The sequence below is a fragment of the Erinaceus europaeus genome, chromosome 22, assembly GCF_950295315.1.
Source record: "Erinaceus europaeus chromosome 22, mEriEur2.1, whole genome shotgun sequence".
In the NCBI taxonomy this organism is placed as follows: Eukaryota; Metazoa; Chordata; class Mammalia; order Eulipotyphla; family Erinaceidae; genus Erinaceus; species Erinaceus europaeus.
In genome coordinates, this window is record NC_080183.1 from 4195089 (window position 1) to 4337280 (window position 142192).

Sequence of the window (142192 nt, forward strand, 5' to 3'; positions counted from 1 at the left end):
AATAGTAAACCTAATAATCACAGAAATGAAGACAACTATGGAGGAAAGGGCTATCAAAATTAGGGAAACAACAGATGAGACCCTCAAGGAGAATACTAGGTACCTCAAGAACTGAAAGCTAAAATAGCTGAAAAGTTCAATTAGCAGAACAAGCAAATACTATAACTGAACTGAAGAAAGAAGCTGAGTGAAGGGAAAGCAGGCTAACAGAAGCAGAAAACAGAATTAGCCAGACAGAGGATGAGCTAGAGAAAACTAAGAAAGAGGTAAAAGAGCTCAAAAAGAGACTGGGAGACACTGAAAACAATAACAGAGACATATGGGATGATCTCAAAAGAAGTAACGTTCATATAATTGGCTTGCCAGAGGAAGAGAGGAAGGGGAAGTAAAGATTCTAAAGGAAATTATAGAAGAAAAATTCCCAGATCTGAACAACAGAAAGGACATTAAGATTCAAGAGGCCCAGAGAGTCCAAAACAGAATCAACCCAGACCTGAAGACACCAAGACACATCATAATTACAATGAAAAGAAGTAAGGATAAAGAAAGGATCCTAAAGGCTGCAAGAGAAAAACAAAAAGTCACATACAGGAGAAAACCCATAAGATTATCAGCAGACTTCTCCACTCAAACTCTAAAAGCCAGAAAAGAGTGGCAAGATATCTATCGAACCCTGAATGAAAAAGAGTTTCAACCAAGGATAATATATCTTGCTAGATTTCATTCAAACTAGATGGAGGGATCAAAACATTTTCAGATAGACAACAGTTAAAGGAGGCAACTATCACCAGACATGCAGAGTTAAAGGAGGCAACCATCACCAAACGTGCATCAAACATCAGAGTTCCACCAAGCCTCTTTAAGAGAATAGAACAAAAACTACAATCATTTATCTGGAATCAGAAAACACCTAGAATTGCCAAAACAATCTTGAGGAAAAGAAAAAGAAATGGAAGCCTCACACTCCCAGATCTCAAACTATATTATAAGGCCATCATCATCAAAACAGCCTGGTAATGAAACAAAAATAAGCACACAGACCAGTGGAACAGAATGGAAAGCCCGGAACTAAAACCCTCACACCTATGGGCATCTAATCTTTGATAAGGGGGCCCAAAGTATTAAATGGAAGAAGGAGGCTCTCTTCAATAAATGGTGCTGGGTAAACTGGGTTGAAACATGCAGAAGAATGAAACTGAACCACCTTATCTCACCAGAAACAAAAATCAACTCCAAATGGATCAAGGACATGGATGTTAGATCAGAAACTATCAAATACTTAGAGGAAAAAATTGGTGGAACACTTTACCACCTAAACCTCAAGGACATCTTTGATGATACAATACCCTCCTCACCTACTTCCTATTACAGTTCTCTCACTCACTCCAAAGCTAACCTTATCAAAGCAAGGACTGCAAAAGCTGAGTAAGGGCAAGAGACTGGCATACTTTAATGATGACTTTTTGGTCACTATCAGGCCACCCCATCAGCTGCAGTCCTAGTTGAGGAGTCCAGAGATTCCCAAACAGACTTGATGGGCCTAGAACTTGAATAAATCCCTCTCCCCACTGTTACCAGTCATTTTTATTAGGAACAACAAAATAGACCCCTTTGTGGGCCCCCATAGGACCTTGCCCTCAACTTGCATCAACAATGGTAGAAAATGTTCCATCCTTCGAAGGGAGGCTGGACAACATACTCTATGCTACACCTGAGGAAGATGGTCCTGACATTGGGGCAGCTTGGAATGTTCCTACTCATGACCTCAGAATGTGAGCTCAGATCTAGAGGGATGCAGAGGTCACACAGGCTCCTAAGCTGATTATGGGCCCCAGATCACATCAAATCGATGGGGTTTACAGTCAACAATATTTATATTTATATTTATGTTTATGCTCCTTTCCTATATTAGGGAGCTACTCTCTTCCCTATTGCAGCTTTCTGGTGAGCAAAATTTACCCTGGATGTCATACAGGCTCCTGTGCTAAATGTAAATAGATATGAACCCCGGGTCAGACTGATGTGGTAAACAGTTAGTTGCATTTATATATTTTCTAGAAGTTTGGGAGCTACTCGTTGTCTTAATCCAGCTTTCTAGTTCTTTTCTCAACTCTGACTACATCGTCTCAGCCAATATTTCTAGCCCATATATGTTAACTCTCAAGCTCAGGCAAAAATCACTCCAATCATAGGCTTCAAAAACCATACTTAAAATAAACCTTCTAGCTTCTTACCAACTTAAAAATACCTATTCTCACCTGCTCTACTCATACTTTCTGGTTCCTATTTATGAAACATTTTGTCCTGCCTCATGACTTACCGCCTTTCAGACACCAAGTCGCAAATGCTACTATGATTCCATCCTAAACTCCACAGGTGGATGACCTCACAAATACTCCCCTCCCCAAAAGCCTACCCTACCAGGGAAAGATAAAAACAGGCTGGGGGCGTGGATCCACTTGCCAACACCCATGTCCATCAGAGAAGCAATTACAGGAGCCAGACCTCCTACCTTCTGCACCCCATAAAGAATTTTGATCCACACTCCAGAGGGGGAGAAATGTTAAGGGAAGATGACCAGACAATTCTGAACTCCAATTCCATCAGGACCTGTAGAGAGAAGAGGAAAAAAGGAAAGACACTCAGAAGTAGTAATAGGTGAAGGGATGACTTAAAAAAGAAGGGGGGCTGAGTGGTAGTGCACTAGGTTAAACGCAAGGACCAGTATAAGGATCCCGGTTCGAGCCTCCGGCTCCCCGCCTGCATGGGGTCACTTTACAAGTGGTGAAGCAGGTCTGCAGGTGTCTATCTTTTTCTCTCCCTCTCTCTCCCTCTCTGTCTTGCCTTCCTGCCTTGATTTCCCTCTGTCCTATCTAGCAACAACAGCAATGGCAACAATAACAATGACAACAAGGACAACAAAATGGGAAAAATGGCTTCCAAGAGCAGTGGATTTGTAGTGCAGGCAGCGAGCCCCAGTGATAACCCTAGGGGCAAGAGAGAGAGAGAGAGAGAGAGAGACTCTCATGCCTGAGGCTCTAAAGTCCCAGGTTCAATCCTCCACATCACCATAAATCAGAGCTGAGCAGCGGTATGGTAGGAAAGGAAAGGGAAGGGAAGGGAAGGGAAGGGAAGGGAAGGGAAGGGAAGGGAAGGGAAGGGAAGGGAAGGGAAGGGAAGGAAAGGAAAGGAAAGGAAAGGAAAGGAAAGGAAAGGAAAGGAAAGGAAAGGAAAGGAAAGGAAAGGAAAGGGAAGACAGCACAAACAGCACACACTTGAGATCAATGGTGCTAGCTTTTATCTCAGACATTACCATCTGCAAGGAGAGCAAAGATCATTCAGAACAAGTAATGAAAAGGGCATAGTAAAGACTAGAATGGAAATCAAGATTGTAGCAAAGAACCTTACACCAGAGAAAATCAGTAAAAAGAAAAACACAATGAGAGCAGTTCTTTGGTAAGACCACCAAACAGACACTCAGCTCACATGACCAGGAATATGTGAGAGCCTGTCAGAAAGAATGCGTTTTCTTGGTGAGAAAAACAGAAAACACAGTTTGGCAGAATCATTACTGATAAAGGGACATGATTTCTGTTGTTGCAGAGGAAAGGGATTATAGCAGAATTCTTCCTGCGCCAGCAAGTCAGCCGACTGAGGAAGTGGAGAAATTCCAAAAAAACACACAAATCACCGAGATTCACTCTTAAATCCTGAAAAACTGGACACACATATAATCTGTAAAAAAAAAAAAAAAAAAGATTAGTAATGAAAAGTTTCTCCCCAGAGAAATTCTCAGACCCAGATAGTTAGATTGGTGAAGTTTACCTCATATTTATGGAACGAAGTATATCTGTGAGTTTCCCCAGAAAGTAAACAAGAAAGGAACGGGCCACGGAGAGGCCAGTCTTGTCCAGGCACCCTAGCTGAACAAAGACAACACAGGAAAACAAAATGATGGGCCATAGTCCTCATGAAAATAGATGAAAACGTCTCCAGCAAAATACTGGCACAGTGGGGCTGGGTGGTGGTACACCTGGCTGAGCGCACACGTTACAATGTGCAAGGACCCAGGTTCAAGTCCCTGGTGGCCACCTGCAAGGGGAAAGCTTCATGAGTGGTGAAGCAAGGCTGCAGGTGTCTCTCTGCTTTTCTACACTCTGGGTTTCTGGCTGTCTCTATCCAATAAAGATAATAAAATATTTAAAAAAAAGAATATTGGCAAAGTAGCAATCACATGTAACTAAAAGGAAAGACAAAAGTCACATTAACAGCAGTGCCTCCTGAAACATCATCTGAGGTGACTGAACACCCATTTCACATACAAAGCCCATAAAAGGAACATAGTAGAAACATATTTTATTGAAATAAATTAGATAGCTGGTATAATACTCAGTGGTGGAAAATTGAAAACTTTTACCTGAAAATCAGGAACAGGACTAAGCTGCCCACTTCACTCCTGCATAATTCAACAGGAGAGGTCTTAGCCAGCACAACCAGACAACAAAAAGTAAAGGATTCTGATCAGAAAAGACAGGAAACTGTCTCTATTTCTAGCTGATACAATGATTTCTCCATAGCAAAACCTAAAGGTGTGGTGAATGGACTATTATAGGAAGCTGTACTTAGCATTTGTTACAAATAAGTAAACAAAGACAGTTGCATTCAGAGCTGTGAATTGAGTCAGTTAAAGGTGGGGATGTGGGGGTGGGAGCTGGGGTGGGGTGGCAGGTAGATAGCATAATGGTTATGTAAAGAGACTGTCATGCCTGAGGCTCTAAAGTCCCAGGTTCAGTCCCCTGCACCACCATAAGCCAGCACTGAACACTGCTCTGATAAAAAAAAAATAAAAAATAAATATGAAAATAGAGTAAGTCTAGAAAACCATCACTGGGTGGCTCCGTGGGTAGAGCGCACACCCTACCATGCACAAGGACCCGGGTTCAAGCTCCAGTCCTACACCTGCTGGTGGGAGTTTCTTTAGTGGTGGTGGGACTATGATGTCTCCCTTTCTCTCTCTGCCTTTCTCCCTCTCTCTGTCTTTCTCTGTCTCTTACCCTCAATCTGAACAAAAAAATGAACACCAGGATCGGTGGAGTTGTGCAGGCACTGAACCAAAAAGAGAAAAAAAAGGTGAAAAGAAAGAAAGTTACCACATTAAAAATATGCACAAGATAGATGCCTAAACTAGACTTCCTAGATCCTTCCAGCATGCAGACCCCAAATGCCATCAGTCCTACTCTTACCTTTAGGCTCCTGGTTACTAAACAATGTGTCCTGCTTTAGCTCTTAATGCTTTTCAGCCACCAAACTGCAGATGCTACCATGATGCCAATCTGACCTTCCCAGGCTGTCGCCCTCACCAATGTGTCCTGGAACCCCATTTCCCCAGATCCCTGCCCCACTAGGGAAAGACAGAAACAGGCTGGGGGTGTGGATCTGCCTGCCAATGCCCATATCCAGTGGAGAAGCAATTACAGAAGCCAGATCTCCCACCGTCTGCACCTCATAAAGAAATTTGGTCCATGCTCCCAGAGGGATAAAGAATAGGGGGACATCCAATGGAGGGGATGGGACATGGAACTCTGGTGGTGGGAACTGTGTGGAATTGTAGCCCTCTTATCCTACAGTCTAGTCGATCATTATTGAATCAATAAAAAAATATGTCCAAGAGACTGAAAAGTTTTGAGAATCTTATCTTTAAAAGGTGAAAGGCTGGGAGTTGGGCGGTAGTGCAGCGGGTTAAGCATAGGTGGCGTGAAGCACAAGAACCTGAGTAAGAATCCTGGTTCGAACCCCCAGTCCCCACCTGCAGGGGAGTTGCTTCAGGTCTGCAGGTGTCTGTCTTTCTCTCCCTCTCTCTGTCTTCCCCTCCTCTTTCCATTTCTCTTTGCCCTACCTAACAATAACAACATTAATAACAACAACCATAAGTATAACAATGATAAAAACAACAAGGGCAACAAAAAGGAAAAAAAAATGAAAGGCCCATAAAATATAAGCTAAAAGCCACAGAAGGAGAGATTGAGAAATGGAGAATCAAGATACCAAAGTGTTTATTCCACATGGGAGATGCATAGATGTAATATGACCCCACCCAAATTAAAAATGGTACCTTTAAGGAAATTAAAAAAAAATACTAAGGTTTATGTGGCATCATAGAAGCCACTGACTGCGATGGCATAAACTGAAGAAGAAGAGTGGTGTCCCTTGACCCGGCTTCATCCGGCTGTGCAGAGGCCGTCTGGGGGTCCTCACACCACAACGAGAGCCCAGGCGCAGACAGCCGGTTCACAGGGGAAGCATACATTACCATGCACAAGGATCTGGGTTCAAGCCTCCAGTCCCCCACTTGCAGAGGAGAAGCTTCACGAGTGGTGATACAGTGCTGCAGGTGTAAAAAAAAAAAAAGTAAGTAGAGTCCCAGCATCCCAAGTAGGTACTATGTTTTAAATCTCTCTCTCTCCAAATCAATAAAAAGTTAAATTCAAACAAAAGAACTGGAAGCTTAGAAGTCAACTGGCGCACTGGTGAACACACGACTTACGGCCAATTTTAAGGTCACTGAGAGGAGAAAAGAGTCCTGGTCAGGTGACAGGAAGCAGGCAGGCACCTTCCACGGATGGGACTGGAGCCGAGGAGACAGCTCAGCATCAGAGCACAGGACTGCCATGCCGGAGGGCCCCAGAGATCTTGGTTTAGCCTGCTACCCTGGCAACACGGTAAGCCAGAAGGAAGCATGGGACTCTCCATCTTGCCACCATTTAGGAGAACGGTGTGACGCTGAACAGAGGTCCCACAGGATCCAGCAGTCCCACTCCTGGGTGTCGGTCCAGTGAGTAGAGAAAGCACCAACGCAGATGGCTCTGGCCTCGCCCTCTTGCTTAGGTCCTTTCCAGACTAACTGTGGAGGCCACTCCCCCGTCACCACAAAGTACAAAAGGGAGGAGCTGGAAGATGAAAAAAGGCACTCTAAGGGGATTCTGTGACAGGAAGGACAAAGACAGCCATCAGATGACTCCACCCAGGTGTAGAGTATAAGGACTCAGTTGGTGGAGACAGAAGTCACAAAGCATGTTCCCGGCAGAAGGGAGGTGGCCTGAGGGACGAGGCTGGGGGAAAGGATGATACAGAGGTGGTGGAGAGGAGGTAAAAATAATACGATTCCTGCCTTTGACTTCTGCCTTTCATGAAGATGGGGCCCAAGGGTGGCCGTGGGGCTTCCGGGTGGGACCGGGGCGGGGTGCTCTGAGAGCAGGGAAGCAGCACCTCCAGATTGCAGCTGATCATTACTCAAGTATATTCCCACTGAGTCCAGGCAGTGGGGCTCCTGGTTAAGTGCACACACACTACTGTGCTCAAGGGTTCGAGCCTCCGGTCCCTGATCATAGCGGGGGAAAAGCTTTGCAAGCAGTGAAGGAGGTCTGCAGGTGTCTTTCTGTCTCCCTCTCTGTACCCTCTCCCTCTCAGCCTCTCTCTGTCTTATCAAATTAAATAAATAATGTCTCTAAATTTTTAAAAAATTATCTTTATTTATTGGATAGAGACAAACAGAAATTGAGATAGGAGGATATAGAGAGGGAGAGAGACAGAGACACCTGCAGCCCTGCTTCACCACTCAAAAAGCTTTCCCCCTGAAGGTGGGGTAAATAAAGGTTTTTTTTTTAAATTATTTTAAAGTTTTTAAAAAGAAAAAGAAAGAAAACATTCGCTCTGCAGGGTCTTGGGGCCCCAGCTCACCTTCTAGAATGTGTCTTCTGTGAAATCATTGCCTCCTCATCTGGAACCAGCCTGCAAACTCAGACGAAATAAAAGAAGTGGATTATGACAGCACACTGAGAACATCTATTTCTATCAAAGAAGGAAGTAACAGAGGAAGAGAATCAGAGATACAGAGAGTGAGCAGAGCAGCAATCAAATGCCAGGCCCGACCTCAAGCCACTTAAACATAACTGCGGTCGACCTTATAGGAGCAGACTGAAAAAAAAGGTTCTGGACTTGGTGAGAGAGATGGTATAATGGTTATGGGAAGGACTTTCATGTCTGAGGCTCCAACATCCCCAGATTCAGTCCCCTCTATGGCCATAAACCAGAGCTGTGCAGCACTCTAGTTAAAGAAAAAGAAAGGGGGGGGGGGGAAGCACGAAAGAAGGAGGAAGAGGAGAAAATAAAAGAAGAAGAAGAAGTTAAAGAAGTCCTGGTCTTCCAGTTTTAATTGTCTACGATAGATGTACTTTAGTTTCCAAGACACAATCAAATGCAAACGAAAAAAAACTAACACATACAGTGCCCATCTATGAATTAAAGAGGCGACATTCACAGCAGAAAAACAGACCTCCAACACGATGTTCTCACAGAGAAAGAGGGGCTATTCAATTATGATTTCTAAAAAAATCAGTGAATCAAAAGGACACCATGCCTGAAACTTTTGTGAGAACTATTATTTCTGAGAGAGACAGAGAGATACCACAGTACTAAAGCTTCCTTCAGTGCACGGGGGCTGGTTTTGAACCTGAGTCACACACACATGGCAAAGCAGCGCACTACCCCAGTGAGCTGTTTTACTGGCCGATGCGAATTTTAAGAGTTTCCAAATAAGTGAAACAATAACTAACTGAAATGCAAAGAGAAATGAATAATTTCATTATAAGAGTGGGCGACTTCACACTCCCTCTGCCGCGAGTACTTGGCCAAGCAGACACACGGCAGCCAGGACTCAGCAGCCTTGACCCCACTCTCAGGGACCTCGCCTCATGTGACAGCACACGTTCTGTGCAGGGCAGGGGGACCTTCCCTTATAGACCTTCCCATGTGCTTCAGGGGGAGTCAGGCGGTAGCTCAGCAGGTTAAGCGCACGTGGTACAAAGCGCAAGGACCGGCATAAGGATCTCGGTTCAAGTCCCCACCTGCAGGGGAGTCGCTTCCCAGGCGGTGAAGCAGGTCTGCAGGTGTCTGTCTTTCTCTCCCCCTCTCTGTCTTCCCCTCCTCTCTCCATTTCTGTCTGTTCTATCCAACAACGATGACATCAATAACAACAATAATAAGAATAAAAACAAAACAACAAGGGCAACAAAAGGGAATAAGCAAATAAATTTTAAAAAAGGCACAAGGTAAGCAGGAGGAGGGTCTGATAAAAATGTGATGGAAATCAGGGTCGCAGAAGATAATTTAGTAACAGAGAAAAATCAGTGGAGACAAAAGCTGCTTCTTTTGAAAGACTGAAAACAGAGAAGCATTTAGCGACCTTGAGGAAGAGTATGAGTACAGACATGAAAGAACAGATCTTCTTGGTGGAGAGGGATAAAAACAGAGGTTAGCAAACCATAGCTGATAGAGAGACATGACCTCTAGTCACACAGAGTGAAGGGATTATTAAAGAATTCTCTGAACTTAAAGGAGTTCTTTGAACTAAAGGAATTCTGTGCCAGCATGTTAGGCAAGAGAGGAAGTGGACAAAGGCCAAGAAATATACAAATCACCAGCATTCACTCTAGAAAACAGAATGTCGAAATATACCTGTGCTATGCGAAAGAGGGGGAGGATAAATGAAGGAAGGAAGGAAAAGAGAGAGACAGAGAGAGGGACACACAGAGAGAGGACAGAGAGAAAGAGGGAGAGAGAGAAAAAGAGAAATGAAGGAAGGAAAAGAGAGAGAGAGGGACAGAGAGAGAAGGACAGAGAGAGAGAGGGAGAGAAAAAGAGAAATGAAGGAAGGAAAAGAGATAGAAATGAAGGAAAAGAGAGAGAAAAAAGGAAGGAAGGAAGGAAAATAGAGAGAGAGGAAGGAAAGAACTAAGTTAATAACTAAAAAATCATCCATATTAAAGAAAAGCCCAGGTCCAGAGAGACTCATAGGTGAATTAATGCTATCACGTGTTTAAGGAACAAAATTATCAGTATCTGTGAGAATTTCCAGAGAATTGGGGGTGAGGGTGGGGAAGAAACATTCTTTTCTGGGCCATTCTGAGCCCCATGTTCCCCAAGAATTGAAGTGGAACAGACAATCAAAAACTTTGATAATTACAAACCACTAGCCCTCTAGAAGGTGAATTCAAAGACCTCTCACACAAGGTTATATAAGCGGTCATGACAAGAGGACGGAAATCCTGCTGGTATAGCAACACAAGCTGTGGAAGTACTTGCCAAGTCACAGCACCTGATACAAACCAATAAAGTTTATCAGTAAAGGGGGGGTCGTAGGGACAGCAGGTTAAGCACACGTGGTGCGAAGCTCAAGGACCGGCGTCAGGATCCCGGTTCGAGCCCCCGGCTCCCCACCTGCAGGGGAGTCGCTTCTTAGGCGGTGAAGCAGGTCTGCAGGTGTCTGTCTTTCTCTCCCCCTCTGTCTTCCCCTCCTACTCCATTTCTCTCTGTCCTCCTATCTAACAACAACGATAATAACAACAACAACAACAACAACAAAAAAGGGCAACAAAAGGGAAAACAAATTTTAAAAAAGGTAAAACAAACAAAAAACTGAGTTAAAAAAATGGGGTCGTAGACATGAACCTCCGCAGACTAAAGGTCTTGTGTGTGAACTACTGCTGGTACCCAGCTCCGTGCTGTAAAACTGAAAAACGTTCCCCTTAGAATCAGGAAGAGACCGGACACTCTGCTCGCTCTTTTCTAATGACATTGAGTTTTGTGTTAGAGAACTCAGAGCAAATAGACAGCAAGAAATTAAACGGCTCCAGACTGGACAAGACATGAACGACTAGGGGATACGATCACTGTTTTCTGATGCCATGAAAACACATATATAACTACAATGGCTCCATTCAAAACTCTTAACATTGAAGAGTATCTACTGATTGGCTACATAATCCAAATTGGTTGCTAATAAAGCTGATAAAATCCAAACACAAAGTAACACTGAAGGGGCCGGGTGGTGGCGCACCTGGTTGAGAGCACACGCTACAGTGCACAAGCTCATTGGCAACTGTATTCCAAAGAAGAAACTATCACTAACAATAAGCAATATTAAGGACTGGGGAGACAGCATCACGGTGACGCAAAGAGACATTCGTGCCTGAGGTTCTGAGGTTCCAGGTTCAATCCTAGCCCCAGTATCAGCCAGAGCTGGAAAAAAATAATTAATGAAGGAATTTTAAAACACGTGTTCAGGAGGGTAAGAAGATGAGCCACGGACAGACGGACAGACCATACTCACAGCGGTAATGCGAACCATGACCAGCTCGTATCTGTGGGTGTGGCTGCCTTCAACAGCTCAGTACCTCAATACTGCTCAGTACTGAAGTCCGGGGAGTGTATGCAGAGGTCCATGGTTTGAATCCAGGCTCAGCTAGGGATCCCTCAAAGGGTAGTCTGATTTCGCTTTTCTTTCATAAAAATAAAGCAAATGTTAAAAGGTGTTTTTTATGATTTTTATTTACAAAATGGAGATACTGGCAAGACCATAGGATAAGAGGGGTACAACTCCACACAATCCCCACCACCAGAACTCCGTATCCCATCCCCTCCCCTGACAGCTTTCCTGTTCTTTAACCCTCTGGGAATATGGACCCAGGGTCACTGTGGGATGCAGAAGGTGGAAGGTCTGGCTTCTGTAATTGCTTCCTCGCTGAACATGGGTGTTGATAGGTCGATTCATACTCCCAGCCTGTCTCTCTCTTTCCCTAATGGGGCAGGGCTCTGGGGAAGCGGGACTCTAGGACACATTGGTGGGGTCGTCTGCTCAGCAAAGTCAGGCTAGCATCATGGTAGCATCTGGAACCTGGTGGCTGAAAAAGAGTTAAGCTATAAAGTAGATCAAATTGTTGATCTTTCCTTTCTCAAAGAACTCCTTAATTCCATTTTGGGTGGTTCACTTCCACAAAGTCTCCAAGCCTAGATCTAGACCAGGTCCCATGAGACCAGGCAGATGTGCACATGTGTCCATAAATTATTGCAAAATATATGCCTGAAACCAAAGTGCACAATAGTCTGCAGTGAGCCAATAACTGAAGCAAGCAAGTAGAAAGACCTAGAGAGACATCATGAAATACCTAACTTTTTTTTTTAAGACCAAGAAAAAGTTCTGGAGAGGGGCATGAAAGGAAAGGAATTCTTGTGGGCTATTGGCGGAAAATAAATGAGTCCAATTATTTTGAAAATCAGTATATGCTTCCTCAACAAGATCAGTTTATTTGATCTCCTGGGCCCCCAACTTCTGGGGGGAGTTTCATGGAAGATGGGGGATCTATAACTGCAAGTGTTTATCCTCCACCCCCATCACACCCTATCCGAAGGAAAGAAAAAAAAAATGGCTGCCGGGACTGGTGGAGTTGTGCAGGTCCAGAGCCGCAGCGTATCCAGAAGAAAAAGAAGCAGCTAAATTCAGAGCTACAAAATAATTTTAATAGCCTGCTTCTGGATACAAGAACACAAAAGGTCATAGATATCAAACATTTGTGGCAGTATTATTAAGTTATAGTATAAAAATAAACTTTAAGACCAAAAAAAAAATCAACTAGAGACAAAGGGACATCTGGTAATGAAAGATAGTAGATGGATCAAGAGGACACAACAGCCCTAAAATTTAAAGCCTCCTAACATCTTTCCAAATTGTGAGGAGGAGGGTAGGGTGGTGGCACACCTGGCTGAGTGCACATAGTGCAGTGCACAAGGATGCAGGTTCAAGCCCCTGCTTCCTGTCTGCAAGGGTGAAGCTTCATGAGTGGTGGAGCAGGGCTGCAGGTGTCTCTCTCTCTCTCTTTTTTTAATATTTCTTTATTTATTTTCCCTTTTTGTTGCCCTTGTTTTTTTATTGTTGTTGTAGTTATTATCGTTGTTGTTATGGATGTCGTCGTTGCTGGATAGGACAGAGAGAAATGGAGAGAGGAGGGGAAGACAGTTAGAGGAGGAGAAAGACAGACGCCTGCAGACCTGCTTCACCGCCTGTGAAGCGACTCCCCTGCAGGTGGGGAGCCGGGGTTCGAACCGGGATCCTTATGCCGGTCCCTGCGCTTTGCGCCACCTGCGCTTAACCCGCTGCGCTACAGCCCGACTCCCTCTCTTCTTCTTTCTATCTCCCCCTTCCCTCTCAATTTCTCTCTGTCTCTATCTAGAATAATAAATAAATAAAATGCTGAAACATAAAAGAGCAAGTTCCAAAAAGATAACGAGAAGCAGATTAGGTTGGTCATGGAATACAAAAGCCACGGCCCTTTGCAGGGCTTGCTGGGACAGAAGACACACACCACCTTGCCCCCCCACTCTCAGGGACCACACCTCATGTGACAGCTTGGCTCACTGTCCCCAGCACAGTGGACACACGCTCTGTCCAGGGCAGGGGGGGGGGTCTTCTCTTACAGAGACCACGTGCTGGGCTGATAGCAGGTCTGAACAAGCTTTTCACAGAATCACGAAATGTATGTTTTGCAAACATGACAACATTGCATTTGAAAACAATAGAGGGAAATTAGAGATTCCAGCTACTTAGAGCAAAATGCAAACCAAAGCACGCATCGGAATCTACTGAAAGGCAATGGGCGAGACAGCACAGTGGTTCTACAAAAAGACTCTCATCATGCCCAAGGCTCCGGGGTCCCAGGTTCAATCCCCTCTCACTACCATCATCCAGAGTTGAGTGGGGCTCTGAAAAAAAAAGTTTAGAGTGTCAGAGCAGTGTTTAGAAGGAAAAACATACAGCTTCAATGTTGTGTTAGGGAAAAAAGTTATCAAATCAGTAATCTGAGCTTTCATTTTAAAATATGAGTAGAACAAGATCAAATCAAATTTAAACTGAGCAGAAGGAAGAGTATAAGAAAGATTGTGATGGAAATCATGATTGTAGGAAATGGATACACAATAGAGGAAATCAATGGGAGAAAAAGTTGGTTTTTTGAAAAAAAAAAACACAAAAGCCAATCACACAAATGGGCAGACCATTAAAAATGAGAGGCTATACAGAGGACTCAGATCATCAGTGAGAAAGGGAGTTGGCCTCTAGGACAAACCTCCCCCCACCCCCCAAAGAACCAGCCTACTCAGATGAACAAACAAATAAAGAAATGTAGAGGAGTCCGGCAGTAGCGCAGTGGGTTAAGCGCAGGTGGCGCAAAGCATCCGCATAAAGATCCCGGTTCGAGCCCCCGGCTCCCCACCTGCAGGGGAGTCACTTCACAGGCGGTGAAGCAGGTCTGCAGGTGTCTGTCTTTCTCTCCCCCTCTCTGTCTTCCCCTCCTCTCTCCATTTCTCTCTGCCCTATCCAACAAGAATGACATCAATAACAACAACAATAATAACTACAGCAATAAAACAACAAGGGCAGCTAAAGGGAGTAAATAAATAAATATAAAAGAAGAAAGAAAGGTGATCACTGCAAATTGACCACAATAAATTTAAAAAAAAAGAAAATCAAAGAGAGATGAAAGAAAATGATTAGCAAGAACATATCCCATAAACTGACATATATGGAATTATCCCCAAATCAGAACAAATTTAAGTGATGTAAAGGCTTTTAAAGCAGAATCCACCAGACTGCAGAACAGTTATATCCCAAGCCCTGGAAAGAACCTATGTCCACTGTGCTGGGGACAGAGCCGTCCCAGTAAGGTGAGAGCCTTCATTGCTACGTGTTTCCTAGCAGAGTCAGACTTTCTGAAGCTAAAAGGCCGATGGAAATGCACATTGGCCAGGTCATACACTCTGACACAGACAGAGCAGAGGACTTCATGGCCTTGGGGGCAGCAGACACAAATCAGCAAGGACAGGGCAGACTTGACGCCCCGCCCCATCCTTAGGGTTCTGGGTGGTGGCTCACCTGATTAAATGCACACATTACAGTGCCAAAGGACCCAGGTTCCAGTCCCCAGTCCCCACCTGCAGGGAGAAAGCTTCACGAGTCATAAAGCAGAGCTGCAGGTCTCTCTCTGTCTCCTGCTCTCTTTTATTTTTTTAACTTTTTAAATTATCTTTATTTATTTATTGGATAGAGATAGCCAGAAATTGAGATGGTGGAGGATATATATATATATATATATATATATATAGAGAGAGAGAGAGAGAGAGAGAGAGAGAGAGAGATACCTGCAGCCCTGCTTCACCACTTGCAAAGCTTTCCCTCTGCAGGTAGGGACCAGGGACTTGAACCTGGGTCCTTGTGCACTGTGCACTCAACCAGATGTGCCACCAATATTTCCCTCTCTATCTTCCAGCTTCCCTCTCAATTTCTCCCTGTGTCTAGCCAATAAAAAAATAAATTAATAAATTAAAAAAGATTTTTGCAAATTGAAAGCATACAAAGTATATTTTCTTTATTATTATTTCCCTTTATTGGGGGGAATTAATGTTTTACATTCAACAGTAAATACAATGGTTTCTACATGCATAACATTTCTCAGTTTTCCACGTAACACTACAACCCCTACTGGGTCCTCTGTCATCCTTTTCCAAAGTGTATTTTCAAAAATCACAAAATTAAAGGAATATCGACAGGAGGAAAGCAGAAAATCCAAAGTAGGGAGAGAAGTAAAGGCGAACAGAAAGTCGGCATCAACTGGCGGAGCTGGGCGAGTTCACAGAAGAGCTCACAAGTCTGTTAGATCAAAAGACAGATGCAAGATCAGCGCTCTAGGCTTTCATCTCAGACACCAGCACAAGAAGAGCAAAGCACAGCCAAGACAAGAAGGACGTGGTCAGGACTAGGATGGAGACCAGGACTCCGCAGAGCTTCCCGACAGAGGAAGATCAATGAAAACACACAGGGTTCTCTGAGGAGTTTACCAAACAGACGGACACTTAGCTCACTTGGTCAGGACTATGTGAACACGCATGAGCGAGAATACGTTTTACTGGTGAGAAAAACAGAAAACACACTCCAGCAAAAGTCTCACTGATAGAGGGACGTCTCTTCTGACCCTAAAGAGGAAAAGGGGCCAAGGAAAAAGCACACGCCTTTGAACTGAAGGAACTCTATGCCAGTAAGTTAGCCAAATGAGGAAAAGGAGAAATTCCAAGAGATACATAAACCACTGACAGTCACTCTAGAAAGATGAAAAAAAAAAAAAAAAAATATATATATATATATATATATATATATATATAATCTTTCTATGGGGGTCGGGTGACAGCACTGCGGGTTAAGCGCACGTGGCACGAAGCGCAAGGACTAGTGCCAGGATGGCGGTTCGAGCCCCGGCTCCCCACCTGCAGGGGAGTCGCTTCACAGGTGGTGAAGCAGTTCTGCAGGTGTCTGTCTTTCTCTCCTCCTCTCTGTCTTCCCTCCTCTCTCCATACCTCTCTGTCCTGTCCAACAACAACAGCAATGGCAACAATAACAATAACAACAAGGGCAACAAAAATGGGGAAAAAATGGCCTCCAGGAGCAGCGGATTTATGGTGCAGGCACAGAGCCCCATCGATAATCCTGGAGGCAAAAAAAAAACCCAAAAAAAAAACAACTTCCTATAAAGAAAATCTCAAGCCTTGATAGTTTCATTGGTGAGTTTAACCACATCATTATAGAACCAAGACAGTAATATCCACAAACCCTTCCAGAGAGTTGCGTCTTTCTTGGGCCAGAATTATCCAGGCACCTAAACTAGTTAAAGACAGCAAGACAATTCAGTGACACACTAATATCCTGGATTCAGGTGGATACAAACCCTCTAAGAATTATGGGCAAATTTTTATTTTCTTTTTATTGCCTCCAGGGTTATTACTGGAGCTTGAAGCCTGCACTACAGATTCATTCACTGCTCCTGGCTGTCATTTGTTCCTCCCTGTCCATTGTATTGGACAGGACAGAGAGAAGCTGAGAGGGGAGGAGGAGATAGAAAAGGAGAGAGAAAGAGAAATACCTGCAGCCCTGCTTCATTGCTGGTGAAGCTTCACCCCTGCAGGTGGGGAGCAGAGGCTCGAACCTGGGTCCTTGCTCACGGTGATATATACACTCGAGCAGGTGTGTGCCACTGCCTGGCTCTGAAATACTCGCAAATTCAATCTATTCAGTGAACCAGCGTATAAAAAGAAACACAAGATTGTATGATGATGAAATAAGATGCTGAGAAAACACACAAGATTCATCAACCCCTTGTGAATAAAAAAACCAGAAACAACTCAATGAAATGAGGACAGAAGGAATATAGGTGAGCATAATAAAGGCTTAGCGATGCTAATAGATAAGTAGTTAAAACAAACAAACAAACAAACAAACAAAAAAGCCCTGAAAGCAATTTCTTCAAAGTCAGGAACAAGCCAAGGCTTCCCACACTTGACACTTAGATTTAAGTTAGTAGTCAATGTCTCAGCCAGAGCAATCACATGAGAAGAAAAAGGAAGCCACTGGGAGTTGGGTGGTAGCACAGCTGGTTAAGTGCAGGTGGCCCAAAGCACAAGGACCCGCATAAAGATCCCGGCTCCCCACTTACAGGGGCGACGCTTCACAAGCGGTGAAGCAGGTCTGCAGGTGTCTCTCTTTCTCTCCTTCTCTCTGTCTTCCCCTCCTCTCTCCATTTCTCTCTGTCCTATCCAACAACAACAACATCAGTAACAACAATAATAACTACAACAATAATATAATAAGGGCAACAAAAGGGAATAAATAAATATCAAAAAATTATTTAAAATTATTTATTTAATAGAGAGAGATACAGAAATAAAGAGATACACAGTGACCAGAGCCCTGCTCAGCTCTGGTTTATAGTGGTGCTGAGGATTGAACCCAGGATGCCAGAGCCTCAGACATGAAAGTCTTTTGCAGAACCACTATGCTGTGTGTTCCCAGCCTCCCCTCCTCAGAGGACTCAATCAGCTCGTATGGGTGGAATAAAAGTAAAAGAAAGGAAATGTCTATTTACATAAAGGAGGCAACAGGCACAGAGAAACAAGAAATCCACACGGCATATAGAAAGCAAGTAGCAGAATTACAGGCACATATTAAAACAAACTGAAAATTTCATAATAAAGAAAAAGGAGCAAACACTCAAATGGAGAGAGAGACTGCCGGGCTGTATCCAGCTAAGACCCAGTGTTCTGCTCTCTAAACAGAAACACTTCAGATTCAAAGACACAAGTTGTATGAAGGAAAAAAAAGAAGAAGAAGAAAGAAAGACGTAGTCTAAAGAATACCACAGAAATAGTAATGGTACGACAATTAGAGACACTATAGTCCTAATGACGACTAGACCTCAAGACAAAAACACATGCCCTTGGGGACAAAGAAGGGACTTGCAGCCATGGGAGGAGATCAATGGTCCGGGGGGATGGAACAATTCTACACTTTTATGTGCCTCCTTACAGACTGATTGGAAATAGTGGGAACAGAAATGAAAGAAAGTGTCTCCTTTGTAAAGAATGAAGCAAATCATTAATGACAAAGGGAGGTCATCTGATTCTATAGAGCCAAGGATTATGAAGGAATGCTCGGAACTGCTCAGAGCAAATAAAGCCAGGCAGCAGAGGAAGTGGACAAATTCCTATAAAGACATTAATCACCTAAATTCACTCAGGAACAGACCAAAAAAAAAAAATTCAAGTACAATTTTACCATGCAAAAAAAAAAAAAACAAGTTGGTAATTAATAGTATGTCATAAAGAAAATTCCAGGCCTAGATATCCTGGATGGTAAGTTCTACCAAGTATTTAAGAGCCGAAAGCATGAATATTCCATGAGTTCATCCAGAAAACGGGGCAGGAAGAAACATTTCTACTCCCCACCCCATTCTGAGGCCAGTGCTACCCTGGTTCCTAGGCCAAAGACAGAATAAGAAAAGAAAGTCTTAGGCAAATATCTCTCATGAATGAGTGCAAAAACAGAGGCGCAAACAAACAAACCTCTGGACAAAACATGAGCAACTTGAGATAATATGCTAACGGTTAGAAAGGACAAGATCCATGCAGTAATATCAATAGATGCTGAGGCAGGAACTGACAAGAAAAAAATGTTCGTCAGGAGCAGTGGATTGGCAGTGCCGGCACCGAGCCCCAGTGACAACCCTGGAGACAAAAGAAAGAAAGGAAAGGAAGAAAGTAGGAAAGAGGACAGAAGGAACAGCTGTCCAAATAGGAAAGGTAGCCTGCTATGACCCATATCCAATATAAAACTCAATGGTGTCACACTGAAAGCTTTTGCTTTAAGCTCGGCCACAGGCACACGAGGGTGTCCACTGTCGTCACCTGCATTTAATTCAGTATCCGAGGTGGGAGCTAGAACCATTAATTGTACAGCAACAAGAAATCCAAGGGATCCGGACTGGAAATGAAGACACAAAATTAACATTATTTTCAGATGATATGGGAACATATCTACAGAAAGCCTTAAAGACTCCATTAGAAGCTAGGAGCGCAGCCGGAATTCCTAAGTTCAGCAAAGTGACTGGTGATAAAATCAATGGACAAAAAGCGGTTGCTTTTCTGTATGCAGATAACAAATGAGGAGACATTTAGGATACAATTCCCATGAGAACCACAACAAGAAGGACACCTGTAGTCCACGGTTATAACAGCACCAGCCCAGACAGATCGTCAACCTAAGTGCCGCCCGCAGATGACTAGATAAAGAAGCTACGGGCTAGGGGCTGGTGCGGTGGCGCCCCGGTTTGAGCGCACATGTTGAAGTGCACAAGGACCCAGGTTCGAACCCCTGGTCCCCACCTGCAGGGGAAAAACTCTGTGAGTGGTGAAGCGACGTTGCAAGTGTCTAACTCTCTGTCTCCCCTATCCTCTCAATTTCTGATTGTCTCTAGTCAATAAATACATAAATAGGATAAGAAATTAAAAAAGAAGTTATGGGCTAGGGGACTGGGAGACAGCATAATGATTATACAAAAGACTGTCATGCCTGAGGCTCTGAGGTCCCAGCTTCAATACCCAGCACCACCACAAGCCAAACCTGAGCAGTGTGTTAGTCTCTCTCTCTCTCTCTCTCTCCCTCTCTCATTAAAATAAATGAAATATTTTTTTAAAGAGAAGGTAGGGGTACGTGTTCATGGACTGTGGCTTGACCTTTGAAAAACATAACATCATGACATAAGAAGCTGCTAGACATTCATTAATGGGGGAGAATTTGTAGCCCAGTGTCCACATTACAAAAAGATAATAATACCCCCTAACGCCGTGTACAAGAAGAATTCCAAAATGGACTAATGAGAGGTTCCATAAAATTTCATGGAAGGTCACAAGTGAAGCATCTCAGGACAAAAGAGTCTGAGATATTTGGGGAGTCCAAGCCAACATCCAGGGAAACCAAAAAAAAAAAAAAAAAAAAAGGAAAATCTTTTGTGAACCCAGGAAATCTATACAGAAAGATAACCTAAGTGTCTCCACCTCCTTCATCAGATACAAGGTTAATATGAGACCTAAAGAACTCATGCAACCTAGCAGCTAATAATAATAATCAAATAAAAGGACCCATTTAAAAATTGGGCAGATTTGTATAAATGCTTCTCCAGAGAAGACAGAAAGAAGTTCCACAAGTGTATGAACAATGCTCAGCCCAGCTCACTGTCAGGTGAAGGGAAAGGCAGGCTTGGGGCCCGATGTGTGAGTGTGAACTGGTGCAGCTAGTTTGGAAAATAGTACAGTTTCCTCAAGCCGGCGAAGAAGCAAATGTTGTTACCAACTGACCCAGCAATCCCATTTCTGGGCTTTACTCTGCAGAATACAAATATTAACACAAGAGGTCCTACTCAACCAATCTCTCTCTCTCTCTCTCTCTCTCTCTCTCTCTCTCTCTCTCTCTCCCTCTCCCTCTCTCCCTCTCTCTCTCTCTCTCTCTCTTTTTCCAGGATGATTTACAATAGCTGCATCATTGAGGCAATAGAGAGAGACTACTGGGTGACTGGGGGAAGGAGGTAGGGCACCTAATACAATGGGTGCTATTCAGCTCTAACAAGGGATGAAACGGAGGCATTGGCAGCAAAACAAAAGCCCTCAAGGGGATTATGCAAATAAAATAAATCAGAGGGACGAAGACAAGCACTAGTTGATTTCACCCAGGTGTGAAATCTAAAGGGTATACACAATGGATGGACAGACAAAATGAAATAAGGAAAAAAAAAAACAGTGGACATGCACAACAGACTAAGGTTTCCTGGGGAGGAGGGAGTCGGCTGTGAGTATGCTAAAAGAAAAAAAATTACAATAATGTAAGAAAAATATGTCTTTGGCATCTGTCTCAGATAGAAGTAGGAGTCACAGTGAGGTGGGACCTCAGAGCCTGGCATGACTGGGTGTCAGGCAGCAGCTCCACAGATGGGAGGCTGATGGAAGCCCCTAGACACTCTGGCTTTGGGAGTCAAAGGGAGGAGGACACCTGTGTGCTCAGGACAAGGCCTCTCCCTACTCAACGACCCAACACACGTTCAGGAGAAGCAAAAACAAAACAACCCAACACACGTTCAGGAGAAGCAAAAACAAATTAGATGACACGTAAGTAATTGTAATAACACATTAGGAAATGTTGATTTAAGACAAACAAGCAGCGGAAAAATAGAGAAGCAAAAAAAAAAAAAAATGAAAGACATAGAACAGCCAACAGACACATAAGGAGTCAGACCCTCTAATGTAGGTAGGATAAACGGAGCAAAGCAGGGAGAATGGGATGTGACTGACCCAGTTGTATGCTCTTTACAATAGACACACTGAGCTTCAAAGACCTCAAGAGGGTGGAAGCCAAAATATTACGGAGTTAGTTCAAGGAAAAACTACCCACACGATAAAGAGGCTGTAATCCTAGCAGAGAAATAGAAATCACCCCACCGCCAAAAAAGAAAAAAAAGTTTCTGGAGACGAAAAAAAAAGTTTTGTTGGAGGGGAAGCTACCACCCAGAAACAGTGGTTTCAGGTGTAAGCAGGGCTTCGGCTTTAAAAAGGCTTAACCTTGGGGCTTGGGCTCTCTGGCACTACCATGTGAGTAAAATGTAAGACTCTCTCCTTCTCTCTCTCATGCCACTACATGTTTTAGTTTCAATAAAGTTTAATTTACCTGGATAATCGTGTTCTCTCCTCAATTGTTTGCTGAGAAAAATGCGTGACAAACCCTTAGGATTGGGTGGGGGGGAGGGAAGATGCCTCCCCTCTACCTTTCCCTATAACAGTATGACATTCAATCATAATAAACTCCTCAGTGGGGGTTGGACGGTAGCACATCGGGTTAAGCACACATGGTGTTAAGTGCAAGGACCCTTGGAAAGATCCTGGTTTGAGCCCCCTACCCCACCCCCGCTCCCCACCTGCAGGGGAGGTCGCTTCACAAGTGGTGAAGCAGGTCTGCAGGTGTCTGTCTTTCTCTCCCCCTCTCTGTCTTCCCCTCCTCTCTCCATTTCTCTCTATCCTATACAACAACGACGACATCAATAACAACAACAATGGGAAAAGAGATGGCTGTCAGGAGTAGTGGACCATAGTGCAGGCACTGAGCCCCAGGGGAAAAAATAAAATAAATAAATTGAATAAATTCCTCAGAGGATACAATTCTAGACCTTCATGGTCCAGGAGGTGGCGCAGTGGATAAAGCATCAGACTCTCAAGTGTGAAGTCCTGAGTTCAAACTCCCGCAGCACATGTACCAGAGTGATGTCTGGTTCTTTCTCTCTCTCCTCCTATCTTTCTCATTAATAAATAAATAAAATCTTAAAATCTATGAGACAAATGTTGATGAGATTGTCTGACACAGACTTCCAGCATCATGGACCTTAGTTGAGAGGGTCTTGTAGACACCTCTCATGGGGAGATGAGACAACTGTCTCGTAAACCATCACCCACCCCAATAAAATGGTATTAAAAATTATAACAACTCAGCAGTGACTACTTTGGACATGTGGACACAAGCCAGCAAAGACACCGCACCCTGACCCCCCCCCCAACTCTCTGGGACCTCACCTCCCTGTACCCAACACAGTGGACACACGCTCTCTAAAAACCTCACCCAAATAACAGGCCTCCTCAAGGTTTCTGCAATCAGAAACCTTACAAATGGAGTTCTCCACCTGTGACCACATAGCAAACCAGTAACCAGAGAAGGAAATTCAAATTATTTGGAAACCAAAAGAAAGAAGGAAAGAAACAAACAAACACCCAATCACACTGCTAGAAGCATCCAGAGGTATATGCCCAGATCTCAATGTCTAGGTTAGAAGGGAAAAGAAAATCTGCAATCAGGAATCTGAGTTCTCACTTTAAAAATCTAGACAAAAACAGCCAAGCAGACCCAGAGCCAGCAGAAAAATGCTGGGCAGACTGAAGAAAGTCGTGGAAGTGATAGCTGCTGAAAAGACGGCAATGAGACCCAAAAAAAAAAAAAAAATCAATGAGAACAAAAGTTGAGTCCTTTGAAAATGATCGTCAAAACGGACGAGACCTTAGGCACTTGAACAGGGAAAACCACGACAGAGTACACAGATAACCCGAATCATTAATAGAAGATGAATCAACTTCCCCAGCCCTCGGAGATGAAAGAGACTCTTAGGGAACCTGGTGAAAAAGATGACCGGCTGGGGGGGGGATCTCTCTATAAAAACCCGAATCACTGAAACTCACTCTGGAAAGAGCGTGGTCTAAATACCTTGAAAAGATTTGAAAATAACTGATGAAATTTTCCAACGAGGAAAATTCAGGTCTAGATAACATCACTTAAGTCTACTAAAGATTTAAGGACGAAACAACAGCAATGAATATTTCTATAGCTTTTCTAGAAAGTATGGAAAGAAATGACTTTTTAAATTTATCTTCTCTTTTTTGGGGTCTTCTCTGGGGCTTCAATGCTCTGTTTTATTTCTTTTTTTTTTTTTTCAGACAGAAGTTGTGGGGGGTGTTGGGGGGTGGCCAGAGCACCTAAGTTTCCTTCAGGACAGTGGCGACTGGGCTGGAAACTAGCTCACTGAGTGGCCTGTACTGCCACTTCTTCTTCCTTCCTTTCTTCTTTTTTCCTTTATTTTTATTTTTAGTACTATATTTATTGGATAGAGACAGCCAGAAATCGAGAGAGGAGGGGGGTGAGAGGGAGGGAGACAGAGACAGAGAGACACCTGTAAGCCCTGCTTCACCACTCGCAAAGCTTCCCCCCTGCAGGTGGGGACTGGGGGCTCGAACCTGAGGCCTTGCACACTGTGACGTGTGCACTCAACCAGGTGCACCACCACCTGGCTCCCACTCTTCCACTTTCCAGCATATTCAGAGGCCAGTGTTACTTGGGTACTTAAACGAAACAAAGATGTCAAGAAAATAAAACCAGAGCAACTGGTGGCACTCCTTTATAAGATGCAGCTATAAGTAAATAGCATAAAGGACATAAATTATGGCGAGGTCTTGTATGCTACAGCAAATCCTAACAGTGGGGTTTGGTTATAGCAGTAACTACCAATAGATCAGTAAACCCTAAGACAGCAGGAACCTTTCTCTTTCTCTGCGAAGCCCATATTTCTCCCAGTCCGGAAACCTCTAGGCTGGGGCTCACTTTCCCGCAGGCTTCTCCCAGTTCATATCATCTGATACTGCAGCTGCTGACCCCCAGCTAATCAAAGCAACCAATACCACCTCGGCATGTTTCACTTTGGACTGCATCCACAGATGTCAGGCATGGAATGTCAACCTACCAGCTTCATTATTCTGCCACCAGCTTCCAGATGCTGCTACGATGATACCGACCAGACTTCCCAGGGCAGACAACCCCACCAATGTGTCCTGGAGCCCTGCCCCACTAGGGAAAGAGAGAGACAGGCTGGGAGTATGGATCGACCTGTCAACGCCCATGTTCAGTGGGGAAGCAATGACAGAAGCCAGACCTTCCACCTTCTGCATCCCACAATGACCCTGGGTCCATGCTCCCAGAGGGATAAGGAATAAGAAAGCTATCAGGGGAGGGGATGGGATATGGAGTTCTAGTGGTGGGAATTGTGTGGAGTTATACCCCTCTCATCTTATGGCCATGTTGGTGTTCCCATTTTATAAATAAAAACTTAAAAAAAAACCAAAAAACAAATAGCCAAAGACTAGACTGAAACCCTCGTGAAGAGAGGCAGCAAAGTTCAGTCACCTGAACGAGGAATCAGTCAGGGAAATAAAACATCATACTGTCAACACGAGGAAATTGAACAGGACAGCAGCCCTCGCTTGTGATTCAAAACTCTGTAAATGGAGCCAGAGTAGGGTCATGACTCAGCATCAGAGAGGCCTTCACACAACCTCGCAGAGAATGTTCTGATGCTGAAAGCCTAAAGCCTTTTCTTTCAAAGCCGGAAGAGGACAAGGTTGCTTATCCTGCACATTTGATTCCATTTAGTAGCAGAAGTCTTAGCCAGAGCAATTATATAACAAGTGTCTGGTGAGAAAACTGGCTGGAAGTATCATTATTTGCAGAAGATACAGTAATACAAAGAGAGAAAGATCGAGAAGGAAAAAAAAACCTAAAGACTTCATTAAAAAGCTGTTAAAGTCAATGAGTGCTACAAAGGAGCCAGTTACAAAATAAAAACACAACCTTCTACCGCATTTCCAAATGCAAGTACAGAAAAATAACAAGGGAGAATCAGAAGGTCATCCCTAAGACAAGACTACCTGGGGAGGGCATCCACACCCCTGACTCCTGACTGCAAAATACCACAAGCGCCCAAATCTGACCTCAGTCTAAATGCCCGTCAACTGATGGCTGAGCAAAGAAACAGTGAGACATCTACTCAGTGGAATACGACTCTGCTCTTAAAAAGAGGGTGGTGTATTTTGGGACCCTATACACAGGACAAACCAATGTGTCTGTCCTCAGGAAGTTGTTTTTTTGTATCATCACAGAAAGGGAAGTGAATCCAGAAAAATGCCAGAGGAAGCCAGGCACTGTTTCCCTTATCAGAGTGAAGAGGGAAGGGGGGAAGGAAGGATGCTCAGATTGTGTAAATCAATATTAAATTACTAACAAAAATTCTTTGAAACAATGCAAAGAGTCACAGGACCCACTTAAAACTCTGGCAGAGGCTTTGAATGAACATTTCTCCAGAAAGAACCAGTTGGGAGTCGGGCTGTAGCACAGCGGGTTAAGTGCAGGTGGTGCAAAGCACAAGGACCGGCATAAGGATCCCGGTTCGAACCCCGGCTCCCCACCTGCAGGGGAGTCGCTTCACAGGCGGTGAAGCAGGTCTGCAGGTGTCTGTCTATCTCCCCCCCTCTGTCTTTCCCTCCTCTCTCCATTTCTCTCTGTCCTATCCAACAACGACAACAACAATAATAACTACAACAATAAAACAATAAGGGCAACAAAAGGGAATAAATAAATTAAATAAATATTAAAAAAAAAGAACCATCAGTCACCTCACTGTCCTGAGAGCAAATAAATGTTCACGGCAGCTGGTGACTGGGAGCTGTGGACGGGAACCCAGGGGGATGGGGTCTGTCGGGACGGCTGGCTCCCAGAAGGTGTTTTGTCCCAGTCACTGGAGAGGCCACCGGGGAAGTGGTGCCCTGGTCACTCTCCTGTCTTATAAATAAAACTTTAAAATAATTTAAATGCAAGGACAAGCAGTTAGGAGAGTGTTTAGAGAGAAAAATGGGACTCGTGCAAGCTTTGGGGGCAAGGCTTTTTAAAACATGGACGGCCATTTTGGAGATGGGCCTGGAGGGGCCAGGCAGTGGCGCACCTAGTTAAGCATACACATCACAGTGCACAAGGACCCAGGTTCAAACCCCTGGTCAAGGGAAAGCTTCATGAGTGGTGAAGCAGGGCTATAGGTGTCTCTCTGTGTCTGTCTCTCTCCTTCTCTATTTCCTCCTGCCTGCCTCAATTTTTCTTCATCTCTATGCAGTAATAAATAAATTTAATCAGTTTAAAAAGAAAAGAGAGAGAGAGAGAGAAAATGAATGAATGGCTTGGAGTTTCTTCAGAAACCAACACAGGACTCAGCAGACCCTCTCCAGGTAGCTACTTGAGGAGCACACATCAGCACAGTGAGAGTCTATCTGCCCCATTGTTTAGACAGTTTTGTTTACAACAGCTAAAATAGGAAGCAACAGAGGCATCTGCTGATAGGTAATTGGAATAATTTCCGTTGATAGAACAGACACTATTCAGCTACCACAAAAGATGAAATTTAGCCGTGGGCAGCAAAGTGTGAGGACTGGTAGAAGATTATGCAAAATGAAATAAGCCAAAAGGATAAAGAGAAATGTTAGGTGTGTTCACCGGGGTGTGCAAGCTAAGAATGTAAAACTGGCGAACAGAGAAAACAGAAATAAAAGGCGAACCAGCCAATGTTTCTAACAGAACAAAGGTAACCTGAGAGGGGCCGGAGGGAGCCTGCCAGACCGAGAGTCCAGTGAAAACACACCGGCAGCCCTGCCTTGTTCAGTTACCTGGACAGACCCGAAGCAGGGTGGAAGTAGGTGTGACCAGGTTCACACTCACAGCTCGGAAAGCAGGGGCCTTGGAGTTGTTGGGGAGTTTAGGTGCTGGGGGACAGCTGCCTTTCCAGGATGGAGGTCAGTCAGAGCCTGGGAACTTTGCTGCTAATTTTTTTTTTTTTCTGGTCTCTGTTCTCAAAGGTAGCAGGCTGCGCTTTTCGATTAAAAAGAAAAAAAATAAAAAACAGGGAGTCAGGTGGTAGCAGCAGCAGGTTAAGCGCACGTGGCACAAAGTGCAAGGACCGGTGTAAGGATCCCGGTTCGAGCCCCCGGCTCCCCACCTGCAGGGGAGTCGCTTCACAGGCGGTGAAGCAGGTCTGCAGGTGTCTGTCTTTCTCTCCCCCTCCTCTCTCCATTTCTCTCTGTCCTATCCAACAACAACGACATTAATAACAACAACAATAATTACAGCAACAATAAAAAGACAGCAAGGGTAACAACAGGGAAAATAAATAAATAAAATTTTAAAAGAAGGAGGAGGAGAAAAAAAATAAATATAGAGAGAGAACTCAAAACAAGAAAAAAAAAAAAAAAAGCAGGGGCCAGGCGGTGACACACCTGGTTAAGCACACACACTGCAGTGCGCAAGGACCCGGGTTCAAGCCCCTGGTCCCCACCTGCAGGGGGAAAGCTTCACAAGTGGTGAGCAGGGCTGCAGGTGTCTCTCTCTCTCTCTCCATTTCTATCCTCCCTTCCCCTCAATTTCTCTTTGTCTCTATCCAATAATAAATAAAGTTTTAATAAAAGAATTGAAAATATTTTTTAAAAAGTCATGCTAAAAAAAAAAAGCCAGGGTAGATAGCACAATGGTTCTGAAAAGAGACCCTCATGCCTGAAGCTCCAAAGACCCAGGTTCAATCCCCCACACCACCATAAGCCAGAGCTGTGCAGTGCTCTGGTTAAGAATTAAAAAAGGGGGGGACCTTTGATAATGAAAAGGATTAATTAACCCAGAGGGACACAGCAATCCTAAATAATCCTAAATTTTCATGGGCTTCCTTCCAACAGAGTTCCAACTTTTCTGAAACAAAAGCTGATATAAACAAGAGTAGATAATGTCATTCAGAATAGAGGGCTTCGCAACCTCTGCCGTGACTACTCAGACAAGCAGACACAAGTCAGCAAGGACGCAGCAGCCTTGTCCCAGCTCTCAGGGGCCTCACCTCACGTGACAGCTCGGCTCACTGTCCTCAGCACAAGGGGGACCTTCCCTACACACGTTCTGTTCAGGGCAGGGGGACCTTCCCTTACAGAGACCGTGTGCTGGGCCATACAGTAGGTCTCCATAAAAGTTTGAAAATTGGGAGTTGGATGGTAGCACAGCGGGTTAAGCTCATGTGGCACAAAGCAGAAGGACCAGAGTACGGATCCCGGTTCGAGCCCCCAGCTCCCCACCTACAGGGGAGTCGCTTCACAGGCGGTGAAGCAGGTCTGCAGGTGTCTGTCTTTCTCTCCCCCTCTGTTTTCCCCTCCTCTCTCCATTTCTCTCTGTCCTATATAACAATGACGACATCATCAACAACAACAATAATAACTACAACAACAATAAAAAACAATCAGGGAAACAAAAGGGAAAATAGATAAATAAAAATTTTTTAAAAAATTAAAAAGGTTTGAAAATTGAAATTGTATAAAGTATATTTTTAAACACCACAAAAATTTTTTTGAACATCTACAGAAAGAAGTTAGAAAATTAAATATGTATATATACATATATATGTATATATACATATATATGTATATATACATATATATGTATATATATTGAGAGAGAGAATGAACTCCAAACTACAATTTATCCCAAAGTTACTGGGAGCCACTGTGGCTTTCTCAGAGGGGCTATGAAATCTTAAAGTGGTTAGATAATAAGCCAGGCCTCTTCTGAGTAGTCCGAGCTTTTATCTCAGGAATCTACACAAACAGGCAAACCACATCCCAGACTGGTATTACAAGGACACGATAAAGACTAGAACAGAAATCAAGACTTTAGGAAGGAATTTAGCAGCAAAAAAAAAAAAAATCGGTGAAGGCAGGAGCTGGTTCTTTGATAAGTTCACCCAAAGAAGTCTTCAGCCACTTGGGTCTGAAAAACAGGAGAGAATAGATGCAGAGTATATTTCCACACAGCAAAAAAGCAAACTAATGATACTCAAAGTCATGCATGGTAGAAGAATGTAAAAATGGATCCTATGGTTGAAAGACCTGTAAGGGGTGCTGTGGCCTGCTCTGTGTCAGGCAACTGGAGAAGCAGATGAAGTCCTACAAACATAGAAATGACCACATGCATGGATGGAGTCCTACGACTCCAAGACATGATTCACCACTCTATTATGGTAAACATTTGAATATACCCAAGAGATACAGAAAAATGCTTCATAATTAAAAGTCTTCCCATAAGGCTACTCTTTTTAAATTATCTTTATTTAATTATTGGATAGAGAGTGTCTGAAATTGAGTGGGAAGGAGGTGAGAGAGAGAGAGAGAGAGAGACCTATAGCCCTGTTTCTCCACTTGTGAAGCTTTCCCCCTGCAGGTAGGGACAGGCAGCTCGAACCTGGGTCCTTGAGCATTGTAACATACACACTCAACCAGCTGTACCACCACCTAGCACCCAGAGAGCTACACTCTGCCCTGATTCAGCTTTATAACCCTATTCTCAACTCTGATTCCATCTTCCCAGACACTATTTTTAGTCCACCTCCATGTTAGCTGTTAGACTCAAGTAAAAATGACTAAAGTCATTGACCCCTAGGAACATACCAAAAACAGACTTCCTAGCTTCTTCTCACACAAAGACCCCTAATTTCAACTGCTCTATTTCTACCTTTGGGTTTCTGTTTATGAAACAATTTGTCCTGCTTTACATCTTACTGCCTTTTGGCCACCAAGTTGCAGAGATGCTACCATGATTCCAGCCTGACTTCCCTGGGCAGACGACCTCACCAGTGTGTCCTGGAGCCTCCCCTCCCCAGAGCCCTGCCCCACTAGGGAAAGACAGAGACAGGCTGGGGGTGTGGATCCACCTGCCAACACCCATGTCCAGTGGAGAAGCAGTTACAGAAGCTAGACGCCCCACTTTCTGCATCCCATAAAAAAATTTGGCCTAGGAGTCGGGTGGTAGCGCAGTGGGTTAAGCACACATGGTACAAAGCGCAAGGACCAGCGTAATGATCCCAGTTTGAGCCCCTGGCTCCCCACCTGCAGGAGAGTGCCAGGCTAGCTTTGCGGGCGGGAACTCATGGCTGAGCAGGAACGCAATGCAATTCTGCCTTTATTCATCTGCCTTTATATCTTCCAAGGTGGAAGTGGCAAGCTGGAAAAAGATATACATAGGAGAGTGGGTGGAGAGAAGGAAAGCTTCCATCTAACCAGTGGGGATTAAACCAATGCCCTGCAGGCAAGGTGGGTCTTCAGCTGTTGCGAAGGTTCTAACCAGTGAGGATTAAATCAATGCCCTGCAGGCAAGGTGGGTCTTCAGCTGTTGTGAAGGTTCTAACCAGTGGGGATTAAACCAATGCCTTGTAGGCAGAGCGGGTCTCAGACAAAACAATGATTATGTAAATAGACCACAGTGTTAAGCAATGGAGCAGACCTGGCATGATGACCAACAGGGGAGTCGCTTCACAGGTGGTGAAGCATGTCTGCAGGTGTCTATCTTTCTCTCTCCCTCTCTATCTTCTCCTCCTCTCTCCATTTCTCTCTGTCCTATCCAACAACCACAACATCAACAACAATAACTACAATAACAATAAAAACAACAAGGGCAACAAAAAGGAAATAAATAAATAAATAAATAAATAAATGTTTTTAAAAAAACCAAAACATTTGCAGAAGGGAATTAGAGTTCCTATTTAAAAAAAAAAAATTTAGTCCACACTCCAGAGGGATAAATAATAGGGAAGCTTCCAATGGAGGGGTGGGACACAGAACTCTGGAGGTAGGAACTATGTGGAATGGTACCCCTGTCATCTTACAGTCTTGTTAGTCATTAGTAAATCCCTAGTAAAAGTATAAAAAGTCTCTCCATAAAAAAAAAACCCAGACAGTAGTGAACTTATCATAGGTATAAGAGGCACTAAGCATCAGTGTTTTTCACATCTTCCAGAAAGTAAAGAAGAAAGAACACTGTTACTTATTTTTTAACTTCTTTTAAAATTTTTTTATTTTGAACTCCAGCTCCAAAAAAAATTAATATCTTTGTTTATTTGCTAATTAGATAGAGACAGCCAGAAATTGAGAAGAAGGGGGTGATAGAGAGGGAGAGAGACAAAGAGACACCTGCAGCCCTGTTTCACCACTTCTGAAACTTTCTTCCTGTAGGTGGGGACTGGGAGGGCTTGAACTCAGATCCTTATACATTGTAGCATGTGCACTCAACTAGGTACACCAACATCCAGTCCCACGTAGCTACTTCTCAACTACCCTGAGGCTAGTCTTACCCTGCTAACTAAATCACAAATAAGCACATGGAAATAAAATCACAGAACAATGTTCTTCATGGACAGGTGCAAAAAATTCTCAACAGAATATTCTCAAGGAATCAAATAATGCAATACTATGTCCAAAATCAGGGGTCCTGGATGAGGCACAACTGGTTAAGTACTCACATTACAGTGCTCAAGGACCCAAGTTCAAGCCCTGGGTCCCCACCTGTGGGGGAAGCTTCAGGAGTGGTGAAACAGAGCTGCTGGTCTCTCGCTGTCTCCCTTTTAAAAAATATTTATTTATTTCCTTTTTGTTGTCCTTGTTTTTATTGTTGTCGTAGTTATTATCGTTGTTGATGTCATCATTGTTGGATAGGACAGAGAGAAATGGAGAGAGGAGGGGAAGACAGACAGGGGGAGAGAAAGACTGACACCTGCAGACCTACTTCACTGCCGGTGAAGCGACTCCCCAGCAGGTGGGGAGCCGGGGGCTCGAACCGGGATCCTTACACTGGTCCTTCCTTGTGCTTTGTGCCACGTGTGCTTAACCTGCTGAGCTACCGCCAGACTCCCTCTGTCTCCCTTTCTATCTCTCTCTTTCCTCTCAATTTCTCTGTCTCTATCAATAATAAATAAATAAATAAATAAATTTTTTAAAGGAAGATAAATCACCATATCAATACATATTGTGAAAGCGATTGATTTAGTACCCAACAAAAATTAGTACACATCTTTAGCTAAGCAGGGATGGTAGGAACATATATCTGCACAGTAAAGCCCACATCCTGTTACCCACCACTAATATCATACTTGATGGTGAAGAGCAGAGATTTTTTTTTTTTGTTTGAAATCCATCACAAGTCAAAGATGTCCACTCTCATCTCTTATGTGCAATTGAGTATCAAAGGTCTTAGCTAGAGCAATTGGACAACAACAAGAAATTAAAGAAACCCAGATTGAAAGAGAAGTAAGACTATCATTATTAGTAGATTCTGTGACAACATGCTCAGCAAACCATAGAGGTATCATTAAAATGCTATTAAGACTTCACAAATCTGGCCGAGAGGATGCGGAATCAATAGACAAAAACGTGCGGCATCTCTACATGCAAGTAGTGAGGAGAATGAAGAGGAATTCAGAAAGCCATCCCCTTGGTGATCGTGATCACATCCTTAAGAACCCAAAGCATCAGGGAGGAGGCGGTAGTGCAGCGGGTTAAGAGCACGTGTTGCAAAACGCAAGGACCCGGTTCAAGCCCCTGGCTCCCCACCTGACAGAGAGACACCTGCAACTCTGTGCCACCGCTCCTGACTCATGAAGCTTTCCCCCTGCAGGTGGGGACCGGGGGCTTGAACCTTCAACCTTACGCACCGCAATGTGTGTGCTTAACCAGGTGTGCCACCACCTAGCCCCATCAGTAATCCTTTCTATTTATTTATTTGTTTATTTTGCTTTCAGGGTTATCTCTGGGGCTTGGTGCCTCCGCTGTGAATCCACTGTTCTTGGTGCTCTTTTTTTTTTTTTCTCTCTCTCTCATTTTATTGGATAGGACAGAGAGAAATTGAGAAAGGAGAGGGAGATAGAGAGGGGGAGAGAAAGACAGACACCTGAAGACCTGCTTCACCACTGATGAAGCTTCCCCTCCCCTGCATGTGGGGAACTGGGATCCTTGCACCAGTCCTTGCACTTCGTACTATATGTGTTTAACCAGGTGCACCACTGCCTGACCCCCAATAATCCAAGTTTGAAAAGAAGCAGAAGCCTAGAAAGCTGACCCCCTGCACTTCAATGTTCATCTATATTTAATTCTTGGCAGAGGGGTCAGACCACTCACTGGAAGACAGAGATTCTTCCACAGATGGTGTTGGGATAGCTGAATGCACACAGGCAAAAGGTGAAACTTTTCAACCCCATGTGAAAAAGATGTGTTAAAAGACGGGCTTGATGGGAGACACCAACCCACAAAACACACAGGAGACATGTCCTGACTAGAAATGAATTCAGGGACAACCCAGGCGGCAGACAGCAGGGATAACCGCTGGGGCCAGAGCAAAGCTGGCATACTTTGTGGAGCAGAGATAATCTAACAGAACAGAGTTGACGAAATCGCTTCCTGGGTAACTGTCCTGCTCTGTGTGCAAACTGGATTAAAGACCAGCCCCCATCACGCTAAAGGAAGCTTCTGCCTCTCTGCTCTGCCTCTCTATGTCACCATAAAAAAAAAAAAAAAGGAGGGAAGGGTGGGAGATATAAAGAAAATATAAATAGAATAAAAATCAGTGTACTCGATATACATGGTACATTAAATAAACGGTGTAGAGAATTGAATCAGAGGATAAAAGAGATGGGTGACTTTGCTCAGCTGTACAATGCAAGGATTAGAAATAATGAACTGGGTGGTGGGCGGCAGCATAATGGTTCTGTAAAGAGACTCTCATGAGTGAGGCTCCAAAGTCCCAGGTTCAATCCCCCAGCACTGCTATAAGCCAGGGCTGAACAGTACTCTGGTTAAAAAAAAAAAAAAAAGAAGAAGGAGGAGGAGGAAGAGGAGGAGGAGGAGGAAGAGGAAGAGGAAGAAGAAGAAGAAGGGAGTCAGGCAGTAGCACAGCGGGTTAAGCGCACGTGGTGCAAAGCACAAGGCATAAGGATCCTGGTTTGAGTCCCCGGCTCCCCACCTGCGTGGGAGTCCCTTCACAGGCAGTGAAGCAGGTCTACAGGTGTCTGTCTTTCTTTTCCCCTCCTCTCTTCATTTCTCTCTGTCCTATCCCAACAACAATGACACCATTAACAACAACAATAAAACAAGGGCAACAACAGGAAATAAATAAATAAATATTTGAAGAAGAAGAAGAAGAAGAGGAAGAGGAAGAGGAAGAAGGAGAAGGAGAAGGAGAAGGAGAAGGAGGAGAAGGAGAAGGAGAAGGAGAAGAAGGAGAAGGAGAAAACAAACGAGGAGAAAACCACCACAGCATAATGACCTGAGTGGGTGAGGTGGAGTGGGGGAGTTGGGAAGAAGTGAGGGGCATAAAACAAAGGCAGAGGCTCTAAAAAAATTAGCATCACCTCTCAAGCAAGTGGAAGGGTGGGTGATACGGAAACAGGAAGTGCCCAAGTGGACTCCTCAAGGCCAGGGCCTCAGAGCTGCTGGTCTGCACGGGGCCCAGGTAGCAGGTGGTGGTGCATCTAGTTGAGCGCACATTACAGTGAGCAAGGACCCAGGTTCAAGCCCCCAGTCCTCAGCTGCAGGGGGAAAGCACTGCGAGTGGTGAGGCAGTGTTGCAGGTGTCTCTCTGTCTGTCTCTTTCTCTGTCTCCCCCCTTCTCTCTCAATTTCTGGCTATCTCTATCCAGTAAAAAATAAATTAAATTTAAATTTAATTAAATTAAAATTAAATAAATTTTAATTAAAACATTAAAAAAAGAAGAAAGCATGTCCCTTGCAAGTGTAGGTCAGAAATAAAAAAAGGGAGATGCCAATTTTTTTTTTCTCTGAGAATCTGAAAAACAGAGGCAATCCAACCTAAGGCAAGGAGTAGGAAGGGTATGCTGAAAACTGCAATGTAAATCAAGACTGTAAAAAAGGGATTTAAAAACCAGAACATGTCCATGAAAGGAAAGCAGACTATTTGAAAAGATCACCACACAGACTAACATTTAGTCGACTTACTCAGGAATAAATGAGATCTTAAATGAAAGACTGTATTTTCTTGGCGAGGAGAATAGAAAACACAGTGGGTGCACACATTGACAGAGGGATGTAACCTCTCATCTTGCAGCAGACGGAGAGAGAAGGATTCTTTGAGTTGAAAGAATGGTATGCCAGCAAGCTAGACCACAGAAGAAATGGATTAATTCCCCTGGAACACATACGCACACCGCCAGCATTCACTCTGGAAAAGATAGAACATCTTAATATACCTAGCATATGCAAAAAAAAATTGATTATTAATGAAAAGTCTTCCCACAGAAGAATTCCCAAGCTTGGTTAACCTCACTGGTGAATTCTATCACATGTTTAAGAAAAAAGCTGCATTAGTATTTATGAGCTCTTGCCGAGAGTAGAGAAAAAAGAATATTCCTTCCTTCTTACTAACCGATTCTGAGAACAACATTACCTCACTACCGGGATCAGACAGATCGCCACCAGACAGTGAAATTAGAGACAAAATCTCTCGGGCTACAATGAAAGCTAGAATGGCCAACAAAATATGAGTGAAGTATCAGTGACAGCAGCACTGTGTAAATAAATAAAAGGAAGGACAAAAGTCAGAATGTAGTCTATTCAATGCAAACATCGGAGGTGGTAGACAAGATTTAGCACCTGCCCAAAGCTCTCCACGGAGTGGAGATCGGGAGACGTTTGAGCATGATGAAGGTTTTACTTAGTACCGCACACGATGGTGAAAAGCTGAATGCTTTTTCCTTAATTAGAAATAAGATGAGACTGTCGATTCTGACCATTTCTATATAATGTGATGTTAGACAGCCTAGCCGGGGCTACCAATAAGAAACTCAATTCCATTAAGGAATGCCTTTACAGTGAAAGGATCACTGTTTGAGGTAATATGATACGTGTGTGTGTGTGTGTGTGTGTGTGTGTGTACATGTACACATATAAAAAATCCTAAAGACTGCATTGAAAGGTGGCTAGAATCAGTGAGCACAGCAAAGCGACCGGCTCACAGAACCAACAGCCAAAAGTCTGTAGCGATTTTACACATGAATTATGGAGGAGGAGAAATTAAAGCAATCATATGCCTAATAGTGCTCCAAAGGATCAAATAGTTGGGAATAAATTAAAAATGAGGCAAGAGGCCTGTACAGTTCATGAAAGCTACACACTCTGCTAAGAGACATGGAGAGACAGAAAAGCCTTCTGTGTTCCTGGAGGGAAGCAGTCAATAAGCCAGGACATTCACTGGTAGCGGCGCGGACACGGCCTACCCCATGCGTCATGTGTCAGGCCTCACCTTCCTTAATGGACGTTGCTTGCAACCCAAAGAGTGAATAAAAAGAAAAGAAAGGAAGGACAATTGTGTGCTGGAAAAGTCCAGGTCCTGGAAAAGGATGACAGAGGACCTAGTGGGGGTTGTATCGTTATGTGGAAAACTGGGAAATGTTACGCAGGTACCAACTACTGTAATTACTGTCCACTAGAAGACATTAATCCCCCAATAAAGAAATAAAACAAGAAAAAAAAGAAAATATATATTTATCATTTTGTCTCACTTTCTATTCTGACACCTTTCAGTCACCAAGTTGCAGACGACGCCATCCTGACCTCCCTGGGCGGACAACCTTGCCAGTGTGTCCTGGACCCCCACCTCTCCAGAGCCCTGCCCCACTAGGGCAAGAGAGAAACAGACTGGGGGTGTGGATCCACCTGTCAATGAAGTGAAGAACCTCAGCAGAGAAGTGACTACAGAAGCCAGACCTTCCACTTCTGTAGCTCAAAATAATTTTGACTTTTTACTGCCAGAGGGGGAAAAAATGTTAAGGGAAGATGACCAGAAGGCTCTAAACTCCAACTCCATCAGGACCCAGAGAGCGGAGAGGAAAAAGGGAGGGATATTTAGATGTAGTAACAGGTGTATGTGTGACCTGGAAGGAAAGAGAAGATGGGCCATAGGGGGCAAAGGCAATGTAGACAAATCTAGGCAGAGGGCTGTAGAAATAACAGTTCGCCCATATTTGCAACCTTGTGAGAACTGTTATCGCTTCCAGTGGAGGGTTTGAGGATTGAGAACTCTGGTGGTGGGAATGGTGTGGAGTTGTACCCCTAATATTTTATACCTTTGTAAATAAATATTAAATCACTAATCAAAAAAAAAGGAAGGAAGGAAGGAAGAAAGAAAGAAAGAAAGAAAGAAAGGAAAGGTTTACATAAAGGAGAAGTTAGCAGAGAAATAAAGAAACAAGGCAGACATTAAACCAGTTCCCAAATGATTTATTCCTTAAGAGGAGCAGAGATAGTGAGGCTGGGTAAAGCAGGGTTCAGTCGCCTGCTCTCCACAATAGCTGCACTCTAAATTCAAAGACACAAATTACATAAAAGGAAGAGTGGGAGAGCTATCAAAGAAGCAGTAAGGACTCAAGGACTCGGCAGACACTGCACTCTTAATGATGAATAGCCCTCAAGACAAAAAAAAAAAAAGGTCTAGAAACCAAGAAGGTTCATATAATGATGATGAAGGCTCCAATGCGTGCAGAGGCTGTGATGCTGAAGTCCCGCGAGCCTCCAAGCACAGTTCCAACTTTGTGAAGCAGCCCCTGACATAAACACAGAAGAGACACGCAACAGGCTCCATGCTCCCTTCACAGGGATGGCACAGCAGGCACTCGGCAGCCTTGCCCCCACTCTCAGGGATCTCTCACCTCACCGTGACAGCTCAGCTCACTGTCCCCAGCCCCGAGAACACACGTTCTCACCAGGGCACGGGAACTCTCTCTTACAGAGATCCGGTGCTGGGCCACAAGACGGTCTCAGTCAAGATATGACAGATTGAAATCAGGCCTGGTATGTTTCCTCGGGCAAGAAAATTAAACTGGAGAACAAAATAAGAAATCAAGAGAACCCGATTCTTCTGAATGGAACAAAAGCACATGCCGCCAAGTCTACACACTGAACAAGTACCTGGGGGAGGGCAGGTACAGGGGAGACGCTCCAGCAGTTCTTGTCGCCAAGTCCGGCCGGACTCTGGAAACACAAATGTCACAGAAATCCAGTGTGTGGGACAGACTAGATTTCTGAATCTGCCTGAATAAGTCAAAATATGGAGCCATCGATAAGAAATTTATTCTGACAGGATGAAGTGATATGACATAGCAAGAAAGGGAAATTAAGAGCAGCCTGGGAGGTGGTGCAGTGGGTAAAGCGTTGGACTCTCAAGCATGAGGTCCCGAGTTCAATTCCCAGTAGCTCATGTGCTTGGGTGATACTCTGATTCTCTCTCCCTTTCTCATAAATAAAATGTATATTTAAAAAAAAGAAGGGGCCACATGGACTCAGGCTCCACACTGCAGGACAGCTTCATGGTCCTGGGGAATGTCTAATGCTTTCCTCTCTCTCTCCCTTCCTCTTAGAATGAAAAAGGTGACCCAGGAACAGTAAAGTTGTGCACGTGAAAGACCCCAGTACCACACAAGGGAAGGAAAAATAAAAGGAAAGAAAAAGTAGTCACAAAGATCACCAGAGAAGTGTCTGTGTATTATACCAGGTCCATAAAGGAAGTACAAAGATCACAACTTTACAGTAGCCCAGGCTGCAAAAGCAGTTGACAGCATCTGACCCCTGTTTTTGATTTAAACACACACACAAACAAACAAAAAACCCTGTGAATAAAATGGAGACAATGAAATTCTCTTGTTAATGTTTTATTTATTTATTCTTGTATAGAGACAGAGAAATTGAGAGGAGAAGAGAGAGAGAGAGAGAGAGAGAGACAGAGAGACACCTGCAGTCCTGCTTCACCACTTGTGAAGCTTTCCCCCTGCAGGTGGGGACCAGGGGCTTGAACCTGGATCCTTGCACCCTGTGATGTACGCGCTTAACCAAGTGCGCCACCGCCTGGCCCCTGGAGACAACGAAATTCTATCTCAGCAAGGCTGGAGATTGTAGCTCACAGCTGATAGCATGCTCACGTGCAGACATGAATCAACAATTGAGGCGGCCCCTCCTGCCCACTTCTGTGTCTCTAGGAATGTCAGGTCTTAGCCAGAGTGTTATGACAGTAAGACCAAGAACGTAAAGGGGTCCAGACGGCAAAGGAAGTGCAAGAACCACTGTCTCCAGGTGATCTGATAACAGAGAGAGAAACCCCTACAGGTGTACTGAGAAGCCGTTAGGCTCTGTGAGTACAGAACACTCAGTGGTTACAATCACATAAAATACATGTTCCCTCCTACATTCAAATAAAAATGAGGGGGGAGGTAGATGCTAATCCCACTCAGAATTGTGACAAAGGAATTAAAAGCTTAGGCATATGCTTTAAAAAAAACTTATATAAGAAAAGCCACAAGACACAGGATAGAACATGAGGAGAGTGAATGACAGTTCATGCACCCGGGGGAGGGGATAATTAATGTAGTCAAAATATCCACTTTGCTAAGAGAGCCATGGAAATTTACTACAAAGCCATCACAACAACAATAAATGAAGAAAATAGAATGGCAAAGTAGCAGGAAGGTTTCTACGCAACCATAAGGGCCCTCGATAGCTACGGCTATCCCGAGGAAGGGGCGACTTGGAAACACGTTCCCTCAATTCAAGCTATGCTACGAGATCACAGACACTACAGCTTACAGAGTTTATGAATAAAAATGGACTCCCGGAACTGTGGCGTAGGTCTGAAAACCCAGAGGCCAGGCGAGGGCTCAGCTGACAGAGGAGATGCTGGCCTGCCTCGGGTCTCTGGTCCCCTCCCTGGAGCCATCAACGAAATAGAGCATTCTCTTTTCTCTCCCTGTGCTAAACTAAATGTGTAGATGTAATTGAATTAAAAACATGACAAAATCAAAGACTCTGGGGTGGGTCGGTGGGGGCGGAGAGTACAGGTCCTGGAAAAGGATGACAGAGGACCTAATGTTATGTGGAAAACTGAGAAATGTTATGTATGTACAAACTATTGTATTCACTGTCAAATGTAAAACATTAATCCCCCAGTAAAGGAAAAAAAAAAAAAGAAAGAATAGTTATATAAAAAAAAAGACAAACCCAGAACTAAAGCCATATGTTTTATTTATTTATTTTTAATATTTAATTTAGACCCCAAGATCACTGAATGGAATAAGGAGAATTCTTTCAACAGAAGATGTTGGTAAGGATGGACAGACGTGTGCCAAAGAGTGCAACCGGACTTTTCTCTAGACTCAAATAAATTTAATATGGATCAGAAACCTTCATGCAAGACCTCAAAGGCAGAGCACAGAGATGACAGCCTGGTGAAATAGCCCATGACCAAACTGTTAGAGATGCCTTTGGGAACTCGACCCCAATAGCAAGGGAAATTAAAGATCAACAATCAGTGCTAGTACATTAAATTGAAAATCTTTGCTACTGTGAAAGAAAATATGAACAGAATGAAGATGGCCCGCTGGATAGGAGGAGGCCTCTGTCTGCAAGACAGACACACTGTTGGTAAGGGGAGTTGGCCAAAGGATAGAAAGGACTCAGACAACAACTGAGCCACTTAGGACAAACAAACAAATAAACAAAGACTCAGTTAACACAGGGACACAAAAGACCCGAACCGACACTTCTCCAAAAAGGACCAATATATGTCCGCCGTCAGGGATTCTGAGGGAAATACAAAATTGAGGCCGGGAGGATCTATCTCCTGGTGTGAGGGTGGTCTATGTTAACACAACAATAACAAGAACTTTTGGAGAGGGTGTGGGGGAAAGAGTCTGGTGCACCTTTGGCAAGAATATGAATCTGTGTAAACCCCTCAGAGACCAGAGCTGTAAGTACCATCTGATCCCACCTCTCACTTGAGGAAAGTTACCCGGAGAATACAAAAAAAAAAAAAAAAAAAAGGAACAAAAGGTCATGTCGACACTGGCAGTTATTACACTGCTATTTACAGTAGCTAAACTAGGAGCCGACCTAGTCTGTGGATAGATGATTGGATTAGGAAAGGAAAAAAAAAAGGTGGGACCATGATACAATGGGACATCATTCAGCAACAAAAATAGAGGAGATATTTGCCATTCTCAGAAAAAAATGGTATCATACTCAAGTGGATTACACCAAGAGAAAAAATAAGTTTGGAGGAAAGAAAAAACAAGACCTTGCTGATTTCACCCAGCTATGTAACACAAGGGTATCAAACAGAACAAGACAGAACAATACAACAGAGAGATCGGCCAGGAGCCTTGCAAACAGAGAGAAGGGCATTTGCAGGGGAGCTGGGGAAGAGAGGGAGGAGGGGGAAGGTAAAAAGTGCTAGCAGACTGGGAAATAAAATAACTCGGTGGCAAGAGGAGGCCTTAGGTGGGGGTTAGAGTGCCGTGTGGAAAACTGAGAAATGTTATACGTGTCCCAACCACCGTATTTTACTGTCGACTCTAAACCATTAATCTCCCAATAAAGAAAAAATAATAATAATTTATTTTCCCAGCTTTTATTAAATAGATCTGCAGTAAAAAAATAATAATAAAATAAAAATCACAGAGGGCCCTGCTTTGGGCTCCTGTCTCTGTCTGAAACAGGGTCACAGAAGTTGGACACACAAGGCCCTGCGGGCTGGATCCTTAGAGCTGCTGGGTGCTCTGGGTGCTGCTGCTGGGTGGTCTGGGTGCTGCTGGTGGGTGGTCTGGGTGCTGCTGCTGGGTGGTCTGGGTGCTGCTGCTGGGTGTTCTGGGTGACACCCCTTTAGTGTAGGTCCCCAGGCCAAGTGACCATCTCAGAGACAGCAAAGTCTCCCCTTCCTGTGTGGCCAGGTGAATAAGATAAGCTTTAAAAAAAAGGAAAAGAGATGGCAGTAGTTCATTATAAAATAGTCCTTAACACAAAAGAGGGAATGGCAGAGGCTGGAGAGAAGCTGCTCCAGCTCTGCAGAAAGCAAATAGCAAAATAGCAGAAATATATCAAAACCTACACCGAATCTCAGGAAGTATTGGTGGAGTAATAAACACTTGAAAAACAAAAGGCTTCCAGAAGGTATAAGACCAGGATCCTGCAATCAGCTTTCTAAAATATCTGTCCACTTTAGAGTCAATGACGCAAATAGGACGGAAGGGAAAATACCAGCGAGTCAGAACGAGAGAGGCGGCAGCAGTCACAGAGAAAACAAACCTCAAGACAAAAAAAAAAATAATAATTAAAAAAGACAAAGCAAAGTGGAATCAGGTAGCGACACACGTCACCAAGTGCAAGGCCGCTTGTTCAAGCCCCCGGCCCCCACCTGCAGGGTGGAAGCTTCCTGAGTGGTGGGCAGGGCTGCAGGCATCTCTCCCTCTCTCCCGCATTTCTCTGTCTCTTCCAGAAATGAATTGGGGGAGTAAGAGGGCTAGCAGGAGTAGCGGGAGCCTCACACAGACACTGAACTTGAGCAGTGATCTTGGTGGCAAACACAAAAAAGTGAAAAAAGACAAAACAATGTGTCCCTAAAGAAAAAAAAAAGGTGGGGGTGATGCATCCATTAGGTACATGGGTGTTACTATGCGCAAAGGCCCGGGTTCAAATCCCGTTGCCACCTGCTGGGGGAGGGAGTTTCCCGAGTGGTGGAGCAGGGCTACAGGCCTCTCTCTCTCTCTTTCTTCCCTTCCTCTCAATTGCTCTGTTAAAAAAATTTAAAAGGGGGGGGGGCCCTTTGAGTCTGATCAAATCTCAACTCTAAGGTTGTTTAACAGCTTCAGATTTTGTGACGCGCAGGCAGAGATCATTGTAGAGGCCAGGTCACATGAGACTGGAGGAATTCAGGGCCCTTTGCAGTGACCCACTAAACAGCAGACACAAGTCAGCAGCAAGGACGCAGCCGCCTTGCCTCCACTCTCAGGGACCTCACCTCATGTGACGGCTTGGCTCACACTGTCCCCAGCACAGTGGACACTCGTCCTCTCCAGGGCAGGGGACCTTCCCTTACACAGACTGTGTGCTGGGCCACAAGCCCATCTCCATGCAGATCTGACAGACTGAGATCATTCATCCTCTCCATTCACCACACAATTAACGGGGCGGGGGGTGGGGGTGGGGAGATGGAGATTAGCCAAGACTCCAGACCAAATGAAACGCCAGCATATCTGTTGGTATCCATGATGGCTGGGAGAGGTCTGAGTGTGAGGAGAGGCTCAGAGGGAAACATCTGTGTCAGAAAAAAAAGGGGGGGGGGAGGAAAAAGGAAAAAAAAAATCTGGCTCTCTGAAAAGACCACCACAACAGACACATATTTAGCTACCTTGATTTGGAAAAAGGACAGCAAGGGACAGTCCCTGAATGTGAAAGGGCTGAAGGCCTTAGTGTGGAGTGCCCTACGCCAGCAAGGCAGCCAGGCATAAACCCTAGACACCGTCACCACTACAGCTCACTCTAGGAAAAGAGATAGAGAGAAAAAGAAGGAGAAAGAGGGAAAGAAAGGGAGAGAGAGAGAGAGAGGGGGCTGGGCAGTGGCAAGGAATGGAGTTAGCCCCCTCCCCACCTCACCCTCACCTGCAGGGGTAATGAGTCACAGGCGGTGAAGCAGGTCTGCAGGTGTCTGTCTTTCTCTCCCCCTCTCTGTCTTCTTCTCCTCTCTCCGTTTCTCTCTGTCCTATCCAACAATGATGACAACAATAATAACTACAACAATAAGACAACAAAAGAGAATAAATAAATAAACAAATAATAAAAAAAAAGTGGTCCGGGAGGTGGCACAGTGGATAAAGTATCGACCTCTCAAGCATGAAGTCTTGAGTTCAATCCCCGGCTGCACATGTACCAGAGTGATATCTGGCTCTTTCTCTCTCCTCTGTGTTTCTCATAAATAAATGAATAAAATCTTTTAAAAAGGAACAGCAATAGAACCGAGTTCTCCCAGCAAGTAGGGCAGGTAGGAGCACATCTATTCTGAGACTTAAACCAGGTGAATAATTACAAATAAGACAAGATTATTAGAAAACAATATAAAAAATAAAATTATATACCGATATCTTTCAGTAATGAATGCAAAAACATCAACAAAATATTAGCACAGTGAATTCAGCCACATACAAATATAGCATGATTTTGGCCTGGGAAGTGGCTCTGTAAATAAAACGTTAGACTCTCAAGCATGAGGTCCTGAGTTCAGTCCCCCGTAGCACATGTCCCAGAGTGATGTCAGGTTCTTTCTCTCTCTCTCTGCCTAGCTTCTGCATGAATAAACAAAAGCTTGAAAAGCATAGCGTGAGCAAGGGGAATTTACCCCAGCAATAGAACTGATTGACATTTGAAAAAAACAACTGATTTACAGTTTTTTAGGGACCAGGGAGATAGCTCAGCATTGGAACAAAGGACTTGCATTGGGAGGCCCTGGGGGTTTCAACTCATGATGCTGGCATCAGCGTCACAGTGTCCTGATCTCTCTCTCTCTCTCTCATGTTTTTGTTATCATTTTATTTTATTTTATCTTATCTTATATGTTACTGAGTAGAGACAAGAGAGCAATTGAGAGAGGAGAGGGAGATAGAGAGGGAGAGAAACAGAGAGACACCTGCAGCCCTGCTTCACCACTCATGAAGCTCTCCCCCTGCAGGAGGGGCCAGGGGCTTGAACCCGGGTCCTTGTGCACTGTCATGTGAACGCTTAACCAGGTGCGCCACCGCCTGGCCCCTGTTATCTCTCTCTCTCTCTCATACAAATAAATAGTGATCTCTTTAGAAATCAGTGTGTGTATAGTGCACCGTCTTAGTGGAATATGGAATGAGACCCACCTTGCCCTTTGATTCGGCACATTATAAAAGGAAGACCAGAAGTTGACATGTATTCAGGATTAAACCAAAACCATGCCGGCATGACCCACGGAAGAAGCACACAGGTCTTGCATGGGGTGTGCAGGCCTGAGACTGGCACCAGCGGTGTCCCAGAGCAACAGTCAGCAGACCTCCACGGGCTTGAGTAAGGGTGTCTGCCTAGATCAAACCTCTGTGAGCGGAGAAGAGGAACCCATCCCCAAGGCCACCAAAAAGATGCCCCCTTCCATCTGACTCTGTCCTGACCGTCCGTCCGGGACAGAGTGACCTGACAGGATTTAAGAAATGTAATAAGACCTTCAGACTGGGAAGGTAAGAAGCTCTGTCTGCCCCCCCACCCCGCCCCAGGTGATTTGTTCTTCCGTCTAGAAATTCACACAAAGAATTCCGCCAGCTTTAGTGGACAAACTCATCGGAGACACAGGACACTGAATCAACACAGCAAAGCCTGTCGTGTTTCTGTACACTGGCAATGAACAATTTGAAAGTGAAATGAAGAAAGCAGTTCTAGGCAGTCTCATCACAAGGAATAAAAGACCCAGGAATGAATTTAATAAAGGAAGTACAGCATTGTGTACACTGAAACCTGCCATCTATGGCAGAGGAAAATTAAAGAGCCCCTAAAAAAAATGGAGATGTTTCATGGATGAGGATTAGAAGGATCAATATTGCTAAGTTGGCAATTCTTTTCCAAATTGATCTATAGACTGCACAAGATCCTCACTGAAATCCCAGCAGGCTTTTGCTCCAAAATTGACAAGCTCATCTGAAAACTTATGTGGAAACGCAAAGACTCAAAATAGCAAAAACAATTTTGCCAAAGAACAAAGTGGGAGGTATTTCACATCCCAATTTCAAAATGATAAAGCCCTAGAAATGGAGAGAGTATTTGTTTAGCCAAGAAGAGAGCAGACATGGAGATCAACGGAACAGAGCTGAGTGCCCAGAGATAAGTCCTTCTGTTTATGGTCAATTGATTTTTGATAAAGGCGCCAAGTCCACTCAATGGCCTTTTCAGCAAATGGTGCTAAAAAAAATAATAACTCCCTGAAGAAAGATGCTTTGGGGGCTTGGTGGTGTGCATCCAAATTAACTCTACATAGAGCCCCAGTGCTCGCTTTAGAATTTTCAGAGAAACACCCAGCAGCAAGTTTTCGTGACCTTGGGGTTAGCCTCTGGTGTCTTTGAGTCCCTATCAGAAACACAGGTTTCCAAAGCCAGAACTGGACAAATTGGAATGTTTCATAATTTAAAAAAAAAAAAAAAAGTCCGCAAGGCTGAAGAGATCATTAGGAAAATGAAAAGACAGGTTGTGAGCTGGAAACACTTGCAGATCATGTAGCTGGTAGATGACTTGTGCCCAGAACACAGAACTCAACATGAAGACAAAGATCCAATTAAAAACGGACAAAAGTTTGAATAGACATTCACCAAAGATAAACAAGCAGCTAATAACCACTTGAAAAGGTGTTCAACTTCATTAATCAGTAGGGAAACATAAATGAAATCTACAGTAAGCTACCACTTCTCCCCATCTCTTTCTCTCTCTCCCTCTCTCTCTCTCTATCTCCCTCTCTCTCTCTCTCTCTCACACACACACACACACACACTCACACACATACATGGCTGCAATTAAATGGAGAGACAGTAACAAATGTTAGTTAGGATGTGGAAAAATAGACTCTCATCCATGGCTGATAGAAATATGAAATAAGGCAGCTGCTTTGGAAAATGGTTTGGCGTTTTCTTAAAAAAAAAAAAGTGGGGGGGGACATAAATCTATTAAGTGATTCCATATGTTCCCTCCTTAGGTATCTACCCCCAGGGAAATAAAAAGCTAAGTCCACACCGAATTCGCATGCAAATGTTCATAGCAGATCCATTTCGATTCGTCCCCAGAGTAGAAGCAGCCTGAGTGTCCCCTCGCTAGTGAGCGGTCAAAGTGTTGTTCATACGATAAATTATGATTCGACGACTGCTTCTGGTGGATGGTAATTACTGTGGATATACCACCAGCTCCTTGGCCCCGGGAAAGAACGGAGCCCTGGTACAGGCTAAGCTGTGGATCAGCCTTGGAAATATGCTAGACATGTGTTTTTAATTACATATATATATATATATATATATATATATATATATATATATATATATATTATATATATCAGTTGTAATAAACCATACTAGGTAAGGAATGCCAGACACAAAAGTCTAACACAGTGCATCATCTGATTTATATGAAAGATCCCAAAAGGTGAATCCCCACAGAGAGAGAGAGCAAGCAAGAGAGCAGATTCTGTGCTTCCTGGGGCCGGGGTTGCTGTGGGGTGAAGGCTTTCTTCTTAAAGAAGCCGGCAGTGCTCCCAGAGAGGACCCTGGGGATGGTGCTGGGCTGAGAGGGCCCCCAGTCACGTGTAAGGCAGTGAGGCCTTGTTCCCTGGGCCTTGGGCTACCTCTAGGCTTGGTCCCTGGACTCCTGGAGCCTCTTTGTCGACCAGCTGCCCAGGGCTGGGGAGGGTGTGGGGGTGTGGGGGGGCTCCTGTCTCCACTGTCCAGCAGCCCAGCAGGATGTGAAGGCTCTGTGTGGACTCTGCTGTCCTGGCTGTGGTCAGCTGGTGCTCAGCTCTGGATAAAGTCTCTGCTGAGGGTGGGGGAAACGGCAAACTTTCTGCAGAGAGACTCTCCTGACCAAGGTTCCAAAGTTTTAGGTTCAGTCCCCAGCACCACTGTCAGCCAGAGCTGAGCAGGGCTCTAATGTTTCTTTCTGTATCTCTCTCATTAAGATAAAATAATATATATTTTTAAAACTCTGTTAAGGGTTAAGGAGATACCACAGCCCCTCTGAGAGCCCCAGCAATGAAGGTTCTGTCCCTCTCTCCCTTTTCCTTTTATTTGTCTCTCATAAAAGGAAAATAATGGGGTTGGGGAGACAGCATAATGGTCCTAAAGAAAGACTCTCTGCCTGAGGCTCCGAGGGCCCAGGTTCAGTCCCCAGCACCACCATCAGCCAGCGCTGAGCAGGGCTCTGGTCTGTCTGTGCAGTTTTCTCTCAGTATCACTCTCTCTCTAATAAAATAAGTAACATTGAAAAAAAAAAAAAACAACAGAGCCTCGGTGGTAGTGCAGCGGGTTAAACGCACATAGCACAAAGCACAAGGGCTGGAGTAATGATCCCGGTGCGAGCCCCCGGCTCCCCACCTGCAGGGGAGTCGATTCACAAGCAGTGAAGCAGGTCTGCAGGTGTCTGTCTTTCTCTCCCCCTCTCTGTCTTCCCCTCCTCTCTCCATTTCTCTCTGTCCTATCCAGCAACAACTACAACAATAGCAACAAAATGGAAAAAAATGGCCTCTAGGAGTGGTGGATTCGTGGTGCAGGCACCGAGCAACAGTGATAACCCTGAATGCAAAAAACAAAAACAAAAACACAATAGATTCTAGTTGTTAGACTCTGGGGCTCAGTGCCAGTACCAGAATCCACTGCTCCTAGAGGCCATTTTCCCATTTTTGTTGTCCTTGTTGTTGTTATTTTTGCAGGTGGGGAGCCAGGGGCTTGAACCAGAACCTTTACGCTGGTCCTTGAGCTTCGTGTCATGTGCACTTAACCCGCAGCACTACCACCTGCCCCCCTTTTAATTTTTTATATTTATTTATTTATTCCCTTTTGTTGCCCTTGTTGTTTTATTGTTGTCGTTATTGTTATTGACTGTTGTTATTGATGTCTTCATTGTTGGATAGGACAGAGAGAAATAGAGAGAGGAGGGGAAGACAGAGGGGGGAGGAGAGACACTTGCTGACCTGTCTCACAGTCTGTGAAACAACTCCCCTGCAGGTGGGGAGCCAGGGGCTGCTCCCAGCCTCCCCTTTTTCTTTTTAAGAGAAAGGGAGTGCACATTCTGCCTTGGACTGGAAGCTGTCTCCTCAGAGTGGGATTCTTCCTGGGAACCCCTACCCCAGCTACACTAACCCCCAGATTGAGAGAGAGAGAGAGAGAGAGTGTGTGTGTGTGTGTGTGTGTGTGTGTGTGTAGTCTGGGAGTGTTCTCTCCACAGTGGCTGGAATGGGGCAGGCTTGGGATGGAGGGAGGTGCTCCTGGGCACCTGCTCTGGGCTGAACAGTGAAGGGATGGGCGGCCTGGGTAACAGATCCTCCCTCCTCCCTCCCCGGCATCCCCCAACCCTCCTAATTAAGTCCTGGGGTCACAGTCGGGCTCTCCCTGCCTTGCAGCCGCAGGAGGCAAGGCTCTCATTTGTACAGCACTACGGGCACCTTTGGGGTGTCTTAATTAGCCTTTAATTGGTGATCCGCCACCCTCAGCCTCTGCTTGTCTTCCTCAGTGGTGTTGTTGCCCCTAGCAACAGCCAGGCGACCCCAGAGCAGCTGGGGTGATGGCTGTAGTCTCCTCAGATAGCCCGTGCCTAGTGCTGGCAGGCCTCTCTGTGCCAGGGGCATGGGTGCTCCCTCCACCACTGAGAACCCTCCTGTCTCTCGGACCACCTGGTGGCAGAGCAGCTCCCAAGTCCCCTTTCAGGCCCATTTCAGGGACAGGAGGGCCACTCCTGGTGCCATCTGTCACGGGGGGCGGGGGGTGGTGGTCACCTGGTGTGCAGCCCCAGCAAAGAAGACGTGCAGATGGAGGAAGGGGAGGGGGAGTCGTAGGGACATGGCTCCTGGCAGCAAGGGCTGACCTGGGAGGCTCTTCCCTCCCACTGGGCTGGTGTTCTCTGAGCTGTGATGCTAAGCCCTCTTGTCCTCATAGCAACTTGCTAGTCTGCACAGGTGGCCCCTGAGTTCTTTATGGGGTGTCCTTGGGTGAAGGACTCAGGTGGATGTGTGCTGAAGGATCACCACCTCAGCAACTGGAAGATGTGTCCTGGGGAGGGGGACTCCCATGGGAAGCTAAGAGGTCTCTGGGGAGGGGGCTTCCTGTCACCCTGAGGGCCACAGCTGAGTTCACCATCCACGAGTCTCTGAGCATTTTCAGTTTCAGATGGTGAGGTCTGGGGACTCTTCTTGTTTCTACTATGTATTTAGATATATTACATATGGGGGGGGGGAGAAACACAGAGAAAAAGAGAGAACTTTACAGAAGACCAGGAAGAGGCAAGGACTCTAATGGTGGTGGTTGCTGGGTTGAATCAGGACTTTCAAGCATGCAAGTCCCAGGCTCTACCAGCTGAGCAGCTCTCCTGGCTGTGGAGTTGGGGAAAAGGAATCTCAAAACCCTGCCACTCTGGGTCCCCAAGACACAGGGCAACTGAGAGATATCTCTAAACACACACCCCGCTGCAGGCTGGGGAGATAACACAGTGGTCATGCCTCAGACTTGTAAGCCGGAGAGGCAGAAGTTCTAGGCTCTGTCACTAGTGCCCTAGAGAGCCTCTCTCTCTCTCTCCCTTTCCTCTCTCTCTCTCTCCCTTTCCTCTTTCCTTTTCCCCTCTCTGCTTTTCTTTCTCTCTCTCACCTTTCCCTCTCTCTCTCTCTCTTTCTTCTTTCTCTCTTTGTCACTTTCTCTCCCTTTCCCCCTCTCTCTTCTTCCCTTTCCCTTTCTTTCGCTACTTTTCCCTGTCTCTCTTTCTCTCTCTCACCTTTCTCCCTCTCTCTCTCTCTCTCTCTTCATCTCCCTCTCTCCCTTTCCCGGTCTCTCTCGCTTCTCTCCCTTTCCGTCTCTCTTTCTCTTTTCATCTCTCTCTCCCTTTCCCCCTCTCCCTTTCTCTCCCTCCCTCTCCCGCTCTCAAATGATTAAATCCTTAAAAAAATAGCCCCATCCACCCTGCATGGATTACATCCCAGTATGCATCAGAGCTACTAACTCAGTACTTCCAGGTATAACTGGTATCTCTAATCTCCCTTACCAGCACCAAGTATGTGCCAGATAAGAGTTCCAAATATGGGGGCCAGGTGGTGGTGCACCTGGTTGATCGCACATGGTATAATGCATAAGGACCTGAGTTCAAGCCCCCGTCCCCACCTGCAGGGGGGAAGCTTTATGAGTGGTGAAGCAGGGCTGCAGGTGTCTCTCTGTCTCTCTCCCTCTCTATCTCCCCCTCCCATCTTGATTTCTCTGTCTCTACCCAAATAAGTAGATAAATAAATAATTCCAAGCTCTGATATTTTATTTAAAAAAAAAAAGAGTCCCAGATGTGTTTCCTAGCTATTTTATTTCATGTTTCAAAGGACAAGGACATGCTTATTTTATTGGGTGGAAGTTAGTGGATTACAATAAATACAGTTTGGGTACTTGCATAAAGTTTCTCAGTTTTCTGTGAATCACTCTCACCCCCCAACCTGAGTCCTCCTCCACCATCAGACACCAGGAACCCACAGCTTCCTCCAGTCACCCCAGAGTCCTTTATTTAGGTGCCAAATACTACATTATTTTATGATTATTTTGAAATGTGAGTGACTTGTAACAAGAGTTTCAAGTGTGGGATCGGACCATCTGACATTTTGTCTGCCAGGACAAACAGAACTGGCTCAGTAACACTTCCAAAAGCAGAGCCAGCTCCTCCCCCCCCCCCCCCAGGGACAGGGACAGTCGCCCCTGCATGAGTGGTGAGATTTGGGGACACACAGTGCCTCCTGTGTTTCAGGCATTGTCTGCAACCTTGGTTTTCTTGACTTACTGGCTTCCAGTTGGGCTGGGGGTGGGTGGGAATTCTAGGTCCTGTACTGGCATGTGCCCATCCATCCTTTATTTTTTCTTCTTCTGTTTTGTGCTTGAAAGGAACACAAGTGAGATTGCACACAACACGGGATAGCTGGTGAGGGACAGAGATATGGGAGGGGGGGCTCAGGATGGCACCCCAATGCTGGGATTGACAACATTCCTGCCCAGAGCACCTTTCATGCCAAGGGCTCTGTTTGTCTGTCTGTCTCTCCCTCCGGGATGATGTAGAGTCTTGCAGGTGAGGCCCCGAGGGCTGGTGTCCCCCCATCACTTGCCCCCCTCTTCCAGTGCCTGGAAAGAGAAAAATCAGGAGTCTGGTGGGTGCTCAGTCCTGTTCAGACGCCCGGAGGAAAAGGAGGGGAATTAGCAAGATGCAGAGTGATTGCAAGAAATTAGACCGGGTTTGTCCAAGATTAAGGATGGCTCTTAATTAAGTGGCCTGGTCTTTCTCGCTGGAGGGAAGAAATCACTTCAACCCGTAATTTTCTGAAGGGTCCCAGGAAGGGCGAGAACAAGGACTTGTGGGGGCGTCCATGAAGCCCTGAGCTCAGTCACTGCGGCTGGCCGGGCTCTTCAGCAGAGACGACAGGCAGTTCTCTGCACAGTCTCACAGCCCCTCTCTGAGCTCACATGCCTCCCAGATGAGATTCCCATTCCAGCCCTTCCTTTGGACGAGAGCGAGCCCCCCCCCCCCCAGAGTGGGCATCCAGGGACCTCACATCCCTTTTCCCTGCAAACCATCTCAGCTTCTGAGCTCCTGAGGGAGTGGGAAGGGTGGGGTCGAGAGCTTAGGAAGGTCTGGGGGCAGAAAGAGGAGAATATTCAAGAAGCCTCCACAGAAAGGAGCCAGGGGCTCTAAGGGTGGTTGGGGGGTTGGGGCTTCCTCTGAGGAGATGGCTCTTTGGAGACAGAGGGGACAGTGGGAGTGGGGGGAGTGCAGGGAGCTGGGGAAGGGGCCCAGCTGTGGTGGTGTCTCAGCAGGCAGCAGGGGACCAGGGAGTCCCCGGTTCAATCCTGGACAGAGCCAGCATGCCCGTGCTTGGAAACGTGATGGTTTACTCACTCACAGTAAATCAATAGGTGAATGATAGAGAGGGGGGAGGAAGAGAGAGAGGAGAGAAAGATAGGGGAAGAGAAGGAGAGGGAGAGAGAGAAAGAAGGGGAGAGGAAGAGAAAGACAGAGAAAGAGAGAGGAAAGAGTGAAAACGGGGAAAGAAAGATAGGGGAGAAGAAGAAAGAGAGGAGGACAGAAAGGGAGAGGGAGAGGGAGAGAGAGAGCAAGAGAGACGGAGAGACAGAGGGAAAGAAAGAGAGGGGGAGAGAGAGAAAGGGAGAGACACGAGTGAGGGAGAAAGAAAGATACAGGGAGAGAGAAAAAGAGGAGGAGAAAAAGAGGAGGAGAGAGAGATAGGAAGAGAGAAAGAGATGGAGAGAGAGAAAACAAGAGGGGAGGGGCAAGAGAAAGAGGGTGAGATAGACTGGAAGAGAAAAGAGAGGGAGACAGAGACAGGGAGAGAAAAAGAGAGAGAGAGAGAGAGAGAGAGAGAGAGAGTGCTGGGCTGGGAGGGTCTGTGCTCCACATGGTGGCCTAGCTTCCCCCTGCCTCTCGCTTTCTGCACCCTGACAAGGACATAAACCCACCCTCACCTTCCTGCCTCAGGCAGGTCTCCACCGGAGAGAGGCTGCGAGCACGTGGGGACCCCCCACCCCCGCCAGGATTTATAAGTTGGTTCTCACTCTGGGGAGGGGGCTGGCCCCACTCAGGTCCCCCTGCTCCTCCTTCCCTTCTCTGAGAGGGGGGTGGTACCACCTCCTTCATTCAGGTTCCTTAGTCCCTGCCTGGGGAGGGAGATGCCCTGGGAATTCAACCTGGGGCCCCCCAGCCCCTGAACGTCTGGGACCCACTCCTCAGAGCCTGGCGTCCCGCCCCTTCCCACATTTTCCTGGAATCCATCCTTTCCCCATCCCCGGTCTGCTTGTTCCAAGGCTGTGGTTCCAGAAGCTTCCAGAGGCTGCAGGGAGGAGGGTCCGCGGGGGCCGTGGGATAGGGGATGTGCCCCCACCAAAGCCGAAGGGGCCTGGAGGGGGGCACTCTGAGCAGACAGAAGGGCGTATCTGGGGTCAGCCTAGGATGCTCCTAGGATACCCCAGAGGGTGGGATATGCCAGCAGGGACGGAGGGGGACAGAGGGGCAGCTGCCCATCCAGATGGGGCGTGGGGGCCCTCCAGGGTGCGTTTCTGTCCCCAGAGCCCCCACCCCTGGGCCGTAATGCCAGAAGACTGCCCCAGGACCGATCTGCTGCCCGAAAACCCGCTTGTCCCCGATTTGACTCTGGGGTCTCGGGCACGCAACCACCACCAACCCCCCTGCCATGGCCATCTAGTGGTGGTTGGTCCCGTGGCTTGGGGCCCCAAAGCATCTTGGCCACCCGAGGGTCCTCTGGGGCGGGGGGGGGGGGGGGTCCCGGGCGGTCCCTGTCCACACGAGGGCAGCATGCCTACACTGATGCCTGCTGCCTGCCCGCTCTGGGCTGGTGACCAGCACTGCCCTCGGCCCTCTGGCCGCTCTCGCTGTCCCTTCCTGTCCCTTCCTGTCCCTTCCTGTGCCCTGGAGACCAGGAGCTTGACTCAGGAGGCTCACCTGCTCCCCTGCAAGTGAAGGTGTTCCCAGGGTGAGCTGCCTGCCCGTGTGTGTGTGAAAGCTTGTGGGAGGGCCCTCTGGGGTCTTTGTGGCTCCCCAGCCCCATTTCCAGGACAGACGCCCACCTGAAGGAACTTGGGGGCTGAGAGGGGAGCAGGTGCTATCCAGACACCCAAGAGCTGTGGGACTCCCAGCCCCCACCCCCGCAGGGGGCACCTGGATCCTGGGGCCACCTGGAAGGTAACCCCACCCTTCCACGGCAGGGGGTGGTGATAAAAAGAGCGCCCTTTTTATCTGCTGCTTATTCTGTTCAGAAGAGATGATTCATTTTATGGGACTCTAGGATACTGTTCTCTCACCAGATGCTATTATTTATTTATTTATTTTAAATAAAATGTATCTTTTTAGATGTGAAGAGAAGTGAACTTTGGGGGCCCACCTGGTTAAACGCACATACTACAGTGCGCATGGACTCAGGTTCAAGCCCCCGGTCCCCACCTGCAGGGGGAAAGCTTCACAAGTATCTGTATTTCTCCCTCTCTACCTCTCCCTCCCCTCTCAGTTTATCTCTGTAACCAATAATAAATAAAATAAAATGACAAATTAAAGAAAAACAGCTTCCTGACCAAACGATACTACCTTTAATGTACTGTGGATTAAAAAAAAATCAGATATTAAAAAACAGGAAACTTTTGGTGCCCTGTTGTGGGAATGCAGACTGGCACAGCCCCTCTGGGAAACAGTACGGAGAGTCCTCAGATAAAAATGGGGCTGGATGGTTGTGTTCATGTGTAGAATTTAGAGGAACGAAACACATGGACTCAGAAAGAAAAACACAAAACAACCCAAAAGCAGTCACAAAACTGCCTGCAAGATTTGTGAGAAGTGGAAGCCTTCTGGGAGGGTGAGGACACAGAATTTTGGTGTGCGCAGTGTGGGATTTTACCCTGTGGTCTTATCATCTTGTAAGCCACTACTAAATCACTAACAAACTTTTTATTTATTTATTTTCCCTTTTGTTGCTCTTGTTGTTTTATTGTTGTAGTTATTGTTGTTGTTATTGATGTCGTCATTGTTGGATAGGACAGAGAGAAATGGAGAGAGGAGGGGAAGACAGAGGGGGGAGAGAAAGACAGACACCTGCAGACCTGCTCCACCGCCTGTGAAGTGACTCCCCTGCAGGTGGGGAGCCGGGGCTCGAACCGGGATCCTTATGCCGGTCCTTGTGCTTTGTGTCACATAACCCACTGCGCTACCTCCGGACTCGCGCTAATCAACTTTTCATGGCCACAGTCACCTTCATTACTCCTCTAAGTCACTACCGTCCGATGAGGTTTTGACAGGACTCAGGTCTCAGGTGTCTGGGGTCATCATTTGGGACTCACATATTTGCTTCTGTCTTACACAGTAGGATTGGAAATATTGTAAAAAATAAACATTAATAAAACAACATAATGATACATAATGATATGATACATAATGATACATAATGGTTATGATACATAATGGTTATGCAAAAAGGCTTTCATGTCTGAGGCTCTGGAAAATCCCAGGTTCAATCCCCAGCTCCACTATAAGCCAGAGCTGAGTAGGGCTGTAGTCAAATAATAATAATAATAATAATAATAATAATAATAATAATAATACACTAACAAAATGCTAAGTGAATAAATAAATATCTTAAAAAGGAAAATATTCTTTAATTCAAGAGTTTTAGAAGCTACTGATGGGAATTTTTAAAATATTTTTTTCATTTAAATTTTTTTATCTTTATTTATTGAATGGAGGCAGCCAGAGATCAAGAGGGAAGGGGGAGATAGGGAGGGAGAGAGACAGAGAGACACCTGCAGCCCTGCTTCACCACTCACAAAGCTTTCCTCCACAGGTGGGGACCGGGGGTTCAAACTCGGGTCCTTGCGCATTCTAACAGGTACGCTCAACCAGGTGCCCCTGGAATTTTTTTAAAAATCAGAACACTGCTCAGCTCTGGTTTATGGTGGTACAGGGATTGAACTTGGGACTTTGGAGCCTCAGGCATGAGAGTCTCTTTGCATAACCATTTTGCTGTCTACCCCCACCTGAAAATTTTTTAAATAAACAAATTTTAAGAGAGAGATTGCTAACTTAAGAATTATAGGATGATTGGTTGACTGGAAGTATGTTTAAAGTGAATTAATATATTTATATATGTAAAGGCTTAACAGAAGGATGAACATGGGATGATCTCAATCACAGGCAGAAGCTGAAAAACAAGATCAGAAGAGAAAACACAAGCAGAACCTGGACTGGAGCTCGCGGGTCGCACCAAAGTCAAGGGCTCTGGGGTGGGTGGGTGGGGGAGAGTCCAGGTCCTGGAAAAGGATGGCAGAGGACCTAGTGGGGGTTGTATTGTTATGTGGAAAACTGAGAAATGTGATGCATGTGCAAACTATTGTATTTACTGTTGACTGTAAAACATTCATCCCCCAATAAAGGAAAATAAATAAATAAACAAATAAAAAAAGTTTGTTTTCAATTTAAGAACTTTAAAATATCTACCTTACACAGTAGGGTTGGATGTTTTTAAAAATAAATGTTAAGAGAAACGTTTTTTAAAATAAATGTATTTTAAAATAAATGATATTTTTTTAAAAAAATAAATCTTAAGAGAAACGTTCAAATGTTCATTTTTATGAGTGAAAGCACAGGCCACTGCTCAGCTCTGGACTGTGGTGGTATTGGGGTTTGAACCTGAACCCCCATGCAATCAAGTTCTGAGCCCTAATAAGTGAGGCCACCTCCCCAAGCCCTGATTATTTTTATGGGATGCTGGAGACGGAGCGTGGGGTGCTGTGCATGTGCTGGACAGCTGGGCCACTTCCCAACCACCTCCCAGCCTGACTGAATTTTTCTGTGTGAGGCAACGATTCAGAGCCAAGTGAAAGAACGCCCTTCCACCTGGCAGTACCGAACTCAGGGCTTCAAGCACACAAGGTGGGCTCTGGCTACTGAGCCAACAGGCCTGTAAATCACTAAAAAAAAAAAAAGAAAAAGAATGAAAGCAAAAAGGAAAAAGAAACTAAAGAAAAAGTCTGCTCCTTTTTTCTTTTCTTCTGAAAAATGGCTGAAGTGTGCTGGGTTCATCTCATGACTCACAGGATTAGAAAGTGACAAATACAAGCTCTCTATCAAGAATCCACCAGAAGGCTAGCTTCCAACCTCTGCCCAGAGGTTGGAAATAGGTCTTAAGTAAATGGATAAAGAGATCTGAAAAAAACAGAACGTTTCACTTAGGAATTAGAAGAGTAATGACAAGAGACAGAGAGCACAGCCCCTATCGGCTGGGGGTCACGGCCAGAGACCTACAGACAGCCCTGGTCCTTAATGTCGCCACCACATGGAAAGCCATTTCCCATCATGCCTACGCTGGATTTCCACAGCCAGAGGGCATTGTCACTTGCCGGCTGGGACCATGGATGGAGCTAGCAGTGCCCCTCTACCCAGGGCAGACCCCACCCACATACCACCACCAATTACCCTGAAATGCAGATGAGTGAGGGTTCTGTAATTCAGAGCTCCAAAGTAGGCCTGGGATAGGGGTGTCTGGGGGACATGGGGGTTTCTGTAATTAAAAAATTTTTTTTTTAATTTACTGGATAGAGACAGTCAGGAATTGAAAGGGAAGAGGGTGCTAGAGAGGGAGAGAGAGATAGAGACACCTGCAGCACTGCTTCACTACTCACAAAGCTTTCCCCTTACAGGTGGGGATTGGGGGCTTGAACCTGGGTCCTTGTGCACTGTGACGTGTGCACTTAACCAGTGGCGTTACCACCCAACATAGATATTTTTCTCAATTAAAAAATTACAAAAAAATTATTGGATAGAGACAGCCAGAAATTGAGAGGGAAGAGGGTGATAGAGAGGGAGAGAGACAGAGGGGACTGGGGATTTCTGATGTTCTGATCCTCAAGGGTCTTTGGTGGGAGGTCCCCTGTCCCCAGCGGTCACATTCCCTCCCTGCCTGGAGGTCTCAGGAGACCCCATTCTGGGACGTCTCCACTGCTTTGGGGCTGGTGGACATGCAGTGTGGATGCCTAGGCCCCTGACTCCCAGGGCACCTCCCTACCACCCCTTTGGGCTCAGTTTTTTCGGTCTAAAAAAGGAGACGACCGGAGTGAAGGTCCGGGTGCTGGGCCCCTGCCAGTCTGGTGCCCGCCCGGCCTATAATTAAAGATGTCATTCTGAGGTCGCCATCCATCAAAATCAGGAGCATATGGCCCTGATGTCAGCCCCCAGCCATGTTGATCCTGGGGGCCGCAGGAATGAGGCCTGCTAGCAACACCTGCCTTATTGATAGCTACCGGGAAAACACAAGTGAGTGGACGAGGGTGCCAGTCTCTGTTCCGCAGATGCTGACATGCTTCTGGGCTATTCTGGGCACCGCGGGGCCCGGCTGGCCGAGGGCAGGGGGCTCTCTGCTGCTCTGGTTACCGCCATGTGCGCCGTCAGCAGATGCCATCATTCCTGTCCGGTGATCTCATGGCAGGGTGCGACCACTTCTGACCTCTGTGCACATGGTCCTTCTGTGTGGCGGGCCCAGGACGGGGCCAGGAGAGCCCCTGAGCCCCTTGGAGCTTTGCTGTGCTTCCAGCTGTGCTAAGAGAACCCCCAAACCTACTGCAGCTCAGTCAGCACTCCCAGATGACCTCCAGGGCTTAGATTTGGGGGAGTCTTGGTGGTAGGAGATGGGGGGGCTTCAGGAGCTCTTGTTGGGGGTTCTGATGAAAGTGGATGTGGTCCAGGAGGTGGCACAGTGGCTAAGGAACTAGACCCTCAAGTTCAATCTCCGGCAGCACATGTACCAGAGTGATGTCTGGCTCTTTCTCTCTCTCCTCCTATCTTTCTCACTAATAAAATAAATAAAATCTTTAAAAAAGAAAGAAAGTGGACTCCAGAGGAGGGGTCTCAGCACCTCGGCTGTGGTGTGTGTGTATTTCCTGCCTTGGAACCCTCATCCCAAGTTCTAGTCACACGACTACAGCTCCCTCGGCTACCCCCAGAGAAGAGCTTGGAGGCTAAGGAGCGTCTTGGGGGTCCCCCACAGCTTACACAGAGGCTTTGAGGGGTCTCTGGGCCCATGGAGGCTCCTCTTGCCCTCATCCCCTCACTGTCTGCTTGGGACTATTACTTTTGTCCTAGCCAAGGATCATGGGAGGGGGCTCCCACACTCTTTCTGAAAGCCTTCCACTCTGGGGGTGCTTAATGGACCATTCCCCTCTTATGGTGGGGGAGAGGGTCCCAGAGAGTGGGGTGGGGTGGGGGTGGCAGGCAGAGCCAAGTCACACAGCCCACGAGAGAGTGGAAGCAGGTCTGGAAATGCAGTCTGAGGCCCTTCCTTTGTGTGTGTGTGATACACAGGCAGGCGGGTGGTCGAGGAGGTCATTTTTCTTAGCTGTGATTTCTCAGTGGTTAAGGAAATCAGAAGATTTCGGGGGGGGGGGACAGGTTCACACACCAAGGTGTGTGCGCCACTCATCTCACACCTCCAGGGCCAGAGCCCCCAGCCTCTGCGGCTGAACACCATGGTTCCCACAGAGTTCAAGAGACAGTTTGGTCATTTTTTCCCCCGTCTTTCTGCAAGTTCATCTGCTTTAGTTGTCTGTGTTTCAGACAACAACAGCAAAACCTCCTCTTACTCCCTTAAGACCCCAGAACTTCCTGCTTTCGTCCTGCTTTCGGAAGCTTGTGTCTTCTCCCTGGATCTCTCTCTCTCTCTCCTTTTTCTTTTCCTTCTCTCCTCTTCTTCTCTGTCTTTCTTCTCTCTCTCTCCCTCTCTGGCCCTCAAAGAATTCCCGAGACCCACACTCATTCCCTTTGCACCATGGGTACATGTGGGGGAGAAGGAGTGTCATTCCCCATGTTTCGGAGGCAATTTGTGGGGGCCTCCGAGCTGAGCCCAAGCCCCCACCCCACCCCACCCCTTCACCGGAGATGAAGCCCAGCCTGGCTGTCCTCTCTGTAACTGTCTTGCCAGACATGAGACCTTAAGCAGATCTGCAGTTGGAAAGGAGAAAATTCCTCTGGGTTTTAATTTGCTCCATCCACCCTGAGCCAGAGAGGACAAAGCTTCCTCTCTCTCCCGCCCTAGGGCACCCCACCTCCCCAGGAAGGGCTGCCTCAGCACATGAGGATGAGCCTGACTTCCCAAAGTAGCCTCTCCCCCCCCCCCCCACCAGGCACCTTGGCCTTGTAAGGAGATTGCCAACAAGTGGGCACTGACATCATGGAACTTGGGGACAGTCATAAATGCCCCCCCCCGCAGCCCCCCCTGGGGGATTAGCTGTGGCTCTCTGAGCATCTGGGAGCGGGAAGGGCTGGAGGTGTCCTGGGGTGTCTTTCAAATGCCAAGGTGCTAATTAAAGGGGTGAGAAGCTGCTGTCTCCAGGGCTGCCAGCATGGCCCTGAAACCCTATCGCCCAGCCGGGCTTTGAGGGCATGTGGCACTGGCTTTGAAGCCTATTTCGGAGCTGGGTACATAGTTGATCCTGGGTCCCTGGGCAGTGTCAGGTGGCTGGTGGCCTCTCGTGGGGGCTGTCACTGTGTCCCTATCTTGGGAGCCACCTGTCCCCAGCAATCTCAGATTTTCAGAGCCCAGTGCTCATGTGTGTGTGTGTGTGGGGGGGGTGGCTCTGAACAGAGGACTTTCCAAGGGCAAGGCCAGGAGGGAGGCGAAACCCAGTGCTGGGGGACTCGGTGTGTGAGGAGGGGGCTTCATATGGGGGTCCCCTAGGCCCCAAGGGTCTAGGATGTGGCCCAGGGGCTCCGCAGGTGAATCTGGGGGAAAGGTCCTAGAGGCTGATTCAATCTTCTCTGCACCTTTGGGTCCCTTGGACAAGGCTCTGTCTCCTTTCGTAATTTCTAAAGAGGTGTTTATTTGTTAATAAGATCGAGAAGCAGGCGGTGCTGGGGTGTGAACCGGGGACCAGACAGACGCCTGCTAGGCCCTCGGTCCTGCCTGTGCCACCTCCCTGCTGAGCTGTGAGCAACTTCCTCTCCCTACCCCCTCCTCCTCTTCCTGTCTTCTTCTCCTCTTCCTTCCTTCTCCTTTCCTTCCTTTCTTCCTTTTTCTTTTTCCCAGAGCCCTGCTCAGCTCTGACTTGTGGCGGTGCTGGGGGTTGGACCAGGTGTCTACCGCATCCCTACTGTGTAACCTCCTTGGCTTCCTGGCTCCCTCCTCCCCCTCCTTCTTCACTTTATGTATTAATTATTTTTTTATTCATTTTGACCAGAGTCCTGCTTAGCTCTAGCTTATAGTGGTGTGGGGGATTGAACCTGGGGCCTGGGAGCCTCAGGTATGAGAGTCTGTTTGCAAACCACCATGCTGTTCTTCCCGCTTTTATTATTACTATTACTATGATTACTATGATTATTATTACTATTATTATTATTATGAGCAAGGTCTGGTACACAAGGTAGCTGAGGGGCATGGGACAAAGATGGATTATAGCACTTGCATCACTTCGATTACAGCACTTCCCCTTGGGAAGGGGGTTCAAGTCCCACCTGCGACATGGCGTGTATGAGAGCCAGGCTGTGGTCCCCTCTCTGACGCACGGTCACTAAACTCAGCGCCCTGGCCTGCCTCCCCGCCTCCCCCCACCTGCCTGGGTCCTCCGGACTGTCCCTTTGGGCCACCGCTGACCGCAGCGGGTCCCTGGAGCCCGGGGTGTGGGCCCTGCCCGCCTCCGCCCGACCACATCCTGGAGAACCCCACACAGACAGCCTCGCGGGGCCAAGCCATGCAGTCATGCTGTTGCCACAGCCCTGGGCCAAAGTCCTTTCTTCGAAAGCCGGGCTGGGTGCTCCGGGATCTGAGGGCACAGCCCCGCCCGCGCCACCCTGGTTTCGGGGGGGCCGCAGGGGAACTCGGGGTCCCCGCCCGGCGAGCCCGGAGGGGAGGCCTTGCCTCTCGGTGACCCCACGTGCGTCCACAGCCCAGGGAAGCCACGGTGCCAGGCCTGGCCGGATGGTGCTGCCCAGGCTGCCCTCGGGCACAGAGGCTGGAACTCGCAAAGTCTGGGCTTAGCTCCTGGCTGCCTCCTGGCCACCGCGCCCGGCCTGTGGCTACCCTGCTAATCATTAGGCCGCAGCGCCAAGGGGACACGCGGTGGGCAGGCCAGGCCTGGGGGGCACCGGGCTCAGGCCCCAGATTCTGGGGAGCCCAGGCAAGGAGCCCCACAGATGGGGGTGGGGTGGGGCTCGACCACACCAGCAGCCCAGAGAGGATGTATTGGTCCAGCCGGAGGGGACACCTCGGGGACACCAGACTTGCATGCCCCAAAGCTCTGAGATCCCAGGTTCAATCCCAGGCACCAGCACCTGCCAGAGTTGAGCAGGGCTCAGATCTCTCTTGAAGATAAAGAGACTATGTCTGCCTGCTGTTTTTTCTTTTTACTTTCTTCCTTCCTCTCTTTCTTTCTCGGTTCCTTTCTATCTTATTTTCTCTCTCTCTCCTTCTCTCGTTTCTCTTCTATTCTTCTCTTTTTTTCTCTGTCCCTGTCTTTGTTATATTCTTTATCTGATTCCTCTCCTTTTATTTTTTCTCTCTCTCTGTCTTTTATATTTTCTCTCCCTTTCTCTTTCTTCTTTTCCTTTCCTTTCCTTTCCCTTCCCTCCCTCCCTTCCCCTCTCTCCCTCCCCCTCTCCTTTCCCTTTTTTCTTCTTTCCTTTACAGAATTGGGATCCTTGGCCTTCTTCCTTGATGACTTTGCTCCCTGTTGGCCCTGAGCCCCCTGGCAGGGCCCCACCCAAAGTCCTGCTCTCACCCCTGCCCCTGTGACCACAGCCCACCACGCCTGGCGCCCACACGAGGCCGATGTCTGAGGCCTCCCCGCCCAAGGCCCCGTTTGGCTGCCCTCTTGATCCAGGACCTCCACTTGGCAGCCTCTGCTTCAGTTTTTAATTTAATTTTTAAAAAGATGTGTTTATTTATTTTTATGAGAGTGAGCAGAGCACTTCCTGGCCCTGGCACGTGGCAGGCCGAAGAGAGAACCCACGTCCTTAGCCAGAGGTACCCAGCTTCCACAGGCCTCCCCATCCCTGGCAGTGCCCATCCCAAGACGCTGCCCCCTGACAGGTCCCCAGCCCTTTTCAGCACTTTCCAGGCCCTCCGCCCCAACATCTCACCCTGGCCCCTGCTCTTCCTTAGGAGTGAGGCCAAGAAACTGGGTGCCCCCCCAGCCCCCTGCTAGGTCCATTCTGCTTCCTCAGTGCTGTGAGGTCTGCTTGGAGGGCCTGCTTCACAGTGACAAGGAGGGCGGTCTGTGGGAGACCCACAGATCACTCACCCCAAATTGACAGTGTTGTCATGTTTTCAGGTGCCACCAGGATCCTGGGGGCAGGGACAGAGAACCTGAGGGGGAGCAGGTTCGGAGGGGAGGGCTTCATGGGCAAGGGGGTACTGGGGATGAGGGAGGGTATGCCGGTCAGGTGAGGGGTTGGGGTGCAGGTGGGAGTGCTGGTGAGGAGGCCCAGGGCAGAGGGAATCTGAAGCCGCCTAAGCATGTTCAAGATATTCAATGTTCAGAATGTAAGAAACGGAAAATTTGGGGGGCCAGGGAGATAGCTCAGTATTAGAGCACAGGACTTGCACTGTGGGCATTCTGACAGTGGAAAAATGTCTCCACTGCTCAGTAGTGAAGCCCAGAAGTTGCATGTCTGAGGCCCTCGAGGCCCTAAGTTCAGGCCCCGGTACCACACACAACATGTCTGAACTACTCTGGTGAGTCTCAAAAAATAGTAAAATATATGTAATGTTATTGTTGATAACATATTATTTTATATGAATATGAATAACATCTTTTTTTACTTTAATGAGAGAGACACAGGGAGAAAGAAAGAGAGGAGGAGAGGGAGAGAGAAAGAGAGACCAGAGCACCATTCAGCTGTGGCCTATGGTGGTGCTGGGGATTAAACCTGGGACGTCAGAGCCTCAGGCAGGAGAGTCTTTTTCAGAAGCATCATTGAGCTGTCTACCTAACCCAAATAATATCTCTTTAAACACAAAATAAAGGAGTTGGGGGATGGCTTAGTGGGTAGAGCATTAGACTTTCAAGCATGAGCTCCTGATAAGTTTAATCCCCAGCAGCACATGTACCAGAGTGATGTCTGATTCTCTCTCTTCCCATCATTCATGACGAATAAATAAATAAAATCTTTAAAAAAAAATAAATGCAGGGTGGGGTACAGCATAATGGTTATGCAAAGAGACTTTCATGCGTGAGGCTCTCAACTCCCAGGTTCAATCCCCCACACCGCCATAAGCCAGAGTGCTCTGGTAAAATAAATAAATAAATAAATAAATACAGACAATAAAAGTTTTAGAATAGTAAAAAACAAATTATTAAAGAAACACAAAATTAAAATGTTAAGCTGGAGGAAAGCATAAGGGTTCTGCAAAACCACTTTCATATCTGAAGCCCCAGCAGTCCCAGGTTCAATCCCCAGTACCACCATAAACTAGAATAGAAGAGGGCTCTGGTCTTTCTCTCTGTCTTTCTGTATCTTTCTGATTAAAATAAAATAAAACCTTTATGGGGGCTGGGCAGTAGAACAGTGGGTTAAGCGCACACGACGCAAGGACCGGCGTAAGGATCCCGGTTCGAGGCCCCGGCTCCCCACCTGCAGGGGAGTCGATTCACAGGCGGTGAAGCAGGTCTGCAGGTGTCTATCTTTCTCTCCCCCTCTCTGTCTTTCCCTCCTCTCTCCATTTCTCTCTGTCCTATCCAACAACAGCTATAAACAACAATAACAACTATAAGAGCAACAAAGTGGGAAAAATGGCCTCCAGGAGCAGTGGATTCGTAGTGCAGGCACCAAGCTCCAACAATAACTCCGGAGGCAAAATAAATCAATCAACTAATTAATCAGATAAAACCTTTATATATTAAAAAAATAAATCAGACTGTGTCAAAGTGCAACACAGCACAAACTCACCAAGTGGTTCCGCTCATAGAGTTCACAGCTCTGGGCATTGAGTCCTGTCAGTCAAACACCTTCTCCATCTGCTTCAGAATCCCTCACCTTCCTGAACCCAGAGACTAAGAGGGCTTGATGGCTCAGGGCATGGAGCGCAGGGCTTGTGTGTGAGAGGCCCTGAGCCTGGCAGGACAGCAGGACTTTTGCCTCTTTCTCTCTTGTGAAATCAAATTGATCTTGAAAAGACAAAAAGATAAGCTAAGTAGAACCTCTGTCCCCATTAAACGATAGCTCTCCACCCAGCCCCCAGGCCCCCAGGCCCCAGCCCCCAGCCCCCGCCCCCAGAGACCTTGTGAAGTCACACACTTGGCTGCTACGTTCACTTGCTGTGTCCTCAAGATCCACCAGTGTTACTGCAAGCCTCAGAATTGGATTCCCTTTTTTTTTTTTCTCGTTCCTTTCCAAATCACTATATTGAGGAAATAATGACCTACGAGACAGTTATTGCCACATGGCTCTAGCTTCTTACTGTCCCAATTATAGGTGGCTATATATTTTTTTCTTTTAAAAAAGAAGTCATCTATTTTATTTATACATATGAGAGTGAGTTTTATAAGAAACAGAGAAGCCAACAAGACTCCAGTGCTGGGCAGTGAATCAGTAGCCTCGGACATGCAAATCCAACACTTTGCCAGGGAAGTTATTTGCCTAGTAATAATACTTTTTAAAATTTGAATTTATTTATCTAGGAGGGAGTGGGAGAAGGAGCCAGAGCATCACTGGTACATGCAGTGCCAGGACTCGAACTTAAGATCTCATGCTTGAGAGTCCAACACTTTACCCACTGTGTCACCTCCCAAACCGTTATTTATTTATTTAACCAGAGGACTGCTCAGCTATGGCTCATAGAGATGCTGGGGACTGAACCTGGGGCCTTGAGCCTCAGGCATGAGAGTCTCTTTCAGAACCATTATGCTATATACCCTTGCTCCCATTCTTTTTTTTTTTCATTAGTCCTTTTAAAAAAAGATTATTGTTATATTATTATTATTATTATTATTATTATTATTATTATTATTATTTTGGGAGAGAGAGAGAACAGCACAGCTCCAGTTCTGTGCAGTGCCAGAACTCAAACCCAGGGCCTGGCATCAGCTCAACATGCAGTCTACTCACTAAGACAACTCCCAGGCCTCATGTGTGGGGGGGGTGGCTAATGACACCATTAGCCCTGAAGTGGGGTGCAGAGGTGGTCCATCAGCAGGAAGAAGAGAGATAATGAGTGCAGTTTGGTCTCTAACAATTTCTCTCTTCAAGAATCCAACAAATTTTCTGGAGGGTCCACTGTGCTCTGAGCTGGGTCCTGGATGGGCACCGGGAGAGGGAGCCACCCCACCCCACCCCACCTGCCACCCCCCAATCGAGAGCTGCCATCCTCCACATCTGAGGGAGAGGCAGCCGGGCGGTGGGGGGACACCCTAGAGCCCAGAGGCCAGGCCAAGGCCTGCACTTGACCACAGCAACAGGGAGTCAGTCATTGGCTACTGTGGCAGGCATGTCCTTGCTTGAATGGACACTGCACTGGGTGGTGCTCAGTGGGGACTGTTTTGTCACTGGACCAGTGAGAGGGGGCCGCGGGTCTGCTCTGGGAGCTCTCTTTCTAAAGGAGAACCTGGAGTCCATGGTTACCTCTCCCGGGGGCACCCCTGGGACCCTGCCTGTCTCTCTAGAAATATCAACCTCCTAGTCCTCTCTCCCGGTGGTGTCCCATTTGGACAAGGCTTCTGAGTCAGCCACATCTGGCTGGAGGGGGGACCCCAGGTAGGGCATAGGACCCCGTGGCCGGGATCCACAGGCCACGTGGCCGGGAGTTGGTGCAGACCCTGAGCGTGAGCCGGGCAGCCACCTCGCAGGGCACCTGCTGGTCACAGGATTACACCCTGGGGCCGTGTGTGTGTGTGTGTGTGTGTGTGTGTGTGTGTGTGTGTGTATGGGGGGATTGTTCCAGCCTCCAACCTGTGTGCCTCTTGTAGCCACCCCACCCCTGCAGAACACCCCAGCTACGTGATGTCATTCCAGATGCATCAGGCTGGAACAGCTCAACATTGAATAATTAATCACCGTGCCTCAGTCACAGGGCTAATTGGCCAGGGGGCTGCCCATGACACCTGGCCAGGATTAGCCGTGTGCCATGAGAGCCATGGGCAGGTGGTGTGGCCCCCTCAGGACCCCTGCTCCCCACGTGGGGCTTAATTAAGCCAGGCTTGGCTGCTCTGCGGGCTCTGTACGCGGGTGGGCAACTGGACAGGGCAGGGGGCCCTCCAGCTCAAGTCCCTTAGGCTGATGGAATGGGAGCCAAAGTGGCAACAGTTGTCCTCCTCTCTCTTTATTAGTGATTTAATATTGATTTACAAGATAGGAAGATAATAGGGGTATAATTCCCACCATTCCCACCACCAGAGTGCTGTGTCCCCATTTCTGCCATTGGGAACTTCAATGGTTCTCCGAAGGTCACCGATATGGCCTGATTCTATAACTCCCGCCCTGGTCCAGAACTCCCCACCCTGGTCATTATCTCTCTTCTTCCTGTTGATGGACCTGCTGGAGAGGCCCTGCACCCCACCCCAGGGCTTCTACTCCTGGCAGAATGGGGGTGCAGAGCCCTCTGGCTTACTACCCCTAACATTGGGCCAGAATTCTTCTGGGGGTGCAGAAGGCCAGACACCCCCTTCTTTACAAAGGAGTGCATTCTCTCTCTTCGGGAGGGGGGCATCTGACCTGTTGTCCTCTCATTTATTATAATTTTAAAATTTATTATTGGGTAGAGACAGAGAGAAATTGAGAGGGGGAGATAGAGAGGGAAAGAGACAGAGAGACCTGCAGCACTTCAACACCAGTGAAGCTTTCCCTTTGCAGGTGGGGACCAGGGGCTCAAACCCAGGGTTTTGCACACTGTAGTGTGTGTGTGCGCGTGCACACGCTTAACCATGTGCTTCACTGCCTGGCCCCTTTTTCTGCCCCGGTTTCTAGAGAGAAGGCTTGACCTTCCCCATGGAAGCAATTGTTGTTACCCAGCTCGTCCTCCCTGGTCACCAGTTCCCGCCCCCCCCCCCCCCCACAGAGTCCTGGAAGTCCCACAGCCGGCATTTGGCCCCAGGCACACTGGACAGGGCAGCGGGGGGGCTGTCTTTCAGGCTGGACCCCAGAGTCGGTGATGAGGAGCAGGGCACGTGGCCAGATCCCCGAGGGGCAGAGGGTTGACTCCTCGGCTTCACCTTGGGGTTAAGTAGTTTGTCTCCGAGCTCTCTTTTCTCTGTCCTGACTTGTAACAGATTCGAATTTGGAAGAATGTTGAGTACTCCCCCCGGCCCCCCAGACTCTTCTGTTAATCTGGTTGCTGTGATGCCTTCCAAATATTTTTAGACATATACAGTCATTTAACTAGATATGTACACAACACTCTTTTTTCTTGCTCTGAACAGATGGGTACATGCAGCCCGCCCGCTCCCGTGCCCGTACTTGTAGCTCCTCGGTCTGTCAGGTACCTGGCAAACAGTCTTCCTTACATGGGTGTCACCACATGACTCTCTAATGATGGACAGAGAGGTGGCTGCAATTTTTTATAATTACAAATGGTACGGGAATAATAATAAGAATAATAGAAAGAAAAGGCTCTTCCACCCACCCTTTCCCCCTCTTGCACACACACACACACACACACACACACACACACACACACACACGCACACACACGCACACACGCACACACACACACACACACACCGCGCCCCATCTATTTCTGCAGAATCTGGGAACGGGTGTCTGAAAAGTCGCTTCGACAAAGGTTACACTGATTTCCCCCCTGCAATCATGGTCTGCGAGTTTTAAAATATATATAATCAGCAAACAAACCAGGTTTGAGAATGGCCCAGATGCCAAGCTGCTTCGGACTTTGTCAACAACTGTTTCCCAGCTGTGTCGCACCCGCTGCCACCCCGTCTGTGTGTGTCCCCTTGTTCTGGGAGCTTCTAAAGAGACAGGACTCTGTTGTGTGATGCCAGTGATTCTTGAGGGGGACCCTGACCACCTGGCTGTCCGTGTCAGAGCGTCCTGTCAGCTGTACCCCAAGGGTGAGGCTGGGGCCTGGGATAGTGGGGCTTCTCAGAGGGCCCCTCCCATGCCTGGGGCCGGGCATAAAGGAATCTAGAATGTTCCTCCTTCTGGGCCCACCCCCACACCCCCTACAGGCACGTCCTGGAGGATCCTTATGTCTTCCCAAGGACAGGAAAGAAGAATTCAGCCCCCCCATCCCACAGCAGTCACCCCAGTCCAGGGAAAGGGAATCCCAGATACTGTGATGTTCAGCCCGCCCCCATGAGACAGCCCCCTGACCGCCCCTCACACCCTGGGCCTCTGCCGTGCTCTGCCCTGCGCAGCTTCATTTGAACCACTTTTCTGTGAGTTTTGGGCCGGGCTGGGGGTCCCTGGACTGCCGTGTAGATGAACTCAGGGAAGGCCCTTGTGTTCTCTGCCTCAGCTTACCCCAGGTGTCTGGACCCAAGGTTCACCCGTCTGACTCAGCTCAGGGCCCAGGCGGCCGTGGGTGTCTGCACATGTCAGTGCCCAGCACACGCCTGACACAGGCGGACCTGGTGTGTTGGGGTCCCCTACCCTTTGGCTTCCCCACCCCATCTACCCCCAACTCCTGCCACTCAACCGCCCTTTGTGAGATGTGAAGCAAGGAGCTGGGGGGGTCCCCAGTCCCTGTGGCCACCAGCAGACAGGAGAGGCCATGAGTTGTCAGAATAAGGGGAACACAGACAACCCCCCCCCACCATGGCTGGGCCTAGAGCGACCCCTTTGACTCTGTCTCTGTGAAGTCTGCGGGGGTGGGAGGGTGCGGTGTGGGGGGGCCTGTCCTTGGAGTGTGAACGCACCCACCCACCCGGAGGCCCAGCTTTCCCTTCCCCGTGTGTTTACGTAAAGCAGCCTCATTCCGAGAACACAGGGCCTCACCATGAATGCCAGCTTTGTGTGGCCTTGCGGCCCACGGCTGGGGCCTGTGGAGGGAGGTGGGGCCTCCATATGGCCCAAGGTCCCAGCCAACCCAGGGGCCTGACTTCCCCCCCCCACTGCACCCCACTAGGCCTTTGGGAGGCCCTGCCCTGTGCCACCCCCCCGCCCCAGCCCAGTCAGGGTCATCCATCTTGGAGAATCAGCAGCAAGGCTGCCTCAACTCTCTCTTCAAACTGAGGAAAGGGGGTCTCAGGGAACCCTGGCAGGGGGTTCATGCAAAGAGGGTCTTCACTGGCCAGGGGCTCTGAGATCACTGGGCACCAGACAAAGGCTTGAAGGGAGCCTCCCCCCAGGTTCATTTTTTAAGAAAAATTAAATTATTTTTTATTTATTTATTGGATAGAGACTGTCAGAAATTGGGGACCAGGTGATGGTGCAGCTGGTTGAGCACAAATGTATGTTACAGTGTGCAAGGACCCAGGTTCAAGCCCCTGGTACCCACCTGCAAGGGGAAAGCTTTGCGAGTGATGAAGCAGGGCTGCCGGTGTCTCTCTGTCTCTCTCTTCCTCTCTATTTCCCCTTTCCTCTTGATTTCTTTTTCTTTAAAAAAAACTTTTTTTAAAATTGTCTTTATTGTATAGAGACACCCAGGGACCCAGAGAGTGGCTGTTGGAAGTTTCAGGGTGTCTGGAGTGAATGAGCCTTGACTCCTCTGGGTAGGGCTTGAGGTGTCTGGTGGGGGTACTTAGGGGGTTTGTGCATCCAGGGTCTTGTGACATGTGACCCCCAGGGACCTCCTTAGAGAGCTACCAGGTCCCCAGCAAGCTTCTCAGGGAAACCTTCTCTTGCCACCCCCCAAATGAGCTGTGAGCCAGTGTTCCGGAATACTGGTGACTGGTGTCCTGTTGGCCTCAGGCCTCTGGGTTGTTCTCAACTCCCCCCACCCCTATTTTCAAAGCCCATGTAGTCAGCTATCAGCCCCCTGAAGACCCCAGAGACACCCCCCAAGCCCAGTGGACTTCTCTGCACCCAGAACAGTGCCCTCCACAGCTTCTGATGAGGAAGCCCGAGGCAGAGCCCCAGCTCGGCTGTCCTGGGGCCCCAGGATGACCAGCTAAAAATAACCCCAACCAGTCGGGTACGCAGGGCAGAGCTGAAACCAGACTCCGGGCGCTGACCCTCCAGCTCAGCCACCCCTCTGGCGCCTGCCCCTCTTGAGGTAGGGGCACCAGGGGTCTTGCCACCTGTCGGAAGGTCTTGAGTGCCTGTAACCGAAGCAGGGCTGGAAATAGCCTAAGCACAGCACGTTGGCACAGGCCAGAGCCAGGGGGAGGGGGCTTGGGAGGTGGACCTGACCCACTGGCACCTCTGAACGCCCCCTGCCCAAGAGACACTCCAGCTTCCAGGCAGAAAGGGGTTGAATTCAGAGCTAGTGCCCATGGTGGGTCTCCCGGGGGGATGCTGGGGACCCCTTTCTGGGGACGGGGCACAGAAGGGCTCCTTGGCGGGGTTGTTTAAGCCAGTGAGGGCGTGTGAGACGGAGCCAGCAGTCACACTAGGACAGGGGTGAGACACCAGGCTTCCCGGAATGGAGGACTGGCCGCCGGGGAGCCAGGAGGCCCCCCACTTCAGAGCTCTGGCCCACTGGTCCAGGGGTGATGGGCTTTGGGCAGGGGGTCAGAGAGCAGGTTCTGGAGCCCCAGCCACCGGGCTGCTCCACAGACCAGGGTCTGTCGATGGAGACCTGTGCCGCTCAGCCAGTGGGCTGTGGGCTGTGGGCTGTGGGAGGGGGCCTGGGGTCCTCTGAGGAGGCTGGCAAGGCCCTGGCACCCTTGGCCTTGTGCTAGCTCTGCAGATTCCTGGCAACTGAAATAGCTTGGTACATAGGACCCAGCGCCAGGAAGCTCTTGTTCAACATCTCGACAGCTGTAGCCTGGGGCTGGGAGGAAGGAACTGGTATCAGCCGCCCATGGGGCCCTGGGGGGGGGGGCAGGAGGGCCCTCTGGGTTGAGGAAAAACTAGGTGAGGGGTCAGAACAGAGCTCTAGGCCCTGTGAACTGAAGCCTCCTGTCCTGTGGTCCTGGCCTCGGTTTCCCCAATGTGGCAAGCAAATTCCAGCGGGGGCGTACCCACACACCCGGAGCCTAACACGCACGCCCTGGGCGGGGGTCTGGAGAGCAACCCAGTGAGGCCCACACAGACACACTGGATGGCTCTTGGTGCCCCCAGCACGGACAAGCTAAGTCGATGTAGGTTTTAACTATAGATAACATACAGCCCCTCCAAACGCCCATCAATAGACAGACGGATGGAGACGGGATGGGATCCTAGACTCTTTGGAGTACTACTCTGCAATTAAAAAGATGATGTTGTGTCCTTTGGGACAAAATGGATAGAACTAGAGGCAATTTTGCTTAGTCAAGTAAGTGAAGAGATGAAGGGCTCCTACCAGGTGATTTCACTCTGATGTGCAGTCTAGAGACGTGATTCACAGGAACTCAAAACCAAACCCAACTACACCATCATCACCACTGCAAAAAAAAGCAGAAGCAGGGGGTCGGGCGGTGGCGCAGTGGGTTAAGCGCATGTGGCGCAGAGCGCAAGGACCGGCGTAGGATCCCAGTTCGAGCCCCCGGCTCCCCACCTGCAGGGGGGTCGCTTCACAGGCGGTGAAGTAGGTCTGCAGGTGTCTGTCTTTCTCTCCCCCACTCTGTCTTCCCCTCCTCTCTCCATTTCTCTCTGTCCTATCCAACAACAAATAGCGCCAACAAGGGCAATAATAATAACCACAACGAGGCTAAAACAACAAGGGCAACAAAAGGGGGAAAAAGTGGCCTGGTGCAGCCACCGAGCCCAGCAATAACCCTGGAGGAGAAAAAAAAAAAAAAAGCAGAAGCAAACTGTCTCTAAGGTTGTGTGAGAACTCTGGGGCTTGTCCCTGGGAGGGTTGGTGGTGGGTATGGTGGGCAGCTAGAGAGAGCCGGTCATCTTCTAGTCATGAAAACGACTATTCACGACACACAAGAAGTAGCTTGAAAAAGCAAGTTTAATAAATAATAAATTAATAAATGTCTTTTGTCTCCTCACTATCACCACCTTTATTGGCATCCATTTGGGTCCCAAAGGAGAGAGCAATGAAACACATGAACATGAAAACAAAACAAAACTTAAAAAAAAAAAAAAAGACTTTCATGTTTGAGATTCCAAAACAAAAACCAAATAGCCAAATGAAATGGTCACTAAGCTTCTCAGGGAACTCTAGTGGCCGGCAAGTTGAGGACACAGTGCTCTGGGGAGTGGACATGATGTGGAACTAAAGAAGCATAGAAAACGACTCTCCAGAGAACGGCTTGGAATAGACTGGGGCAGAGCAGGATGCGAGGTAACCCCTCCACCATTCTGGGTGCTTTGTGGGGTGCTGGGAGACGTATGGTGGTTACTTTTGGCGAGAAAGAGAGAGCAAGACAGGCCTTCCCAGGGAGCCGGGCGGGACCCGAGGGCTTGAGGGGAGGGGGCAGAGACTGTGGGGCACAGGATGCAGGCCCTGAGCCCCCTTGTCTGCCACCAATGTGGGGAAGCGAGGTTTTCACCCGAGGCATGGACAGAGGCCCTCAGACGTGCTGTGCCAGTTCTGGTCTATTTTGGGGCCTGCTGGGCGCCCCAGAATCCAAGCCCAGGCGGCGACAGCCGGGCCCACCTGTCGGATTCCTGCCTGCTGAGGGCATGTGGTGCGGTCCCTCCCGGTTTAGGCCGGCATGCCTTGCGCTCAGGGGGACCGGGCCTCTCCTGGGCCTTCCACATGCCCATTTTTGGAGACGTTCTGGTGGTAGAGCTGGCAGCAGGCCCTGCCCGCCACCCCGCCCGCCCGCTGCCGGCCATTTTGTGTGCTGTGACCTTGTCTTCCTTGAATGTCAGCGAGAATATGGGAATTCATTTTGACTTATTTCTCTTTTTATTTTATCTACTTATTTATTTATGTTACCGGAGCCCTGCTTGGCTCTGGCTTTCAGTGGTGTTGGGAATTGAACCTGGGACTTTGGGATCTCCGGCAGGAAAGTCTTTTTTCTTGTAGAACCAGTATGCTGTCTCTCTCCCTAGCCCGATTTTTATTTATTTACTTACATGTTTGTGATTTACCAGAGCCCTGCTCAGCTCCGGATGGTGATGACTTTAGGAGGTTAAACCTGGAATTTGGGAACCTGCGGCCTGAGAGTATCCTTGCATAACCATCATGCCGTCGCCTCCTCGGGCCTCCAGCCCTAGTTCTTGTGAGATCAGAGAGAGTGTGGCATGAACAAGAGAAGAGCCCCAGCAGTGCCCTAGTCACAGGGCATCAGGTTAGAACTGGGAGCAAGCCTTCTACTCTACCTGCTGAGCTAGCTCCTCGGCCTTCCAGAGTTCTGAGGTGTCTCTGCTGAGTAGAAATACAGGGTCACAAGTTAGAGTCTGGGGACTGGGACACCCTCAGCCAGGAAATCGGGGGTGCGGGGGGGGGGGTGCGGGGAGGGGGCAGCTGGCCTAAGCTCTCAAGACCAGTGAGGGGGGTGGTGCTAGGGGCTGAGTGACCTGGGGCCTCTGGCCTCTGACCTACTGGGTGGGGTAAAGCACCCTGCCTTGCTTCAGCCTCCGTGGGGACCGGATGGCACCCTCATGTTAGGAAAGGGGGGTGGCGGTGTCTGGTCTTGTGAGGCCTCTGCCTGCCCTTCCGCCTGCCTGGCTCTTGCTGGGGGCAGCTGAAGGGGCCAGGCCTCCTTGGGGATTAACTGCAATACTCTCTCTGGCTTGGAGATGAATCCTGCTATTGTGTGTGCAGAGGGGGCTTGGGGGGACGGTTAGGCAGGCCCCCTGCCCTCTGCCAGAATTGGCCCTCTTCCTACCAAAGGGGAGAAAGCAGTTGGCGTGGAGCTTCAAGCTGGAAGGCAGAAACACTGCCCTCCTCCATCCCTGTCCCCAGGAACAGTCCTGACAGTGCCATCTGCCACCACGTGTTGTGCGAATCCTTCCTCTCTGGGGGCTGCTTGGCCCTGCGGTTTCGACAGCCACTGGCTCCCCAATACCATCAGGGTCTCCCCGCTTCTGCTTCTTTCTCTCTCTCTCTCTCTCTGTGTGATGTCCTCCCCAGTCCCAGGTGGACATAGGGGGGTTTGGCACAAGTGAGGGCGCTGGGTTCTGGGTGGTGGCACACCTAGTTGAGTGTACGTCTTACAATGTGCAAGGCCTCAGGTTCAAGTCCCCAGTTCTCTCCTGCAGGGGGACAGCTCCACAAATGGTGAAACAGAGCTACAGGTGTGTCTCGGGTCTCTTTCCCTCTCTGTCTCCCCTTCCACTCTCAATTCCTGGCTATCCTTATCCAATAAATAAATAAAGATAATCAAGAAATGAGGGAGCTGGACCCACAGACACATATTGGGGTTCCCACGGAGGTCATGGTCTTCTCCTCAGGCTGAGTGAAAGCTGTGGAACAGTCAGGCAGGGGGGGTGCTAGGGAGACAGGCCCCTGGAGCAACCCCCCACCCTGGGGCCCCATGAGGAACTGAGATCCTGAGGGTGAGGAGTGCAGGGCTGCCAGAACCCCTGGGGCGGAGGACCAGGAGGGAGAGATGTGGAGTCCACAGAGCTGGCCAAGGACTGTGTCTTCAGAAGACACTTAGCTCGCTCTAATTCAAGAATTAATACGAATCACTGGTACCACGTGGCAGGGTGTGTGGAGCCAGGGGCCAGGAGGGCCGAGCACGGGGCCCAGGGGCCCAGGGAGCTCTGTCTCCAGGTAACTCAGCAGAGTCCCAGAACAAAGCTCAGAATATTTATGGGGTTCAGAGACACCTGGTGCACAAACACGGTGAGATTCATCTAGGCCGGCGGGCGGCAGCTGGGCTGCGATGAACAGAGACCAGCAGACACAGAACCACAAGCAGGAGGATGAATTAATCAACACCCAACCCGAGCAGTGTCACTGTGAGCAGAAAAAGGCCCTGGAAAGGTCTGTGTAACTGTCGCCCAGACTTTCAGAAGGTTAAATAGATACATGGCAGATTCAAAGAAAAAAAAAAACAACCTAAAATTAAAAAAGATAATAATGGAACTGGGCTCCTGGACATGAAAGCTATCTAGGGTGAGATTATTGGAACATAAAATACGTCAGCAGGAGAGAGACAGCTAGGGGGCCGGGCAGTGGCTCACCCAGAGAGCACATATCATCATGCAGGAGGACCGGTGTTCAAGCCCCCAGTTCCCACCGGCAGGGGGAAGCTTCATGAGCGGTGAAGCAGGTCTGCAGGTGTCTGTCTCTCTCCCTCTCTGTCTTCCCCTCCTCTGTCAGTTTCTCTCTGTCCTGTCAAAGAAAAATTGAAAGAGGAAAAAAAAAAGGCCCCCGGAAGTGTTGGATTCATAGTACTGGCACAGAGCCCCAGAAATAACCCACCCTGGTGACTTATTAAAAAAAAGAAAAGAAAAGAAAAAGGAAAAAGAAAGAAAAGAAGTGAAAAGAAGATGGTGAATTGCACCAACGTAAAAGACTCTGGAGTGAGGTGGGGGGGCTCAGGTCCTGGAACACGACGGCGGAGGAGGACCTAGTGGGGGGGTTGAATTGTTATGTGGAAAACTGGGAAATGTTACGCATGTACAAACCACTGTATTTTACTGTCAACTGTAAACCATTACTCCTCCAATAAAGAAAATTAAAAAAATAAAATAAAAATAAAATAAAAGAAGAGAAAAGAAAAGACAAGTGGTCTGGTGGTGGTACAATGGATAAAGCACTGAACTCTTAAGTGTGAGGTCCCAAGTTCAGTCCCCAGCAGCACATGTAACAGAGTGATATCTGTTCTCTCTCTTCCTATCTTTTTTATTAATAAATAAATAATTTTTATTTTTTATTTATTTTTATTTATTTATTTATTTTACCAGAGCACTTCTCAGCTCGGGCTTATGGTAGTGTCAGGAATTGAACCTGGGACTCTGGAGCCTCAGGTATGAGAGCCTGTTTACATAACCATTATGCTATCTACCCCTCCCCATAAATAAATAAAATCTTTAAAAAAAAAAAAAAGACACTTGCATGTGAAGATTTAGTAACTGAAACACAGAAAAGAATCCAAAAATTAAAATAGTCTCCATGAACTGCAGCACCATTTCCAGCAGCCTAACACACAGCTAACCAAAGACCTTAAACAAGACTGGGAAACAGAAACCTTCTGGGAGAAGCATTGCCAAAACGTTTACACATTTGACACAAACTGAAGATTTTTCAGGTCCTAGGAATTCAGTAAACTCAGGACAAAACAAAAACAGAAACAAAAAAACACCAAAACACATCAGCACTAAATTGCTCAAAACCAGTACTGATAGAAGAAAAAAAAAATCTGGGTGCTGGGCGGTAGGGCACCCAGTAGAATACAGGATTTAACTGCATGCAAAGACCTAGGCCAAGCCAAGGCCCTCACCTGTAAATGGTGGGAATTTTTTAAAAATCTTTTTAAAATTTATTTATTTATTTTTTGAATTATTTATTTATTCCTTTTTGTTGCCCTTGTTTTATTGTTGTAGTTACTGTTGTTGTTCTTGATGTTGTCGTTGTTGGATAGGACAGAGAGAAATGGAGAGAGGAGGGGAAGACAGGGGGGGGGGCCAGAAAGACACCTGCAGACCTGCTTCACTGCCTATGAAGCGACTCCCCTGCAGGTGGGGAGTCAGGGGCTCGAACGGGGATCCTTCTGTGGGTTCTTGCACTTTGCGCCCAACTCCCAGACGGTGGGAATTTTCATGAGCAGTGAAGCAGGGCTTGCAAGTGTCTCTCTTTCTTCTTCTCTATTCATCTATCTCCCCCTTCCCTCTTGATTTCTGTCTGCCTGTCTCTATCCAATAAATAAATATGTGAAAAAAATATATATATACAATCGCAGCTGGAGGGAAAGAGAGGTGATCCAGACAGAAAAACAAAATTAAAATGAACACATGCTCTTCTCATGAACAATGCAAGCAGAGAGACGCAGGGCCAGCAATCACTTGGGGAGGGGGGAGGCATTATTTATTTATTTCCTGAGTCTTACAGAAATATAATTGACATACAAGGGGCTGGAAGAAAATCATTCACGTTAGGATCCTATCCCTGGTGAAAACACCTTGTCAGAACAGAGGGAAGGTCAGGCCTCTCTCAGACAAGGCAGGAATTCATCACCCAGCAGACCTGCTTCTTGGGGGATGGCAGGGAAGCCCTCTGGGTATAAAGGAAATAAAAAAGGTGTTTGGCAGAAATAGAGATTTATAGTAGAAAGCATATTCAAAAATGGTGACGACTTAGATAAGTAACCAAGAGTGGCTTTTTTTTTTTTTTTTAATTCTTTACGTTTCTTTGAAAGATCACTGGCAGTTAAAACAGAAATATTAACACTGTATTCGGAGGGTGTGTCAGAGTGGATTACAGGGTGTGCAGTGTATGTGAGGTTCCCAGCCTGAATGGATGGGGGATAGTTGCACTTGAAAGAGGAGTGTGAAAACTCTGACAAATATAGCAAAAGTCAGAGTGATTACTAATTATCCCACAAAGGAGAGAAGCTGGCATAATAAAAATAGCAATTACTTCCTAGGATGTCAAAAAAGAGGACAAAAAACTATTGCTCAGAGTAGAGCCACAGACCTCAAATGAAGTCAACCCAGAGAGCACACTCCAGAGACGTGGTCCTTGGCCAGTGACGCTGGCACAAGGTCCACAGATGTCAAATGGCAGAGCCGTGCGCCTGAAATCTCTAAGGCTTTAGAAGCCAGTGAATACATTTGTAATTAAAGTTTTTTAATGCGAGGGATCTAAATCCCATTAGCAGAATAGCATGACTCAAAGTTGCCTCCAGCCAACATACCTCAGCTATAAAGACAGAGCAAGTTCAAAGTAAAAAAAAAAAAAAATGGGTGGAATCTTTTTAAAAAAGAGATAGTAATAATAATAAAAACCCTTACAAATCTGAAATACCCAGCACCACATGTGCCAGAGCTGAGCTGTAGCCTCTCTCCCTTTCTCTCTCTCTCTCTCTCTCTTCTTCTCTCAGAATAAATTAAGAAATTCAAACTTAAAAAAAAAGACTGTACATAGCAACCTCTCTCCCTTCTCTCTAAATATCTATCTAATTAGAAGAAGGATAAAGATAGAAAGATCATAACAGGCTGATTCTCATCACAGAAAGTTCATTGGTCTCAGATTCTATTAAGTGACCTTTTTACAGGTTCCTGTCAACATTCCGTAGAATTTCTAACTAGAAAATTTACTTTGTGAGCATTTACTGGAGGTAAATGCTCACAAAGAGAAAAGACAAAAAAAAAAAAAAAAGAAGAAGAAGAAGAAAAAGAAGAAAGAAAAGTTCAAATGACAATATCATTATCAGACAACTAGATTTCAGGGCAAACATAAATAAATAAATATACATATATATGTCACTTGATATGGATTAAAAAATTCGTCTCCTAATTATCATGGTGTCCTTAATGGAGAAGACAGGCCCTCTGAAACCTTACCCCTCTAAGAGGGCTTCCTTGTGCATGGGACAAGGTTAACAGAACTAACTGCAAGTAGAATGGTCAAACCTAATAGTCCTTGCTGGCGAGGTCAGTGTCCTTTTTCCAGTAACTGATAGGAACAAGTGGGCAGAAGATCATAGGGGCAGAGGAGGCCTGTCCACCATTCCTGTCAGCCAACTGGACATAACTGACAGTAATAGAAGCCTCCAGCCAACAACTGCAGAATGCACACAGCTCTCAAGTGCGCATGGAACGTTTATAAAGATAGATCATATTCAGGGCCGTAAAACAAGTATTCGTATCAGCATATTTAAAAGGATAAAAGTCATGCGGAGTGTATCCGCTGACCACAGTGGAATTAAATTAGAAATCTATCGCCAGAAAGCTCCCTGGGAAATTCCCAAGCACTTGGAAACGCAGGGAAACATTTCTAAATAACTCCCAAGCCAATGAGAAATCAAAAGGCTAAGTGGAAACTATTTGGAACGAAGAGAAAATTAAAATGCAGCATGAGAGAATTGGTGGGATGTCTCTGAAGCTGCACTTAGGTGGGGATTTATTGCACTAAATTAAAAAAACAGAGCACTCTCGACTTGATGGTCTCCATTTCCAGATGTGTAAACTCGAAAATACACAGCAAATTAGACTCCCAATAAGCAGGGGAGAGGAAATAATTAGGGTTAAAACAGAAAGCAGACTGCCATAAAGCAGGAAAAGACAGCAAAAAACCTATGACATAGAAACTGACTCTTTGGAAGATCGGTAAGATGGATACACCTCTAGTCAGGCTGACTGAGGAAAAAAAGGAGAGAGAGAGAGAGAGAAGAAAATTAGCAAGATAAGGAATGGGAGCTGTGATGTCACTGTATATTTAGAGCTACTAAGGTATAAATGAATATTATGAACTACTCAGTGCCTACAAATTCTGTAACCTACATGACTGAGAAAAAGTCTATGCAAGAAACATCATCAAAAATACAGTAATCAAACATACAAAAGTGTAAGAAAGTAACCTATAAGCACAACGACTAGTTAAATGTTGATAATAGGGCGGTAGCGCAGCGGATTAAGCGCACGTGGCACAAAGCACAAGGACCGGCTTCAGGATCCTGGTTTGAGCCCCAGGCTCCCCACCTGCAGGGGAGTCGCTTCACAGGCGGTGAAGCAGGTCTGCAGGTGTCTGTCTTTCTCTCCCCCTCTCTGTCTTCCCCTCCTCTCTCCATTTCTCTCTGTCCTATCCAACAACAATGACATTAATAATAGCAACAACGATAAACAACAAGGGCAACAAAGGGAAAAAATAGCCTCCAGGAGCAGTGGATTTGTAGTGCAGGCACTGAGTCCCAGTGATAACCCTGGAGGCAAATAAATAAATAAATTGTTTAAAAAATGTTGATAATTATAACTGATTTGAAAATGTCAATATAATTTTAAATTAATAATGATTAAATATGCATCAAATATAGCAACAATATAAGCATATCTGAAAGAAGTAGAGTTTGTAGTTAATTCTCTCCTACAGAGAAAGCTCCAGGCTCAGATGACTTCACCAGTGAATTTCACTAACCATTTAAGAAAGAAATCAAGGGTTGGGCAGTAGCTCAGTGGGTGAAGTACAGGTGGTGCAAAGCCCAAGGACCGGCATAAGGATCCTGGCTCGAGCCCCTGGCTCCCCACCTACAGGGGGAGTCGCTTCACAAGTCTGTCTTTCTCTCCCCCTCTCTGTCTTCTCCTCCCCTCCTCTCTCCATTTCTCTCTGTTCTATCCAACAACGATGACATCAATAACAACTATAATAACTACAGCAATAAAACAACAAGGACAACAAAAAAGGGAAAATAAATAAGTAAAATAAATATTAAAAAAAAGAAATCATACCAGAAATCCAGAGGAAGGAGGGCATCCTAGTTCATTCTATGAGATCACTGAGCTCTAACTGGCATAAAGACTAGACAAAAACATCTTAAGAAAGTCTAAGCCAATATCCCACTAACATAGATGTGAAAACTCTTGGCCAAATTTTAGCAAACTGAATCAAACAATAAATAAAATTCATAAGCAAGTGGCATTTCTTCCAGGAGCAGAGGATTGGCTTAACATCTGAAAATCAATCAATATAATTCATCAGATTAATGCACTAAAAACAGAAAAGCCATAAGGACATCTGAATAGACAGAAAATGCATTTAATCAAATCCAACAGCCATTACCGATAAAAAAAAAAAAAAACACAACCAACCACAAAACTCTTGAGTAACAAGAAATAGAAGAGAACTTCCTCAACATGACAAAAGGCATCTATAAAAACCCTACAGCAAATATTCCACGGGATGGTAAGACTGAACACTTTCCCCAGGGAACTGTAACAAGACAAGGGCATCTGTTCTCACCACTGACGGTCAACATTGTATGGCAGGCACAGGACTATTCACTAACCACTCCATTCAGAGAAGAGGAGAGGAGGAGAAGGAGGCAGGAGAGTGGGAGGAGATGGAGGGAGGAGGAAGGAGGAGGAAGAGGAGGGAGGAGGAAGGAGGAGGAAGAGGAGGAGAAAGAGAAGGAAGAGATGGAGGAAGAGAAAAAGGAAGAGGAGAAGGAAGAGAAGAAAGAGGAGGAAGGAGAGGAGGAGGAGAAGGAGGAGAAAGAGAAGGAGAAGGAGGGAGGAGGAAGAGGAAGAGAGGAAGGAGGAGGAGGATGGAGAGGAAAGAGGAGAAGGAAGAGGAGGAGGAGAAAGAGAAGGAAGAGGAGGAGGAAGAGAAGGAGGAGGAAGAGGAGAAAAAGGAGGAAGGAGAGGAGGAGGAGGAGAGAAGGAGGAGAAAGGGATTAAAAAAGAAAAAAGATACTCATTACAACTGGGGAGAAAGAGTAAAAAATATCATCATTTCTGGGATAACGTGGGAAAGCTCCCAGAATCCAGCACAACAAAGGGGCTTGAATTAACACAAGTGTTTAGCAAGGAAGCAGATTTACAAGATCAATAGAAAAATCAATTGCTTCTCTATTACGGGCAACAAAGATTCAGAAATTGGAATTAAGATGCCATTTATAATAACATCAAAAGATATTAAACACCCATTGGTCCAATCTTACAGAAGACATCAAAGGCATAAAGAGTGGAAATGGGGAAGCAAGCAAACTGAAGACCTAAGTCATTGGAGGGGTGAGGCTTGTTCACAGCTGAGACCCCCCCCCCCCCCGCCCCCCATGTCGTTAGCCAGGCCTTTCTCCCCAGATGGCTCCATAGGACAGCACAGTGTGGGTAAGAATCCCAGGAGAATTTTTTTTCTCTTAAATATAAAGACTGACCAATTCATCCTAAGCTGATTCTAAAATGTTATGGTAACAGAAAAGATCTAGGATTGACACTCTGAAAACACAACGGACGTCAGCCTACCACCCGATTTCAGGCCGACGCCAGTGACAGGTGTGGCCATGGCCGAGAAAGACCAAGTAGGCCTGCCGGAGCAGGAAGAAGGCAGAGGAGCCGGAAACAGGCCACACAGAGATTATTTTCGACAAAAACTTAAAAGACAGTGTGACAAAGACCAGTCTTTCCCACACATTGAACTGGAATAATTAGCTATTACAGCAGTTAGACAAACAAACAAACACCCCTCCAATCCTTAAGGCACAGTAATTGCAGGCGTCATCACAGGCACCAGGGGGCAAAAAGAAAAAAAAAAAAAATCTAGTGACTGGGAACAAGCTCAGCAGGCAGAGTGCAGGACTTACATGGATCAGGACTCAGGTTTGATGCCCAGCACTGTGTGTGCCAAAGCAGTGCTCTGCTCTCTCCTCCTCTCACTAAATAAATATCACCTTACAGTCAACAATATTTATGCCCCTTCCCTATATTAGGGAGCCACTCTCTTCCCTGATCCAGCTTTCTGTCCCTTTTCCAGCCATGATATCATCTCCCCGGACAATAACTGGGATCCATCTGCATATCAGATTTCAGGCTCGGGGGAAAAAAAAAAAGAAAGAAAGAAAGAAAAAAATCTAGTATAGCCACAGGCCCTTTGGAATAGAACTAAACTATGCCTACTAGCTACCTACAGAATGGAGGACCCCCCCGCAACTCTTCATCTGCACTATTCCAGCTTTTAGGTCCATGATTGGTCAACAATTTGTTTGGCTTTGTATGTTAACTCTCTTTTCAGCCACCAGGTTCCAGATGCTACCATGATGCCGACCAGACTTCCCTGGACAGACAACCCCACCAATGTGTCCTGGAGCTCCCCTTCCCCAGAGCCCTGCCCCACTAGGGAAAGAGAGAGGCAGACTGGGAGTATGGATCCACCTGTCAACACCCATGTCCAGCGGGGAAGCAATTACAGAAGCCAGACCTTCCACCTTCTGCATCCCACACTGACCTTGGGTCCATACTCTCAGAGGGATAAAGAATAGGAAAGCTATCAGGGGAGGGGATGGGATACGGAGTTCTGGTGGTGGGAATTGTGTGGAGTTGTACCCCTCTTATCCTATGGTCTTGTTAATGTTTCCTTTTTTAAATAATAAAAAAAGAATAAAAACCACATACTTTAGACAATGAAAAAAAATCACCAAAAACAAAAAAAAGCAAAAAAAAAAAAAAAAAAAAGAGGAAAGAAGAGAGAGAGGGAGAGAGAGAGAGAGAGGGAGATAAAAGAAAACATACTTGGGAGTTGGGTGGTAGCACAGTGGGCACACGTGGTGCAAAGCTCAAGGACCGGCGTAAGGATCCCGGTTCAAGCCCCCCATCTGCAGGGGAGTCGATTCACAGAGGTGAAGCAGGTCTGCAGGTGTCTGTCTTTCTCTCCCCCTCTCTGTCTTCCCCTCCTCTCTCCAGTTCTCTCTGTCCTGTCCGACAATGACAGCATCATCATCATCGACAACAACAGTAATAACTACAACAACAATAAAAAAACAAGGGCAACAAAAGGGAATAAATAAATAAAACAGAAAACATACTTGTAAACTTGGCTTAAGATTTATTTTTTTCTGGTTTTTAAAAATATTTTTTATTTTATTTATTTTGGATAGAGACTGAGAGAAATTGAGAGGAAAAGGGGAAACAGAGTTGAGGAGAGAGAGAGAAAGAGAGAGAGAGAGAGAGAGAGAGACTTGAAGCACTGCTTCACCGCTTGTGAAACTTTCCCCCTGCAGATGGGGACCTGCGTCCTTGAGTACTGTAACACATATACTTTAATGGGTGTGCCGCTACCTGGCACCTGGCTTAAGATTTATTTTTAATCTATTTTATTATTATTATTTTTACCAGAGCGCTGTTCAGCCCTGGCGTATAGTGGTGCAGGGGACTGAACCTGGGGCTTTGGAGGCTCAGGCATGAGAGTCTGTTTGCATAACCAACCATTATGCTATCCACCCTCCGCCCGCCTGTGGCATGTTGCTGAAGTCGAACTGTACCACCTTCACTAGTAAAGAACAAATGGATAAACTGGACTTTATCAAAGTTAAAATCCCTTCCCAAACTGACTAAATAAAACAGAAATAAGCTTTTAGAAGGTAGGGCTGAGTGGGTGGTGCTGTGTGTGGAAGGGCAGGCAGGGGAAGGGAGGTGAGGGAGTGGAGACAGAGGGGCTGATTGTGTGGTGAAGGGTAGACTTGGGCTTTTCATGGTGAGCTCACAGCCGTGCACACAGAAGCTGATTTATAAGGACACACACCTGAAATTTATGTAATGGATTTCACCATTGCATTTCAGCAATGTTCCTTTAGTTAAAAAAAAAATGCTATGAGCCATTCATTCCTTTCAGAGACAAGACTGTCTTTAGGAATCATAATATCAAACTTTGTACAGGAGGAAAGCTAGGGGAGGAGGCCAGCTCTACACAGACCTTGCATATGTGAAGTGCTGGTCTCTGGTCTCCCTCCCCAGAAGAGTATTTATGGAAAGATATCTTCGTGTGGTTGGAGAGGTGGTCAGTGGTCACGCGGCGGGCTTGCATGTGTGGTCCCTGATGCTACTTGTGCCAAACTGACTTTTTCTTGCCTTCTATATCTTCTGTTACTTTAAAAAAGTTTTAAAAATATTTATTTATTTATTTATTTATTTATTTATTTGTTGGATAGAGAAATTCAGAGGGAAGGGGGTGATAGAAAGGGAGAGAGACAGAGAGACAACTGCAGCCCTGCTTCACCACTTGCAAAGCTTTCTCCCTGCAGGTGGGGGCCGGGGGCTCGAACCTGGGTCCTTGTGCACTGTGACGTGTGTGCTCAACCAGGTGCGCCACCACCTGACCCATCTCTTTGATCACTTACTGAATCTTTTTTTTTCTCTCTCTCTCCAGGATTATTACTGCGAATCAGTGCCAGTACCTCCAACCCACTGCTCCGAGCGGCCATTTCCCCATTTTATTGGACAGGAGAGAGAGAAATTGACAGAGGAGGGGGAGACAGAGAGAAAGAGAGACACCTGCAGACCTGCTTCATGACTTGTGAAACATCTTCCCTGTAGGTAGGGAGTCGGGGGCTCGAACTCAGATCCTTGTGCAGGTCCTTGAGCTTAGTACTGTGTGCACTTAACCGAGTGTACCAACGCCCACCCCACCCCCCACCCCAGCCCAACTAAATCTTTAAAAATGAATTCATCTTTTAGAGCCAGGGACTGGGAGCAAAGATTTGCCAAGCACACGGTACTTGAAAATGAACTTGCCTTCAAAATCGACTCTGAAAGCTTAGCGAAAAAGAAAACAAACAACTCAATAAAAAAATGGAGTACCAGAATGTACACTCCAGTGGCGAGCTGGACAAGTGGCCTGTAAGAGCAGCAAGACCTGTCCAACATTTTTACTTATTCTAAGAGCCGCGTGACAATGACAGCAACAATTAATTAAAATGGCAAAACACACACGTGCGTGTGCACACATACACACACACACACACACACACCATGCAGGCTGATCATCTCAAGTTTTATTGAGACTGAGTTTGAGGCATGCTGAAGGGGACATCAAATAGGGGAAACATTTTGGAGAACAATCGGACCGTTTCTAAAGAAAAAAAAAACCGCCATTCCATTCCAATGCACGCATTGCCTTTGGGACAGGAAAGCACATTCCACCAAAGACCTGCCCCAGGTTGTTTGCCAGAGCCTTATCTGTCGGATCCCCAAACTGCAAACCATCCCAAAGTGCATCAATAGCAAGTAAAACAAATGGTGGTCTCTCCCTGCGAAGGCAGAGGACATAGCAATAAAAACAAATGAAGTGTCCGCATCCACAGGGAGGAGGCCAGAGCTCAGGGTAATTATTGCTGAAGGAGAGACGTCGGGCTGGAACGGATAGAAAGTTCTGATTTCATCCTTCCTAACACTCTATAAAACATATGCTCCTCTGTGGAGACAGAAAAGCAGAGGCGGGGCGGCTCCAGGAGGGGGAATGAGACTGGGAAGAGTCGAAAATGGACAAAGTCAGTTTTTTGGGGGCACTGGACAGGGCTGGGGGGGATGGATAGTTTTGCTGTCCGAGGGCCCTGTGTGCACATGTCCACATGCAGAGGCTCATTGTCTGGGCAGCTGCTACGTGAGCACATTCTGGCTTTTCTTGCTGACCAGGTCGACTTCAGCAACATGCCACAAGCCCACAGACTTGCTTGTCGCTGTGGCCAAGGTAGACAGGCCTCAGGGTTCTTGTGAGAAAGAGAGGTTCACCGAGGGAGGGAGGCAGACTTTCCGCCCTTGGGCAGAAGCTCAGAGCTCTTCTGGGGGGGCGCTCTTGGGTAGCATTCTGCATGGGGGGTGGGGGCTCTTCTGTGCCTCAAGACTTACATACAGGGAGTCCCGTGGTGGCGCAGCGGGTTAAGCGCAGCCGGTGCAAAGCGCAAGGACCAGTGGAAGGATCCCGGTTCGAGCCCCTGGCTCCCCACCTGCAGGGGGGGTCGCTTCACTGCAGGTGTCTCTCTTTCTCTCCCCCTCTCTGTCTTCCCTTCGTTTCTCCATTTCTCTCTGTACTATCCAACAACAATGGCATCAATAACTACAACAATAATAATAAAAAAACAAGGGCAACAAAAGGGAAAATAAATAGAGACTTACATGCACCCTGTATCTACAGAGCTCTAGGCAAGGACTTCCTCACTTTATTTATTTAACCAAAACACTGTTCAGCTCTGGTTTATGGTGGTACAGGGAATTGAACCTGGGACTTTGAAGCTTCAGGCATGAGAGTCTCTTTGCATAACAATTGTACTATCTACACCTGCTACTTTTATTTTCATGAGAGAGATAGAGTGAAAGATTGATTGACAAAAAGGCAAAACAGGTAGGTAGACAGAAATATGAGAGTCCTGCTCAGTCCTGGCTTACACTGATGCTGGGCGTCTAACCGGGGACCTCAGAGATTCAGGTGAGTAGGAGAGTCTTTTGCAGAACTACTGTGCTCTCTCCCCAAACCCACACTAGAGAGAGAAGGAGGAGGAGGAGGAGGAGGAGGAGGAGGAGGAGGAGGAGGAGGAGGAGGAGGAGGAGGAGGAGAAGAAGAAGAAGAAGAAGAAGAAGAAGAAGAAGAAGAAGAAGAAGAAGAAGAAGAAGAAGAAGAAGAAGAAGAAGAAAAGAAGAGACCAGAAAGCCGAGCCCAGCTCTTGCTGATCGTGTTGCTAGGGATTGAACCTGGGACCTCAGAGTGCCAGACTTGCAGAACCACTGTGCTACCTCCATGCCCAATGCCTTCTTCTTTGATCTCAGAGGTTGGCAGGCCAGCAGTATCTGTGCCTCCCATGACTAGGCAGAGCCTTGGATTCCCCTGAAGGCCCTGGGGGCTTAGAAACAACCTTCTAATTGTGGCAGCTTCAGGATCCAGCAACTAGCACCAAACGTGTACGAATGTCTCTTTTTTCTGCTCCCGCTTCTGCCCCATCTAGACCCAAGCTCTTTGGGGGGATGCTGCTGGGTCCTTTGGAAACTGAGGCTCGCTGCCCAGCGGGGACTCCCGAGACCCTAACTCTCGGGAAAATCCCTGCTGCCCATGCCCCATGTCCCGGAAGGAGGTCCTAGATCCGGTGCTACTACCTTCTTGATTCTAGTGGAATCACTACTTCCTAGCCATTGCTGGAAGTCAGAGTCCCCTGGACCCCACTAACCAGAATGAACAGAGGGTGGTCACCTCTGAGGTCAGCCTCCCCTGACCCGAACTGGGGACAGAGATCGCAGAAAGGGAAGTCTGGGCTTGCTTGGAAAAGAGACCAGGGTAAGGGTGCAGGAGACAGTGGCAGGTGGTGGGTGGGTAGGGGGAGGTGGATTCAGGTCAGGAGAGAAGTCCTTTTCCAAGACCTCTTGCAGGTCATGGGACACTCTCTCCGTGCATCTGGGCTCAGGGAGAGCGGTTGCCACTGCCCCGCCCTCCCTCCTTTCTGTCTCACAACCAGCTCCCTGCCTTAGTGAAGCAAAAGTGGGCACCCCACCCGAAGGAGCCATTTCACTTACTCCCAGACCCAGGGGCTGCCAGGCTCTCTCTAGTGTGGGTTTGGGGAGAGAGCACAGTAGTTCTGCAAAAGACTCTCCTACTCACCTGAATCTCTGAGGTCCCAGGTTAGACGCCCAGCATCAGTGTAAGCCAGGACTGAGCAGGACTCTCTCATATTTCTGTCTACCTACCTGCTTTGCCTTTTTGTCAATCAATCTTTCACTCACTCTGCATTTCTAGGGGGGCCTGGGGGCTGTGGTGAGCTGCCTTGTCCAGTGTCAGCCACCTGCCTCATCTCTCTACCTTCTGGGGTTCATGCTGCTGCTTCCCCACAGCCTCAGAAACTTTCTTCTCATCAGCCCCTTGGGGGGGGGGGAGTGAGTGGGGAGAATGACTGTCTTTGCAAGACCCATAGAGGACCCTGTTAGGACCTCAATCCCCCTTCCCCTCGGACAATCGAGAGATCCCTGCATCTGCATTATAGAGCACCTCCTGTGAGCACTCTACAGAGAAGACATTTCCATCAGGGGCACTTCCCACCCACACCTCCCATCACATCTGCAAAACCAGAAAAGGGGGCCCAGGGATGGGCTTGGGGGAGTTAGGATAGGAAGAAACAGGTGTTTTTGTTTGTTTGTTTGTTTGTTAATAATTTTTAACAGTCACACACCACTGCATTCTTTGGCTGGAGCTTTGTGCTGTTTATTTGTGTCATCTTCTTTTTTACTTAACAAGAAACAAGAATCGTTTCGGGAATTGTCTTAAAGGTTAAAATATTATGACAGTTCCCTGATTGGGCTGTTGGGAGAATTAACTGTGTGGAGGCTCCAGGGACCAGGGAGCTTCAGACGAAGAGTTCTGGCTGTGAGGGAGGAATGATGGCCCTTCTGCCACTCACTCAGCTTCCCTCAGCTGCCTGTGGGGAGCTGCTGGGTCCCCTAAGCTTGTCACTCACCCCCATCCCACCATTCCTGCGTATGACAGCTTCTCTGTGGGGCTGCCAGCCTCCAACGGCACACAGACACCCGGACTGGGGTTACCCATCCTAACCACTTCAGAGGGCACTGTCACCCTCCTGCCCAACACCCCCAGGTTCCTACTGCAGTCAAGGTGGACCCTGAGCCGGCTGGCAGCTGAGGGGGCGGAGAGGATGGCTGGGCTGTGGAAGCCCCAGTTCAGGCTCGCTGGAGCTGTGGAGAATGGAGATCCAGCTTTCTGCTGGTGATTCAGTACATTGATGGGCAGGCTGGGGAGAGAGCATCATGGTTCTGCAAAAGACTCTTGTGCTTGAGGCTCTGAGATCCCAGATTCAATCCCCAATATCACCATCAGTCAGAGCTGAGCAGGGCTCCGGGGTGTGTGTGTGTGTGTGTGTGTGTGTGTGTGTGTGTGTGTGCACACGTGTGCATGTGACAGTCTCTCTCATTGATACAAAATAAAATAAAGATGCATTGGGGAGTCGGGTGGTAGTGCAGCGGGTTAAGCGCACATGGCACAAAGTGCCTGGGCCAGTGTAAGGATCCTGGTTTGAGCCCCCTGCTCCCCACCTATCCAACAACAATAAAAAAAACAACAAGGGCAACAAAAGGGAAAATAAATAAATATAAAAAAATTTTTTAAAGATGCATTGAGGTTCCAAAGCTCCATGCGTTGAAATTGGGGTTCCACATGGATGGTGTTTCCCTCTCTCTCTCTCTCTCTCTCTCTCTCTCTCTCCCTCTTTTGCCTTCAGGGTTCTCTCTGGAGCTCAGTGGTGGCACTATGAATCCACTACTCCTGGAAGTCATTGTTCCCACTTTATTGGAGAGACAGAGAGAAATTGAGAGAGGAAATAGAGAGGGAGAGATAAAAAGAGACACCTGCAGACCTGCTTCACCCCTTGGAAGCATCCCCCTTGTAGCTGGAGTCAGACTCAAATCCAGATTCTTTCGTGGGTCCTTGCACTTAGTCCTAGCGCTTAACTAGGTAAGTCAGTGCCTCCCAGATGGTTTTCCCCTCTCTGTCTTTAAATTTATTTATTTATGTATTGATGGGAACAGAGGAGAGAAAGAACCAGAAATTACTCTGGTACTTGTGCTGCCAGGGCTCAAACTCAGGACCTCATGCTTGAGAGTCTAATGCTTTACTCACTCACCTACCAGGCCACTAGATAGTACAACCTGAGCCTTAGGGGACAGAGGCCACTTGCCCTTGAGATGTGTGCAAGAGGTGACAAAGTATGACAACTCCTGTCACTCCCCAAGCCTGTGGATGCACTTGGTGGCCCCCCAACCCCGCCTAGCGTTGAATGTGGCACCTCCCATCTGCAGATGGGAGCTAACTGCCCCTTTAAGCCCCAGCGGAGCTCAGGCAGCCAGACCCCCCCTGATGAGCTGCCTATTGTTAGCCTGGGGGTGAGAGTTTCCAAAAGTGTGAGGTCAGAACCCTCCCGTGCCGCAGGTGCCCTGTCTGGCTTCCAGCCTACAGCATTGAGTTTGGGGATCCCTGGTGAGCTTTGGCTTCTGTGCACCCTCCTCCCACCCCTTGGTCCTCTAAGAGGTCCAATCCTGCTGTGACCCTGGGTGCAGTGGGCAGCACAGTGGGCAGCGCAGTGGGGTTGATGGCCGGACAGCCCTCTGGCTGCATTTGCCGCAATCCAGCGACACCAGAGACCCTGCCTGTGTGTTTTTTACCCCCGCCCCGTGGCCGGGCAATGTTTTGTGCTCACATTTTACTGGCTTTTGGGGTTCCCCAGGGTTTGCTAGATTCTCAGCTGCAGGGAAAGGTGTGGGTCCCACCCCACCCCCGGCCACCCTGAACCTCCCTGCAGCGCACAAGGGGCGTGTCCCCCAGGGTGATCTTGGTTCATTTCCTCTGGGGAGCAGCTCCTCAAAGCTGCTGGGGGAGGGGGACCCCATTCCTTGAAGAAAGAAGATGCAAACGACTCGAATTCCACAGCCTGTTTTGCAAATGGTCTCAGGGGGCGATTCGAGGGGAGGGGCTGACTCGCCGTCACTGTGGGAGTCGGGGCTCCAGGAAACCTTTGGGAATTCTGGGGTGCCTGTTGTTTCCTCTAAGGCTGTGAGCTAGCCCTGTGGCACATAGCACAACTGTCCGCTGTTCATCCAACACACTGGCCGCTGAGGCCTGGGCTCGATCGACTACATGCCCACGGTCCACCAGAAGCCACTGTGCCGGCTGCCCATGGCTCCACTGCTCAGACTCTATGGTACTTCAGATGGACGTGGCCCACCGGCTACCTGCCAGGCACCCAAGACCCTCGGTCCACCCCAGGCCCACAGTCACTCAACTGCCCGTGCTCCTGTGCCCCAGCGCCGGGAGTCCACGGCCTGTCAGATGACCACAGTGCGCCAGTTGCCGCGAACCCGCTAGAGGCCGCGGCCCGCGGCACTGTAGTCTGGCGGCCGGGCAGGTGACCACAAGGCTCAGAGGCCACCTGACCCTTCCTTCCCCAGTCACCCTCTGCAGAAGGACTCTGTCCAAATCCCCTTGGTGGGTCACAGGTCTCGGCGATTCTGGGGGCTCTCGGCGATTCTTACACCAGGGGCCATCAGTGGCTTCCATCACCTGGGGCCCGTCGGCGATTTTTTACACCTGTGGACCCTTGGTGGTTAATTCTTAACACCCAGGGACTCTTGGCGATTGTTTAATGGTGGCCCCCCGGCGATTCTTATACCAGGGACCATCAGCGACTCATAATGCCTGGGGACCCTCAGTGATTGTTACCATGGTGGACCCCTCCTATTCTTATACCTGGGGCGATTCTTAACGCCTGCAGACCCTCGGCGATTCTTAACACCTGGGGATCCTCGGCGATTCTTGACACCTGGGGACCCTTGGTGATTCTTAACGCCTGGGGACCCTCGGCGATTCTCATACCTAGACCCTCGGCGATTGTTAAGTGGCGGGTCCTCGGCGATTATTAAGTGGCGGGTCCTCGGCGATTCTCCTACCCTGGAGCCTTAGTGGTGGACCATGGCCCTTGGCGGTTCTCACTTTGGCGGGCTCTTGGTGAATCTGACCTTTGCAGGCTTAAAGGGAAAGCCCTACCAACTCAGACCACTGGTGGACCCCCGGCCCAAAAGCCCTTGGTGACTCCTATAGTGAGGGTCCTCGGTGATTCACTTAAAACATGAATGATTTTTTTCTTTTCTCTTCCTTCCTTCCTTCCTTCCTTCCTTCCTTCCTTCCTTCCTTCCTTCCTTTCTTTTCAAGATTTATGCGAGAAAGGGTCAGACAATCACTCTGGCTCATTCAATGAGGCTGAACCCAACACTTTATCACACCCATGAGTAGCCATCCGGCAAGTCTTGAGTCCCAGGGCTCGCGGCAATTCTCAGATCAGTGGGCTCTCAGGAGATTCTTTGGCCAACCGCTTCTCGGCGATTCTCGGCTCAGCAGGTTCCCAGCGAGTCTCAGATCGGCGGCCTTTCTTTTGGTCAATCGGTGGGTCTCAGCGATTGTCGCATCCTGGACTTGCGATGCCCCCCTTGGCGAATCTCAGCGGGAGGTTCCTGCCTGTAGCACACCCACCTCAGCGCTCCTTGGACGCTGCGAGGCCATGCTGGACTTGCAAATGTCTCCCTAATGTCCAGCTCCCCCCATCCCGACTACTGTTCCCTTGGGTTTCTGGTATTCCTGCTTTGTGCTGAGTCCTGAGAAGGGACCTTTGTGGGGGAAGGGGGTTGTCTCTAAAGTTGCAAAGCAGAGCTGCTTCCCAGCCTGGTGGAATACGTAAACACAGAGTTGGACAAGGGCACCCAGACCAGCCCTCCCTACGATCACAAGTCCTCTGGTCCCTGAGGGGCAGGGGGCCAGAGACGGGATGCCCCCGCTGGCCTCCCCCACATCTGGGAGGGGACCCATGAATGCAGGATGGCTCTGTTTGGATTGCTGGTGAGTGGCCTGTCCTCTGTCCACTTGATGTCCCTTTGCTGTGGGTGAGAGTGTTACCTCTCACAATCAATCGGGCCTGTCCCGCCTGCCTATGGAGGCCTGTTCCTTTAAGAAGGGAAAGATTCAGGGCCACAGGAAAAACAAAACTCAACTCCTGGGGTGGTTCTCAAACCCTACCCCGCCCCGGGGGGCTGCGTGTTTGTAAAGAGCTCTACCTCAGGAGGGCTGGGGTGTGGGGGCTGCTGGTCGGGCCTCCCCAAACAACAAGACCATCTTCCCCATGGCCCTGGGTTCTCGGGTTACTGGGTCTGGGCGGGGGGCGGGGGTCTCAGAGCCTTTGGCTTCCACCGAGCCTCAACCTCTGGCTAAAGACAGTCCTGCTCTGCTGCTATGGGCAGCTGGCGTGATGCTCGGGTCCCCAGGGAATGCCACAGACTGGGGTCCACCCATGGTTCTCCAGGGAGAGAGCGTCACTGGATGTTGTAGTGGGCCCTGTGGGCGTCTCCGGACCCCCCTCCCCATTTCTAGCTCTACTTTTCCAGGATGGATTCTGGGGGGGGGCAGGATATTGTGCCTCTGGGGATTATCAGTGGCTGTCCTGAGTAGGAACTGTTGACACCCCTAAGGGCCCAGACACCTTCACGGCAGCTTTGATACTGGCAGCCAACCTCCCTGCCTCCAGGATAGGTCAGCATCAGAGCTGGGGATGGAGTCCCTCATGGCCAGATCCCCATGCACACTGCCCAGCAGACCAGCTGTGCCTGAAACTTGCAGAGGAAGGATCCCAGTGCCCCCCTACCCTGGCCTCGCCTTCCTCTGTGGGTGTTTGGTTGCCACCTTGTCCGTGTCCAGTGTGGCCTTCAGAGGCTGTCCGGGTGGGGGTCCAACCAGCTCCCCAGCTTGGCCCCTCCACCCCATGGTTCCCCAGGGCAGCCCAAAGATGGCTTCCCCCCCCCTCCCCCCGCCTTAGCGCCACGGCAGGCCTATGGCTGATACAGTGGGAAGGATTTCCTTTTTGAGGAGGTGAGAATAAGAACAGAGCTTGGAACAAGGTGACCCACCCCCAAATCACGATTCAGTTCTAAAAGACTCCTCCCCCCAGTGAGTCTTCCTCTCTGTGGTATTGGGGGGTGGGGGGTTCCAGACCCTCTGACACAGCTCCCCAGTCTGGGGCGTGGGGGTGCCAGTTTACACCCTGGAAGCAAATACAGGCAGGCTCCCTGGAGGAGGGGTGTCTCTGATCTCCCAATCCCCCCAGTCATCACTTCCTTAGCTGAGAGGTAGGGGTACCAGGTTGAACACCAAAAAACGTCCCAAAGCAGGCAAGCTGGCTACCCTGAGCTGGGGGTACAGCTCCCCACCTTCCCAAGGGAACCTGGGAGTCTGATAAGACACATGCCGTCCCCACACTTGTGGAGTGGGGGCCACCTCCATGTTCCTTAGAGGATGCCTGGACCCAGAGTCTGACTCCACAGACCACTCTGCCTGCCGTTCCCGTCCATCTGGGTTGGAAGCTCAGGACGCCTCCCCCCCTCTGCAAGGGAACCTTCTGCCAAGGGCTCAGCCTCCCCTTTTCCTGGAGGGGGGACCCGCCCCCAGACATCCCTGAAAGGCAGCAGTGTCTCCTCCCTTAGCCTCACACAAGCCCTCACACATTTCCTGAGCTGGGGGCTCAGTGGCCTCCCTGCCTCCCAGACAGAACTCTAATTTTTTACTTTTATGCAACTGGGACAAGCAAAAAAAACCTTTGTGTTTTAATTTTTTAAAATAAATTGATGAATTAATGACACACACACAGAGATACACAGAGACAGACCCCCACACAGAGAGAGAGAGAAAGAGAGAGAGAGAGAAAGGCTTTGGCATCTGTGGTGTTGGGACCTGATCTTAGGACCTCAAGCATAGGCTAGGCCAGTGCTATGCCACCAACCTGGCCACAAACCCCCTTTGTTTCAAAAACATTTTAAATGAATATGACATTTATGTTTTCTTTTTGGGGTTCTGGAGATGGGAGCTAGAGCCTCTCCTCCATTATTATTATTATTATGTTTGTTTGTTTGCTTTTACTAGAACACTGCTTAGCTCTGGCTAATGGTGGTGCCAGGGACTGAACCTGGGACATTGGAGCCTCGGGCAGGAGCGTCATTCTGCAGAACCATAATGCTCTCTCCATGTCCTTTTCTCCTTTGTTTGATTGATTTGTTTATATATTTTAAAATTTATTTTAATGAGAGAGAGAGAGAGAAAAAAAAAACCAGAAAGGTATAGGGAGACCAGACCCCTGGTCAGCTCTGGCTGATGGTAGTGCAGGGGACAGAACCTGGGCCTTTAGAGCCTCAGACAGGAGAGTCTTTGTGCAGAACCATCATGCCGCCTCTCCTGTGCACTCTTTATTGATTTACCACTGGCTGATAATATCACAGAATTTGTGGTGCGGGAGGTGGCGCAGTGGATAAAGCACTGGACTCTCAAGCACGAGGTCCTGAGTTCAGTCCCTGGCAGCACATGTACCAGAGTGATGTCTGGCTCTTTCTCTTTCTTCTTTCTCATGAATAAATAAATAAAATCTTTTTCTTTTTAAAGAGAGACATCTCTAAGAGACATTCCCACCAGGAAAGTCCCAGCGCTCTACCACCAACAGAAAGCCCCTCTTCCTGACTCACTGCACTTGAGCCAAATCGCCTGACTCCCATCCGCACTGTCCTGAAAGGCTTTGTACTTGCACAGTAATATGCCACTGAATCCAGCTGAATGTTCCGGGACTTTGGGGGATCCAGATGTTATAGGGATGTGTCCCAGGAAGTCCTGGATTCTCCACTCTGTGAGGGGGCTGTGTGTTCTCTTCCTGGTGTGTGTGGAGGGGGAGCCAGACAGCCAGCCTCCTATTGGGAACTGTGACCCCAGACTCCTGGCACCCTCTCTTCCTCGGCACACGCCCTGGGGCACCTGCTGGCCCTGCTTTACTCACTGGAGGGCAGAGGGAGGAAGTCCTGGGTCTGTGTCCCTGAGCAGGGTGGGTAGTGCCGTGCTGGCTCTGAGGCGGCGGTGGTGGACAGTTCAGTGGCTAGGGTGCCGATGCGGCCGGGCCCCTTCCGCCCCGGGATGGCCCAGCTCTCTCTAGCCAAGCTCATTTCCACACAGGGCTGGTTCGGCCACCCTCCAGATGGGGTGGGGGCACTGGAGGTTTGAGCAGCCACGTGGACCATTACCCGCCACCCCCCAGAAAGGCACCCACGGGGGCGCCTGGGCACACCCCGGGAATGAGCTCGCCACCCCCTCCCCCCGGCCCTGCCCTCTGCCTGCGCCTCTGCGAAGCATAGCCTCCCTCCCGCGGGCTCCGGGCCCGGGTCTCTGGGCCCATGCCCATCATTCAGGCTGTGTCCAGGGGCCCCCCGAGAGCCGGGAGCAGGGGGACTGATATACACTGAGGCCTTTCAGGGACAGTGCCCGCCGGCCAGCCAGACAGTTTTGCTTGGAGCCTGTGGAGGCCACGTGGCCATACGTTTGGGGTCTGGAGGTCTGCGTCCAAGCCAGGCACAGTGACTTGTGGGGAGACTCCTCCAAGTAAACACTGAATTTCTGGGAAATGTACAGAAGGCTGGACTTCTGGGAAGGGACGTGGGTCCAGGATTCCTGATGCTTGGAGCTGGCGGGCCGGAGGTGCCAGCTCCCCACCACCTCCTGGCCCCCCTCGCGCTCTCTCCTTCCTTCCTGAAGCTCAGGCTGCTGCTTGTGGGGCCCAGGAAGAGGCACCCTGGCCCTACAGAGGGGTGTGGGCCAGCCAGCCATGCAGAGGAGCCTGGAGTAGGGGCCCATCCCTGCTCCCTGGAGGGCCGGGAAGCTGGGGGGGGGGGGTGCTATCCCGTCACTTTGTCCATGTCAGGCCCCATGGAAGGTCTTCCAAGCTGAATGCATGCTTCAAGGAGACTCCCTGGAATTATTTTAACTTCTTAAGATAATTATTTGGCCTGAGAGGGATGGGGATGATAGCATCAAGGTCCTGCAAAAGACTCTCTTGCCTGAGATCCTGAGGCTCTGAGGTTCCAGGTTCAATCTCCAGCATCACCATCAGCCAGAGCTGAGCAGGGCTCTGGTTTTTCTCTCTCTTTCTCTCTCTCTCTTTTTGCACCAGGGTTACTACTGGTGCCATTTTTTTCTTTCTATTTTTATTAGACGTGACAAAGAGAAATTGTAGAAGGGAAGGGGGATAGAAAGAAGGAGAGAAAGAGAGACACCTGCAGACCTGCTTCACCACTTATGAAGTGTTTCCCCTGAAGGTGGGGATGCAGGGGCTCAAACCTGGTTCCTTGCACATGGTGATAAGTGGACTTAACCAGGTGCACCACTGCCTGGCCCCAGGCCCTGGTTTTGCGCTCTCTCTCTCTCTCTCTTTCTCTCTCTCTTTCTAAAATAAAACAAAACAAGGGGCCAGGTGGTGGCGCACCTGGTTGAGCACATATGTCACAGCACACAAGGACCTGGATTCGAGCCCCTGGACCCCACCTGCAAGGGGAAAACTTCCTGAGTGGTGAAGCAGGGCTGCAGGTGTCTCTCTGTCTCTCTCCCTCTCTATCACCCCCTCCCCTCTCGATTTCTGACTGTCTCTATCCAATAAATAAGCATAATATATATTTTTTAAATGAACCCTCAACTCTGAGAACACATCTTTTTTTTTTCAGAGGTATTTCAGGAAAGATGGAGCATGAGGAGGGCTGGGGGGCAGCACAGGGTTCTGCAAAAGACTCTCCTGCCTGAGGCTCTGCGGTCCCGGGTTCAGGCCCCAGAAGCACCATCAGCCAGAGCTGAGCAGAGCCCTGGTCTCTCTCTGTATCTTATTGGTATCTCTCATTAAAATTAAAGAGAGGGAGATGGAGAGAGAGAAAGGGATGGAGAGAGAGGGAGATGGAGAGAGAGATAGACAGAGAAGGAGATGGGGAGAGAGATGGAGAGAGAGGGAGATGGAGAGAGAGACAGAGAGAGAGATAGAGAGAGAGGGAGATGGAGAGAGTGAGAGATAGATATAGATAGATAGAGAGGGAGATGGAGAGACAGAGAGGGAGATGGAGAGAGAGATGGAGAGAGAGGTGGAGAGAGAGGGATGGAGAGAGAGATGGAGAGAGAGGGATGGAGAGAGAGATGGAGAGAGAGGGATGGAGAGAGAGGTGGAGAGAGAGAAGAGATGGAGAGACAGAGAGGGAGATGGAGAGAGAGATGGAGAGAGAGGTGGAGAGAGAGATGGAGAGAGAGAAGAGATGGAGAGACAGAGAGGGAGATGGAGAGAGAGATGGAGAGAGAGGGATGGAGAGAGAGGTGGAGAGAGAGAAGAGATGGAGAGACAGAGAGGGAGATGGAGAGAGAGATGGAGAGAGAGGTGGAGAGAGAGATGGAGAGAGAGAAGAGATGGAGAGACAGAGAGGGAGATGGAGAGAGAGATGGAGAGAGAGGGATGGAGAGAGAGGTGGAGAGAGAGGGATGGAGAGAGAGGTGGAGAGAGAGGGATGGAGAGAGAGATGAAGAGAGAGGGATGGAGAGAGAGATGGAGAGAGAGGTGGAGAGAGAGGTGGAGAGAGAGGTGGAGAGAGAGAAGAGATGGAGAGACAGAGAGGGATGGAGAGAGAGATGGAGAGAGAGGGATGGAGAGAGAGGTGGAGAGAGAGAAGAGATGGAGAGACAGAGAGGGAGATGGAGAGAGAGATGGAGAGAGAGGGATGGAGAGAGAGGTGGAGAGAGAGGGATGGAGAGAGAGGTGGAGAGAGAGGGATGGAGAGAGAGAGATGGAGAGAGAGGGATGGAGAGAGAGGTGGAGAGAGAGGGATGGAGAGAGAGGTGGAGAGAGAGGGATGGAGAGAGAGAGATGGAGAGAGAGGGATGGAGAGAGAGGTGGAGAGAGAGGGATGGAGAGAGAGGTGGAGAGAGAGGGATGGAGAGAGAGAGATGGAGAGAGAGGGATGGAGAGAGAGGTGGAGAGAGAGGGATGGAGAGAGAGATGAAGAGAGAGGGATGGAGAGAGAGATGGAGAGAGAGGGATGGAGAGAGAGGTGGAGAGAGAGAAGAGATGGAGAGACAGAGAGGGAGATGGAGAGAGAGATGGAGAGAGAGGGATGGAGAGAGAGAGATGGAGAGAGAGGGATGGAGAGAGAGGTGGAGAGAGAGAAGAGATGGAGAGACAGAGAGGGAGATGGAGAGAGAGATGGAGAGAGAGGGATGGAGAGAGAGAGATGGAGAGAGAGGGATGGAGAGAGAGGTGGAGAGAGAGGGATGGAGAGAGAGGTGGAGAGAGAGGGATGGAGAGAGAGAGATGGAGAGAGAGGGATGGAGAGAGAGGTGGAGAGAGAGGGATGGAGAGAGAGGTGGAGAGAGAGGGATGGAGAGAGAGAGATGGAGAGAGAGGGATGGAGAGAGAGGTGGAGAGAGAGGGATGGAGAGAGAGGGATGGAGAGAGAGGGATGGAGAGAGAGGGATGGAGAGAGAGAGGTGGAGAGAGAGGGATGGAGAGAGAGAGGTGGAGAGAGAGGGATGGAGAGAGAGAGATGGAGAGAGAGAGATGGAGAGAGAGGGATGGAGAGAGAGGTACATAGAGAGAGACTCCATGTTCCCAGTCGGGGACACTGACCCTCAGTCAGGCGTGTGTGTGTGTGTGTGTGTGTGTGTGTGTGTGTGTGTGTGTGTGTGTGTGTGTGTGTGCGCTTTCATGCTTTTGAGAGAGGAACATGGAAGCTGAGTGGGCAGGACTCCCCTCAAAGGGCCAGGGGATCCAGAGGTGTCTCTGCACCCCACATGTACAGCTTCTTGGGGCTGGGGTGGCGGGAGCCAGCGGGCCTTTGAAAGACGCCTGGTGTTTGCTCTGCTTCCCCATCCTCCGTTTGTCCTCCGTTTACCTTGTGGCCGGCACTTTTCAGCTCATCCTTTCTGCAAACACCTAAATGCTGTGCAGAACCCTGAGCCGGCTCTTACAGACGCAGCGTTTACAGAGCATAAGCCCTGGGGCCCAGGCTGACCTGTGACCTTCTGAAGTGACCTTCTGTGACACCCTGTGTGCCCCGGGGGTGGGGGTGGGGGCAAAGCCACCTCAGGCAGCTGACAGCTGTAACAATTTTCAGAGTCACCGAAAGTGACTCTCAGGTTCCATCTGCCTGGGAGGCCAGGGGTCCCCACCCGGACACTCCTCTGTGCTGGGGGGCGGGCCTGGCAATGACTTTTTTTTTTCTCTTACCTGAGCTCTGCTCAGCTCTGGTTAATGGTGGTACTGGGAATTGAACCTGGGAGCTCCGAGTCTCAGGCAGGAAAGTCTCTTGTAAAAACCATTATGCTATCTCTCCATCCCCTTTATTTGTCTTTCTTTCTTCTTTTTATTTCCCCTCCCAGAGCACTGCTCAGCTCTAGCTGATGGTGGTGAGGGGGCTGGGGTTGGAGGGATGGAGCCTAGGACTTTGGAGCCTCAGTGATGAGAGACTTTTTGCATAACCATTATGCTATCTACCCTCCACCCTTACTTTTCATACTTATTTGTTTATCATCATTTAAAAATATTTATCTATCTTGATTTTAAAATGTTATTTATTTATTTATTTTGGACAGAGACAGAGAAGCTGAGAGGGAAGAGAGAGATAGAGAGCAGAGACAGAGAGACACAGCCCTGCCTCACCTCTCCTGAGGCATTCTCCCTGCAGGCGGGGACTGGGGGGCTTGAATCAGGGACCTTGTGCACTGTAATATTTATTTATTTTTTTGTTTGCTTATTTACTATTGGATAGAGACAGAGAGACATTGAGAGGGGAAGGGGAGATAGAGAGGGAGACAGAGAGAGACCTGCAGCCCTGTGAAGCTTTTCCCTTGCAGGTGGGAACCAGGGGCTTGAACGGGGGTCCTCGTGCTCTGTGAGGTGCGTGCTCAGCCAGGTGCACCACTGCCTGGCCCCTATTTCTTTATTTTTAATGAGAAATAAAGAGATGGGACCATTCCTCAGATCTGATGCTGATGGTGGTGTTGGGGATTCGACCTGGGGCCTCAGAGCATCAGGCAGGAAAGTTCTTTCGCAGAACCATTATGCTGTCTCCTCAACCCAATTTATTTCCTTTGAGTGCTAGATAAAGAGAGATTGGAGCCCTGCTCAGCTCTGCGTGATGGCGGCTCTGGAGATTAAAGCTGCGACTTTAGACCCTCAGGTGGAAGGCTTTTTGCGGAACCACGATTCTGGCCCCTCTGCTTTTGTCTTTCATTTTAAAAATGCAGAGCCTAGGAGTGGCTACAGGCCTACACTCCACCACGACCCCTCCATGCAGCCTCCCGACTCCATTAGTTTAATTCTCGGTACTCACAGGAGATGGAGGGCACCAGATTCCCGTTCCACCTCCATCCTCCCCCTGGAGCCCCCCGGCCACGGTGGACTTGGTAAAACACTATTTATCTCCCACGTTCTCGGGGTCTTGGGGCTGCCAGTCACCCCCCACCCCCACCCCCACCCCCAGGCCAGTCCTTGGCGGCTCTGGGGCGCCAGGCACCACCTGCCCCTCTGCTCTGGGTCGGTTTCTTGTCTGTTTATCTGCAGGCGGCCTGGAGGGACAGAAGACACAGCTCACTGCTCCCCCGGGCCCCCAGCTGCCCCTCAACTCCAGAGCTGCCCCACCTTCAGGCAGGGCTCACATGGGTGGCTGCAGGCTCTGGGCCTCTGCTGAGGGGGCCCACCCCACCTAGGTGCCACCCACCATGTGACAAGCCCAGAGATACTCTCCAGGCCTCCAGCTGCCGGCGTGGAGCTCAGGGGCTCATTCAAGAGGCCTCTTTGCTGCTTTTTATTCTTCTCTCTCTCTCCCTCTCCTTCTCTCTCCAGTTCTCTTTAAGGAGAAAATATCATTTCACAAGACTCGTCATCTCTGGGGTACAATTTCACATCTTCCCTAGTGCTGTTCGCGCTGCCAGTGTGGGGGCACTGGGCCCCTCACTCTCCTATCCCCCTCCCTTTAGTGACCTCAGACCTGCTGGAGTGAACCAAGAGCCTATTCACGTCCCCCCTCCCTTGATTTATTTCCCAGCTCCCACCCATGAGTGAGGTCATCGAAAATCTGTCTTTCACTGCCTGTGACCCTCTCCAGGCCCATCCACGAGGAAGTGGAAGGCAAGGACACGTTCCTCTACAGATGGCTGGGGTTTACATAATGCACAGAGGGCTGTCCAACAGCCTGATGCTTTTAAGGATTCATTTATGGGGCTGGGAAGATAGCACAGTGGTTCTGCAAACAGATTCTCCTGCCTGAAGCTCTGAGATCCCAAGTTTGATCCCCAGTACCACCATCGGCCAGAGCTGAGCAGTGCTTTGGAAAAAGTAATATAATAAAAATAAGATTTTTATTATTGGAGACAGCACAGTGCTTCTGCAAAAAAGATTTTCCTGCCTCAGACTCCAGGATTTCAGGTTCAATTCACCACCGTCAGCCAGAGCTGAGCAGGGCTCTGTTGTGCCCCCCCCCCCCCATCTTCCTCTATGTACCTCGCTCATTACAGAGGGATAAAGAATAGGAAAGCTATCAGGGGAGAGGACAGGATACAGATTTCTGGTGGTGGGAATTGTGTGGACTTGTACCCCTCCTTTATGGTTTTGTTAATGTCTCCTTTTTATAAATAAAAAAAGAAAGAAAATAAATAATATATTTAAAAAATCATTTATGTATGTGTGAGAAAAGCTTTGTTTTTCTAAGAGGACATTTATTCTCTTTACTGGATAGAGAAAGAGGGTGGGGGTAGATAGTATAAAGGTTATACAAAGAGGCTCTCATACCTGAGGGTCCAAAGTCCCCAGTTCAATCCCCCCACACCACTATAAGCCAGAGCTGAGCAGTGCTTTGGTCATACATACATATATACATACATACATAATTTAAAAAGAGACAGAAATTGAGAGGGAGAGAGACAGACAGACACCTTCTGCACTGCTTCGCCACTTGTCAAGCTTTCCCCCCTGCAGGTGAGGACCTGGGGGGGGGGTCCTGAGCTTTTACTGCCTGGCTGTCTTTGGAGGCTGTAGGCCTGTCTGATTCTGTGCATTTTGATACCCATCCTTTTGCAGATGTGAAGTGGAGGTTCAGAGCGGACCCTCAAAGTGCATAGAAAGCAAAACCCTCTACGCCTCACACTCCCAGAGGCCTCTCCGTGGACAGGGACCGAGTGACCATCACCCCTTCTAAGGGAGGGTCACCTGGGCACCCCTGCCCGCTCTGGTGGGTTGCACGGGGCCCCGGCAGCCCACCCCCACAAAGGAGCAGACAGGCTTGGGGAGCCCGGCTCCTGACCTTGACTGTGGAAACTGACAGGCTGCCCAGGCCTGGCCCCCTGCCCTCTGCCGTTAGCAGACAGGCCTCACTGTAGCCCTGCATGGAAGTCAGCACACATGTCTTTCTCTTGGAGCCTCTTGGGTGGGGTGGCAGTTTTTCAACTGTCAGCAATCTGTTACTTGAAAAAAAAAAAAAAAGCGAACTTTCCAGTCCTGTGTTACCTGGAATCCATTTTCTCCTCCTCTGAGGCCCCTCCCCGGGCCTCTGCCACACTGTGTCAACACACAGCCAGCCAGCCCTCTCCCTAGCCCCGGGCAGCTGAATGAAGCACTTCTTTGCTCCACTGAAGGAGATATTTCCATGGAGTTGGGCCAAAAAAACCCCTAGCTTGAATCCGGGGCTGGCCCCTGCCCAAAGCCAGAGGAGGGCCGGAGGGGGCAGGATGGCCTACGTGGACATCTGACTGGTGTCACCATGTGCCTCCTGGCATCCTACCCCCAAGGACGATGGTTGAGGGCCTGGTGTCCAGCTTCTGGGCAGCCTGGAGCTCTGGTCACTGGTTCCCTAGGCCCATTCTGCAGAAACAAAGCCACCGAGTTCCTCTTAAGAAAAAAAATACGAAAAAAAAAAAAACCCATTTTTATTATTTTTTTTAATGGGAAAGAGTAGAAGGAGAAGGAAAGATACAGAGGGGACGGAGGGAGAGACACCCCAGATCCCTGATCAGTTCTGGCTTATGGTGGTGCTGAGGATTGAACCTGGGATCTTAGAACCTCAGGCTTGAAAGGCTTTTGCAGAACCATTATGCTGTCTCCCCGGTCTTCTCAAGTTCCTTTCTAAATTGTGTCCTTCCCAGATGGACTCTGTTCTTCGGTGGGCCAGGGACCCGGGCCAGGGACCCCCCCTCCAAACTACTCAGGAAGGGGCACTCACAACTGACTCACTCTTTCTTTCTTTCTTTCTTTCTTTCTTTCTTTCTTTCTTTCTTTCTTTCTTTCTCTCTCCTTCCTTCCTGCCTGCCTGCCTGCCTGCCTGCATTCCTTCCTTTTTAATTAGAAGACACAGTTCATATTTAAAGCAGGTGTTAAAACCCAGAGGACCTAGAGGAGGCTCAGGGGCAGAGCACAGGATGGGGGCCGGAGCCTGGTACTTCAGACGCTCTGCATTTCTTTGATAAATATAGAAATAATTTTTTTTTCCCCATCAGTCTTCTTCTCGGCCTATAGCAATTTTTCTTTTCTGTGCCGGGATCAAACCCGAGACCTCAGACATGAAAACCAAGCTCTGCCACAGAAATCAGCTCCTCACCCCCATGACTCTTAAGACACACGTCCTATAGATGTTTGTGTGGATAAGGAGTCATAAACAAAACGAAAATGTACATCGGAAAGGCCGTACAGACCAAGCAGAGAAACCTGCGGAAGAAAGAAGAAAAATTGGGAGTCGGGCGGTAGCGCAGCGGGTTAAGCGCATGTGGCGCGAAGCACAGGGACCGGCGGAAAGATCCCGGGTTCGAGCCCCCCCCCCACCTGCAGGGGAGTCGCTTCCCAGGCGGTGAAGCAGGTCTGCAGGTGTCTGTCTTTCTCTCCCCCTCTCTGTCTTCCTCTCCTCTCTCCATTTCTCTCTGTCCTATCCAACAACAACGACATCAACAACAACAACAATAAAACAAGGGCAACAAAAGGGAATAAATAAATAAATAAATATAAATAAAGAAGAGAGAAAAAAATTTCTCTGTGTGTACTCATCTAGAACAGCTCATGCTATCATTATTATTATTTTTAGGGGGTGATTAAGGGTTGGGGCGGCGTCTTCTGGCTCTTACTCCCAGTCCTATTGCTGAAGCAAGTTTTGGGTGAGAACCAGCCTCTCCCTGTTGCCCACGGACCCTTGAGCCCCACAGACTGGAGAGGAAGCTTTTCCTCTTGGCCTTTTGCAAAGGGCCTTGACTTTTATTAGTCTTTGAATATGTAGAGTTCAGCAAACTCCTCCCTTCAAGGTCTGGGACTGCACCCAGAAGCTGAGTCTGGGGACTTCAGTGCCCCTGACATTTTGTGTCCTCAGAAGGCCAAGTCCAAAACCTCACACAGCCATGGTGCCCACCCCAGGACCACAGCGGCAAGGACACGGTGCTAGTGATGTTTGGAGCAGTGCAGAAATCCAAGTGGGGAAAACACACACACACACACACACACACACACACACACACACACACACACCCATGCTAAAGAGGTGAGGTTTCATCTGTAAGACAAACACAGCCCCCACAGGGTCCCACCTGCATCTTACACAGTCCTGGACACTTCTGAGACCTCAGAAAAGCACCCTGGTGTCTACTGGTTCCCCTGCTTTTTAATTAATTAATTGATTGATTAGTGAATGAATTAATTTTACCAGAGCACTGCTCAGATCTGGCTGATGGTCGTGTAGGGGACTGAACCTGTGACTTTACAGCCTCAGGCAGGCGAGTGTCTTAGTATAACCATTCTGCTGTCCTTTCCACCCCCTAAATTCTTGACTGCTTGTAGCCTGGAAGGAGTCACAGATGTTCTCATTCCCTTTCCCCAAAACAGCCTCTGGGACACCCCAGCAGATGTCCTCTGATGTGGGCTGGGGACTTTGGGGAATGCAGAAGGGCGACATTGGAGGATGTTGGATTATCCAAAACTGGCCCCCAAGGGAATACAAGAGCAAGCCCAGAGAGTTCTGGGGGGAAACACTAAGGCTACTGGGAGGGGGGTGGCTGAGAGGCAGGCTGAGAGTGGCGGGCTGTCCTAGGTCCGGGCTTGGAGGGGCCCCCTGGCCATTTCCTCAGGCCTGGGAGAGGGAACGAGCAGGACTGGGCCTCATTTCCTGGCCCGCAGTTTGGAGGTTTGCACACCCACCCACAAGTATGTGCATACAGACAGGAGGCTCCTCATAAGGTTTTTGAGGGCTCCAAAGTATGAATTAGAAAAAGAAGAAAGAGGAGAAGGAGGAGGATGAAGAGGAGAAGGAGGAGGAGGATGAGGAGAAGGAGGAGGAGGATGAGGAGAAGGAGAAGAAATTGAAGAAGAAAAATGTGTGCTTTGAATCAGATCTACGTGAAAGGAAAAAAAAAAGGCACCAGCTAAGCCGGGTGTCTGGGGTGTTGGCATGGCTCCAGGCACCTCAGAAGAGAGACCATCTATCTCTCAGACCTGGATCTCTGGTCTGTTTTGCCTGACAGATAGGAATCTGAGGCCTCACATGTCCCCTAGAGCAGAGGGAACAGGCTGCGTCACTCACAGGGAGAAACAGCTCAGATCAGAATGTGGCCATCAATTTGACTTTTTCTAGCTCTTTCTTCCATTGCTGCGGACCAATAAATATTTAAAAAGTTAGGTTCTGAGCTCCAGAAAAAGCCAACAAAAACACTTAAACATATGGATATATTTTTTTTATTGTGGTTCAACCATACTCAGTCTTAGTTTACAGCAGCCTCTCTCTCTCTCTTTTCCCTTCTCGTTGCTCCCTTTCTTTCACCATTATCATCATCATTATTATTTCTTTGGGTCTTTCTCTCTCTTTTTTTTAGGGGGCCAGGAGGATAAACATGTTACCGTAGGGTTCTGTTTAAAATAAAATACAATGGAAAGAGAAGCAAGGAGATGAAGTCAGCGCAGGGGCTGAGGACACACCTGATACTAATTACTGTCATGCACGATGTTCTGCAAGACATTTGACTCGCCTGATGTATACATTCGAATCAAGCAAAACAGCACTGGAAGGCTCCTTGGGGACCATCTTGTTCAACTCTCTCCCCCTCTCCCCCCTTTTCTTCCAGATGAAGAAATAGGCGTCCCTGGAGAAGGGCCTGGACCTCGGCCGCCCAGCCAGGAGAGAGCCGAATTGGGATTCAAACCCGCGGTGCTTTTTCTGGGAAACACAGAATTTCCAGGGTCCTGTCCCTGGGCCTGTCAACGAGACCCTGGAAAAAAAGAGGGGGTGGGATTTACTGCTTCACTGCGAGCTCTGGGCTTTGGAGCCAGGGAACATTGGAGAGAAAAAAAAAAGGGGGGGGGGGGAGAGAGAGAGGAAAAAAAGAAAAGCAGCCAGAAGAGCCGAATCGAGTCTGCAGCCGGGAGGCCCCGCGCCCCCGCCGGGGGCCCAGCCAGCAGGCCTCCATCGCACCCCAAGACTGGAGCCCCTCCTCCCGGGGCTTCTGGGGGGCCCCCCAGCCCTGGCCAGGGTGCAGGCAGGACCCCGGCCCTGGGCCTCTGCAGACTGCCAGGCTGCTGTCCGGGGGCGCACCCCCGGGACCCCGGCCGCAACTCGCACGCTCCCTGCTGGCCACCCGGCGCCCACGCCGCCTCCCACGCGGGTTGCGCAGCCCCCTCCAGCTCGCCTCGCCTCTGCCCCGGGGAAGCTAGCAACCGGGCCTGCGGCCTTCTGATTGGCCGCTCGCGCTTGACGACAGCGACTGCGGGCCGCTGATTGGCCCACGCGGCTCGCGCTGTCTCCTAGCGATGAATGCGAGGCTCCTGCCTCTGCGGTGGACAGGATGCTCGGAGCCATGATTCCAGAAGCTTCTAGAAGCAGGGGGGTGGGGGGGTGTCTCAGCACCTAAGCATCGCTACAAGTGTCGGGGGGGGGGTGTCCATGCATCACGACACCACCTCGCCTTTGCCCACCAGGCTGTCCTATCTCCCTGTCTGCCATGCCCGTGTGACACCCCGTTCAGCCCCCCCAAGTCTCTGATGCTCGCGCCCCCGCCACGCACCGGGACGAGTCTAAATGAGCTTGCACCCCGGTCCAGGCCGGGGGTCCGCGGGGACCCTCGGCCAGTCTGTTGGCTTTGCAAATGGCCCTCGGCCAGCCCGCCAGCCCCCTCGCGGCCATCCCCGTGCTCTGGCCACCAAGCCTGTCGCTGGACACAGGCGCCCCAGCAGCTGTTCTGACCCCCCTCCACCGAGCCGTGCGTGCAGAGAAGATGTCCTAACTTGGTAGCCCTCCCCGGACCCCCCATGCCTTTCCCTTTTGGGATTTGTCCTCACCCCTCCCCGTCACAGCCCGATCTTCCCGGCTGCCACCCAGCTGTCACCCCAAGATAGTTCCTAAGCCCCTTTCAGCTGCGTTCTGACCTTTTCGAGGGGACACAGTGCTGCCACTCTTGGGACGGCCACCTGTTAGGGCTTAGCGCTCCTGTCCATGGGGCAGCTCTGTGCCAGCGACACGTGTCCCTGCCTGTCATGGGTGGGGGCCGGCAGGGGAGGGGGTGATGGTTTGCAAAGTGCGAAATGTGGGAAAACCATCTGAATTTCAGGGTACGCCAAACACCTCCATGTCAGACCCTGTTGAAAAAGCACTCCCCCACCCACCTCCAGAAGGACACGGGGATTCACGCCTTGGTTGAGCGAACACCCCCTCATTAACACGGGCCAAACGGGACCCCCGGGGCTGAGGGAGGGAGACGGTGGGGTTCAGGGTAGCTGGTCAGTCAAGTGCAGACCCCAGGACCCAGACCCCGGCTGCGTGGCTGGGGAGGACGCAGCCACTGTGCCGAGCTCAATGGGCCGAGCGCAAGATGACCAGCCCAAGCTGGATGCAGGCAGAAAGGGGCTGACGGTCGCCACCATTCAGGGGGTACCTTTCACCTCTTGGGGGGGAGGCACTTGGTTTCTACTGACAGTGAGCCTGACATGAGTTTTCTCTCCGGAGCCCCCTCCTCAGAGAGCCGCCCAGAGATACACAGGCATGGCGGCCAGTGTACCCCCAAGCATCCCCAGTCATACCCTCGGGCCGTCCGGGTAAAACCACCTTCCTGGGGTTCATCGCCCCCGGGAACCATGCCCACTTCGCCTGGGGGTGGGGGGGGGCCTGGGCAGGGTGTTGGCCATGGCGGCCAGGGGCACTGCGGTAGATTTTTTTTTCTCTCCTCCTCTGCGGCATTCTGGGTGCGGCTCCAACAATTTGTCATAGAATCTGGGGGCTCATTTTCCGGCCAATCATTTTTAGAGAAATGAGCGCATTGCAGCAGAATGCGCTGACGTCAGAGACCACCCCCTCTGCGCCTGCATATAAACCCCACCCAGCCAGCCCCCAGCGCAGAAGACGGAGAGGAGTCCAAGGAGTGCACTGGCCTCTTCGGCCTGACTCGGCTCTGGAGACGGAGACAGACCCACGGCGACAGCCTGCCCGCTCTGTCCGCCCGGCGGTGAGTGGTGTCATCCTCCCCGAGGATGTGCAGAAGGAAGCCGACATCCTCCTGCATCCGGCCCGCTGCGCCGGGACCAGCCGAGACCCGTGGCCCGGGGCTGATCCCCTGTGGTCGGCGACGGTCACCTCGCCTGGTCCCGGAGCACCGGCCGCTGCGTCCCTGCAGGAGGGGACAGCTGGAGGCACACTTCCCCGGGGGTGGAGGGACAATCAGGGCCCCCCCAGAAGGCTCGTCCCCGGGGGCTGGAGGAACCCCAGGGTCAGGGAGGATTCTGACTGACCGACCCCGAGTGGGGACATGGACAGAGGGTTCACCAGCTTCAGGGGGCTGAAAGCCAGGCTTCCCGGGCTCCGAGCCACCAGGTCAGGGTCCACGGCAGAGGATGGCTTCTGTGCGCCCTGTCTGCCAGTCGAGGGGAGGGAGACAGCCAGGGGGTCGCCAGGAAGATGGCCCCTCGAGTCTAGTGGGGCACGTCTTCCCGAAGGCACGAGGTTCAGGGGGTCCTGGCCACGAGGGCTCGAGTCCAGCTTCCTCTCAGTGGCCAGGGGACAGCGGTCAGAGCCCAGGGGGACAGTGTCACCTGGCCGACCCCGCGGCCAGCGCTTGGTCATGGCAGAGACATGGCGTCAGACGCCAACCTGCCAGGAGCCCCCCAGTCTGCTCTAAGGTGGAGGCGGGCACGACATTGGGGGTGCGCAGGCAGGATGGCTGCAGGGGGTGGGCCGGGGTGTCAGGAAGGCAGTGTCCTTGCACCTCGGGGGCGTCTTCCTCTAGGGGGAAGAGAGACGCAGAAAGGGGTGTGTGTTGGCGAGCTGGGCGCTGGGAGGCTGAAATTGGGGGGGCGGGGTCTTCTCAGCAGGGCGCGAGGGTCTCTGGAAGGTTCTGACGTGTGGCGGGCTTTTGAATGTCGATAAAGTCGCCTCTGCGCGGTTCCTTTGTCCCTGTCAAGCCCCCCACGCCGCCCCCTCCCCACTCCCGGCCGCCTGGCTGGTGGGGGTGGGGGGGCGCGAGCGGGCTGCTACGTGGCAGGTTTCTGGAAGGTTCTCTCGCCGGCCGCCAGAGGGCGCTGGTGGCACTGCGGAATTTTGGGGGGCGGGGTGGGAAGGGGAGGTGGCCTTTGTTCTCCTGCTGGAGGGGGTCTCGAGCGCCTTCGCTGGCGCAGTGTGGATGCAGCACCCAAGGGGGCTGCAGGCAGACCCGGACCCGCGGGGTGCGGGCTGTGCGGCTCGGGGTGTCGCTAGGAGAGCGTGGGCGCAGTGAGTGGATCTCAGTCGGCTTTCATTGAATTTTTTTTGGGGGGGGGGTCTTAGGAAAATGTGGCGCATTCAATTCCGATGACGCCACCGAAGATGGCTTAAATAGGCGCTTTCGAGTGGGGGGTCGCGGGGGCTGAGGCGGGGGGCGAGGTATTCTATTTCATTTTTTGGGGGGGCGGGTCGCCTATGATCTAGCGGATTGGAGGTGGCCCGGGTCGCTTGGAGATGGCCATTTTATGTCATTTTTTTTTTTTTTGCAATGGCGTAGGTGGTCAGGGGCGCAGAGACCACCCGGGCGGTGTGCAATCGCAGTCTTGCGACAGAGACCCCTGATAGCAGATGAGATGGGTGTTTTCGGGGGTTCTGGGGGCGGCGGGGGTCCCCGTGTGCGCGCATGGCGCAGTGGTGTTCTGGAAAGATCCGGGTGACGTCTATCTTTTTGCTGCAGGATGACCTCATGTGGGGGCTCCAAGCCCCCCTGAGCAGTTGGGGGCGGCGCATCCACAGGTGGATTCTGCCTGGTGACAGCAGGCGTGGCGGCCGGGGACAGGCGGGCTGCGAGGCGCGGGTGCGGGTGCGCGGGTGCGGGGGCGCGGGAGTGCGCGCCCCCCTCCCCGGACCTGTTGGGCGCCCCCCCTCCAGCTGCGCGCGCGGTTGCCGCAGGTGGCTGGTCGCGGGAGGGCGGGCGCGCGCCCCCTAGCGGTCGAGGCCCGCAAGTGGCGGTGGGCGCGTGCTCGGCGCTCCGGGCCGCGCATGCGCACCCGGCTAACACTTGTGGCCTGTCAATCAAGTTCTCCTTACCCCCTCCCACTCCTCTCCCTCCTCCCCTTTCCACCCCTCCTCCTCCTCCCCCGCCCATTTCTCCTCTCCCTCCTCCCCCTCCCCGCTCTCCTCTTCCCCCCTCCCACGTCTGCTCTCCCTCCTGCCCCCTCCCACTCCTCTGTCTCCTCCCCTCTCCTTCTGTCTCCTCCTCCCTTCGGCCCCTCCTCCCCCTTTGCTCCTCCCCTCCTCTCTTCTCTCTCCTCCTCCCTCCTCCTTCGCTCCTCCTTCGCTCCTCTCCACCAGCCCCCTCCCTCTTCCCTCTCCACCACCGCTCCCCTCCCCTCCCCTCCCTCCCTCCCTCTTGCAGCTGCTGTTCCACCGCTGGCCAGCAGAGGTCAGCACGCCGGGTTTCTAAGCCAGGCCCCCCCCTCTCTCCCTCCCTTTAGGGTCTCTCCAGGGATGACATCAGCAGCCATCTCCATCCAGAGCCACCTCTGACCGTCCTTCTGCCACCTCGCCTGCTGCTCCCCCTGGCGGTCCCTCAGCCGCCCTGCAGCAGGCAGAAGCCCCCGGCGCCTCGCCCCGCATCTCCCCCAGACCCGTGAGCCACTAGCCGATAATGATTTCACATTTTCATTGGTTTTCATTGTAATTAATTCACTTTAATTTTAAGACGTGCCTTGGCAGGGGCAGTGACGGGTCTCTCTCTCTCTCTTTGGTCACTTGTAGAGAGCGCCTGGATCCCCGGTGACATTCGAGACCCTCCAGGACCGGACCCACCCGACCCCCCAGACCCACATGATGGAAGGCGGAGGCAGCCCCAGTCGAAGGACACACCCACCTCTGTTGACCAAGGACATTAGCCAATGCCCTAGTGAGGGGGCATCGGCCATGCCCCCCCCCCCCCCCACCTTGCTGTGCTTATGCCTTGCCGCTCTGATTCCTTTTCTGGAAGTCTGCTTGTCCCACCTTTGCCAGCGAACTGGAGTGTTCCCTCCCCCAGCAATGGCAGTCTTCCCCGACTGCCCCTTAATACCCATTCTGTTCTGAACCAGAAGGATCCCTTGGGAGTCCTCAGGAGGGGGGCCTGGGCTAAGGGCCGGGGGGCTCCACCAGCAACTCACTGGCGGTTCTGAGGCGCAGGGCGGGTTTCTGGAATGAGCATGAGCCCTGATGCCACCGTGTTGAACTGCCAAGGGCATGCAACCCCTCTTTTGTACTCTTTCTGTCTTTTCTGGGGTCTGGGGGGAATCAGATGTGCCCCTCCTAGGGGTGTTATGAGGATCAAATGACAGTAGGTTGCCAACGGCTGGGGCCGGGGCGTGGGAGGGCGATTCCCAGAATGTTTGTTGAAAAGTCTGCCAGGCCAACCCCCTGCCACCTGCCTCACCTGTCTCACTCATGTCCCCCCACCCCCTGCAGCACACCAGACACCGTCATCCCTCTGGGGCTCTCCTTTCCCAGGTCGGGGCTCCTCCAGGAAGCTAGGACAGCCCCCTCCCCAATGGAGCTTTCTAGGATGTCTGGTCCATCTGCAAACGTGGTGGCCTTGGGGTGACCGATGCGGCCCCAGCAGGCCCCGCACCCCATCCCAGGGAAGAAGCTGAGGTGGGGGAATGTTAAGTATCTTATCACATAGCTGGCCAGAGCAGGGGTCCGACTTGGACCCCCGCCCCCCTCCCTGGCAGCCCACCCCCTGGCCCACAGTTACACTCCAAGTGCTTTTCTTTCTGAGTAGAGCCCAGACAATGGGCCCGTCTGTTTGAAGCCCCAGCTGCCCAGGGAGGTCTGGGGAGGGGTCTGGGTGGCCCTGCCCGTGCTCACTCCACCCTTCAATAGTTGGGTGACCTTCAATTAGTTGCTTAACTTCTCTAAGCCTCAGCCCCTTTCATGGCCTAAATGGACACACACACACACACACACACACACACACACACACGGCTCCTTTGAAGACTCCTTGGTGGAGATGCTTTGCAAATTGCTACAGTGGTCGCCTCCACTTCAGATCTGGGGTCGCCCCCCACCCCATTCTTCCACACCCTGCACTTACAGCAGCCAGCACTCACCCAGTAGGTGCTGTGTGTGTGTGTGTGCGTGTGTGTGTGCGTGTGTGTGTATGTTCCTGTCAGACAGTAAACATGTCCCAGGGCCCCTGAGTTCAGCAGGCATTCAGCAAACATTTTCTGGAAGGCCTTGCTCCTCCCAGCAGGCCGGGTGCCGTCCCAGGAGCTAATTGGGGTCCTCCTTTTGAGCAGCACTTTCTTTGGTCCCCTTTGAAGCCACCCCCTGTTTTGTCCAGCCCAGACAAAGACCACTTGGGGTCTTTTGGTGCAGCCCAGCACAGTGGCTCCCGGCTCTCTGAAAGGGGCCGATTGGATTATGTGGCAAATGAAGGTAGGTCTGGTGACTTCAAGGTGACAGCTGAAGTGGAGCTAATCCGGGCTGTGAGGAGGCCCTCCCTTTGTCTTCTGGAGGCTGGAGGCAGCGGTCCCCGCTGGCTGGTTCTCCTCAGTGCCAGCATCCAGGGTGCATGGTGGTGTCCTCTCCCATTGCAGTTGGCAGAGGCCCTTTGGGCCACCTTTGTTGGTGCATTTGAACCTCACAACCCCCTGTCCCGACTTGGGGCTGGCTGCCACCTCCCAGGGGAACAGAGGCCCTCAAGCGGCTCCAGTTTGGATCCAACGCACATTCGCACCCCCTCCGCCTCACCTCCCAAGGGAGAGGCGTTCTCAGTGCTGGTCCCTTGTCCTCACCCCTGGCCCTCACCCCTTCTCGCCTCTGCACTCCTACCTGGGCTTTCTGCACAGTCGGGGGGCCCCCCCGGCCCCCCTGCTCTGCCCTCCTGTCTAGTCACCACAGTCGCTCACTCTTTTCTCCTTTCACAGCCAAGCTTCTTCAAAGGCCTGTGCCCACTTGCTGCCCTCCTCCCTTACCTTCAATTTCCTCTCCAGCCCACTGCTTCTTCCGGCGAAGGCTGTCGCTCAGGTAATGATCTTTCTCTGGCTCCACCTGGACACATGTTCCGGATCCCGGACACACAGACACATGGACACGTCTTCACACTCTCTCACACGTGACCTTTCAGCTCTGGTTCCTTCCTGCTGCTGCGTGCACACGCGCGCACACGCGCGCGCACACACACACACACACACACACACACACACACACACACATGACTCCTGGCCTCCTTGGTCTCCAGTTTCTCCCAGGAATTGTCTCAGCTCCCAAGGCCTAGAGCATCTTCTTTCTACCTCAGCTTTGAGTCTGGCTAACCATGGAATGCTGCGCTCTTGGGGAGGGGTGAGTAGGAAAGAAAACTCGAATTGGGGTCACTACCCATTTTCTTACAGGTGAGGGTGTCCCACAGGAAGGCCCAGGGAGAGGTTGGGGGAGAGAGAGAGAGAGAGAGAGAGAGAGAGAGAGAAAGAATGAAAAAAAAGGGAAAGGGAGTAGAAGAGAGGCAAGCCGTCTTTTTATTCTCCTTTTTTTTTTTTTAAAGACCTTACAGACAAAACAGTGGAGGTAAGGGGGAGATAGACTTGAAATATTAAAATTTATCCCCCTCCACCCTAAAAGAAAAAAGAAATCCAGAGACAGGTATTCTAGTGTGATTGGCCTGGGCTTATAGAAAGTAAACAGGGAAAAAAAAAAAGGTTTTACCCTGATTATCCCAGTGACAAACCCCAGGAAGCTTTCAAACCAAATTGGCCCATTTGGGGGTTTTAAGTTCCTTCTATCAAGTTTAACCTCTTCACCCCCTGAATGCTGGCTGGCCCCCCCACTCTGCACCCCCACACCATGGCCCCTGAGCTGGTATTGGCCTCTGAGTGAATGGAAGGGCCCCTCCCTCAGCTGGCTTTGCCCTCCTTTCTCTTAATGAAGCCCGGCTTAGTTCTTACTGAAGAGCTGCATTCCAGCTTGTCTGCTGGCTTTGTGTGGCAAAGCCTTCACACAGGCCAGGCCCCACTTCTCACCCCCCACCCCTCTCCTGTGGAGGAGTGGCTGTAAGTTAAAGACAGTTTGGGGACGCCGCCCCCCCCCCCAGCTTTAGAAAGGTCACAGGCTATGGCATGGGATTCATCATCTCAGAGCAGCCAGCCCAGAAATAGGTGCCTGCCCCCAACCCCTCCTTGGCCCCTCCCAGTGGAGCATGGTTTGGGGTTCCCAGTGGACTCCCCCAAACTGAGCAAGGCCCTGTGTCAAAAGTGACTTGTCAGGATGAGGCCCAGGGTCACTGCTCTTAGCTCCAGTGAGCTCTGCCCTGCCCAGCAACCCCCCAACCACCCCACACTCCCCCACTTCCTGGATTCTCACTGGCCCTGGCCTCTGGATAGTTCTCAGCCGCATACCCCAGAGATTCTGATCACTTCATGAGTTCAAACCCACAGTGTTCCCGGCCCTCAGCCCAGAGGATAGAGATGGGCATGGGGAGTGTGCTTGGGCCCAAGTGGCCAACTGGGAGAAAGGGATGCCTTCCTCTGATTCCTCTGGGCTGAAGGTACTGACTGACCCCTCAGACCCCCAGTTAATGCCCCTTCCCACAGGCCAAGTTGCCCTGAAGCCCAGTCCCCTGACCAGGCTGTCCAAGTGACCACTGATTTGTAAAGCTCCCCAGCAATTCCTGCCCCAGGCTCTCGTGGAGGAGGGCTCTAGCCAGCATCTTGGGAATTTTCAGTTCCTTCCTGGAACCTGGGACTAGGTGGTACGCCCCTCTCGGCCCGCCCTCCCCTCCCACTCCATCTCACCACTTCTGACTGTTAGGGTCACACACAGCTCCCCTTTCTCTCCTGGGACAGATGTTAATGTCAGCTGCCTGCACGTGGTCCCCCTGCACCCTCTTCCAGCCCAGGGATCCCTCCAGCAGAGAACCTTGAACTCTGACTTCATGCTTGCTTGTAGGCTCTGCGATCAGGGAGGCCAGGAGCCCCACCTCCCCCTGCACCTCCACTTTTTCTAGGACCTGCTGACTCTTGCCTTCACTGCCTGCCCTCCCCTTGGCTCCCCACCCCCCACCTCTCCTCCCCCCCCACCCCCAGCACCATCTCCTGATCTGGAATTCCAGGGGGTGCCCTAGGCCACCCACTCTCCTTAGGGGTATCCCAGCACCAGCTTGGCACCATGTGGGGTTCAGTAAGAGTATGTGGGATGTCTGTTTGGACAGGTGAGCCCCTGAAGGACGTGGCCGCCCAGCTGAGCCGCTAGGCAAGACCAGGGTGAGGTCAAAGGGGTGGGGGGCAGATTACGGGGTGCAGCTGCCACGGCGGCCCGGCGGCGGCCTGCTCTGTTCATTGACTCGCGCGTCCATCCACTGTCAAGCCAACAGTCGATCCTTGCTGACCAAGCCCACGCCCAGCCGGCGGGAACCCCTCACTCTAGCTCGTCCCTTGAGGCCTCTGCTTTCTGGGGAGGATGCCGGGAGGTGTGGTCCTGTGGGCGGCCTTACGGTTGTCCCAGGCGCACGAGTAGGTGGAGGTGGTGGTGAGGCCTTTCTGGGAACCAGGCCCCGGCGTTCCGGGGGTCCTGGGGCCTCTTGTCCACCCCCCGCCAGGGTCCCCTTCCCCTAGACGAGTGCTGATGGCTTGTTCTGGACCCGTGGCCCTGCGCAGGGCCGAGGTGGGAGAACAGGAACGATGGCGTGGCCCTCCGTGCTCTGGCCATTCAGGTCTCTCTCTTGAGTGGGGTCTGCTCGCTGCACCCCTTCCCTCCATTCGATTCTGCCTTCCGCCCCCACCCCCAAAACTGTGGAGCTGAATGGGCTCCCAGCCCTGTCATGGGGCCTGTCTGTCTGTCCCCCCGCCCCAGGGGTGGACGGATGTCCCAGAACCTCCAGTGAGCGGCGCCGGCTGAGCCCCCTGCCCCTCTGCTCCCCTGCTCTGCCTGTCCGGTGTCCCCTCCCCTCCCCGCCTCTTGTTGGCTTTTTTTGCTGAGTGGTCACCTGTGGCCACCTGCTACCCTGTGTGCCTGCCTTGCCCTGCCATCTGCTCCATCCATAGCTGCCCAGGGCCTCATGCCCATGGCTGCCTCCTGGAGGCCGGGCACCCCCCCCCAGCCCCCCGACCTTGTGAACCAGGGGCACACCTGCCACCGCAGCCCAGCTCTCCTTGTAGGTGGGCAGCTCCCCGGCCTGTGGCTCCTCTACCCTCCCTGCCTCTCCCTCCACCACCATACGACCACAGGTGAGGCGCGTAGGGTGGGTCTGGGGGGGATTTGCCAGGCCCTGGCACTCAGTCTCTTTCCCCCTCCCCAAAGCGGACCCCGTCGTCCTGTGCTGGCTGAGAACTGGCCGCCTGGACCGAAGGAGGAAGCCCCCCCTGCTCCGGAGGACCCCCACCCGCCGAGGACCCTGATCCCTGGAGGAGGACCACTGGACCAAGCCCCTCACTGGAGTGCACCGCACCCCTCCTCACCTGCCTGCCCCAGCTCACCGGGTGAGTCTGGCTCTCTCGTGACACACAGGACACCACACTGTCAGGCTCACACAGGACCCCACTCGCCGTCCACTTTGGGGAGGGGGCGCAGACCTGGGCGGGGGGGGGGGAAATCCACACGACCTTGGAGCCGGTCCGGACCAGACAAGGTGAGTGGGGGGCTCACAGTGGTCTGCGCCTGAGAGGGCCTGGGCCCAGGCACACAGTAGATGCTCAGGGCACACAGTAGGGCCTCACGGCACACACGATGGCGCCCACCACGCACACTAGGGGCGCCCACACCGCCGTGAGGTGGGGGCACTGACGGGGGAGCTTGCTGCTATTGTTATTACATTATGTTGTTGTTATTATAGATTGTTATTGTTATAGGTTATTGTTAAGGATTGTCATTATTAGAGATTGTTATTGTCAGAGATTGTTGCTAGACTGTTATTATATATTGTTGGGGGACACAGTATTCCTGGAGTGCACAGGACCAACTCTTGTCTCCAGGATGGGAGGGTCTGTGTGTGTATTCTGGGTGGTCTCATGAAAATGAGGGGTGTGGAGGGGTGGGCCCCCCTCGCCCCCCACTTTCATGGGGGAACAGCCACACCAGGTTGAAGGCTGTGGGGCAGGGGGAGGGAGGCCTCAGGGTGTCAGTAGTGGTACCAGGGCCCATCCTGAGACTCAGGGTGGAGTGTGTACAGAGCCTGGGGGACTGTGCTCCCCATGACCCTCCTTCAGATGGGCTCCCTCCCTCCCTGTCCAGCTGTTTGCACTGTCTTGTCAGTGATCAGGTTGCTCCGCCTCCTGCCCCAAGTCCAGTGTGGCGGGCGGGTGGGGCGGTGTGTTTCCAGAAGGTGCAAGGGCTATGGGGGGTGCCTGCTCCTCCTCCCCTTGTTCTTGCACTCTGGGGAGTTCTGGAGAGATGGGGGGATCAGAGCAGCTTGGGGAGGTGCTGGCCTCTGATATTTACCCCCGTGTGCTGGCTGAGCCACCTGCAAACACAGTGATGGAAGGAGACCTGGGGGGCAGGGGTGGGGGGGGGACTTGACTTAGCTGAGCCAAAATGCCCAGGGCTTCCAGAGCCTTCCTGAGATCCTCAGGCTCCCTGGGGTGGGGTTAGTCCCGCTGACACTCCCACCTCTTCCCCCAGCCCCTTTCTGGCTCAGAACACCCATCAGTGCAAAAGAGGGGGCAGTTTTCAGGGAATTTTTTAAAGTTCCCTTTTATTCATTTATTTACTAAATATTTTTATTTATCTGTTATTGGATAGAGACAGAAATTGAGAGGGGAGGGGGAGATAGAGAGGGAGAGAGACAGAGAGACACCTGCAGCCCTGCTTCACCATTTGTGAAGCTCCCCCCCCTGCAGCTGGGACCAGGGGCTCGAACCTGGGTCCTTGAGCACTTAACCAGGTGTGCCACTGCCTGGCCCCTCATTTATTTATTTATTTGTCAAACGCTATTTGTTATTTGTATTGCCACTAGGGTTATCGCTGGGCCTCCTTTTAAAAAATAAATTCATATATTATTGGATAGAGACAGAGAAATTGAGGGGGGAGACAAAGGGAGAGGGACAGAGACACACCTGCAGCCCTGCTTCACCATCTGTGAAGCTTCCCCCCCGCAGGTGGGGACCAGGGACTTGAACCCGTGCCCTTGTGCATGGTAATAGGCGCTCTTAAGCAGTGGCATCACTACCCAACCCCCTTCTCTTCTTATTTTTTTTTTGAGGTCAGCTTATTTATTTATTTTAGATTCTTTAAAATTTTTAAAAGTTTTTATTTAAGAGAAAGATAGGAGGAGAGAGAAAGAACCAGACATCACTCTGGTACATGTGCTGCCGGGAATAGAACTCGGGACCTCGTGCTTGAGAGTCCAAAGCCTTCTCACTGCACCACCTCCCGGACCACTATTTTTTTTTTCTTTTTTTAAAGTCATGGTCTGATATAAGGTGGTCTGCAGCCCATGTCCTCTGGGGCTGGCGTCATGCATGTCCTGGGAACTAACAGGTTGGGCTGTCAGCCCAGCAGTAAGATTCCCTTCTGAAGGGACTGGGCCCACCAAGCACGGTGAGGGGGCAGCCAGGTCCAGAGAGCCCCCCACCCACCCAGAGAGAGGTTTTAGCTGGACACTTTTGTGGACACAAGGGAGAGGCTGGGAAGTCTGATCTCAGGACCACCATGTCCTCTTGGCCTGCCACCCCCCCCAACTTGGCCACCTTTGTGGCTTTGGGGGTCCCTGACCCAGTGCCTCCTGATCTGTGGTCACAGCACCCCCTTTCCTCCCTGGCCCCCTGAAAACCGGTAAGATGGAGAGAGAGAAAGAAGCATGAAAGAAATTCACTGTATTTTTTCTGAGTCATGCAACTTCCAGAAAGGGGAAGGAGGGGACCCTATTCCCTTCTCTAATGGGCTCAGTAATGAATTTTTCCCTGAAAAGGGAAGGTAGCTTTGAACAGGAGGGGACATGGGGAAGATGGGTGGCTTCCACATTGTGGATACCCACAGAGGGTCTTGGGTCCTGAGTCCTGGGAGTGGTCAGCCCCCAGGAAGTCCACAGGGCCAGGACCCCCCCCCCTGCTGCTCTGAGCCCTGCCTCCCCCTCCCTCCCCACCCCCAGCACCAGAGTTGGGATAGGCGACCCATCATTACATCCTGGTCTTCCCATTCTGAATTCCCTTTTCACTCAAGGATGGGAAGTTCTCGAAGAGGCCTGTCTTCCCAGATGAGCTCCTTCCAGTGTGTGTATGTGTGTGGAGGGGGTTGTTGGTGGTGGATCTCCACTGGTAGAGGAAGGGACACTCTAGAAGAAGCTGGGTCTTCTGGCCAGGCCAGAGGTGTGGCAGAGGGGAGCCTGGGCTGTCCCTTCCATGGTGAGAGTGTCTTTGTCAGGAAACAGGGACAGGATGCTGGAGGTGGAGCTGCCAGGTGCCCCAGAGGCCCACATCTGGGTACCCATTCACCCTGCCTTTTCTAGCGCCGCCTGAGCTTCAGATGGGTGGTCCCGAGGTTTAGTTCTTCCTTGCTCTCTCTTAGCCAGGCCATAGGGCACTAGTGACGAGACGGTGTCCACCTTCTCCATTCACTTCACCCCAGTCCTCAGTCCAGGGTGGAGGCATCCCAGCGGGCAGATCAGCCACTGATGGGAGGCCAGTGGTGGTCTGGACTTGGGTTGGGGATGCGAATGAGCAGAATTAATTAGGGGGGAGAAGGCTGGTGCAGGAGGCGGCCCACACACTTAATTACTCTCGGGTTTCTTTGGGCTTCAGAAACACACAGATGGAGAGCCCAGGGCTCCCACCCTGGGAGTCCGGGTGAGGGGAGAGGACCCACCACCTTCCCTGGCTCTGTGCCCTGAATAGGGTCTTTGGAAGAGCTTAGAGAGGAGTGTGCCGTCCTGGGAGCTGGGGGCAGGAACAGAAGGTCACAGGCAGAAAGGAATGTGGGGGCCTCAGGAACAGCCACCTTGGGTAATGTGTGAGCAGAGTGGAGGCACTTTCCCAGGTCCTGTGAATACAAGCTTTCAACACAAGGTGCCTTTCTTCTGATGAAAAGAGAACCTCAATTACCTTCCCAGACGGAGTGTGTGTTTTTGTGTGTGTGCGCGCGCATCCTCGGCACCCCCCCCCCCCCCCCCCCGCCCTCTTGTGGGTGTCGGAGCCTCTGGGCGGACAATGTCATGCTTAACTAGCCAGTGGCCCCAGTGACCCCAAGACACTCAGGCAGCCCGTCCCCCCCTTCTCAGGGCTGGGTCCCCCGAGACAGGATCCCAGGATGGGAGGCTGGGGGGCCTAGAGGGTAGCGCCAGGACTACAGCCTCTCTGGAACTTTCTCTCAGCCTCTCTGCTTGGCTGGGTGAGAACCAGGGCTCTCAAAGCTCCAGGGTGTGCTTAGAGAGGATGGGGGTTTGGGGAAGGGGCTTCCCACCATCTCTTGGGTGGGGGGCTTTTGCATGTGGGGGGGAAATTTGTCCCCAGAGTGCCCAGAGGGTCCCAGGCTGCTACCAGGGGCAGAGGTCTGGCCTGGTGTCTCTATGGCCAATAGTTTCTGGATCTCAGTTTCCCTGTCTAAGATGTAGTGGGATGTCAGGGCTGGAAGGGCAGGCCCCCATGTCCCCATGTGCCCAGACTGATTCCCCCACGCACCCCCAGAGGTAGGAGAGAGGGTGGTGCTCCCAAGACCCTACCAGGAATGAAATCCTGAGACATTTGAGCCTCAGTTTCCCCATTTGTGAAATAGGACAGTGCAGGGCCCAGGGTGCCTCCTGACCTGAACCTCTACCAGTCTTGGGGTCCTCCCACTGGGGTTCAGGGGTCACCTGTGGTTGGCTGCTTGGTTTTCTGTATGGGGCCAGAGTTCAGAGGCCCTCACCCACTGCCCTCTCCTCCAGGGGTTCAAGGAAGCTGGTCAGAGCCTCTGGCCAGGCCCCTGCAGATGGTGGCGGTCACTGCGCCTGCCGGGCCTGGCTTTCTGTGGACACGCTCTGCTCAGGCTTGTCCCCATATTGGCTCCTGGGGTCCCCGTGGGCCTGGAGGCCCTGAGACCTTTGGGCAGGTGCCCGGGGAGGGGGGGCTGCTGTCTCTCCAGGTGCCTCAGCTGGCGTCCCTGCCCACCCCAGTGCAGACTCCCCACAGGCAGGCCAGCAGGGTGGGGAGGGGAACCCTCTGGAGAAGGGCAGGTGCTGGCTCTGTGCTGAGGCGTGTGCCGCCCACGCTGATTACCGGGCTGGGCTGCGGCTTCTGTTCTGCGACCTTGGTTGCTTCCATACCTGCCAGTCAAGATGAGGCATCGAAAAATTGCCAGCCTGCCCGCCTGCCCCCGCCTGCTCTCCATTAGCGGGAAACGGGCACCAGATACCAGATAACCTTAATTCCCTCTAATTGCGTGCTCTGAGGCAGAGAGCGAAATTCCAGGAAGAGAGACGTGTAAACATTCTGTGAGCGGATGCTTGGCCTGGGGGACGGGGACGTAGTTTCAAAAGATGTCCCAATTACGTGAGGTTCAGGGCCTGGCCTTGACATAGGGACAGCCTCTGCCCTCGGTCTGTGTGGGGGGTGGTCTTGACAGGACAGGGTTAGGGTTGGTGTATCCTTGAGATCAAAGTCAAAGGGGCAGATCGACCAGGCCCTGCTAGCTTCCAGATTAAAAAAAATAATCATGCCAGCAAGAGTGACAGCTGTCAATACCCTGGGCTGCAGAACTGGGATGTTGTGAGCCTCTTGGTGGAGGTGCGTTTGGGAAGAGACCGTGTGTCTCTGAGGCCTCAAATGCTGGGGTGCAGGCTCGGGTTGTCCCTTGGGCTAGACAGGGAGCCGCGTGTGTGTTCTGGGCCCAGGTAGGACATGTCCCCAAAGGCCCTCAGACTGGGGCTCGAGCACACCTGTTCCAGTTAGGGAAAAGGCATGGTCAGACGAGTTGGGCGGGGGGGGGGGTCTCTTCCTCTCTTGGGCCCCCCTCCTCTGAACCCCCAGCTGATGGCTCTTTGTCCATGCCGCCTCAGTGCTGGTAGATTCTGTTCAAATGCTGTTTTCTGTCACTTCACTTCAAAAACACTTCGGTTTGTAGCACAAAGCAGCGAGAACCCCTGTCTCCCCCTCCCCAGGCCCCTGTCTCTTTGCCCATGAGTGTGGCCACTTTGCTTACCACTGATGGACCAACGTCCGTCCACATGTCATGGCTGCTAGTTTAAAAAGTGTCATTAGTAGGGGCTAGGCGGCGATGCATCTGGTTAAGCACACACATTACAGTGCGTAAGGACCCCAGTTCAAGTCCCCAACCTCTTCTTGTAGGGGGGGAGCTTCACAAGCAGTCAAGCAGGACTGCAGGTGTCTCTCTGTCTCTCTCCTTCACTGTCTCCCCTTCCCTCTCAATTTCTCTCTGTCTCTATCTAACAATTAAGTATAAATTTAAAAAGAACCAAAATTAATTTATTTAAACAGTAAGTTTAAAGTGTCATGACTGTGTTTTGTATGTACACACCTGAGCCACTTCCCCAATCCACTTTTTTTTCCCACCCTGTGAGCTTAGGAAGAAAGAGAGGGAGAGGGAGAGGGAGAGGGAGAGGGAGAGGGAGAGGGAGAGGGAGAGGGAGAGGAGAGAGACATCACAGCTCCACTCCACTCTCCTTGGAGCTCTTTTGTTGCTGGAGCTTGAACCCGGAGCCTCACACACACAGTAGGGTGTTTGCTGAGTTGAGCTGAGCTGTCTGCTGGCCCTGATGCCCTCAGCTCCGTCATGACCCCCTCCCTCACCCCCACACCTGGGCTCAGGGCTTTCTCCGCACCTGTGCACACCAGCCTCACCTGGCCTGTCACCCCCATCCCTCACCTGGCCTTAGTCGCTTCTTCCTCACCTCAGTCCCCAAAGTCATCAAACCCACATTTTGGGTGTAAAGATGGGAGCTCGCTCGCCCCTTCTCTCCTGTATGAGGCCTAAATGTGCCTTCGTCCCCTCCCCCCCAGCCTTGTGCAGGAGTTCAGGGTCTCCCCACAGCCCACCCTTGCAGGCAGGATGAGGGTACCTGGTCTCAGTTGCATGACTGGGCGCTTTCTACTTCTAGCCCGAGACGTCGCAGGACCTCTTCGTGGGAATTGACCTCACACCCAGCACCCGAAACCCCGAGCCCCCCAGCTCTCAGTCGTAAGTGGTAGGGAGGGGTGCACACGTCTGTGGTCAGTGTGGGCAGTGGGGGCTGACTGGTGCTCAGAGCCAGGGTGCAGGGGGCCACCTGGGGCGGAGTGCTCAGGGCAGATCCTCAAGCCTCCTAGAGTTGTCTTGGTGTCTTGGTGACTCCTCGCCCCTCCCCAAAATGACTTTTTTCTCCCTCCGCTAAGCCTCTGGCCCCCGAGTTGTTCATTATTCGGCTCTTGTGCCGCAGGACAAACTGGGATGGAAGAGGCCTGGGGAGCTGGGGGTTCCCCACCCAGAAGCACCCCGCAGAAGGCCCAGGAGGACACAGACCGAGGGACACCCCCCCACATGGACCTCAATGACTTTATCCCCCCCCGCCCCCAAAATGTCTGGAAAATAGAATGAGCATATTTTCTGTCTTCAAAGTTTCCTGTTAAACCTTTTCAAGTTGTTTATTGTTGGGGATGCAGTCGCCTCGCAGCCCTCTGTGCTGGCCGGGGGGGCTGGGGGGGGGCTGAGTGTGTGTGTGTGTGTGTGTGTGTGTGTGTGTCTGTAGACAAAGGTGCCCACTACCGTGGGCTCTGTCCCCTGATCCTGCCTCTGTCCCACCTGTATGTCTGTGCTCTCCAGGGTCTTGAAACGGGTTTCTCTTGGGGACAGCTGCTTCCTGGGGGGGGGAGCGAATGTAGGGGCTGTCTGTCCTGTTTGTGCAGAGGGCCTGGGGTGGGGGCAGAGTCAACAGAGCTGTCCCCCAGGCCTGTCCAACCCCCCCATGTCCAAATCCCTGATTCTCTGCCTCACTGCCCAGGGCCTGGGAGCTTAGCTTAGCCTGGGGTGATCGGGGAGCAGGCAAGGGACTCTCACCTGGGGAGAGCTCAGATTTTCTGCATGTTTATTTCCATGGCAGGAGTTTATTTTACTGGTGTTTGTTGCATTGTCCAGGCAAGTGCTTGGATGAACCTAATAGTTCTTACAGGGAAGGATGAATGAATGAATGAATGAATGAATGACACAGATTCCTAGTCGTCCCTCTCAGAGGGGTCACTATCCATCCACCCAGGAGATAATTTGTAGATGAACTATGTCAGCTCCCCCCCACCCCCCAGCTGGCCGAGGATGAGGGGTTTCTGCTAGGCTCAGTGGTCTCCACAAGGTCTCCACCAAGTGTGGACATAGAGTGAGCAAAAGGGGGGTGTCATTCATGTCTGAATCTCTGCCCCCTGACTCATCTCCACAAGAATAACAGGCAGTGAGAAAGCAGGATCGAAAGAGGGGTTCAGAGATCCCCAATAAGAGGAGGGGAAAAACACCCCCCCCACACACACACACAAGAAGAAAGTAAGAAGGGAAACAAATCAAATAATAGAAAGAGGAAGAAGAAATGAATGGAGACTGAGGTGTGTTTGAGGCTGTGCCCCTGAGCTTGCTGGCCACGAGAGGGCCAGTGGGGAAGTCCTTGAGCAGGGGGGTGGGGTCACTGCCCTGCCCTGGCTGTGGGGCCACTTCCTGGCTCCGCTCGCTCCCTGTTTGTAATGGACAATGGGGTACCCTCCCTCTTTCCGGTCAGGTCACTCCTGCAGTGGCTCAGCAGGGAGGGCGGCTTTGCAGAAAGGTGTAGGAATGAGGGTTCTGGGTCAGGTGGGCACTGTGGCCCTCACCTGGGCCTGGGTCACCTGCCAGGGGGGCTCTTCCCAATACGGGACTCTAGAGGGCCAGTCCCACCACCCTTCTTGTCCTGGATGTGGCTGTGTCCTGGAAGACTTGCTGTCACCCAGGGTCCCCCCACAGGTCCCCATCCTTCCCCCCTAGTGGCAGAACTGGCCCCTAGACCCTGAGTCCCTTGGCCTGGCCCCCGGGCCCGTTTCAAGACCTGCCTCCTGCTGGCTTGCTATGCTCTGTAATCTGTGGACCTCCGCACCCTGCTTTCTGTCAACATTGTCCTTTCTCCCCTGGCCCCTGTTGCCTCTCTGAGGAGCTGTCCCCCCAAAGCCCTCCAAACCCCTTCTCTCTACTGGACAGGATTTGTGCCTTAGCATGTCCTGTTTGCCTGCCATAAAAGAAACAAATAGAAAGACTCAAGTTCGTCTCTATGTCTCAGTTCTTATTTGAGAAAAGAAAGAAAAAAAGAAAGAAAGTGAAAAAAATCAGTTGAGAGAGAGAGAGAGCTGGAGTCCACCTGAGTCCTGAGCAGGAGGATCAATCTTTGCTGGACCCCCAACCTGTGGCTGAGGCCAGGGCACCCCTGGGTGCTGGTGGGGTGTGGGGTGATGGTGTGGCTTCTGCTTGGGGTGACTTGGACGTTGGGGGAGGGGGAGGCCAGGCTGTCTTGCAGGCCAGCAGAGAAGTAAGGGGTTGGGGTCAGAGGTCAGAGCAGGGATGGGAGGGGGTTCAGCCAGGGGTGGGGGTGCTGGGGGCGGGGCAACCCCGCTGGACTGGACACCAGCGGCCCCTGGAAGATGGAGGAGTGATGTCGGCAGCCACCCTTCCGAGCCTCCAGCACCACGTGTCTGGGTCACGTGAGCAGGCCCACGTGGTCCTGATGTGGTGTTGGGGCCGCAGGGCTCTGCTCGTCTCCTGCTGCCTGTTGGAGCTGGGGGGCCACCCCTTTCCCCCGGGATGCCTGCTAACACCTGCTAACGCCAGGGTGGGGGCGAAGACAACTGTCTGCCCATCAGCATGAAGTGGGGGGCTAGAGAGAAGAAGCCGGGGACGTGTGCACGCAGTGGGTGGGCGTGGGTGTCTGCTGGGCCAGGAGCCCGCTCCTAGGACTTTCTAACCATCTGGGGACTGTCAGGAGACTGCAGGGCATGTGGGGGAGACTGGGGGGTGCATGGGGTCTGTGACCTTTGTGGTTTTGCATGTGGAATTTGGTGGAGGAGGGCTCTGGGTACCCAGAGGCAGAACGGGGCAGATGCTGGGGTGGGAGAGGACAGTGTTCTGGCAGGGATGGGGATCCCTGGGGGGCTCTGCGCTTCACCCATGAGGTTCCAGGTGGGCTCCAGCTCTCCTTCTGACCAGGCCTCTCCATCTGCTGTGCCCTTCTCTGCACTTGTGACAAAGGTCACCCCCTGTCTCTTACCGCTGACCTTGGCCCCCACCAAGCTGCAGGCAGTGAGAGCCTCAAGTCTCCCGGAGTCCCCTCTTTGATTCAGTTCCCTCCGGGAGCTCAGACTAGGCTCACCTATCTGGAGCAGGAAGATGCCCACCTTGTCCCCAATACAGCCCCCAACATAGGTGTGGCTGTCACATGACCTCAAACAGGAGGCCCCCCGCCCTAGCATGATCTCCTTTCTCTTCTTCTTCCTCCTTCTCTTCCTCCTCCTCCTCCTCCCAGTCTCCCATGCCCACATCTGTGTCTGTCCGCTACTCATCTTCTGAGCGAGCGACCACCTTTGCTGCCCCTACTCCCGTTGGCTTCTCTCCTGCCATCATCTCCCTGCACTGGCTGCACCCTCCTGCTGCCCTGCCCACAGCTTTGCTCTCTGCCACTCCCCTGGCCCACCTTCACCCACCTTCACGCTCAAGGCTTGGCACTGCCCTGTGTGCTGCCCCCCCCCCCCCGCGACCTTGTCCTCCAGGCTGAGTGTGGCAGTGAGGCCTCCATAGACTGTGAGCCCCTGGTGGGAGAGGACCTTGTCAGGTGTGTCTGGACACCTTTGTGTGTGTAGGGCACGTCCTGGACGCTGTGAGGCGAGGTCATGTGTTTTGGGGGGTTGACGATGTGAGTGAGGGGCCTGTGTCTGGTGGCGGGAGTGAGGCTGGGAGCATGGGTGACGTAGGGACAGGTGGTGATGGGAGTGGATTCCCCTGGGGTGACGGCAAGATCTGCGACTGTGTGAATGCGTGTGTGTGTGTGTGTGTGTGTGTGTGTGTGTGTCTATCCCTGAGTGTGAGTGTGTGTGTGTGTGTGTGTGAATGTGACAGTGTGTGACAGTTTGAGTGTGTGAGTGTGTGTGTGAATGTGACAGTGTATGAGACACTGTGATAGTTTGAGTGTTTGACAGTGAGTGTGACAGTGAATGTGACAGTGTGTGACTGAGTGACAGTGTGAGTGTGTGACAGTGTGTGTGACAGTGTGTGGAGTGTGTGACTGCAGTGACTGACTTAGGAGGCTGGGCACCCGTGTGCAATGCCAGAAGTGGGTCAGGGTGGGCAGGGAGAATGTCCCGAAAGTCCCCCGTCATGCTCACTTGCTGTCTGACCTCCCCGCGGGTACTAACAGGACAGGGTCGACGCGCTTGTTAACACAATACATTCTCTTCTGTGAACCATTTTGTCCAAGTCCTTGGGGTCCTGGCTTGCACATAGGCTGTCTACCCGGGACCAGAGAGTCACTGGGGACAGTGAGGGGTCAGTCCCAGTCAGGAGGTGCTTTAAGGGAGACTCAAAGGGGGCTGGGGGGGGACATGGGTGGTCACCTCCCTTGGCAGCCAGCTGAGCAGCTGTCCCTGCAGCTCCCCTCCAGGTAGCCCCTCTTTGGGGCTCAGGTTTACTGACCAGCAGAGTGGCCTGGTGCCTCCTTGGGCTTTTCTGAGCCTCCTCCTCTTATGCCCCTCATGCCAGCCATGAGGACAGGGGACCCCCCTCCCACAGGCAGGACCCCCACACTCCCTTGTTCCCTGCAGGTTTCTGGGTCCACAGAGTGCCACTCAGCCATCTTTTGCCTTTCACCTCATGCTGGGGCTGGGGGCCTTTCCTTCTTGGGCCACACCTGGGGGTGCTGTGACGAAAGAGGCCCCCCCTTTGCTTCCCGGGTGGGGAGTCACTGCTGCGAGCATACCCCTGCTGGCTTCCATCTGCCACCATCACCCTCAGCTCCCCTCTCATGGGACACCTGACCCAAGATGCCTGGGTCTCTGGCCACCTGCCTGGTGCATGTCACTGCTGTGGACATTGCTTCTCTGCAGTCAGTGGACAGTGGGCACGACCCATCCGTCCATCCATCCATCCATCCATCCTTCCATCCATCCACCCATCCATCCATCCATCCATCCTCTATCCATCCTCTATCCATCTACCTATCTACCCATCCACCCATCTGTTGACTCGCTCAGCCAAGAATCCCGAGAGAAAAGTCTTGGAAGTCTCTGTCCAAAGAGACTCTCACAGTGTCTGTGCTCCCCAGGCAGGAAAGGAGAGGTGCTTGTGTTATTTGGGGTGTGTGTGTGTGTGTGTGTCAGGGGCCAAAGCAGAGCCTGAGCCCCCCATGCTCCCCACTGGCCCCTGGGGAGACTTGATTGCTGTCTCCACTTTGTCCCTCTCCAGCCACTAATGAGTAATCAGGGGACAGTCTCAGAATCACAAGAGGCTGAGGCTGAGGCTGAGCAGGGTTCTGCCTTTCAGGCCCTGAGAAACCATCCCACTCTCTACAGGGACGGCCTGGAGCTTGTGGAGTTGATTCCAGGCTCAATTTAGAGCAAATTGGTGGTGGGGAGGGGCCCTGCTGGACCCAGCCTGTGCCAGCCCTGGATACCGGGGGAATGGTGAACAGTCCCCCCCCCCACTTCTCCTGGGTTTGTCCGATTTTTTTTTTTTTTTGGTGGGTGGTCCTATCTTTAGAGAGGAAATGTTAGCGGGCAGAGCCAGGACCCTGGAGCTGGACAAAAGTGTGGTGTTGACTATAGGCAAAAGCTTGAATCTGTCTTTGGGGCAGGGTGGGGGGAGGGGCAGCGGCACCCACCTCGCAGGGCTGTTGTGAGGACCCCTGTAATCGGGATTGGGGACTGACACAGCCAGGGAGGTGTGCACCCCCGGGGGTGCTAAGGTGGGGGTGGGGGTGGGGGTGGGGTGCAGGTAGGCAGGGGGGTGGTGGGGCTGAGCCCAAGGCACTGTCTTAGGAGTTGCCATCATGTGGGGTACAGGGCCCCAACCCCGGGAGTTCACAGGTCCACCCCGCTTCTGGAAAGGTGGGTGCCTGGCTGTGTCTTACCCACCACTGTCTCTGGCCTCTGGGCGGCACTGAGGGCACACACCCTTCCCCAGACCTTCCCCCCTAAAATAAAAACTTAGACTCCCACCATCAAAGACTTAGGAGGCCCCTTTTCTGATTGTCACCCCCTCTCCCAGCTGGTAATGTTGGGTTTCCAGTGGCTGCAGCCTGGGTGCCTTACATAGGCCCAGACCAGTGGTGGGGGCCCCCTTCTGTTTTGTTGGCTGAATGTGGGGGGTGGGTGATTGTAAGGGAACTGGAATTGACACCCCCACTCTTGTCCATGCGCCTGACTGGCCCTTGTCTGCACCCCCTGTGGCCCCACTAACTAACTTGTTGATCACTATGCCTCATGACTCTGTATGCTGTGTGGTCTTTGGAAATGGGATGTCTCCGTTGGGTGTCGCGGTTCAAGTTGGGCAGAGCTCATTGGGGGCCAGTGTCCTGAGCAGGTGGGGGTGTCACAGAGGGGCTGTAAGCGGCCCTCTGCTCTGTGTGAAAGCGAGGTTGGTATAGACCCTGCATTGGGTCCGGGGTGTTGTACCTCCTCTTTCTGCAGGGTGTAGGGTACAGGCGAATAAGTTGAGACTCGGTTCAGCTGGGTGTCAGGCAGGGGACCCCTTTCTGCCCCAGCAAGCGCCCCCCCCCAGCTGAATGTCCTGGGGCTAGAAACCCCTCAGCAAGGAATGTTTGGGACCTGGGGGGTCGTCTCTGAAGGAGACCTGACTTCTGTCCCGCTCTGGTCCCGTGAATGGGAAGCAGCCCCTTTATGGGCACATAAGGGGCCTGTGGGTACAGCCTGGGGCCCCACAGGGTCCTCTGCACATCATGGGAGCTGAATTTTATTTAGAATGTGGCTTTTGTTTGTCAGGTTAAAGTGTTTGGCTTAAAAGCATGCGGAGTCCAGCTCAGTAGTTGGGGACTTTTTTCTTCCTTTTTTTTGGGGGGTGGGGGTGGGGTGGGGTGGGTCCTGACCCCACCTTCATCTATAGAGCCTTTGTCCCTAGAGGTGACAGTGTCTCCCTGTGAGGCCCGGTGTCCCTAAGGCTTTCCCAGTATTGGCAGAGGGTGGGAGGCTTCAGAGAACCCCCAGAGGAAGTGGGGAGACTGATGGCTAAGTGAGCCTAGAGTCTTAGATTCTGGGTTAGTGGGGGTGGGGCAGTGAGTTGTGGGGAGGCCTATTTCTGGAAGTTTCTGCAGGCGGGGGAGGCTGAGGGTGGTGTGGAGGAGTGTTTGAGGAGCTGGTTTCTGAGGTGCCCCTCCTGCCTCCGCCCCCTATGACTGCTGGGAGGGCTGGAGCCTCCCCCTTTGCTTTGGGGTCTGCCCTGGCTTGCCTGTCTGCATGAGAACTTGGCCAGCAGTGAGACGGGCCTCGGCCTTCACCTGCACCTGTCTCCCCAGCCTCCACAGCCTCGGGGACCCTGCACACCCCCACTCCGCAATCTGGACCCAAAGACTGGACCCGGGGCCACACGCCTCCCCCTTCCACCACTGACTGATGGACCTCACTGCTCTGACCCCGGCCCAGCCCCCCCTCATGCACTGAGACTTGGGGGGGGCCCAGCCTGGCTGGTTCTCACCTACCTCACAGGGCTGTTGTGAGGATTTGGGGGGCCCTGGGGGGAGGGGCTGGGTGCCTCGTCTGTGCTTGAATAAATGTGTTTCTTGTCTTAACAATGGCCGATGTGCTACTAATGTGGGTGGGGGCTGAGTGTGGGCATCCTGCCTCAGTCTTGTGGCTGGGAGAGTCAGGGTGGGGGCGCTATTCCTTTTCCAGGGAGACCCCCCATCCTTCTAGGAAGTGGAGCAGGAGTCTGAGCGGAGTCCCACATGTCAGCTCCCCCTCGCCACCACCCCCAGGGTCAAGGGCAGCTCAGTGTGGTGGCAGCCTGACTGTGACCCTCGAGGGGATCACGGAGCACCTGGGGGTGGTGGGGACAGACCTGGAGACCCAGGTGAGGCCCTTGCGCCTCTGAGGATGAGGCTCAAGAAGGTGCCCAAGTTGAGGGAACAAGGCGAAGGAGTGTTGAACTAACTCCAGGCTGATGGAATCCTGGGGTCAGCACCCCGACAGGGACAGAGAGCGGAACACCCACCTGTGACAAAGGGAGAGGTGACACCACCACCGGGACCAGCCTCAATGCCAGAGCCTCTGCCACCTGACAGCACGCCACCGACTCCTCCGCTATCTCTTCCTCCTTCCCCTTCCTCCTCCTTTCTTCTCCCTCCTCCCCTTTCTGCCTTTCCCTCCTCTCTCCCCTCTGCCTCCTTTCTTCTCCCTCCTCCCCCTTTCTGCCTTTCCCTCCTCTCTCCCCTCTGCCTCCTTTCTTCTCCCTCCTCCCCCTTTCTGCCTTTCCCTCCTCTCTCCCCTCTGCCTCCTTTCTTCTCCCTCCTCCCCCTTTCTGCCTTTCCCTCCTCTCTCCCCTCTGCCTCCTTTCTTCTCCCTCCTCCCCCTTTCTGCCTTTCCCTCCTCTCTCCCTTCTGCCTCCTTTCTTCTCCCTCCTCCCCCTTTCTGCCTTTCCCTCCTCTCTCCCCTCTGCCTCCTTTCTTCTCCCTCCTCCCCCTTTCTGCCTTTCCCTCCTCTCTCCCCTCTGCCTCCTTTCTTCTCCCTCCTCCCCCTTTCTGCCTTTCCCTCCTCTCTCCCCTCTGCCTCCTTTCTTCTCCCTCCTCCCCCTTTCTGCCTTTCCCTCCTCTCTCCCTTCTGCCTCCTTTCTTCTCCCTCCTCCCCCTTTCTGCCTTTCCCTCCTCTCTCCCCTCTGCCTCCTTTCTTCTCCCTCCTCCCCCTTTCTGCCTTTCCCTCCTCTCTCCCCTCTGCCTCCTTTCTTCTCCCTCCTCCCTCTTTCCCTCCATTCTCCTCTCTTCTCCTTTCATCACTTTCTTCATTCTCCTACTCCCTCTTTCTCCTCCTCTTCTTCTCTGTTCTTCTCCATCCTCCCTTTTCTTCTCCTTTTCCTTCTTCCTCCTGCCTCTCTGCTCTCCTCCTCTCTTTCCCTCTTCTCTTCCTTCCTTTTCTTCTTCTTCCCATCCCCTTCTGGAAGAGACACACCTCAAGACCAGTAAACGAGTGCAGACAGGAGAGCACGGGACTGTGTGACCCATGAAGGAGCAAGGAACAGCCCTGGTGTATAGACATGCTTCAACTAAGAAGACTGACCCCAGCCCCCGATGGAGACAGAGACATGGAAGCTGCTGAAAGATGTCCCGGGGGTTTCTGAGATGCTGACCCACATAGATGAGCCCAGTTCCTGCCCTGACTGGGCTGGAAAGCCAGCACACCCTACATCTGATGCACGGACCTCAGCTTCCATGGACATGGGACAATGGACATGGACAGTCGGAACTATGACCACAGCTCCAGTCACTGGTGAGGCTTTTATGTCCTTGGTTAAAGACCTCCATGATGTTCTAGAATCAAAAACCCAGTTCTAGTCTCCAGTGTTTGAATGAGTATCATCCAGAGCTCACGCGTGTTCCCCTGATGTTCCAGAGCCCAGAACTCTCCCAGTGTCTGATGCTCAGATGCCCACTGTGTGGGGCCATGTTGGTTCTCCAGTACCAAGAACCCATCTCTAGTCTGTGAAGCCCTAGAGCCCACTCCCAGTCTCTGCCGAAGCCCAGCTGTCCATGATGAGTACTTCCTTGCAGCTCCGTAACTCAGAGCTCTGTTCCAATGCCTGATGCTCAGATGCCCATGATCTTGGGCCATCTTGGTGTTCTAGACCCAAGAACCTATCTTCAGCCTCCTGCAAAGCTCAGGTATCTATGATCTGAGGACGCCATCTTGATGTTCCAGAGCCAAGAACTCAGTTCCAGCCTCCTGCAAGGCTCAGATGTCCATGACCCAGGGAGGCCGGCCATCTTGATGTTATAGAGCCAAGACTCTGAGGAAGCCCCATATTCCCATGGTGAATGTCCCTTCGATGTTCCTGAGCCAAGGTTCCATCTTCTTCCTCCAGAAGCACTGATGGCCACGGTGAGGGATGCCCTGGCTCCATCCAGCCTCTGAAGCTCAGTAGATGTGCAGAGCTGGTGAGAAAGGCTCAAAGGGCTTGAACTTTGCTGGGCAGTACTGGGTGTGGCTGAAGCTTGACTGGACATATGAGAGAGGAGACTGACACTGCTCCCCATGGGCCTTTCCTGTCAGTAATATCAGAGGTGTCCATTGAACTTTGTAGAGAAGATGGGTTGTAGCTACACAAGGACAGCCATGGAGGGGTCTCTTGGCAGGAGGAGGGATGTTGGAAAGAGCCTTCAACAGAAAGCGTGAATTTGGATGCCTCACCTTGGGGCAGGCCACCCTGTACAAATTCAGGGTGCATCTCACCAGCTAAGCGCCATTTTATGCCTTTCAGTTGTGCTGAACTCATGACTGGCCACACACCAGCCTGGACCCACAGGGCTGCCAAGTTGGCTGGACTCTGGGCTGTAACCCAAGCTCGTTCCTGCAGCTTAGCGCCTCTCCCTGGGGAAAGCGCTAAACACCCACTCACCACCCCAGTGCGAAACCTTGATGCTGGGGCTGCCCAGAACTGATTGCCCTCTTTCCAGCAACGGAAATTGACTGAGGGCGGGACTGGAACTGGCCATTCACTGTGGGCGTGAAGATGGCATACGCATCAAAGGGGCCTCTGCAGACATGGACACGTGATGACAGCTTCCTGTTTGGCACTGGAACGTGGCCCCGAGTACCTTGGCAGTAGCTGTGGTACTTCAGGAACTTGACTTGTTTGTCTACCAAGCTGGACAGAGAAGACAATGCCAGAAGTCAGCCCCACCCCCACACCCCTCAAGACTGACTCACTTCAAAAGCTTAAGAATGTCATGGGCAGAGAGAAAGAGAGAGAGAGAGAGAGAGAGAGAGAGAGAGCAGGAGCAATGAAAATTGTTGACTTTGGGAGAAGAGAATGCTGAGTATTGTTCCACATGTGCCAACTCTTGACATTTCCAGACCGGGAGGTTCTGAGAAGTTAAGTCCCACGAGTTATGCCGTTCACATCCAGCTACAACGATATATTCTAGAAACGGACTATTTTGTGTCATTAGACTTTGCAAGAAAAGGGACGCAAGCTAGCGAAGGTTCTTGAAAAACATGTCTGGACAGTGCCAACATCTTTCTGGTGACACTTCCTGGAAGTTTATTAGCGTTTGAAACTATGTGCGCATGCACAGACTCCCTTTTTCTTTTCTTTTTTTTTTTTTTTTTTTTTTTTAGGAGTGACTGGACTTGGGTTGGAATGAAGGAGAAATGTTCTCTTAGGACTTCTCCTCCTCATCCCCACCATTTGATTTCCAAGAACAAGCATTTGTTAGAATCATTCATTGCTGACTTCCTAGAAGTCCCTACAGCAACTTCTGAAGCCAAGATGCAAAACGGGTGATCCAGGCATGTTGTGTCTGGGAAGAAAATGGGAAATTTGTTCCCTAGGACAATCACCCTCAAGGAGAACTGCGTAAGGAAGAAATGGATGGGACTTGTAGAGTCTTGGGCACAGCCTTGGCTTCTGGGACAGCAAAGGCCCCAAGAAGGACCTTGAACTCTAGTCTTGAGTGTGTGAGGCATTGGGTGGGGACTCCAAGGAGAGGTGGAGAAGGTGAATTTGTACAGGCCCTGCTCCCCACACCCCAGGGAGTGCTACTGTGGTGTCAGCAAAGAAGGCTTCCCTTGAGTCAGAGCCAGCTGACCCTTCTCCCTCCTCCTTTCTCCCAGGTGACAGACTGAGAGATAATGTTGAATATGAATTTTTCCTCTTGAGATCATAGAATGACTTTCAGAAGCAGGTGCCCTTGACTTTTTTACTGAGATTTCAGGAAGATCCCCAAACTGAGTGAATTGTCTGTGTCACCCACCATGACAACGGAAGAAGACTTGGCACCTCCTTGGGTGGACTGAACTGTTGACTAGCCTTCCAGTGCCGGGAGGAGGGGCACTGAGTGAGGGGGTTGCCAGCCATCAAGGAATTGGGGGTTCCTGTGTCCAGCTCCCCCCCTCAGGACCTCAGTTTCCCCACCCTGTCCTCTGAGCTTGCTGGAGGGACATTATCTGGTGCTCCGTGAGGAGTGGCCATTTTGAGACTTGGCTCAGTAACAGGGTGGTGGTGGGTGATGACTGAGGACAGGAAGATACAAGGACATTCATCTCTCAGGAGAGGGGTGTCCACTCCCTGATGCTCAGTGGCTCCTCCCAGGACAGCTCTTTGAGGAAGCAGGACCCTGAGAGGCAGCATTGCCTTAAGATGACTGCCATTTTCTCCTCACCTCACCGCAAGTCGCCGCCATCTTGGAACGGGCCAGAGAGAGGCCTTCCTGTCCAGCTGCCCTCCCACGTGTGGGCGGCGGGAGGCAGTGCTCCTAATAGTGTCCCCCTGTATTTCTCAGGAGACACTTGGGACTCTACCCCCCGCCCCTGCACCCAGCATCGTGCAGGGCCTTCAGGGAAGACATCCTTCAAACAGCAACTGGGCTGGGCCTGCTCAGGGGTGGGGGGTGGCAGGCAGGGGGGATCAGGAGCCGCTGGCCCCCACACTTAGGTCAAACCCCGAGGTAGATATGACTGAGGTACCAGCGAGAGAGGAAGAGCCCCACCTCAGGGATATCTTAGCCCAGGCTCCCGCCTTCTGAGGCAGAGCTTCCACGCCCCCCCACACCCCACACCCCAGGGTGGGCTGGGAGGGGGTGGGCTGGGGGCTGGCAGGGCACCCTGGAGCAGCACTCTATACCTGCACTTTACAAAGCACTTTATCTGTTTGGTGTCTGCGAGCTGTGAGTGTGAGTGTATGGGGTGGGGGCTCGGCCCCCTAGTGGCAGAGAAGTGGGGCCCTTAGGGCAGGGAGGGAGCACAACCCTCCTGGGAGTCCTCCTCACTCCAGAACATTTCAGGGTCTGTGCGGGGAGAGGGGTCTTCTTGCACTTTCTAGGTGACCAGGTAGCCAGGGGTCCTCGGTGCTAACAGGTGGCCCACCCCAAGGCAGCTCATAGAGGCGCCACTCAGATCAGAGCGGTGCTCCCTTCACCCTGCGTAGACTGGACCCCCAAGGGCCAGGCCCCCCCCCCAATATTGCTCACACCACCTAGCAAGGGTTTCCTGGGCCCAAGCTGGGGGTCAGTCTACACTCCTGCCCCAGCTTCTGCACGACCCTCAGCGCCAGGCAGTGCCGACCCCGAGGAGGTTCAGGCTTGGCCCCCCACTTAGAGGGCTGTTAGTGTGCAGGGATCCCCGAAGTTGGGTCAGGTGGGTGTGTCTGGGTGCATGTATGAGCATGAGTGACTGTGTGGGAGCATGTGTGAGCATGTGAGCATGTGTGAGTGTGTGGAAGCATGTGTGAGCATGTTGGAGCATGTGGAAGCATGTGTGAGTGTGTGGAATCATGTGAGAGCATGTGGGAGCATGTGCAAGCATGTGGGAGCATGTGTGAGTGTGTGGGAGTATGTGTGAGTGTGTGGAAGCATGTGCGAGCATATGGGAGCATGTGCAAGCATGTGGGAGCATGTGCGAGCATTTGGGAGCATGTGTGAGTGTGGGAGCATGTGCGAGTGTGTGGGAGCATGTGGGATCATGAGTGAGTGTGTGGGAGCATGTGGGAATGTGTGGGAGTGTGTGGGAGCATGTGAGTGTGGGAGCATGTGTGAGTGTGCTAGTATGTGGGAGCGTGTGGCAGCATGTGGGAGTGTGTGAGCACATGGGAGTGTAAGAGTGTGAGAGCATGTATTGGCATGTGGGAATGAGTGCTAATATGTGGGAGCATGTGCTAGCATTTGGGAGCATGTGTGAGCGTGCATGTGTGCTGTGTGAGCAGACAGGAGGTGACAGTCTCAGACCCCAAGTGCGGGCTCCACAGGCTTCTCCCCGAGACCCCTCCTCACAGCCTCCCCTCACTGCAGCCCCCAGAGGCTCCAATGGAGGCCTCAGCCCTTCCTTCCCTTACCCTACTCTCAGGGTCACCTGCCCCTGGCCCCCATCTCCAGCCCCCTCCCCTGCCTGGGGTTCAACCCCACCGTCACGGGGTCCAGCCTGGGTTGAGTGTGGCGAGACTGGGCCCCAGGGCCTGGTTGCCGCCGCCTCCCCAGCTCCCCTGGCGCCAGCTGGGGGACCTCCTGGCCCCTCAGCAGAACCGTGGACCCGAGGACGTCGCAGCACCTGGTGAGTCTGGCCAGCCCGGCCAAGGGGTCTGGGGACGCGTGGGGGGCGGGGCATGTGGGGCATGTGGGGGATGGGCTGCTGTGCCCTCGGGTGGCCGGTGTCCACTCTGAGTGCTGTGTGGGACACTGTCCACCAGGAATGGCCGGGAGGGACAGGGTGCTGGACTCCTAAGGGTCTCTGGGGTGTGTGAGCCCGTGTACAGACCCCTCACGGGTGGGGTGCTGGAGTGAATGTGCTGAGCCTTTGAGGGGGGGTCTTCAGGGCATGTGGGCAGCCAGGGAGGGAGGCTGGGTTCAGGTGCCACCCTGAGGTCCCCCGGCTTCCTTTCCTGCTCTGGGGGTGCCCCTGTCCCCACCCGCCGGTCAGGGGCCCCTCGTCTGCCCCCCTGGCGACAGGGCCTTGTACATGACAGGCTTTCACTCACGTTGCCCCTGGCGGTGAGGGTCTGGCGTGTGCGCAGCCCTGTGCCGGCGCCATGCACATGTGGGGGCGCCCCGGGGCCCCCCGACTGCATGCGGGCACGGTGAGGGGGGGGCTGCGGGGCCCACCGTGGGCGGGCGCCCCCGTGAGCCCTGGCTGGCCCCGCGGTCGCCAGCAGCCTGGCCCTCCTGGTGCTCACGGGGGCGCTGCTCTCCTTTCAGGTGCCCCAGCCCCCCACTCTGCCCCCCGTGGGGTGGGGGACCCTCCTCAGCACATGCGGGTGGGGGCGTGGGAGTTAAGGACCGGGCACGGGAGCAAGTGGCAGAGTGAGAGTGGGCGTCGCGGCGTGGGGGGTGGCGGGCTGTCACCCACTACGTGGCGGGTGTTGGTGATGCCCACCTGGGAGTTTCCAGGCCTTGGGTTCGAGTCTGGGCCCTCTGGGGTCCTGAAGGCCACTGCATGCCCTGGGGAGTGGTGGGCAGGGTGTGGGGCAGGTGCGTCGCAGCCAGGTGGCCTTCCCGGACGGCGTGGATGGACTCAGGGACCTGCAGATCAGGTCAGTGCCTTAGAGAGGGGCACTTGATTTCCCGGGGGGGGGGGGTTCAGGCAGAATGGGGTGCCAGGCAGGGACCCTGAGTCACACCCTCCCCACACCCACCTTGCACAGGGCGGGCAAATGCTAGATTCATCAAGCTGAGACCCCCGTAACTAGCCACCAAACACACATAGCTCCTCCTCAGAGCCCCTGCTCACTCAGGTCACAGGACCCCTCCTCACTCAGGTCACAGAGCCCCCTGCTCACTCAGGTCACAGAGCCCCCTCCTCACTCAGGTCACAGAGCCCCCTCCTCAGGTCACAGAGCCCCCTCCTCACTCAGGTCACAGAGCCCCCTCCTCACTCAGGTCAGAGAGCCCCCTCCTCACTCAGGTCAGAGAGCCCCCTCCTCACTCAGGTCACAGAGCCCCCTCCTCACTCAGGTCACAGAGCCCCCTCCTCACTCAGGTCACAGAGCCCCCTCCTCACTCAGATCACAGAGCCCCTCCTCACTCAGATCACAGAGCCCCTCCTCACTCAGATCACAGAGCCCCTCCTCACTCAGATCACAGAGCCCCTCCTCACTCAGGTCACAGAGCCCCCTCCTCACTCAGGTCACAGAGCCCCCTCCTCCCTCAGGTCACAGAGCCCCCTCCTCACTCAGGTCACAGAGCCCCCTCCTCACTCAGGTCACAGAGCCCCCTCACTCAGGTCAGAGAGCCCCCTCCTCACTCAGGTCACAGAGCCCCCTCCTCACTCAGGTCACAGAGCCCCCTCCTCAGGTCACAGAGCCCCCTCCTCACTCAGGTCACAGAGCCCCCTCCTCACTCAGGTCACAGGACCCCTCCTCACTCAGGTCACAGCTAACCCTCCTCATTCAGGTCACAGAGCCTCCTCCTCAGTCAGGTCACAGAGCCCCCTCCTCACTCAGGTCACAGCTAACCCTCCTCACTCAGGTCACAGAGCCCCCTCCTCACTCAGGTCACAGAGCCCCCTCCTCACTCAGGTCACAGCTAACCCTCCTCACTCAGGTCACAGAGCCTCCTCCTCACTCAGGTCACAGAGCCCCCTCCTCACTCAGGTCACAGCTAACCCTCCTCACTCAGGTCACAGAGCCCCCTCCTCACTCAGGTCACAGAGCCCCCTCCTCAGGTCACAGAGCCCCTCCTCACTCAGGTCACAGAGCCCCCTCCTCACTCAGGTCACAGGACCCCTCCTCACTCAGGTCACAGCTAACCCTCCTCATTCAGGTCACAGAGCCTCCTCCTCAGTCAGGTCACAGAGCCCCCTCCTCACTCAGGTCACAGAGCCCCCTCCTCACTCAGGTCACAGAGCCCCCTCCTCACTCAGGTCACAGAGCCCCCTCCTCACTCAGGTCACAGAGCCTCCTCCTCACTCAGGTCACAGGAC

The 142192-nt window shown here is 50.7% G+C and overlaps 1 protein-coding gene and 1 long non-coding RNA gene across 7 annotated transcripts; one reads left to right on the forward strand and one right to left on the reverse strand.

Annotated features, from left to right (window-relative positions):
• Positions 1–11476: 11476 nt before the first annotated feature.
• On the reverse strand, positions 11477–65723 carry LOC132535427 (uncharacterized). Its single transcript, XR_009547217.1, has 3 exons — positions 65454–65723; positions 51795–51929; positions 11477–11738 (listed from the first exon to the last, which is right to left on the reverse strand). It is a non-coding gene; the product is annotated as an uncharacterized LOC132535427 (long non-coding RNA).
• A 44823-nt stretch (positions 65724–110546) lies between these two features.
• On the forward strand, positions 110547–133368 carry LOC107522270 (uncharacterized). Of its 6 annotated transcripts, none has more exons than XM_060181061.1 (9): positions 110547–110697; positions 113165–113319; positions 113448–114182; positions 115018–115112; positions 115604–115703; positions 118826–118894; positions 118968–119146; positions 125692–125771; positions 133093–133368. In XM_060181061.1, exons 3-8 carry the CDS (start codon positions 114007–114009, stop codon positions 125724–125726), a joined length of 654 nt encoding a protein of 217 aa, XP_060037044.1. In that variant the 5' UTR covers positions 110547–110697; positions 113165–113319; positions 113448–114006; the 3' UTR covers positions 125727–125771; positions 133093–133368. The 6 variants fall into 6 exon arrangements, 2 of the variants coding, with proteins under 2 accessions (XP_060037044.1, XP_060037045.1); XM_060181062.1 differs by lacking the exon at positions 133093–133368 and adding an exon at positions 126010–126200; XR_009547209.1 differs by having other exon boundaries at positions 115018–115703.
• Positions 133369–142192: the final 8824 nt, after the last annotated feature.

Bases quoted from the DNA above. Each gene is read 5' to 3' on its own strand.
- LOC107522270 (XM_060181061.1), top strand. From the start codon at position 114,007: ATGACAGTAGGTTGCCAACGGCTGGGGCCGGGGCGTGGGAGGGCGATT. The intron at 118,895-118,967 runs GTGAGGCGCGTA...CCCTCCCCAAAG, and splicing joins CCACCACCATACGACCACAG to CGGACCCCGTCGTCCTGTGC. The intron at 119,147-125,691 runs GTGAGTCTGGCT...TTCTACTTCTAG, and splicing joins TGCCTGCCCCAGCTCACCGG to CCCGAGACGTCGCAGGACCT.